The sequence below is a fragment of the Centroberyx gerrardi genome, chromosome 13, assembly GCF_048128805.1.
Source record: "Centroberyx gerrardi isolate f3 chromosome 13, fCenGer3.hap1.cur.20231027, whole genome shotgun sequence".
Classification (NCBI taxonomy): domain Eukaryota; kingdom Metazoa; phylum Chordata; class Actinopteri; order Beryciformes; family Berycidae; genus Centroberyx; species Centroberyx gerrardi.
The window spans coordinates 23,730,847-23,859,458 of record NC_136009.1 but is presented as its reverse complement, the minus strand read 5'-3'; the positions used below and the strand labels follow the sequence as shown (position 1 = coordinate 23,859,458).

Sequence of the window (128,612 nt, the reverse complement as noted above, 5' to 3'; positions counted from 1 at the left end):
GATGTACAGGCGATCATTGCCTGACCGGGGATTGTTGGTCAGTGTTGTATTAGCATGAACACATGTCGTAAAGTTAAGATCATAATCTGGAAGGATTGCATGTATACTGAATTCATTTTTGAGTAACTTAATAAACCTTTCTCTCTTACTCTTCCTTTCTCTCTTGCTGTCACTCCCTCCCCTCCCATAATGTATTTGCAATAAGACCCCAAAAATTTCACTGTCCTTTGGAGAAGGCTATCGTTATCTGAAGGCTGTGTAAAATCAATTCTCCCATGACATCATATGGAGGAGCGCAGCACGGAGAGCCGGAAAGTGCTGTTTCATATAGTTCTGCCTGATCCATTGGCTGACACATCTGAATATACAGGATCGCCAAAACATAGGCTATAAGCTGCTGCATGTAAAACGTAATCTATTTTCACAAGGTTCGCCAGATCAAACGCCACCCAAAATTTGTTTGGAAAGACGTGCTGGAGTTCGTCGGCACCCAGAAGAGTTTTAACAGGCATCTTCTGAAGCTGCTCCTATTTCAAGGCCTTGGCAGGCCGGGGCGTCCAGGACGAGTCCATATAGGCTCCGGCCCTGGTGGATCTGGTTCACGGCTCTGCTCACAGTGTCTTGTGGTTTGGATCGAGCCACTGTCATTTCACTGGAATTTCCTGCCATCTGCGCACAGTCGATGTTTCTCACAGATCCACACCTGCTTGTAAATGTTTAGGTCTGCCAGGCTGAGAGAACTATGGGATAGGTGCAGACTGATGGAGGAGCATGAGAGATCCACATCCATTTTTGGTCTGAGTGTAGGTTTAGTGGGGAAAAAAATCTATTGTTTTTAAAGAAGATGTGATTTGGTGGAAGACAGCACTGTTGCTGATGCTGAGACATAATGATGAGGAATCAGTAACGCATTCAACACCGAAGGAACCGAGGAAGTGACGTTGTTTGAAACACATATTCCCATTTCCGGCACTCATAAGTGCTAATTTCCAGCCCTTATACCCCCATGGTTATGTTTGTGAATATGTCCTATCTCTGTGTGTGTGTGTGTGTGTGTGTATGCATGTGCTCACACTTGGAGAGTGTAGGGTTACCTGATGACACACATTAAGTGCCGTGACGAGAATGGGAAATGCTTAAATTTGTTTTATATAATGCAGAATGTTTAAAAATAGAAGAAACTCCCTCCTGTCCATCGAGGAAAATAGACTGTGAGAAAAACAAAAATCCTGTTGTTAGCTTAGTGAGATGGCAGCTTAATTACACTGTTGGAAAGGCACGATTGACATGGACTATAAGCTGTTTTACTCTAGAGGAGTAGTGATTTGGAGCATCATTGTGCCTCAGTGTGAGCCTAAAGAAGAAGCAAACAGCAGTGAAAACTTCTGACAAAGACCTCATGCCTGAATCCTGCATCCTGATCCCATTAACACATCCATATTTTGTGCAGCATGAGACTCTGCTGTTCACCTGCTGCTGCTAATTTTAGTCTGACTCAAACTGTTTCTCAAAAACAGGAAAGGGCCAAAGATTTTTTTGCTAGCTAAAATTGCACATCAAAGTGTTAGAACCGGTAGCGTTAAACACTTTCCTCCTTTTCATCAAAGTAAGTGAGGGGATTTTACCGGGACAGGTGTTGTGACAGTTTCTCAGAGAAAGTCATCTCTGGGCCGGCACAGCAGTGCATTTGTGCCATCTGGGACTTGAGGTAAAATTATAATAATAATCTTTATTTAAATAGCACTTTTCAAAACACAGTTACAAAGTGCTTCCCTAACCCTAACCCTAATCAAGAGAGATAAAAAACAAAGGACAGGTCAATAAAACAGAAAGAGCATTGAGGTAAAATAGATAAAATACATAAAATAAATAGATCCAGCCATATGGATAACAACAAATGGGATAAATAAATAACAGACAGGGCAACAGGGATGAAAAATGAATGAAAGTCAAAGGTTATAAAAAGACCATATGATAAAAATTAGTTTTAAGATCACTGAACCACAAATTGGTGTCCAGGACCGTGAATGAAAACACTTATAGGATGTTTGCATGAATCCAGGACATTGTTGGGACGTTTCCACTTTGGCCCAGCTGCTGGAAGAGGACAGGACAAATGAGTCGCCCTGTTCAGGCCTGCTGGAGAACCATATAGAGACTGGAGGAAGTGGAAGGGCACTTAATCTATAAAAATGTCAAGTTAATGTAAAATCACAAGAAAGAAATGTACACTGTATATGTTAAAGTATATATTTCAAAAGCTGAAAAAAGACGACTGAGGTGGTTTTACCCGGACAAGTGCTTCAGCGATCACATCTTGTTCTGCACAGCCTGTAAAATAAACTGTCCATCACTCATTACTCTTTTAACAGCTTGCCAAGTTAGAGCAGGTCTGAATGAGTGCATTCTTCATTTCCACACATCTCTATCTGACAGTAACAGTGCAAGTGTGCCCAGCCGCACCTCAACTTAGGTCCATTGATACTGACATGTGGGAATGAATGGGTGCCATTTGCTCCATGAGTTTGGAGGTTGTATCAGCGGTCCAAGGGACCCTTGGGTGTAATCTGGGTGTAGAACATGGGAGTATCTCCCCTTCTGACCTGCTGCAGTAAATAGTTAGCAGGAGAGGACTGGGCTTCGTTGGCAGAGTATGAATTTGGCGTCTGGTAGGGCAGAACTTTTTACCTGCTTTCTTTGAGTACAGGATGACCAATCCAGGACTATTGGGGTTTCCAAGAGAGCCAGGAATTGTTTTTGGAGATAGAGCGCAGTAATCAGATGTTCAAGGAAAATACTAAAAGCACTTTAGGGCAATTTAGGTCTGATTTGGGACCTACCTATGTATTGAGTAGTAGTAGTAGTAGTAGTTCATCACTCTTAGCAGTAAGTTCTCCTGGTTCTTGGCCTTTAGCTCACCTGTCATGCAGGCTCACAGGGACTCAACTCCTCGTAGTGCTTCACCTCAGATTCATTCATGATTTCAAAGGTGTCTTTTGTCTTGCCCTCCAGCATCATCTCAAGAATCTGTCAGTGGGACACAGTCCAAGAGGGAGTTGAGCATCATCTGCTCGCTCCAGTCCAGATAGGGCTTGAAGATCCTAAATCACAGAGGCCTGTTTCCTCTTTGGCTCATTGTTGAACCACTTTGAACCACTTTTAGCTCTTTAGTCACAGAGGTTTGTAGTCCACCCTCAGGAGTATGGTGGGCACAGCAAGGGGAGCCAAACGGTGAAGACGCAACATCAAGGTTTAACTGTAACAGGAGGTGACTCAGTCAGGACCTCCTTGTTGATTTCGGACATTTCTTGCTGCTCACTCTTCGCTACTTCATCCAGTGTTTCATCCATTTATTTGGAGGAGCTCTTCCAGCTGGAGTATCATCATATCCAGGGATGGAAGAGTAATCACCTCCTGTCTCGGGGCCTCGTGGTGGAGCTTTGCATTCCATTCATCATTGTTAAGGTCTATTTCCACACTCATCACTGTGGTTTTGTCACCTGAACAGGCCTCCTCTTTGAGTTGAGCCTCAACAGTTACAGATGGCTCAGTGTCTGTGTCTTCTTTGGCATCCTTGTCGAATTTTGCCACGGGATTTTTGCAGCTTCAACGGGCTTGGCGGTAGCTTTCAGAATGTCCTCTTCATCAAACTGTTCATCCTTATATGGAATCTCTTTGTGCAGAGGCATGTTGTTATTCACTCTCCATGTGCTCCTTCATTGAGTTGAACCAGTGGAAAAATCTCATCAACCCCCTTTTCAGGCTCAGTCTTAGCAGACTTGGCTGCGACAATCAGACTGGCACATTGGGCCTCCAGGTTAAGAAGCTGGGTGGTAGCTTCCACAGTTTGAGGCTCCTTGCTGACGTTCAGTGTCTACTTGCTCAGAAAAGTCCTCTGCAAGATCAAGAAGACTTTGGGACTTTTCTTGTTGACCTCACTGTCCACAGGCATGAAATCAGCACCATCTTCTCCTCCTGTTGGAGCTCTAGGTCAACAGTCAGGATGCCGAAGCTGGTCTTGGCGGCCTCCTCATTTACAAGCATGAACTTTGGTTGACTGCAGACTTTTTGTTGAAATCATGCTTCATGCGAAAACAGATGTGACGGAGTGTGTGCGGGCAAAATGACATAATTGCGGATGAATCAACTGTGCGTATTGGTCGCATTTAGGAGTCGCATGCCAAATCTCGCACCACCTGAAGTTTGAAACAATTGTGAACAGCGCTGCAGCTACATAAATGCGCCTCCGTCCAAGATTGGCTGAATGAAGAGGAACTAGAACCACAACACAAGTAGAAAGCTGGATTTTTCTACAGCGCCAATTAAGTGCTGTAGTTTTCAGACACACGGTCGTCATGAGAAGTGCAAGAATCCTGAATGTCAAGGAACACAGACAGCCTCTTGGTGGATCTGCGGATCAACAATTGGCACAATCAGGACATCAGGACCGGTTTGGCTAGCCTCAGCCTTCGTAGACACGGACTCTGCTGCACAGAGGGCCTGTGTGAGGTCAGCAGCCTCAGCTTCAGGTCTTCCTCAGTATAAATAAATGTTTCCTCCACTTTATTATCCTCTTGTTTTAGTTTTTCTGCTGAAGGCTTTACAGATCTCTTCTCATGGCTGCATCAAAGCAGACTGAGTCAAATAGAAAGTATAACATTTTGTTCAATCATTATACATATGCATCATTATGAGCACTAATGTCTTTGAAGGGACATAGTCTGAGTACCTTAGGGTGGCCCCCTAGTTTGAACAGGAAGTGCAGCTGCTTATACAGCAGCAGGCTTGCAGATTGTGCTCCAATCTCAGCCAACTGTGTGATCCACTCACTAGAGGAGAGAGGACATAAGATGAAGGTTGAATGTATGGTATGTTTAGTAGTGATGGTTATTGTATTTTATTTATTTACTTTCCTGACTGTGAAGCACTTTGTAATGTTGCTTTAGAATAGAGTTATATAGTAAATAACAGGGATTTATTTGCCCCTGTGTCTTCTGAAAAGTCTGTCTCACTGTCGGACAGAATAGAAACAAATTAGATGGAGATGGATGGTGAGTAAAATGCACAGTGGTTTATTACCATTTACCACTGAATAGCAGTCTGTGTGAAGAGGCTGACCCTGTTCCTCTGGTGGTGGATGAGTGAACATATCAGCAGAGCTACTAGAGACATTTGATGTGGTTTGTGTCACAGTTTACTTTCACTGTCACCGTGTTTGGTAGGTGTGTGTTTTCTAGTAGGTCGACTCCTGAGGCAGGTGCCTGCGAGAGAGAGCCGGAGTGAAGGTTTATCTCTGCTGTTTTTAATGCTCTTGCCCGTCTAATAAAGCCTTTTTATAATTCAAATATACACAAGTACCTGGACTGGATTTTTTTTATGCCATATATACCACTGATGTTCATAATTCTTCCTTTTTTCTTATTCTGAAGGAATCGGTGTTTAAATCCTTTGACAGTGTAATGCTAGTAAAGCCCTCCCATGTCCCAATAATGTGAGGTAAGATTAATAAAAATGTTGGGTGGTTATAGAGGAGGCAGCGGTACCTAGAGGTTAGAGAAGCTGGCTTGTGATTGGAAGGTTGCTGGTTTAAATCCCTGCATCGGCTTGGAAAGGTGTGAATGTGTGTAACTGTATGAATGTGAAGCAGGGTGTTTTTTGGAAAAGAGCAAGTGTACTCATTCGATTTCCCCTGGATAAATGAAGGTTAAATAGCCTAAAAACAGAGTAAATTATGATTTATTAGCTTACCTTTAGTCCACAAAATCTGTTTAACAGGATTAAGCTATTTTGAAATGTAGCAACCCAGGCAAAAACCACTTAGAGAAGAATGAACTCTTACCTCCTTGGTCTCTCAGCCCACTTTGTCCTTTACTAGAACACCAATCTCCCACGTCTTTTATAAAAATATCAAGTGACAGTTGTGAAACTGGTTAAGTAATTCACATATTTTCTTTAATGCTCAGCCAGCTACATTTATGCGATTTGGTTCTCTTGCAAACACATTGTCTTAATCTTAAATATATTACACCTGTGAATATTTCAGAGTGCTCACAAAAATGGTATCCATGGATTTTCTAAATCTCAGGAATATCATTTACAAAATGTCTCTGTACGGATTAATAAAACTTCATATTATTCATAAAAAATATATATTAATAAACTGCAAATTCAGGATTGTAACTCTGGTCTGAGATGTAGCTGGAAATTAATTATGCTAATTATATATGGCTCATTGATCTTATTTTATGATCTTCTTTTACATGATAGTAACTCCCACCACAATATAAAATAATTTTTCATGTCAGTAGTAGTAGTGTACAATTTTTCATCCAAATAAAACTCAGCCCTCTTCAAATTCCTTTTTTAAATCATATTATTTGAAAATGTGTGTTTGTTGTCTGCTTTTCATTTATCCCAATTCCTAAACAATGTGAGTTTTGGATAAAGTAATCGACTACCTGTCTCTCTCCCTCTGTGAATGACAAGCTTAGTCTCCGAGCCAAATTCCAACGGCACCCATCATTGAAAACAGGGATAGTGGGAGAGACCTGCTGTTCTGTGTTTGTTGATCAGAGTGACATTACTTTTCCACTGTCTGAATTCATAAAAACTTCTCAGACTTGTATACATTTGGTTTTAGTCATAAGAAGTAAAAAATAAATGCTGATTTTCTTTGGCAAGTGGCATTCACACACAGACTGCACCTCATGGAAAAATAGACATTCCCTGATGGACTGATAACTTATTTTCTGCTTTACATGTGTTGTAGTGGCAACATTTTCTCACAAGACAAAACTGTTTCATATATTTGCATAATACTAGTTTTAGATTTGTCTTCATCATCAAAGTTAGCATTGATACTTGATGACAAAAGCTAATAATAAGCAGGTTTTTTTGTATAAGCAGAGTTGTATAAGCAACTGTTCTTTACCTGTTTTTCTCTTTCTATGCACACTGCTTGCTATCTTCTATTCTGTGTCAATAACCTGCATTGTTTTATGTACTTTTTATTTTATGTACCCTTTTCCTTTATTATTCTGTTTTAATAACCTACTTGTTTTAGTACTTTTTACTTACTTACTTTTTTTTTTTTTTTTTTAACTTTAATTGTGTATTGTGTATTGTTTTTACTGGTTGTGAAGCACTTGTTTTAAGAAAGGTGCTATATAGATAAAATGATTAGTATTATTTATGATATTGAGACCTGTCGGGACACTTCTTTTTTCCACTCCCCCCCTTCAGCAGCGGTCTGAATGCAGGTTCAGCTACAGGATTCAGTGTCAACACAGGGGGACGCCAAGCCACCCTGACGCCTTTATGAGACCATTTATACTCTAAGGATTTATAAATTTCATTTAGAGGAATGTCTGTGTATTCATATCTCTTATTTCAATGAGGAACTTTTTTCCCATGTTTCAGTTTTGCACCAGAAAGTACAAAAACGTTTGTAATTCAAGAACCAAAGCAGTTATTGTTGAGACAAGTACACATTTGCTTGTCCTGAAATGCCACAGCTGTGTTTAGCTAACCTCAGCGAGCGAGTCTTTAAAAGACACCACATGAGATGAGCCTGCTATTTTATAAAGTCTGCTGGCTAAGTTGAGGCTTTGTGGGACACTTTTCTTAGTTTTACTGTCTGACTCTTCTTTCTGGATTTGGACCAAAGTGGTTCTTGAATAGACACTGCTGGTACAAAAAAAAATCCCCTTTTTCCTATATATGCTCCTGGATCTCACTCTCTGCTAGATTTATAGCACAGTGGATAGCTGCATCTGATCTGGTGTGTTGGTAAATATAACTGACTATTATTGCATCAAGATAAGATAAGTTGCTCAATCAAATTAGTTCACTGATTGCTGAGAAGTTAACGTTTAGTTTGCAGGTCAACTGGAACCCCAGCTTGCCCACAAAACTGTTGTGTGGGTTTTAGCTCTTAAAGCAAACACAGGTACTGTATTTAGGTTGCAATTAGGTAATCATATTTCAAACAGTTTGCCAAACCACCTCTGCTCGACAAGTACCATTAATCCTGCCGAGCTCCTTGACACACAGACACATGGCAATCTCTCTAATTAAAATCCGACCACAGTTCCCATGACTGGCCCGCTACACGACTCTGGTGGGGGGAACTCCAGCGATTTACGGGAAGAATCATAAAACTGTAAACCCGAGTATACCAGGAAACTATGGGCATAAACCTACACTTAGTGCCTCCTTCCTCGGCTAATATAACTAGAGAAGTGTACCTACTCATCGTCTTGGTTGTGTTGGTTTCTGGCGTGTAAAATGCCTCCATCCACATAAAATCCCATTGAATCTTTCCGATGACTAATTGCGCGTGGCAGTGATCCTGTTGTGTAAATTAGATCATCAATATCTGGCAGATGGCACAGAACAGTGGAAGTCAAGTCTACTCCAGTGAACATTCAAGGACCATTGCACAGTAGAGCTACTGTATAAGCGATGGGGGCGGGGAGGGACGACTTCTGTTTGGCCCGCCATTTTCCAGGCCCCCATGCTGCAGGTTAGTTAGTGGAGAGATGTGGTCCATTACTCTCCCTCTCTACACCGGCTCCCAGCGCGCAGCCTCATCTGGACCAGGTTCCAGGCGACCTGCTGCCGTACAAACGCCCGGCTGTTCGCTGCGAGGGTGGCCTTAATGCCTGCTATAGTGAATCGGGCCTGACTGCCACAGCAGCTCAGAGGAAACCAAATATACACCGGTCGCAGCGTCGCACTCGGAGCTGTTTGATTGAGGCCCGCTGACAAGGGGGCCGGCCGCCTTGTTTGTTTGGGTTTGATTTCATCCCCGACCCTCCGTGCCGGTCACCTCGGTCCATTTACTGTTAATGATTGGACGCAGAGTTGCCGAGGGCGGGACAAGAGGGAGTAACATCCAGAGTGTGTGACACAGTTTCCCCCTCCGCCAGTTTTGTGTTCATGCCATGGCAAGTCGTCTTATACTCTGAGTCAAAGCGTCGTATTGTGGAAATAAAGTCTGAGTCACTTTGGCCAATCTAATTCGTGGAGCTGTTGTGTGATCTGTGACAGAACGGGTAAAAGTTTTCTGTATCTGTGATCTCTGTCTTTTAAAATGACTCACTGGAGTTTGGTTTGTGTCTCCCACAGCTCACCAGAGATGACTGAACACGCAGCAGCTTGGAGCATGTGACAGAAGATTACACAAACTTGGCTCGTAATGAGAAGGGTCAGCAGCGGCATATCAACTGACTCACACTCAATTTAATTACATTTGAGTACTGAAAGATGCTCTGGAAGGTTTTTCTTACAGTGGAGATTTAAACTGGGTGTTGGTCTGCTCCACTGTAATCACTATCAACAATTTTACTAAAGGAATCCCTTGCTGGGAGAAAGGGAGCGGGGGCTGCGATGTGGCCCCCAGAGCTCGGACCTCCGGACGTCCAGCTGACTCTTCCTGGTTTCGGCAGTGTGTTTGAAGATGCTGAGGACCTTCAGGCTCCGTTGTCTCCGGGCGGACTCTGCCATTCAGTGCCGTCTCTCCATTCGGGGGGTCTGGGTGTGTGCTGCCGTCCCAGGACTTCCCTGTCCCTCACCTCTCTGGGGCGAGACCTCTCCTCCCTGCTCTGCTCCTCCTGTAAGACCAATGGATCTCACATAAATAAGTCATTGGGAGACTTTGCCCCCGCGGCACACACAGACCCCAAACACAGCACCCAGAGGCTCGACAGCTACCCCCAGCCCTCCCTTCCTGTTTCCTACATGCTCTCCACCTCAGCCACCTCTCCTTCTTTCTGCTCCCCCTCCTCTTCTCTCTCCTCCGCCTCCTCGTCGTCGTCTCTATTTCTGACCTCAACCTCGCCTCTGGGGGCCCAAATGCCCCTCAACAAGACTTCCCAGCAACAGCAGAAGCTTCAGGAAGAGTATCATTCAATAAAACAAGAGCCAGCAGATGATTTCCTGCCCTGTAAGAGGGAACTGTTTCAGCTTCACAACCCACAGAGGGAGCTGTTCCATCTGGGCCAGCCCCTCCAAGCGGACCGAGGCCACCCATGTCCAGACGGCACCCAGTCCCCTCTTCACTCCCCCAGGCTCCAGGACACGGCGGGGGACCAGCAGGGCCAGCCGTGCCGCTGGATCGACTGCAGCGCCACGTACGGCCATCAGGAGGAGCTGGTCAGGCACATCGAGAAGGTGCACATCGACCAGCGCAAAGGGGAGGAGTTTGCGTGTTTCTGGGCCGGCTGCGTGCGGCGCCACAAGCCGTTCAACGCCCGCTACAAGCTGCTCATCCACATGAGGGTCCATTCTGGGGAAAAGCCCAATAAATGCATGGTGAGTCTCCTTTTGTCTGGGTTGATTGTATTGAACGTTACTTTTTTGACTCTTTTATTTATCCAGGGAAGATTGACGGAGCGTGCACAGCTTTATTCAGCAACGCTCCACTTCTCACTCACACAGTTGAACACATTCACACCTGGGAGCTGCCCAGTACAACCACAGTCTTTTGCTGTTGGCCACTGAGCAGCCTCACTGGAGCAGTTGTGGGATAAAGGAAAAATTTGCCCTAAAGCACTTTAACATTGTTAAAAAAGTTATTGCCGATTTCTTTTCTGGGCCCATGTTGTTTGGTGGTGTATTTTATATTTTATTCCTGTGGATAACTGGACAAAAGCAGACAATGTGACGAGGGAAAGTAAAGTAAATAACACCTCATCACAAAGCAATTCCTGGAATGTAATAAACATCACAGATTGATGACATATAACAGTGTAAGAGTGTTGGAATTTGGATTCTTCCTTTAAGTGCCTCGTCAGTAATTGAGGGAGGAGAGAGTGTTTTTCATTCACTTCCCTCCAAATGTTGGGACTCGAGTGACATGACTGGGAGTCGAGTCAGACTCGAGTCTCAATTTCAATTGCTTCAGACTTGACTTGATGCATGAAGAGAATACTTGCGACTTGACTTGACTTGGGTTCTGGTGACTTGGGACTTGACTTTGACTTTGATGACTTGAAAAGGTTTCTAAAGTCTTGACAAAAGATCTTGTGTTTGTGTAAATGACTTAGATTGAAAGTGATGAGATTTGTTCCACCAGACGACTGAATTTAAATTCTGTTTTCTGAATTTGTATGGAATGATTGAATTTATTGAAGTTGAAACTAATGATAGAAATCAAACTCATGATGCTCTTACCAAGTTTTTATACCATTAATTAAAATGATACTGTATTGAATTTTTTTCTTTAAGATATTAGATTGATACTGGACTTGAGACTTGACATTAATGACTTGAGACTCGACTTGAGACTTGTGCCTCAAGACTTGAAACTGACTTGGGGGTTGACTTGGCACCACCCCTGCTGTGGCAACCATCTCCTTTCTACATTGCTGAAGACCATTACCTAATCCTCCCCACCTCTCTGTACACTTCAATATGCACAGGGGCCATTTTGAGGGTTAAATGGGTTCGAAAAGTATTAACTTAACTGGATTTAAATGTTTACGTCACGACTTGTTTCAGACAGTGATGAAGAGACAGTCTCACAGGGATGATCAAATGGTTTCCTCTCCTGATGACAGGTTTCCCTTACTCATGCATGCCAAAGGAAGAAAAGTGGCCATGTGCTCTGTTGAATGAATGGAGGATGTGTCTGAAGCATTGAGCATCCAAGCACCTGGTGCTCGTCCCATGGTTATTCTGACAAATACCTTAAATTAAATGAATACCTTAATTAACAACTAGAATAACGTTTTTAGTCATTGATTAGCCTAGACCCAAAAAAAGGTAAATCCACACTCTCAAAAAGATATCTTGATTGATTTATTTTACATGTTACAGCTTGTATATGTTTTATTTGAAACCAAATAAATAAATAATCAATCAAAATATCTTTTTTTTAGAGTGTGGATTTCCCTTTTTTGGTTTTTGAGTTAAGTCTATTTGAAACTGACGCACCAAAGAAGCCTTATTTTATGTCCATTTTCTTACCCAGCATATGGACTTTCTTAGTCTTTTGTTATTGATTAGCATAAAATGTAGTATATAGATTATATTCAGTGATATAAAAGCAGACTTCCACTGCAGTGATGTCTAGACAGATGTATTCTGACTGTCACTTTACAGTTGACCATAAATCATTCACCCCAAGCCCAGTGTAAACTAACTGATTCACCCTTTAGCAGTGTTGTGGTGAAGAAAAAGACAAGACAAAGACTTGACTCAGTAAAGACTGGGGCAAGACCAAGAATAAAGGCAGTTGAGACCAAGACCAAGAGCAACAAGTCAAGTTTTCTTAGACTGAGAGATGAATAGTACACAAATCTTTTAAAAACTTCCCATCCTGTAGAAGCTTTGTCTGCTCCTACAGAGAAAACTCTTTGACCAGCATCTGCCTGTTCAGGGTTTTCAACAACCTGGTCAAAAAGGCTTTTTGAAATATGCAGGCTGTCTTTGGAGGATGAGGAACTATTTAAAAAAAAAAAAAAAAAGATAATAAAAGAAAAGCATATGAATTTCGAGAAATTCAAGGCCTATGTCCAAGATCAAGACAAGACCAAGACGAGACCGAGACCATGAGGTTTCTGCATTAAGAGTCCCAGCGCTGCCCTTTGGGCCCCAGCGTAGCATCGTACTCCATCACTTCTGTCATGAGTCATATTCTGAAACACAACCTGGGCGAATCTCGAGGGCTGAACACGTCTGTCCCATGATGACCTCGTGTTTGGAGCCAAGTCCCTCTCCCTCAGCCTGACGCCCGAGTGAGTAACTCCCTCTGTAAATCCCCGGCGACTCCACCGCTGTCATCATGCTGAGCCTCCAATTAGTAATTCATTCAGAAATTTAAACTCAGGGACACGTTTCCTATTAAATTGAATTAGTTCATTAAAATGACCTAATCTGTTGCCACCTTGTAAATATGTTACTGTGGAGTGTTGCCTGCTAACAGATTAATAAGATTAAACAAACAGTGAAAAGCATCACCACAAAAACGACTTATTAGTCACACTTGAAATACGTCATGATCCACATCACGATGTGGAAGGAGTCATTTCGTTTTCATAAGCCACTCAGGCCAACGCATGAAAATTAAGTCATTCCTAATGCGGCAATGGAAAATGAATATTTCTTATGAATATAGTCAGTGTCTGTTAATGGATCCAGACTTATTTACCGGCTAATAACGTCAAGTCTCAGATTTGAGAGAGGTATTATTCAGGCCATAAACAAGAAGTTCCCAAGGCGTTTGCAAATGAATCGTGGAAGAATCATCCATGCATGTTTTAGGGTGTTGGATCGACATTTTTGGATCTTGCAGATTGTTCTGAACATATGGAGGCAGTATATGTGTCACAGCTTTAATGGGGAATAATATTTGAATTAAAAAAAACATATGACTCCAACACAATAAATTATAATAATCTGAAGAAATAACTTCATACTAAATCTAAACCTGCAAGATCAGAGAAATACAGAGTGAGGAATAATGTATAGTAGGTTGGATGTTATCGAAATTCATGCTTATATCAGCCGATTGGTATGTGAAACTAAAGGGAAGAGCATTCTCTGGTATGAAAAGGTCCATTTTGGAAACAGGGGCTTGCTGAGAATGACATACACGCTGGCATGCCGAGGAAATAAAGTACATAAACTATTTCATCTGAGAGCTTAGATAAAAGCTGGGCTTAATTTTCGACTCCGCGAACGACATGAGAAATGTGTTTCTTCTTAGGAGGCATATATAATCGCATGGATATAGTTTCATTTGTTTTATTTTTTCATAGGCTTTTAACTGTGGTAGCCATGGGGTAAATTGTAACGGGCAAGATTGAACGCACATGCAGGCTCTCGCAGTTCAAACGCTTCCTTTCAAAAAACTCAAAACGAAGGTACCTGATGCTCAGTTGGCATAAAGTCGCATAATACATAATGTTTGAGTTGAAATGCTTATGGGATTATTTGATTATTCTGATATGCAATGTGTTATATCCTCAATTTCCCAGGACATGAGGTACAGTATCTTCATCTAAGATATCAATGTGTGTGTGTGTGTGTGTGTGTGTGTGTGTGTGTGTGTGTGTGTGTGTGTGCTTTTGTGCTTTCAGGGAGCAATTACATCAACAATGCACTGCCGTTGGTTACAGATGACTTATTTCGTACATATGTTTGTGTGTGTGTGTGTGTGTGTGTGTGTGTGTGTATCTGGGCACCTGTATTTCTATGTGATTGATGTGGACATAAATACAAAATGTCAGTATTTCAGCTGGTGATCAACACTGCAGTATTTTTCAAGTGTTGCTGTTCACTTCTGGTTGTTATACAGGCGCTTTTGAGCCTTGGATTAATTAATCATCATGATGCAACGTACTTTACTTTATGTTAACGCTTGTTAAACTAAATGAGCTGGGTGACATTTATTGACTCATTAGCGAGACCAAATAAAACACTGGAATGAACATGAGGTAGAAAAACAGTCTCTCTATTTCCCTCTGGACTGGTTTGAAAGGATGAAATACATTATACTCTCGGTCTACAGTATGAGAATCAGACCCAGGTCAAATAATATTTTAATAAATCAATTTTAGAAACAAAGCATTGCCTGTAATTCATCTATCAATATCTCTAAAACTTAGGGGATGCATCTTATCTACCTTAAGTTACATATTATCATTTAACAAATACAATAACCTGCCTTAATTTTCACATTGTAAGAATAGGTGTCACTTTTTCCACAATAAGACATTTGCAAATAATTCTTAGTGTTTGTTTCAATCTACTTGAAATACCAGATGTGTTCGGATCAGGACAATATAGGTAGAGTCAGCCAAGTTGTCAATCATAGAAAAGTATATTGAATTGACTTTAACATGCTTTCCTGTGATTATCTAAATTTGATTTCACTGTTTGTATTATTCTGTGTGGCAAACTCTTCCCATTTAGTATTCCAGGTGGTTTAAAACAAACACTAAGAAATATCTCCATATAAACTTCTGTCTGACTCAGATCTGTTATGAACACATTGCTAAATTTGAAATCTATGTGATTTAAGAGAGCGAGTTGCCTGTTACTAAGTGTCTCATATTTCAGTGAAGTTACAGCACTATAAAAGCATGGTATGGCATGCAGTGTGTGCTGTAGCTGCCTGTAGGCACCAGACGAGCTGCCTGCCTGCCTGCTGACTGTGTGATATTTGCTTCTTGTCTGGCTCCAGTCCAAGAGAAACGCTTTTACCAGAACCTACCACAGCTTCTCACATCACACGCTTTACTCTGTGTGTGTGTGTGTGTGTGTGTGTTTGTGTTTATCTGCGTGTCATGTCTTACGTGTGTGTGTGTCTGTATCCATGTGCATGAGTAAGCGCACATGTATATTTTACATTACATGTCCATACTCAGTGTGTATGTCATAGTTCTGTGTGTACATGAAGAGTTCAGTTCCAAAATGCTATTTATCCATTTTGGGGAGAAAATAACACCTGAAGTTCATCATTCAATATCCTAAAAGGTAGAGGATCCGGTCTGTTCAAGTGATACAATTCTGTCAACCAACAACTTAAAGGGGCAATAAGTAAGGGTTTTTTTTTTTTACCGCCCCATAGCACAAAATGACCATAATATATCTGTGGGAGGCTGATATGGTTGTTGATCAATACCAGTGACTCAACGATTACTTCACCAGGTGCTGAAATTTGTGGCTTTCAAAACTCACTTTCTGGCCCGTAATCTGTTTTGGAACAAAAACTCCCCTCCATTGGAATTTAAAGACACTCCCACAAGTCATAGATTACTTAATGCCCCCCTAAATTTTGTGCTATCAGTCATTTTGTCAGAGTAGTTGTCACTGTTATTTTCAAATGGTGGATGTGTCATTTTGGTATGAAGCTCTTTCTATTTCCCTGCTGTCAGTTTGAAGGCTGCACCAAGGCGTTCTCTCGTCTGGAGAACCTGAAGATCCACCTGAGGAGCCACACAGGAGAGAAACCCTACATCTGCCAGCACCCCGGCTGCCTCAAGGCCTTCAGCAACTCCAGCGACCGGGCCAAGCACCAGCGCACCCACCTGGACACGGTCAGCAGCACCCATGTTACACCTGTCTGACGGACTGTACTTGACATAGAAAAAGCACCTTACAGTACCATGAGTGCATACATTTATAGCAAGGGTGACCCAATCAAACCCTTAACCCCCAGCAATGTTAGTGCCCTGCTTTACCCATTGAGCCATAGGGACCAGCACTTAAATCACACAATACTGACACAGCATTTTCATCATTTATATAATTTATATAATTTATATACACCATCTGTCCTTAAATACTCAGGATTACACATTATAACTCAGGAGTTTTTCTTTCTCTATTATTTGAATATTTGTGCAAGACCGTATATAGGGTATGTGGTGTAAACTGTGCACATTCAGAAATGCAGACACACACACACACACGCACAAATCACTTTAATTGGTAGTGCCACTCTCCCCTACTACTCCCCTCTTTTCCCCCTTCTCTATAATTGCATGACATACAGTCAAAACACTCCTTAAGATTGTGTAACTAGATACCTACTGCAGATTTATTCTATAAACCACAGTTATTTTTACTCTTACTGACAAGTGATGAGGATTTAGTGGTAATCCAGCAAATCAGATCTCCTCTTACATGGATAAGATAGAGCTGTACGTTGCCCTCCACTGGTATTACAAGAGGGAAAAGTCATTTTCTCCTTTTTGTGGTTTCGCACCGGCTAATAGAGGCTTTTCAGTTGCGTCACAAATCTGCTATCAGCCACGTCTGGAGCCATCATGGAGGTCCAGTGGAGAGCTGGCTGTGTGCAAATAATGTCTAAATATATAACAACCGGGCTAGAAAATGAGAGATACTTGAAAAAGCTTGTTGTGGTGTGAGTCTAGGTCAGTTCAGTAACGTTCTAAGTAAAAGTGAATAGTGTGATCAGGTGGATTTGTTTGCAAATGTAGGTTACAGTGACACGGTAAACTGTCTTATCTTTAGCCCTAGTCTCTACCCCAAAACACTCTGAAGTGTAGCTTGAGAAGAGTCAGCTCAGTTAACCTGAACAAACTGTTGGCTTTCGGTGGTCAATCTGGAATTTGTCTCAGATTTGAACGACAGGGGGTTTAGCCCTGCATGAGGAAGAGGAGAGGGCAGGTAAACACTAGTCCTGCGGGGATCTGAGCTGCTGCCCAGAGAGACAAAACCATAAGAGGGAGATGGTGCCAAATATACCGCAGAGGGGTATATTTGGTGTCCTGGTGCCAAATCTATGTTAGAGTAACTGCATGCAGTGAATCCACACATAAGATATTCTGCAAAATATTGATTTTAACCCATACCATAAAATAAAGACAGGTTATTGTTTTTTAATTGGTATGCTTCAAACTGTAGGACCCAATCGCTACAAGATTCAAAACACTTCAGAGATTGCATAAGATCGCATACTTACATACTGATTGCATTGTTGTGTTTTCATAAACTCTTATCTCACTCCATCTGGTTAAACCCAGATTAATGAAAATGGGGAAAACCTGTATTACTTGGCAACAAATCCACGGAAATGATCTGATGATTACTAATTTATATTGATGTAGTTGTTTGACAGAATTAGAAAAATATGAGCGCTTTGTGAGGTGACACCGCTGCAGTACATCCAGGAACTGAACCTACTACTGAACTTTCATTTCAACTTAAATGTTGACAGACCCTTATATATATATATATATATATATATATATATATATATGGGAAAAACTGAATGTTTTCATCCCAGAATGCTACTGTTTACAGTATAACCACACTGGAAAAAAAGTAGTCCCTGATGTTTATTATTATGCTGTATATCTCATTTTGGAATTAAACTCTTCAGCTGCAACCCTGTTTTGCTTCATGTAAGGACAGAAATTTGTTTGCTACCAGAAGGACGCTCTTTGAAAACAGGAAATTATCTAAAAAAAACTGGGTTGTGGTACATGTAAAAGCACCAACCTTAGGCAGCTTCTTTTTTGCTTTTATCTAAGACATGCTATCTGTGATTTAAAAACCTTTGCTATATAAAGGTATATTCAAGCTACAAAGGATTTACTTGCTTGAATAAATCATTAGTATATAGAATAAAGGTAGCTGAATTTGCTTTTTCACTTTATGAATGAATTGATTTAACAATGAATTTAACCTCAGTTGATGCTACAGTAGAACAGGAGAAAGTACTCAGTCTTTATTAGCTGCTTTTTGTACATAAACATGACAAAACATCTCAAACTGAACTGTTCCTCTTGACTGTTTTCTCTCTCCCCTTTCCTTACGCAGACAGATGAAAGGTAAAGTACATCATTCAGCTGAGGACCACATTATGTAAAATGTTGACATAACCTGGATAGCCTTCCTTTCTCTGTTAGTTCAGTTGTCACGCTAAGCAACCAGATCTAAAATATTTGTCCTAAATATTTGTATATATAATACACAAGGCTACTTTATAAAGCGTTACACCTGTAAACCATCTGGTTGTGACTCACAGTCACCTAAACTGTATTTGTATTATTTGTAAACACAGTTATACTTGAACTTATTTGACCCCATATCCAGTGTTAGTGTATAATCTTCATCAGGTGGTGAACATTGGGATGTACGCCTGATTTCCAAAATGCTATATATTGATTTTTTGGGAAAAAATATACGTGAAGTTTATCATTCAATATCTATAAAATATTCAGAGGATGATACAGTCTGTACCGTTTTGTCAACAATGGTTTACAGGAAAAATCCATCCTAACACACTTACCCTAACATACTGGTGATGTAGCTTGTTGTTGGCGTGTTTTTCTGATTCCTGTGGATAACTGTCCAAACATAGACAACGTGACGTCATGTTGAGATACTGTCAGCAGCTACAGTGGAGTTTAATAGCAGAAAATTTATCAGCGATCGTAAACATCAACAGTAAATGTCAGGTTTTAGTGTCAGTCCCTCAGAATCAAAGAGCGAGGGCTTCTTTCTAGACTCGCCGTTTTGCACCGAGGTTCAACAATCATACAGGGAGAAATCCATCATAGAAGAGGCAGAGAGACCTCCACTGACAGCAGCCTCAATAGACCAGAATGCAATGCAGCAACAAGACATGTTGAGTTTTGAGTACGGGGCTTGCTTGTCTTGACTGGAAAAACTCTCACTCCACTAACGCTATCGCTCTCTCCAACCCACAGCTGAATGTTCTCTTGAGGTTGTCAAAAGGTATTGTGGGAAATGTAGGAAATCTACACCGAAGTAGAAGTAGATGAGGCAGGTTGAGGGAGAGTGGCTACACCAAAAAAAGTAAATTACAACACTTCATCACAAAATAACTCCCAGAATGCATTGAACATCACAGCCTGATGATATATAACAGTGTAAGAAGATGTGAGGGTGGATTTTTCCTGTTACCTACAAGCCTTTAAAAGGTGCCATGATTCATTTCCATTTTGTAAGAGAAGGTGTCATGTTTTTAAAATGATGGATGTCTCATTTTTAGAACATAAACACACACACACACACACACACACACACTTCAGAGCACAGTACTTCCCTCTCTCGTCTGCGCCTGTGTTCACTCTCTCCTCTGCTTGTTGTGGTCGTTCTCAGAAGCCGTACGCCTGTCAGATCCCAGGATGCACCAAGCGCTACACGGACCCCAGCTCGCTACGCAAGCACGTCAAAGCCCACTCTGCCAAGGGGCTTCAGGAGCGGGAGATGAAGGTACCAGCAAGATTCACATTTCTAGTTTTTGGAGATTTAGCTGAGGCTCTTATCTGGAGCAACTTACAGCGAGTGCAACAGCAGATGACGATTAATTCCCAGATCAACAACATTACAAGGAGCCAACAGCTGTAACAAAATATTCCCATGTCTCTAGAATTAGATTAGATTAGATTAGATTAGATTAAATATGGCTGCAAGTAGTAATAGGATACATCAAAGAAGAAGAGGATATAAATATGAATATATAATAGCCAAGGGGATTATGTAAACTAGGGTTAGACCGATATATCGGTATGCTGATTATTTATTATCGGCCAGTCATGTCATCTTCCTCCCTCACCTCAGCTACAGAAAACTGTAAAATCTGAAATTAAATGTTATTTTCTTTGCACACTACATATATTCTTTTAACTGTTCAGTAAACTACACTAGAGTTTCCCCTACAACTGAATAGGTGGTGGGTCATGAGCTGCTAACCCTAATGCTAATCTCATTAGTATTGGTTTCAGTATCTTTGTCTTTTTTGGCATGAAAATGGTCAGATTTAAAGATAGTGATTATTGGCACGCAATATTGGCTATCGGCAGCTTCAGTGCAAAAATATTGGCATCAGCCTTCAAAACCCAGTCAAACCCCAATATAAACACGCTCAAACCGACAACTCCAAAACTCTGACATTAAAGTAGAAATGATGTATTGACAGGATGTGCAAAATAGCAGCAGTAGCAACAGCAGCAGAACTTACTGACAGATAAGGCAATGTGAGATTTGCGCCTTATGAAAATATAGAGAATTCCATATAACAATGAGATGAATATGACAGTATGAGAAAATATAATCTGTGAAGGATTGCAGCATACATACATGTGCTCATATGACAGAGACGTGCCAATAAGAGCTGGGTGGGGGGGGGGGGGGGGGGGGAAGTGGGGTAGAAAAGGATTTTATCTTTCTAATTCAATACAAATAGAGGAGGAAGATAGAGGAGAGGGGGATATGATTTGGGGGGAAATGAGGACAAAACATTGGAGCGAGAGAGTGAGGGAGAGCAGGAGTAGATCTAGGAAAGGAGAGAAAGAGGGGAGGAGAGAGAGAGAAAGTGAGTATGTTTATGATTCAGTAGGATGAAATACAACAAAACACAGTATTACACACACTCCCTGGAAGTCAGAATAGGGAGCCTATTGTTCGCTGTTATCTGGGCCTTGTTTGTTTTCTATGGACCATAAGTGACATTGGAGCTCTCTGTGTATTCCCATGCCTTGTTTGATTTAAACAGAACCACGTGTGCTTGTAAGTTGTGACATGGCTAACACGCCCTGGACTGCAGTAATCCCTGTGGGGCTGGATGGGACTTTGAAATATCAAACACGCACTTCATGAATTCATCTCCTTACAGTTTTGCGTTTCTTCAAACTGACAGCTATTGAAGTCCATATCTTCATAAACATCGGTTTGGATGAACATTTTTGGCTGATTATTCATACCTTTTTTGTGGTTCTTGGGTGTCCTTCGCGAGTTTCTTTCGAGTCCTGGAGCTGTCGATGAATTGTTTTGGAAACTCCTGGGGGATGCTCTGTTAGCGCTGGATAATGAAGTAAATTGTTTTGCCTTAACTTTGTTAGAACATTTTGGAATAATATTGCCTAACAAGGTTTCTGGATCTTGTACCACATGAAGCTGAATCACAAAGCAAAACAAGAACCAGGCATCTGGTACGAGCATCATCTCTTTGAGAGCGAACAGTAGAAAACCCTCCTGAGGAAAATACGCGGCATCTTCAATTAATCAATGCAATCTCCAGAGAGAATAAGTGAATCTTTTCAAAATGTAGCTTCATGGGAGTTGTGCTGCCCAACAGCAAAATATGTTACATTGGAAGACAACTAGACTACAGCTTTAATGTGATTACACTCATCTTTACACGCAAGCAGGAAACCTCACATGCTCACACACGTGCACGCATAAAACTAAATGGACCATATCTCTCTTGATAAGCGTTTTTCTCTCAACTCTATCTATGAACACTACCAGTCAAAAGTTTGGACACACCTGATTCAATGTACTATGTTTTTAATTCTCTTAAAGCCACTTTGATCTAGTGCCTTATCCTAAAATGCTTGAAATGAGTTTCTTCGACAAATATAAATAGTGAAGCTGATGCCTATGTATGAATTTCTTTCCAAAGCCTTTGCCTTTCCATCAAGGCAAAGGGCGGCTACTTTAAAGAATCTAAAATATAAGATAGTTTTGATTTGTTTAACACTTTTTTGGTCGCTGCATAATTCCATTTGTGTTATTTCATAGTTTTGATGTCTTTACTATTATTCTAAAATGTGGAAAATAGTAAAAAATAAAGTAAAATGCGTGTGTCCAAACTTTTGACTGGTGGTCTAAGTATCTGTGTATTATCTGTTTGACAGGTTCAAGTTCACTCCATGCTGGAAAGTGACTTGCTGAGTGACTGTCTGGCCAGGCAGCATCTCCACTGCTCCGCCTCCCACCGGGGCGACGGCTCCCCTCTACCTGGCTTGGACGACTTCACAGGTACGCACAGACGCAACAGTAGCGAATGCGGTGGAAATCTGCATTTAGCCTCCCACACGTCTCTGGAAATGAATAAAAACAAAGAAAGGGGTAATAGACCAAACACCTGGGCCGTTAAGCTGTCTCTTTCATTTTCTCCCATGGCCTCATTTGCTCCTTTCCTCTCCCTCCTCTCCCATTCCTCCGATGATAGCTCATCATGCCAGTGTTTACCTTGTCCAATTACCGGGCACTGACTGCGGGCGAGTTGGCCCTCGCCCCGCCTGTCCCTCAGCTTCTCCAAAACCGGTTTTCCAGCCAACCTCTTTTTCTTTCCTTTTCAATGGCTGAACCGGGATCAAGAAACTGTCAGGTACACTGAGGCTCAGTTGGCAAAGGCGGGGAGAGAGTGTCCAGGAGAGCTGTCCATGTCTATTACTTCAGACTACTTGCAGTTTTACCCAGAAGACTTTGAGGGAAAAGCCTCAAACGGCACACTACAAGCTATGTTTATTCAGGGTGAAACAAGCGTGTCAGTGTTTAATTTTGAAAATGCCTCAAGAGGGCTGTGTTCTTATCAGCGATGGCCAAATCTTATACCATAAAACCTGTTGGCTGGCTATTATGTATATGTGTTTTTATGTATGTATGTATCTGTGTATGTGTATGTGTGTGTGTGTGTGTGCCTGGTGACATGTGGTATCATCATCAGCTGCCCTAAACCTCAGTCCGAGCCAAGTGTTGAAAGCCCTCCTGATGGTACACAGGTATTTATTACGGCTTTAACGGATGGTTTTCGTCTCTCCTGCAGGCGTGTACGGCAGCGCCGGCTCCGTCCACAACAGGCTGAGCTCGGAGTTTCTCCCTCCGCCTGCAGACTCCTGCTCCAGGTATCCGGGCTTAGAGGGAAACTTCAGCGCCAGCAGCCCTCTGTCTTCACTGACGAGCCCAGCGAGCATGAGAGAGGGGTGAGTACCAGGCCCGGGGTGACGCTCACACAGGTCAATATGCAGGTGGATCGATCGGGGTTGCAGGAAATGTGTTGCATCCCAAAAAGTCTTTTATTTATCCCCAAAGTCTATTATTCATCACCACAGCCTTTTATTCATCCTCAAAAAGTCATTTATTTATCCCCAAAGTCTATTATTCATCACCACAGCCTTTTATTCATCCTCAAAAATCTTTTATTCATCCCAAACTTCTTTATTCATCCCCAAACTCTTTTATTCATCACCAAAGTCTTTTATTCATCACCAAAGTCTTTTATTTATCCCAAAACTCTTTTATTCATCCTAAATTTTTTTTCATCCCAAAATTATTTGATTCATCCCCAAACTCTTTTATTCATCACCGAAGTCTTTTATTCATCCCAAAACTCTTTTATGAATCTCAAATCTCTTTAATTCATCCCAAATCTCTTTTATTCAACCCAGAACTTGACCAGTGAGCAGCTTGCCTGGAGCAGTTGGAGGTTCAGTGTCTTGCTCAAGGGCATCTCAACACTAGTTGTTGTGGAAGAGGCTTTCTGGCTCATTTTTCCCACTCAGAATTTCCATTCCAGGGATTTGAACCAATGACTTTCTGTTCATGAACCTGCTTCTCTAACCTCTAACTAACTAACTCCGCTAAATCCATATTTTAGTTTGTACCAGATTTGTTCCCTCTTTAGAGCACTTATTTAAAGTCACAATGAAAAGAAATATGACTTTTTCACTTTGTTTTTATAATGTAGACCTACTGAACAATAAATGCCAAAAAAAATCTGTTTTAATATTCTTGTATTTTCATGTCAAAATCCCTTCGCTATTATTTCCTGGAGTATTTTTAGTGGTTACTTCCTGGCGTACCTGTAGGGGAACATAAAAATCCCAACCAATAAAGTGTTCACCCCCAAAAACGATGTTTCCTTTTCCTAAAACATCATGGTTTGCATCACAGCGGCTGTAATTTATTAATTTTAAAGAATCTAGAATTTGTGACAGCACAAGATTATGCACAAAGCTTTTTTGAACTTCTGAACAATCCTTCCCAGCGTTTTGTTTCGCTCCAACATCCTGTCTCAACCTGGAATACGCTGAATTAGGGAAGCAGACACCATTGAAATTACGTTTCCTTGAGACTTTGAAGATTTCACAGTCACTTTGCTTCGCTTCTCTCTTGTCTGGAAAGCACATGCCCAGAAATAGAGACAGTGATGTGTGCTTATGCTTGAATAGACCAGAGGCATTATCACCAGAGATGGAGTTATGGCTTTGTGGTTGCTCTGATTGGGTAGCTGAAGGCCGCAGAACTTATGTGTACTGTAAACTGAGACAAATTTTGTCTAGCCCAGTGAAAAAGTAAAAGTGAGACTAAAAAGATGCAGCTGAAAAGCTCCAGGCCAGCGGTTTCTGGACAATAAGGCGTCCAATCATAATCGTAATCTAACTGTTACTGGCACGGCACAAACAATAAAGGTAGTCTATCCAGGAGTAAGAGAGAGCCAATTTGACATTTGTGAGGTTTTAACAAATGATATAAATCTATTTTGCACAAAATTTTGCAAGAGTTCGCCCAATATTTCCACTTGTTTTCAAACATCCTTCAAGTCTTGTCAGAGATGTTGAGATGAACAATGGCTTTCCTCAACCACATTAATTCAAAATTAAAAAAAGACTTGAAACTGCATTATATAGTCATGCCACTGTAGCACTGTGTACTGTGTGAGTGCAGGCTTCCCGTGGGCCTTGAAAATGCTTGAAAGTTGGTGGATTTAAAAAAAATAAAATAAAATAAGGTCTTGATGGCTTTTAAAGTATTCGATTTTTTAAAATTAAAATATAGCACCAAAAAATTCATCAATATGCTTCACCTCTCTCTGTTCTATAGCATAAAATCTTCAAATCCTTAAGAAAACCCTGTGATGGAGATTTGTGTAGATCCAGCAGCAGTGTTCAGTTTTAAATTGAATGATTTCACAAAGATTTCTTGACCTGACAAGCTCATGAGTATAAAATGAGGAGTCTATGATGTCTAATTTTGTCCTGTGGCATGTCTTACCCCCAAAACATGCCAAATTTAAGTCCTTCAAAACCTTGAAAGTCACTGAAAGGTTCTTGAATTTGATGTCCAAGTGAGTGTGGGAACGCTGCGTGTTTGTGTGTGTGTTCGAGATCTAACTGTACCTGCCTTGATGCAGCATCTCTGGGCCTCGTCGCCTGAGAACGCGCAGCCAGAGCCTCCGTGAAGTTCTGCACAGTCTGTCCATTGACGTCTCTTTATAGAGACCGAGGATGTCAAAGAATCCCGCTGCTGCCCGCAGAACACGCCGGCCTGCCAAAGCCAATACCAGACAAGCACTTGTTTTTCCCCCAAATGACTTAGCGAGACGTTAAACACGTGAAAGTAAATTATCTTTGCTTCGCGGCGCGGCCGGCATCGAGCTCTGACCTCATAGCCAGGCGCGTGTTTACCCTGGCCGGGACGAGGCATTTCGACTTCTTTTAATTATTTAATACTAGAGGGATTCAGACGGCCGCCTTAAAGCTCGTCCATCAGCGCGTATTTGTGATGTGTAGTGTTTGTGTGTTTTGTGGTCAGGGGGGAAGGAGGCCGGGATTGGCTTTTGGAGCTGGATATCCATCAGATACAGGAAGACTAACTGGGATGGCTCTCGCAACAGAAAGGCTGTTATACATTCGGAGGAAGGAGAAGTAATGGAGTTTACTTTGCAGAAGCTCAGAGTGACACGGGATCCAAATAGCTGGTTTAACCGAAAATGTTTGACATCCCCTGACATTTTTACATTTATTGTATTTCTCACATGTAATAAATGTAATGTCTCTAAGTGCCTGACTGGTAGCACCTTAGACTCCACTAAATCTCCGTCTGTATTACAGACAATCAACTATGATCTCTGGGCTCCGGTAAATCTATATCGCAGAAATACTCCAGTCTGGATACACACTGATGCTTGAATAAGGATGGCAGCTCTTCCTAGCCAAAGCTGAAAACAGATTAGTTTTGATTGCACAGGCTGGCACCTATGGGGAACCAGCTCATCCCCTCCTGTGATCCAACCCAAGTGTGCTGCTGTTGAAAAGCAGCCGTGGATTAAGGCACGGTTGCATATAACGTACATACAGGATAAACAGTGTGATGACAAAGTAAGATCTTAAATGCTGCATGAAGGATTCCTCTCATTCCAGATATGAGGGAAGGCAGCTGGCTGTAGTTATCTAGAGAGAGAGAGAGGGAGAGAGAGAAAGAGTGATGAAGGGGTTTAGCCGTAAAAATATGACCAGTGTAGCTGTTTCCTGAGGTTGTGCTGACAGCCTCTCCCTCCGGCCCGGGCGCTCTGTTAAACTCATGCGTCTCAGAAGTTTGGGCACACCGACCGCAAAACGACAGATCGAACCAGCAGGCCGCGCATGGCAGCGCTCAGACATCCCAGCTATGTTGTTGCAACGTTGCAAGAATGTAAGCGACGGAGCAGACGCCGGTTGTTTATCCTTAAGGTCAGCTCCATACGAGCTAGATGATCATTCTGGGGCCGTCGAGGGGAATCCAGAGAAGTGTTGAATTCTTGGGGCTCGCAGTCATCATGGCAAAGCCGTGCACATTCATTTCAACAGCCGTAGTATATCAAAGCACACTTTGTTTACATAACCTTATACAAAGCCTGGTCTTTATTACCTTGGGAAGCCGCAGCCATCTGTAAGTTATATCAGTTTGCGTTTCAGAAAGTCCTTCTGATTAATTTTGGCTTTTATTGTATTTCTCCTCTGAAAACAGAGACTGTTAAATTTAATGTAATGTCATTTGACATGGGAAATGGGTAATAAAGGGAACTGGGGAAGATAAATGATAGATATGTAAAGAAATCTCCAAACATTTCCTTTTTTTATAGCTGGTCAGAAGTGAGTATAGAGGGCACACGGGCCAGCAGCCATCAGTATCTCTGACAAGGCCTGGCTTGTTTATGAAGCCCACTAAAACCCCTCCAGCAGAAACCGAGGCCACTTGGCTCCCTGGGGACCAATACGCTCAGTACATCATCCAGCACAGTTCTCAGGCCCAGAGAGCGAGCGCTTTGAAGGGGGGAGAAACTCAAATACCGTACTGGGGGGTTTAAGCTGCATATCTCCTTGGAGAGAGATTCCATTGCCTTTTTTTTTCTTCTTTTCGACTTGGCTCCACTGACTCATTCGTTTCCATGTTGAGTCAGTGCTGTTTGTGCACAGTCAGCACATTCTTGCAGCGTAGCGATGGATACAGCTCTCTACAAAGCCCGCCTATATAACCCCCCCCCCCCCCCCCCCCCCCGAGGTGAAAATGTTTCCTTATAAGTTGAACTGTGAGTGTGAGTTTGTGTTTATATGTTTGTGGCTGGTAACACTTGTGGAGCTCGTGAAGAACAGTGCCAGCTGTGGCTATCTGAATAAACTAACTTAAAAACACTTGGGCTCAGTTGCACCAACACAGTTTCATGTAATCTGGGATTTGTGGCAATCAAAGTTTAAATTTGTAAAGTGAAAATAAGTAAACCTATATTTAAAATTAACCTAAGATATGTTGCACAATTTAAATTTAACCATAGTTTAAATGAGTTAAACCAAAATTATAGCAGTTGCCTAACAAAAACAAGGCGCTAAGGAAAAAAAAGCAATAAGAAAAAAAGAAAAAATATTCCCAGGCTGCTCACATGATACTCTGTTAAATTTGACTTGAAAATTGTTATTTTGTAATAGTTTGATTTCCTAGACAATGTTTCATTGTTGCTCTGCTCTGCTGTCTTAGCTTAATAATTAGGTTAGCAAACTAACATAATTTTTGCCAAAAGTTGTCATGGCTTGGCGAAGAAGCTCAAATTTCTCTTCTTTTGAGAAAAATCTTGCGGTCGAGTTAATGGAGCTTTTTGGTTTAGTGTCGGAGGACAAGAAAACAGACAACATCACTGTCAAGGAAAAGGACGATGTGTGGCTTCAACTGGTACAAGGAGAGGAGAGACGAGTCCCAAAGCCTGTTGGAAGAAAATGAAAACAAAGGAATTATCATAAAACTCATCTGGGTTGAGTCTGTCCCATATCTTTCTTCGAGGAACTCTCATTTTCCTCCACCCACCTCAAAAATACTGCCAATTTGAAAGTTAAATCACCTCAGCTGTCAGTTTAAAGTTTAAATTTAATCTTGCTTAGACTTAAATTAGGTTTGATGCAACAGAATTTAAACCACGATTTCATCTAGTTTAAAGGTTAATCCTTGTTGGTGCAAGCCGCCTTTGAAGTCAAGTTGTACATGACTTGTATATAATTCAGCTCATGTGGGATTGCATTGCCACAGGGACAGACTGGCAGCGTCGTTCCTACCTGCTGATGGCAGTCCAGTGAGCTCAGCAGACAGGCTGGACGCCATCAGGACGCACGGCTACCACAAAGTCTACAGCCACCAGCAAGAGCTGCTGTCAGAGCAACAAGGTACTGACAATACTCATTTAATGTGTCAATAGCCTCAGCAGATATCAGTATAATGTAGCTTTGTTCATCACTTTTATTTATTAATTCCCCTGCATATTTGTGGTATCATTCTTGTCATTCTCCCCGCCTCTTTGTGGTTTCCTCTGTGCTCCTCCTGGTCTCACTAAGGTTGTCTGTATGGAGAAGGAAAAGTGGTTCAGACAGTAAGCGATGGAGGCTTTGAACCAGCCGGTTATTTCCCAAACCCCTCTGCATCACACTCTACAGGTCAGTCAACAGCCGGACAGGTTAGAGGTTTGTCTGGCCTGGTGGCCTCAACAGTTAATGTGCACAGATACATGAATGATATGAGAATGATTTGTGGGGAATGAAAAATCATTACCTGAAGTTCATCATTCAGTTTCTCTAATAGTGGATTTAAGGATTAGAGGGTGTCAGCTATCCTTTTAAAAGTGCCATGATTTGTTTTAATTTTGTGATATAAATCATCTTGTAACAAAACTCTTGTCTCTCCTCACTATAAGACTCTTTAGAGCCTTGAGTGAAGACTTTAGCTCCAAAATTAGATTTGGAAAAGGTGACATCTACTATTACAACATGATTGACAGATGCTGAGGAACAGTATTTAACTTAGAAACTGGGTTGGAAATAACACTTTTGCAGATTGGATCCTCTACATATTCAAAATATTGATGAACTTTAGGCAATTTCTTTTCCCAAATTGATATATAGTATTTTTGGAAATGATTAAAGGTTAACAATTAAAATAAGTGGAAGTTTGATTGCCTACTCTCCTTAACAATAAAAGAAAATGCTGTGAAAATGCTACTTCTACCCTACTCTTATTTTCTTATTCCTAATTCTATACCCTATTCTAATCTTCTACCCTGTTCCTCTCTCCTCAGGGTTCGACCTGTTGCAGGACCTCCAGGGCCAGGCCGGGGGCGGCTGCTCCATCTCTCCCTGCCCAGACGACAGCTTCCTCTTCCAGGCAGGAGGCGTCGACCGCTGCCTCAGTCAGATCTATTCCATCTACCTGGACTCATGATGCAGAAACAGAAACAGAAACAGAATCACAATCACTTTATTTTGCCAAGTACAACAGATGCACAGTGAATTTGACCTGGTTAGCTGGTGGTGACACACAGGATTGACACACGAGGTGCAGGACAAAACATAGCATGACCTCACATGTGGTGCAGACAAGACGTACTGTATGACAGTAGACTAAACATAAACACACTACAGCAGGATACATTCAAGGCCGAAGAATTGTTGTGGTGTAGCAGCATTGGCAAAGTCACAGATGTGCAAAGTAAAACTCAAAAGATACATAAATGACTGATTACACAAAATACACAGATTGGAGAAACAAAAGCACAAAATGTCTTGGAGGCGGAGCTGCTCTGGAAGCAGAAATAATCTCATTGGTTGAGTCAAACGTCAGTGGGCGGGGCCAAAGAACCACAGTTTTTTGAAGTGCAAATTAGCTAACAGGCAAGTTTGAATGGCAAAGAAGGAACTCTGGTCAAAATATAAATAAAAAATATAAATGGCAATTTTTCATTTGTTCATCACCATGGTCTTCATTATATGTAAAGGTCAACAGGCTAGCTAAGTTAGATAGCTAGTTAGTCTAGTATGGCTAGTTTGAATTTGGTCAGCTAGGCTAACTAGCTAACCTAGATTACTTTGGCTAGATTGCATTTTTTCAGTTAGCAGCAAGAGTGCTATGCTTCATAATATAGCTACCTTCTCTATTGCCCCATGCATTTTTGGGGATTCAGTCTAAGGTAGGCTATAAGGTTAGCCAGAAAAACTGTGGTTCTTCACTGAGGTTTAATTCAACCAATAAGATTTCTGCCTCCAGAGCAGCTCTGCCTCCAAGACAGTTTGAGTCTTTGTTTGTATAAATAAAACTCCAATCTGTGAAGGCAGATTTTTGGCAGAAAGGGGTATCTAAAATATACTGGTTGGTAAGGTGACCCAGTATTTAGCAGCCCCCTCACTGAAAGATCCCATACAGCCATGTGACCAATGGAAGTGTCCTTGAGCAAGGCACTGAACCCTGCTCATTCATTTTAAATCGTTGTGGATAAGAGTGTCAGCTGAAATATAGTGAAAACTAGGCGGCTGGAGCGTGGCAGCACTGCCCCCTGCTGCCTGGATGAATTACCTGCCTGTGCAGAGCTGGTGCCAGTGATTCAGTCTGACTCATAAGATGAACTAATTGCCTGATAACTGTGCTAAAATGTATTCTCTACGGTTCCTCTGTGAGGGTTAAAGGCTGACCTGAAGAAAGCCCAGCCAATATTCTCAAATGTTTCCAGTAGTTAAGACAACAATCAAGACAGTAACCTATCTCCTTATTTTTTATATTGCCTTTTTGTTGCTTCTGCACACTGCATTTACATGTCTGTTGTCTAGTCTCTATCAGTGTCTTCGTCAGTTATTCTTATTTTATTACAAGAGAGAAGGAGGTGTGCATTGTTTACAGTTAGTGTCCTGCACTCTTTTCTGTCTTATCACAGAGACTTTAAGGCAAAATGACCAACCGGAAAATGTTTACACTGATTCTGTAGCAAGTGATTCTTATTACTGTCAATGTACAATGTATAGACTGTATGGAAATGGATGCATCTTTCTTTTATACCTAAATAAAAAACAATTTGTGTATGTTCTTGTTGTTGGCTTGTGTCCTGCCCAATACTGCCATCTACTGGTCGTAGAAATAGAAACAAATGATTGCAAAAGTGCAGCTGAAGTCAATTATTTTGCCCCAAGAATGGTTCTAATTAAACTGAAGGTCATTTCCCTTCTTAATCTTAAAGTAGGTACTGTAGATATAAAAGGCTATTAGTTAACATACCTTTTGGAATTTGGACACAAAGCTCTCCAGGCTGTACTAACTTTAATAAGTTTAGTACTACAAATGCACTGAGGAAAAACCACTAGGCCTATAATATTCCTAAAGTGTCTTATAGTGTGTCTATAGTAGTCAGTAGTGAGTTTATGGTGATAAATATTAATAGAACAAATATGGTATCACTTCTAATATTCCTATAGTATGCATATAGGGACCTATAGTATGTCTGTGGTACTGTATAGTGAGTTTATGACCTTATCCTACTTAATGGTCTTTTTTTTCTCTTATGGTATCACAAAAAATATTCTTATAGTGTTCCATTAGGGACTTTTAAATTTTTTGATGTATTTGTATAGTATCCTTCTAAAATGTACTACAGGATTACTATATATATACTCTTTCTGTAAGGTTAGAACCTTTTAAGACTGGCATAATCAATCTCTACAACCTAAATTCATAGTATACATCATAGTAAAACAAAATGTAAAGATATGAATAGGAATAATAATTGTTTTTGATAATACAGGTGGTTTTATTCTTTTTGGTTATATAAGTGGTTATGATGCCTTATGATGATCACTGACTGCTTGATCCGCCTTTTTCTTCACTGATTGGAAGTGTATTGATTTTGGAAGCTTCCATACTAGCTTATGTGTGTGTGATGTGACGATCAGTAACATTCAACCACCAGGGGGCGCACTGTCATACAAAGTGACATTTGAAGTGTCATTTGAACTCTCTGTTGCGCTTAAATAAGGACCAACTGAGGTGCGTCGGCACTGTCAAACTTTCAACCGCCTGTTGGACGCACTTAACTGAACATCACGCATGATCAAGAGCGCGCGCGCACGCACGCACGCACACACACACACACACACACACACACACACACACACACACACGGGAAGGGAAGCTGAATTTCCACATTCCGGTTGGAGGGAGCGACACACCCATAGAGGTTAAACAGACAAGTTGATGTGATGCAGAGAGGAGAGAGGCTGCTGCTGCTGCTGCTGCTGATGTGTGGATCTGAATGAAAACTTCAAGTCTCATGGGCTTCTGGTAGAGCAGAGAGCAACAGGTGGCAGCCATGGCAAGCAAAGGTAAGGGATATAAACACATTTTAACAAGGCTTTGCATCTGGACAGCCCTAATAATGTAACTGAAACGTGTGCATCTGCTGTAAGAAGTTTACCTTTATTTTTCGTATTCATAAAACATTTTAATTTTTCATTGTAACAATTTGCACATTTTGTATATTTTATTTTTGTACTTTTATCAGCTACAGTGGCTCCTGCAGCTCTTTGGGACATGCAATCAATGAATGTGCTTTTCATAGTAGGTTTATGTATTGTATGTATTGTGTAGGTATATGGTTTAGTCTAGATGTGACCATAGCTCACTCCTCATCAACTAGGCTAATGGTCCATTCCCCTTGTTAAGTGATTGTAACTCTGACTATGTTTTGCATGCAAACATTTAGACATACAGTATAACCTATAGATGAGAGGCGGAGTGAGAGGAGAATGCAGAGCGAGGCCGTTATGTGTGAGGAAGCTCTCCCAGAGAGGATGTAGCAACTCACATTGTTACCGAGTGAGATCATCCATGTTCTCCAGAATTAAACCTTGCTCTCCTCTCAGTGTATACACACCCTGAGAGGGGAGACGTTCCCAAGAAAGCCACTTGTGTTTGGATAGCACCAGTTCACTGGCCGTTGCTGCTCAGGGAAGAGTCGAGCCCTCACACTCATACAGTGGGGGTTTCATGCTGTGTGGAAATCCAAAGATTAACTCATTCGTCAATATTTAAAGTGTTTGCTTGACACAAATCTATGAAAACTAAAGCAAGGCAGATTCTCCTACTGTTTAATCTCATCAACTGGCAGATTCTGAGACGTGAATCTAACCTTTAGACTCACTGCTGCCTCTGTTATCAGACTGGGACGGTCGTTTAGCTCTGACACATCTCATCATGGCTTAAGCAATCTTAACCTGGTGAATGCATGAGACTGACAACACACACACAAAGTCTTGCTTAATATCTGTTTGAACCAGAGCATCCAAACCAGGACAAATCATTACCTAGATGCCACCACAGCACACAGCAGCCATACTTCATCAAACTCTTTTCTTTTTCCTTGTCCTACACAGTGACAGAGCTTTGAATACGTCGCCTGTTGATAGCCATCAGTGTGAACAAAACCTTTTCATAGAACAGTGCGGGATGCAAATATCGCAGGACTAAAAGATGCGTAGTGCTGCGTACTATAAATAAACATTGGCCATCGCAGAGGTTCAGTTCACAGGGTAAAATCTCAAAGTCTGGGATGAACACTGAAGCAACACACACACACACACACACACACACACACACACTCACCAGCTCTGACCCCTTCTCTTAAAATTGACGAGTGTGTTCTTTCTTGTTTCTATCTCTTGTTTTCACATGGATTCATGTCCTTTGCTCTCTGTAAAGCACTTAGTGATTGTTACGATAAATTTGACTTGACAGAAAAAAAAAACCTCCCCCTTCCATTCCCCTCAGGAAGTATGATTCTGATGTAGATATAAATAACTATTATAATGAAGTTACAGCACATAATTCAAGGCATGAGACCAAACAACTAAATAACAGCTAAAGTCCTAGCTATATGCCATTTAAGGGTCACCTTCACTACCATCTGTGCATATAGTTTTACTGTATGGTGACTCCAGTGGGAATCGAACCCCTAACCCTGGTGATGTTAGTGCCTTGCTATACAGGAAAACAATGTTTATATGAACTCTAAAGGTACTTTTCCACCTTAATCATCCATGAAGAGAATATAAACACCCTTGATTGTCCACTAACGAGCCTTTAACTGACGCTAATGAAGTGAGGATAGTTGAAGCACGCTCATATTGTTCAGCAGGACGTTATGAATGGACTTGTGTTGAGAGGTTTAAATGTCAGAGTCATTTTTCATCTCTACTGACTGACTTCCATTGGCTTCGCTGTGTGGCAATAAAACCACACGGAGCTTGTTGCTGATGTAGAAACTGGTAATCTTGTGGTTTTTTAAATTTTGTCTCCATCTTTGTTGCCAAGCGTTCATTGCTGTGGTGTTTCTGCACTGCACCTCCCAGAGATCACCTGTCAATCTTCTTAGCGCTTAAATCATCTTTGTCCACTGGATTATTATGGAACTAAGTTGATATTAGCACTAAGATGGTTTTGGGACACTGGGCCCAGTTCTTCTTATATTTATTACAAACAAACTGCTAATGCTGCTGAGACGTAAAACGCATCACCTTCTGTGCGGCAAATGATTTTTCTCCAGGTACAGAAAATGTAAAAGCTTCATGAATTGAATATAGGTTGAACTGTGTATTATCAATCAGCAATGGAGAGCAGCAAAGCGGACATGTATTTATATAAAAAATATTGTAGATTGTATTATGGCTTAAAAATCCACCATATGAATTCTACACTGTTCATGAATTGTTGTCATGTGCTTCCTCCAGTCAGTTTATTACAATGCTTTCTCTTTCAACAAAGCGCTCTGCTGTTATCAGTATAGGTGAAGTGAGGTGTGTTTGTGGTTGATGGAGGTCTAGATGACCACACACAGCTCTTGTCCCATCAGCTCCAGCTGACAACGGTGGTCCTGCTTAACGCCCGCTGGTAATGAATCGGCCCTGTTGTTGGGGAGTTAGCACATTCCTGCTTTCAGCCCTATTGTGGAGGGTGAGGAAGTCTGATGTCACGACCAAACGCACTCTCTCTCTCCCTCTCTTTCTCTCTCTCTTCCTGTCTGCATCAAACCGAAGTCATTTGGAGAAGACAGGCCTTGTTTATGTCGACCACACATGCATAGGATCGTCACGCACATGGGAGTTTTAGGACCAGTAACTAGCAATTTGTTTGTTTGCGTCTCCAAGAGGAACGGTTCTCAAATGTTTTCATGTCACGGACCCCCATTTGATAAGGTTTTGTGCCAGGCACGCTTACATGGGAACATTTTTGTTGTTGATGATTTAGTATTGCATTGTATGACTGTCTACACTGTATGTGGGTAGATAATTGTAGTGAGAGTGAAACCTAGGATTAGAAAAGCTATTCTTATACATTCTCTAAGTGGGATAATTTCGAGTGAATTAAATTACAGTGAAATTAACTATTCCACATTTTGTTGAGGAACTCCTGAAACCTCCTCAAGGACCTCTGGAGGTCCTCGGACCACACTTTGGGAAACACTGTCCTTTAGCTTGTGGCCCCACACACATACACACACACGCACGCACACACACACACACCACAAAAGTCTGGCAAGACTGTATGTAACATAATTTTGACTGACTGTAAAACAAAACATTGTTCACCAATTAATAGCAGATTGGAGTTTTGGTTATAAAAAACACATATTGGAGGTAGGGCTGCTCTGCAGACAGAAATAATCTCATTGGTTGAGTTAAACCTCAGTGGGCGGGGCCAAAGAACCACAGTTTTTTTGGCTAATTAAAGTTAGACAGAAGTCCAGTGAAAAAAGCAAGAGATAAGAGAGAAGGAAGCTAATATTATGAAGCCTATATTTCAAAATATATTTTTATTTATATTTTGACAGAGTTTCTTGATTCTTTGGCTCCGCTCATTGAGGCTTAACTCAGCCAATGAGATTAGTTGTGACTCCAAAGCTGCTCTGCCTCCAAGAAATGTTTGCATAACTAAGACTCACATTTGCCAATTAATAGCCCAACCTCCATGAAAGTCTTAGCATCTGCTTCCTCTCCCACAACCCACGACTGGACTCCTGATCCCTAGCCATATGCGTCACCATGCCAACGCCCACGCTAGTCACAACAACCAGGAGTCCTTAGAGGCGTTGCTAGGTGCAAGAGCATATCTACATCTCTGTGGGACTGCATAGTGTGTGTGTGTGTGTGTGTGTGTGTGTGTTAGAGAGGGAGAGAGAAGGAAGAGGGTAGGGGAAAGAAAAACACAATGAGGCTGATAGCATTACTTAGTGTGATGATTTCATTCCAGCATTGTGAGGATATGACATGATGAAGTCACACAGTCTGAACTGTCCTGTTCTGTAGTTTCTGTTTCAGCGATGGTCTGCCAGTGGAGTATCCTGTTGCTTCTCACGTTGCTGGTGAAGAATGGACCTGTGGGTGGATGTGTGTGTTCGGGAGCCACTGTTCTGGCCCAGTTTCCCTCTGAGGCGCCTGCTGAGGTTTGCTGCCTGAACTACTCTGGCTCTGCTTTCAGCCATGTGCCTTGGCCCATGTTCACCAATGAGACTAACATAGAGATCCTGGATCTGTCCAACTGTAATATCAGTTTTATTGATATGAGTGGCACGGGGCCCTCTACGCTGCGAGAGCTCTACCTGAATCACAACAGACTCACTACACTGCCAGAGAATTTTCTGGCCAGCCAGCCTAGCCTGAGGGTGCTGGATCTGGGCAGGAACCAGCTGCAAGAGCTTCCTGCTGGCTTCCTCCAGGGTTCAGATGACCTCCAGGAGCTGGATCTACAGGGGAACCAGCTCCGCTTTCTCCCAGGCTCTGTGCTGCAGAGGCCCAGTCTGCAGAGGCTGGAGCTGGATGGAAACCCCTGGGACTGCTCCTGTCCGCTGATGGAGGGCCTGGAGGCAGGCGGGCAGGGGAACAGGACCAGCAGCCTGCAGGATCTGGTGGGGAACTTGACCTGTTCCTCTCCCAGGAACCTGGCAGGCAGGATCGTGTGGTCGGTGAGGCGTAGCGACGCGTGCCGTCCACCCGGCCTCACTGCGCTCTTCATCCTCCTTCCCCTCCTCATCCTCTCAGCCTTAGTGCTCTGCTGGTGCTGCGGGAGGAAGAAGAGGAAAGAAACGCCTGCCTTCAGCGCCTCAAAGAAGAGGGCCTCCAGCTCCAACTGCAACGGCCAGAAGCATCGCGCCAAGCAGCAACCCGCGGCCGCCGAGCCCGCTAAAGCCGGGGACGGCTGGAAGGAGGGGATCCTGAAGACTCAGCTGCTGCTGCGCCCGGCCTCCACCCTCCTGGGCAGCACCAGGGACATCTACGAGGAGGTGGAGATCAAGCTGGGCTCGGTGGAGTCGCTGCACCGCGCCCCCTCCCACTGTTCCACCTCCACAGAGGGGAGGCGGGGCTCCCAGGGGCCCGAGGGGGGCAGCAAGGCAGAGCTGGACACGGTGAGCGTGACAGAAGTGATGAAGGACTCAGCGGACAGGGAGAAGGCTTACCTGACCCAGTCCACCGAGTACTACAGCCTGGTGCCAGGCATCGACCTGGACGACTCGGACCACGCCGAGTACGAGAGCGTCGATCTCTCCTGACACCATCTCACATGCAGTGAAGAGAGAGTGTGTGTGTGTGTATGTGTGTGTGTGTGTGAGAGAAAGAGAGAGAGAGAGAGAGACAGAAAAAGACTTATCTATTTACACAGAGACGGTGTGGTCTGACCACTGGAGTATCACAATGTAAGAGGAAGTGATTTAATCCTGAGCTTTTCCTGTGGGACCTGAGGAACGCAGGGGCTGTTTGAAAGGGAGGCCCACTTTTTCTCTCTGTCAATGGCTAACAATTTTTTTAAAGACATTGTTCCTTTTAAATATGGATTTTCCATCGAGACTTTTAACATTTGCACAGAGACATTCATTTTATTTCATGCTCCACTCCATACAAATGTACATTTCGTAACGTTTTCACTGAAACAGTTTTATGAAGAGTTTATGACAAGTCTATGACAAAGAGCAGGACACATTTTGTTAAACTGCTATCTTGCCTTTTTATGCCAAGTCAAGCCACCTCCTGCCATTTGTATGCGTTCCTTTGCCTCACCCAGGCAATACTGGCATATGCATTCCAGTTTGACCTGTTACTAATGATTTTCCACACTTGATTTTCTCGATTAGCTCGATGTTCAGCTGCACCACCACAAAAAATAGGTGCTGAACAGTGACTAATCAAACTGCAATGGCCACGTTTCATTTATATGTGAAATGTGGAATGTACAGCATAGATGAGACAAACAAACATGAGTCTAAATTTAGAAAGGGTCACTAAGCAGAGATGAAAGGACAGATGCTTGCTCATGCTTTGCCGTGCCACGTGCTCAAATGTGCGTATAGGTTGGAAAATGCCATGACGGTCAGATTAAAATGCTGGTAAATGCTGGTTTGAGATAAAAATCTCTATAGTGTCGGTTCAGTAAGCTGAGATACAGAGAGCCTCTGTGCAGGGGGGGGGCTAAACATAGTGACACTGGAGGAGACCTACACAATAGGCAACCACTCACTCTGAACATTAGGGTCATCGAGGAGGTGCAGAATGTACAGACACTATTGTTATCGAAGATGTGGAAAACAGACCGACTGCTCGCTCTCACACATTGTGGTTTTGTGAGCTAATTGATTCTGGTTCAGTGACAGATAGAGAGAGAGCGAGAGAGAGAGAGAGAGAGAGAGGTAGAGAGGTAGAGAGAGAGAGAGGGAGAGAGACGGTGGGCGGAGAGAAGGGTGTGGAACTTCCTGGAATTTAAAAAACTGAGGTGTATTTTCCAGACGGGTTTTTACATATTTTCCATTAAAGGTTTATTTATCTACATCGTAACGTTTACTGTATTCCAAATGACAAAAAAAAACTGTTAGGTCAAGACACTTGGAAAGATGTAGCAAAAAAACTGACTGAGACAAATGACTGAATGTTGCATTATGTAATTTTGTACAACTTCTGCACAATAATAAACTTCTGAAGTTATGTCATGATAGAACCACAACAGCCTCTATGAAGGAGTGTGTGTATTTGAAGAACTGATAGCAGTGCATTTTGTCACAGATGCTAACACTGCTGCAATAACAGCTCATGTGTAGTAGCTTTAGCTACACTTAACCTTTCAAAATGGGACTACTGCTATGAGTATGTACCAAAAGCACTGAATTGTCATCATTATGTTCATATTGGCAACTGCACTATGTTGGTTATGTGTTTTTTTTATTCCATATGCCATTTGAATGTTTTTGAAAGAAAAATAAATGCTCTTTTCAAAATTTCTGTCCCTGGGTTGCATATAATGATGATGGTTAACATGTAGTAGTGATGGGACGATATGTTTATCTATATGATACGCGATAAGGGGTTCACGATTTGATTCGACCACGATACGATGTAATCAATAAAAGTTCAGTGACAACAAAGTCTGACTGTGCAGAATTATGTTTATTTCTGAGCCACAAATCTTTTTGGCATCGGCTTGCTAGAATGTAAACAACGATTTAAAAATGTCATTACAAAATGTAAATAATATAACGTCAACGGAGAGCTTGTAAAGTTGTGATTTCATTTGTGATTACTACAGCAGAATAAAATGTCACCAATATCGCGATTAATTTCTCTGTCCCACGATACCTATATTGAATTTTTGATATATTGTCCCATCTCTCCATGCAAGTGACAGGACAACACGACTGTCTTGAGGAGAGAAAAATCAAACTGTGTTATTGGTTGACTGTATTCTTTTCATCCGAGTGTTTTCTGTGCCCCGACAATGACCCGGCCAGCCTCAGCTACCTGAAATCCCACTTTCCGCTAAGCTCTGGTTTCACTCACTGTGGGAGGCTGTAATTATAGCGTTGGGTTACCCAAACGATCAGCATGGAACTGCCCTCTCCCTCCAGTTCTCAGAGGTCTTAGCCCCGACCAGTAGATCCAATGGCTGAAGCCAGGAAATGACTAGGGAGAAACAGCTGGGGTATCCATGGAAGCTAATCTGGGAGTATTTGATCTACGTCAAGATCACAGACCGACCATTGTCCTTAGATCTGATACGCAGGAGAGAGAACCCAACATCAGTGAAATAGTTTCACCGAAAATGTATTGTTGTGTATTTTTCTGCCCCAGTTAAAATACAAGAATACAAGAATGAGAAAAAATGTAATCTGCAGAGTTATAAAGTGCTTTACAGACAGAAAAATTAATACATGGCACAAAGATAAACAATAAAAAATGTCAGAATAAAGACCTCATACCCCTCAAACCTGTTGAAATACAGTGTGAGACAATATATCAGATGATTTGATATGTAATCAGCATCATTTTAGTGTAAAATATGTATGAAGTAGTCCTTACTTCTTTGGCTAAGGAGCACTGGAAATAGGTTAGATCTTCGTTATTGTTTTATGTCAATAAAAAAGCCTTCCAGTGTCTTTGTTTATGAGATAAATACTCTGGCGGACAGTGAGGCTTCCTCTGCTCCCTCGATGGGCTGCGGCCAGGAGCCATGATGCAGATCGCAAGAGTGCCATCTAGTGACAGGAATGGAAACTGCGGGTGTGACAAATACCTTACAGTAACAAACACATAAATCTACTGCTAATAAATGAATTGAACTGAAAGCTGCATCACCGTGAGGCTCATCAGTCCTCTGCAGCTGAATGAACGTGACGCGGACTTGGACTCTTGTCTGTGAAGAGAACAGGGAAGTCCACAGCGAGCGCCTGTCTGGGTCCTGATCCAGGACAGATTGCCCCATAAATATCCTGTCAGGAGAGAGCAAACAGAAGAGGAGGATAAAACACTCCAGGAAAGAGACTGATTTACTGTGGACTGCTGAAACGATGTGAAAAACAAACAAGTGAGCCGGTCACAATAGCCAATGATAGAGGCTGAGAGACGGGTGGGACGTCCCATCTGACAGCTCTGCATCACACTGTGGAGGTGCTCTGACACACTGACTGCCTTTATCAGACTCACTAAATCCAGGGCCAGGATAGTAAATAATAGTGTGTGTTTTATTTCACTTAGAGAGGATATTAGATTCATATAGATAAAAGGTCCGTAGCACTTCCTCGATTTTTGTAGCATTTGGAAAAAGCATGTGAATGGATAGTGTGAATTTTAAGAAATAAGGTAGAAAAAAAGTTTGAGTGCCAATTTAACAGACATGGATTCATGCCAGTATGAGCTGAAAGTATTTTCTCACTGGATCAACATTAAAACACATGTTGGTCTTGGGCGTGACTAAGGCCCTGTCTGTGAAACCAGCTTTAATTGTTTGATTATAGCCTTCAACATTAGACAGAAAATCTATTTCATATACTGTACACTCCAATGCATTCCAACATGCACACACAGCAAAACTGTGTTATTTTAACTCCTGAGAGTGTAAAAATGAACACTTTCCCAGCATTTATGTAAGTCCACACCCATCAGAGTTAATTTAACACTTCTAGATAGTTTTGACCAGCCGCCCTAAAGGCATATCAACTTTATGAGTGAACAAATAACACCTGTCAACTCAACAATTGTCACTGAAAAATCAACTTACTATCTTATTACTGTCACTTATCACTGGAAAATTTGCTGTGTGCCTTCAGAATTTAGCCAAGAATTCATTACCAATAAAGCAATATAATGGCACTGTTAAGACAGCTATCTCACCCAAAAGACGCCACTAACACCTCGCCATTTGAGGGAAAAAGACACCAAACTTTAATAAAAAGGTTTCCATACTCTCAGTTACAGTAGCTGCAGGAGAATACCTGTTAGACATCAGGTTCCCAGGCAGTAAAGTTCAGATGATGGATTATGACAGACAGCAGAGAGGTTTAAAATGAGAGGCGAGGGAAGAGTTTGTCTTCTCAGGCCAGTGGACTTCAACATCGGACTGGACGATACAGGAGGGTTTACAGGTAAGACAAATCTTTAGTATTTTTTTTGTTAGATGGTACTTATAAACTCTATATCATGCCTAGTGGTCCAAATGAAATATCACAAAATTCAAAGAAGAGTTCCTTTGGATTTTAAAAACATGTTCTTGATATTTTACAGGAATTGTCTGCTCTTACAACAGCGCATTAATCCAAAGATGACAGTGTCCTATTCCCTTGAGGTGGCCAATGCAAAGTTTGGTGGCTTCTCCAAGCTCCTGTTCAGGTGGAAGGGAAGCATCTACAGGCTGCTGTACAGGGAGTTCCTGGTGTTTTGTGGCTTGTACACCTTTTTCAGTGTGTATTACAGGTAAATGAACCGATCTCATCATTTAGTTCTGCTATTTGATATCATAGAGCGCCTCGTCTATCAGATATTGTATCTTCCATTGTTTCAGTACCTGTACTTTTCAGTGGGTTTTTTTTGTTTCACAGGTTCCTCCTCTCACCAAGGCAGCAGGAGCTGTTTGAACATGTCGCCCTTTACTGTGATCAGTTTACCAACACCAACTTTATCCCAGTTTCGTTTGTACTGGGTAAGTCCAGCTGAATTACCTCTGTCTTGCACAAGCTGAGTCTAATAATAAGTCACTATAATTCATATTTTCCCCCCTGACCCGCACCTGCAGTCTGCACAGCACCTTGTGAGGTTTAGAACAGGGAAAGTTCCTCTGTGGTTTTACAGGTTTCTACGTCAGCTTGGCCTTTAATCGCTGGTGGGGTCAGTACACCAGCTTCCCGCTGCCTGACAACCTGATGATGGTGGTGTCTGGGAACGTCCACGGGACGGACGAGACGGGCCGCCTGCTGCGGCGCACGCTCATGAGATACGCCAACTTATCATCGGTTCTTATCCTGCGCTCCATAAGCACAAGAGTCCACAAGCGTTTTCCTACTATGGAGCACATTGTGGAGTCTGGTAAGATTCAGTCAGTGAATTATTAGGTTGCTTTACAGGGATTTTTTGGAGCGTTGTGGAATGTGTGTTTCAGAGGCACATGAACCCTTTTTGATCATTTCATAAAAATATCTATCTCATTTGATCGCAAACTGTGTCATCTCTACACAGGATTTATGACGACAGATGAGCTCAAAAACTTTGAGTCGCTGCACTCTGATTTCAACAAATACTGGATGCCTTTGACTTGGTTTGCAAACCTGGCATCCAGAGCGAGAGAGGAGGGTCGAGTGAGGGATGACATCGCTCTGAGGCTGCTCATGGATGTGAGTGTTTGTTTTCTGCAAATGGACAGAACAACCATATATGTAGACATTTTCTGATTGTTTCCCATGGGAAAGTTGACTCTAGATCCCTAATCTGCCATACGTAGCCCTAATATTCCTACACACTGCATAAACTGCATAAACTATATATATAACTGCATAAACTGTACTATAACTACATAAACTGTACTACTGTATAAAATGTACTATAACTGCATAAACTATATATATAACTGCATAAACTGTACTATAACTACATAAACTGTACTACCGTATAAAATGTACTATAACTGCACAAACTATTTATATAACTGCATAAACTGTACTACTGTATAAAATGTACTATAACTGCACAAACTATATATATAACTGCATAAACTGTACTATAACTACATAAACTATATAACTGCATAAACTATACTATAACTGGATAAACTATACTACTGTGTGTGCAGGAGCTCAATAAGTACAGAGCCAAGTGCAGCCTCCTGTTCCACTACGACTGGATTAGCATCCCTCTGGTCTACACTCAGGTAGGCTCAGCAGTAAAACTCTGCCTCAACACTATCAGCAGAGACCGTGAAATTTGGATGGATTGTTATGTCCTTTGTCTTGTGTTGCAATCATATTTTCCCACTTTTGGACAAAATAAACCCTTGAACCTCAATCCTTGATCACTAGAAAACTGACTTTATCCCTAGTACTTTATCTTATCTCTTTACCCATACAGGTAGTTACTGTAGCAGTTTACTCGTTTTTCGGCTTCTGTCTGATTGGTCGACAATTCCTGAACCCTGCGAAGGGATACAAGGATCACAAACTGGACATGTATGTGCCTGTTTTCACGCTGCTCCAGTTCTTCTTCTACACTGGCTGGCTCAAGGTGAGATGACACATTAATTGTTCACTTAAAGAAATCGATTTTTGTTATGAAAGAGGGAGCTCATCATGTATTTCTGTTCTGTAGGTCGGGGAACTGATCATCAATCCATTTGGCGAGGATGATGATGACTTTGAAACCAACCAACTGATTGACAGAAACATTCAGGTTTCTTTCCAATACAGCCATACTGGCCTAATGTGAATATTTCATTACTTACTGCTGTCGTCTGAGTTGTGTTCCTCTCATACATACTGTAGGTGTCAATGCTGGCTGTGGATGATATGCACCAGAACCTGCCTCCGACTGTGAAGGACAAGCACTGGGTGCAGAAACATTTCTCCGTCCCCTACACCCTGTCCACAGCAGCAGAGACTCTCACACCGGCCTTCATGGGCTCCACCTATGACATGAGGTACACTGAGTTTGACCTTTCACCTTTCAGTCAACATGCACATCAGAGTTGGGGTCATGAATTAAATTGAATTGAATTGAGAATACATGATAAATTCCAATTCAGTTCCTGGAGTTGGAATTGGAATGTCACCCAGCTCTAAGGAAACAGAATTGGAATTGAATTGGAATGACAGGAAACAGAATTGAATTCCATGAAATTCCATGAAATTTCACTTCTAAGAGAGTTTGTCTTGACTTGCTAAACATTATGAATCAAACATTATGAATCAAATAAAAGACAGTTCAACAAATCAAATACATACAATCATAATGTATGTATTACGATTACATGTTATGCATCAAGTACACCTGAAAGATCCCTTTTACATTTTCACAGAATGTCAATGAATTAAATTCAACTTCCTGAAATTTCAATTCTATTCCAGTTCTGTTTCCTGTAGGTTTTTTCAAATTCCAATTCCAGTTCCTCAGTTGAATTAGAATTGATGAGTTCATTCATGAATTGACCCCTAACCCTGCTGCACATTCCACTGATCATCAGATCCCATGCACGGCCTTGTAAAATGTCTCCCATGTTTGTCACACGCAGAATGAGTGCTGAAGACCTTGAGATCCACCATCCTGCAGACTCTGCTTTAAAGAAACAGTATTTACCTCTCAAAGGCTCTCTGGGCGATGGGCTCGACAAGCTTCTGCAGATGGGCAAAGGCGTTTTCCGCGGTAGGAGCCTCCCGTCTTTGATTGACAGCTCATCACACATTAATGAGGATGAGGGTGCTGATGCTGATGGGAAGGTTGTCCGCACTCTTTCTCCTGAGGGGGGCATCGATGCCTCGAATCATAAAGAAGAAGAAAATGCGCTGATTACAATTTCAGTGGAACACACCTACTGCAAATGAGCTGACATGTTGTTACATGTATTGGTAGCTGTAATGCATTCAGTTGTATGTTTTTGATCCAAGGATGTAAACCATACTTTTCTGGAATAAAATAACATATTGTTTGAGTTGACACACCTGGATTCATGTTAGAACAAAATGTATTTGCATTTATTTTCTACGTTTGAAAATAAACCTGAGGAAATGTTCCAATGTTTTCATTTTCTGTCCATGAAAATAAGCAATTTTCTAAACATACAAGATCTCAATTATAATGCTCAGCTGTATACTGAGTGCACACAATATTAGGTCCGCCTTCCTGACAGAGTTTGCACAATCAATGGCTTAATTATTTAAATAATTCAAAATCCTTCTTTAACCTGTCTCCTCCCTTCAACACCTCACGGTAGATGTAGTTGGGCAGTATTCTACTAACCTGCCAGATAATAAAACATTTTACTGTAGTTAGCATGACCAAAGGAATTCACTGGCAGGACTTTTATTTTGAAGTATGCATGACGGTAGTCACAAAGGGTCAAAAATGATCGAATGTGCTTCCGCATTTTGTTAAGCGTACAACAAGCTAGCTTTACCATTCACACACACACTGCATTACTTGTCGACAGTTGAGGGTACGTAGACACAACTACTGTATGGCGGTTGATATTAGTCATAGTCATGTTATATTGCGATTTGGAAACTACAAGTGTCTGTCTTTACTTCCTAGCCACTAATTAGCCGGTTGTGTTACTTAACGTACGTTAAGTTATCGTTTTAGAGTAACGTTATGCTAGTTAGGTTACCTAACGTTAACGGTATGGTTACCTAGCTTGCTAACGCTAGCTGACTGTTTAGTGTTATCGCTGAGAACGATTGTTTTATTGGGGCGCAAGTGGATTCTTTTCACAGTGTCAAGGAACTTTGATTACTGATAAGGGCGTTTCGCCCTTTTAGACTCTCCACTCGCCCAGGAAGGAGAGCAGCACCGTCTTTGCGCTAGTCGGCGGATTGGGTTGCTGGGTACTAATCTGACGTACCTGTTCACTGAAGCCTTGTTTCCTAAGAATGTTCTGTTTTGTCTGTTTGTTTGACAGGATCATTGCTGCAGCTGCCCAGGAAAACAAAGGGAGGACAGTAGTGTAATGTCAGGTGACGCCCCCCCTCTGTGCTGACTGTCCCTGGCCGGCTGACAGCACCATGTCGCTGGGCGACAACCCTCATCTGCTGCTGGGGAGGATCCGCTTCCTGAACAAGTGCATTGAATGTTTCAGGAAGAGCGAAGCTGTGCCTGAATGTTTATGTTATGTCCCAAAGGAGGTCTGTTATAAAATCTGCAAAGATTCATCCTCCACCTCATCCGCCTCATCCAGCGCATCAGCTGGCAGCTCCACTGTGGGAAAGACGCTCGTCTCTGTGTTTGAAAGCCCCCATCAAACTCCCCATAGCAAGAAATTATGCAAGTACAACATTGAGCCAAAGAAAGGGACATGTATCCGGACAACAGGGGAAGAATACTGTAACAGCCAGGGCCTGTGGGTCAAAATAAATAAGGTAAGCATCTCACTACCTGGTTATAGTGGCATCAGCTTTTATGTCACTGTTCTTGGTCTGCTCATTGTAGAATGAGACCTGTAATGCCAAATCCATTGTACTAACCTGTTAAAACTCAGTTGTAAGAGCTATCTTTACTTACTTAAGATTCTGCAGACATGATATAATTACTTTACAAGCCAGTTTTGATGGTTGTTCTCTGTTGGTCCATGTCGGTCACCAGGAGCAGCTGGAGGAGCACCGTGTGGGCCAGGAGCTGGAGGAGGGCTGGATCCTGGTGTGTAAGCACACAGAGGGAGGGGACAGGCTGGTGCCGGTGGAGTCGCCAGAGACCATGAGCAGACACCAGCAGCTCTTCGGTTATGACCACAAGCCCTGCGATAGATGGGAGCAGGTGGTGGATGTGGAGAATTCCCTGCACATCGGCTCTAAACCCAGGGTCGCCGAGTGTGATGATGCTGCCGTCCAGAAGCTAAGGTGAGCCTGCTTATGTGAAATCAAATAAGACGGTCATGATTTCTTGGGATATTTTTTAGAGCAACAATCTGTTGGCGAGCAGATCAAATTAATATGTTACTCCCTTGATCTCTTCCCTCGATTCTACAAGATATGTGCCTCCCACCTGGACATATGAATGCGACGAGGACCTGGTGCACTACTTCTACGACCACATAGGAAAAGAGGATGAGAACCTGGGGAGTGTGAAGCAGTGTGTGACCAGCATCGATGTATCTTCATGTTCGGTGAGTAACATGCTTTTCACAAAACCTAATTGGGAGTGCCAGTATTTCTATGTTTTTCCTGTGTTCTAAGACAATCTAGTCAGTATTGGTGAATATGAACAAGTCTTTCCCAAAACCAGAAACCAAAGATGTAAGTTTTTAATATAAGATGTCATGAAGATTTGAAATCTGCAGCTGAGTATATTTTCTGGTTCAGAACTGGCAAAACTATTACAATAAATCAATGTGAGTATATAAATCTAATTCAATACTATTTTGAGTATTTGAGTCGTTGTGTGGTTATTTATTGTCTGTCTTCATCTTGATGATGTTACAAATTTGAGTCTCTGTTCTCTGGCTTTTGGAGAGAGTTGCTCAAATGTACACAGATATTGATTTAACTGTCATAGGAATAGGACAAAATGATTAAAATGGGTCGTATGGCCCCTTTAAGATCATATATTTACAAATGTATACATTTATTAGTGAATGTCTGTGTTTTACATATCTAACAAACTTGATGTTTGTTGGTAGGAGGACCCCAGCGGTGGGGCCAGCTGTCTGACTGATGGAGACACAGAAACTTACTGGGAGAGCGACGGCATGCAGGGACAACACTGGATCCGCCTGCACATGAAAAGAGGCACTGTGGTCAAGTAAGGACCTGCACAGCATTGATACATTATAGACGGACAAAGAGCAGTAAAAAAACAAAACAAAACAGGAAGTACATGTCAGCAGGATAGACCTTCATTCATTCTCATCCAAACCACACAGTTTTAGATAGTCTAAACAGTTATTTAATGGTTTTTTTTTATCTTGTCTTGATGTCAACTTTTATATATTTGTCTATTTTGGCTTTCAACAGACTGTTAAATGATACTCTGTAATGCTAACAGATTGGTAGTGTAGTTAGTGAGTTAACTGCACCCTGCATCTGTGTTATTATGGCATATGTGGGCTTTTGCCTTGTAATGTGTAGATTAACTTGTTTTTACTTGGTCAAGTAGCTCAAATGAACTTTGATCTTGCTGAAAATGTGTGAGCATGTTTTTTACTGTGTACACTGTGCTTCTCTTGTGTCCTTCAGTAAGCTGATATTGACGGTGGACTCCACAGACGACAACTACATGCCCAAGAGAGTCACTGTGTTTGGAGGAGAGGGGGACAATCTCAAGAAGCTGAGTGACGTAACCATAGACGAGTGAGCATGAAAAAGACTTGTTCAACATCAATACAATTAGGGTTTGACCAATAGAGGTTTTTGAAGGCCGATACCGATATTGTTGTGTTGAAGATGCCAATAGTGCTGATATTCATATACTTTTGTTTCAGGCCACACAATCACACATATTCAGTATTTCCCCCCAGAATTATCTTCTTGTCAGGGTGAAAAAGCCTCTGAAACATTTAGACCATCATAGGACACTAAAACTCTTCATTGAAACCCAGACTGATGAAATTCATTTTGAGTTAGCAGCTCTTTAAGGCAGGGAGACCCACCTCACCTATTCAGTCATGGGAAAACTCTGGGATACATTACTACCTTTTAAATAAATAATGAATGTACAGGAAACATTATTGAATGTTTTAAATGAATAAATAAAACTCATATCGCTGTAGACGATATGACTGGCTGATATCTGATATTTAATAAAAGGCCAAGATCAGCCTGATATATTGGTCTAACCCTGTCAACAATGTGATACTGCACATGGTATAGACGGATATACAGCAACCAAGTTCCATCCATCTTTTCTGACAAAAACATCTGAAAAAGAAACAATCCATTTTCTCCTGATGAAAGTAGAATGTCAAGCTGTTTTCAGTTTCATGCATTATTATGAAGCATATCTGTGTGCCGCTCTCAGCCATTTCTTCATCTGTTGCGAGGCCGACCAGCACCATTATTTTGTTTCATAGTCGGTTTGACTACATTCACGTTGAACTGCTTCCACTCTGTTTTGCCTCTAGCAATCTAATTGGAGAAGTATGTGTGCTGGAAGATATGACATCCCACCTGCCTGTCATTGAGATCCGGATTGAGGAGTGTAGGGGTAAGGCTTCTTAATATTCTAATTTTCAGATATTTCCTCCTGAATGTTAATTTTTATTTAAACTGGGAGGAGTTCCATGGCTGCCAAAGCTTCTGCACCAGATACAAACCTGGACATTGTAAGCAGGTAGCTGTGTGACTATGAGTCAAACAGAAATGAGGTCATCGGTCCCTAAAGCCAGGCGACGGTGTGTTTTCTCTCTCCTCTGCTTTGCCAGACGAGGGCATAGACGTCCGGATCCGAGGCTTGAAGATCAAGTCGTCATGTGAGAGGGACCTGGGTCTGAATGCTGATGTTTTCCAGTCCTCCAACCTGGTGCGTTACCCCCGTCTGGAGGGCACCGCCCCCGACGCCCTCTACCGCCGGGCGCTGGTCATCCAGAGGTAGGGCGACACTCATCACGCTGCCAGTGAAACGTCATGGAAGTTGAGAATTGTGTTATTGTTTTCTTTTCCAGGCCTGGGAAAAGTTATGGGAAATGATACGTGTCCAGAAAATTTTGGAAATGTCATGAAAATTTGTTCATAATCAACCCGTCATTGGTTCAACATCCAAACTCGGCTGCTGGTAGATCTTTTGGAGAATTATCCAAATGCCAGTTACACAAGTCACAAGTTGTAAATGGGCCAAAATTACGCCTAGGACCTCAAAAACAATTTCCCATTTGAAAACCTTGGAATAGAGACAATGACAAATATTGGTCTTGGAAACTGCACTTAATGACATAGAAAAGTCAGGGAATTTAATTTACAGAAATGCTAGCCAGATATGCTCTAAATGTCCATACCACTTGTCAAGCATTATTTCTAAGTTGTTGCGTCTCTCTCTCTCTCTCTCTTTCTCTTTTTCTCTCTTTCTCTCTCTCTCTTTCTCTCTGCAGGTTCATCTCTCTCCTGGACAGTTTGCTGCCCCACCTGGTGCCGGCCTGGGACTACAGCCTGGGCACCTTCAACCAGATCAAAGTGAGTCAAATGGAAACTTTGAATGTACTAAATGTGGACAATAAATGAAAATTAAGCAATAGGCCACAGTCATTTTAGAACAGCTAAGAGGTTTATAGGCACGATGTGAAACCGGAAAGCATGGTCTCAGGTAGCTTGTTGCTTTTAAACAATGTCAGTGATACACTATTCTAATATGAAAGAACGCTAATGTTAAATTAAGCTTTTATTTTTAACTAATAATTGTTAAAAATAACAAAAAAATTTAAATGTTATTCTTCTGCCAAGTAATATACTGTAGTTCTTGAACAGTAGCTAAACAAAGTGGTTGTTCGCTAATATTTAGATCAATTGACTCAGCCAATCAGAACTGAGGACTGGAATTATCCATTTATAAGCTGCCATCATGCAGCTCCACCGAAACAGTGTTTTTGTTTGTTTTTTACATTCACCTGTACGTCCTTTGGCGCCCTCTAGAGCATAAAGCAGTTCATGCTGCTGTCGAAGCGCCGCTCGGCCCTCATCACTCAGTGCCTGAAGGACTCGGAGACCAGCAAGCCAAACTTCATGCCCCGCCTCTACATCAACAGACGCCTGGCCATGGAGCACCGAGACAACCCCTCCCTGGACCCCAGCTGCAAGAACGGCGTGTTCACACAGGTAACAGCACTTCCTGGTGAGTGACATCACGTCCTCACAGTCAACCTAGCATGTTATCATTACCTTGAAGTAAGTGGAAAGCTTAAAATTTACTAATCACTTTTAATGTGACTGTATATGAAATGTAATGTTAGGGGATCCTTCTTTGGGGGATTGATCTCCATCCGTTTGTTTATTCGTTTGTTCATCTGTCACACAATATCTCAGAAACCTGGAGGCATGATGCATGATGCAACATGTTTACTGTTTCCTTGTTTTTTTTATTTTTCCCCATGCAGGTTTACGAGGGTCTCAAGCCATCTGACAAATTTGAGAAGACTTTGGATTATAGGTATTCCTTTTTTTGACACCTGCATGTCAACCTCACGTTTCTGATATTTATTACCTAGATATAATCATCATTCAAGGGTGTTAAGATCTAACGAACCGACAATTCATCTTCCTTCGTCAGGTGGCCTGCTCGGTACGACCAGTGGTGGGAGTGCAAGTTCATTGCAGAGGGAATCATTGACCAAGGCGGTGGATTTCGGGACAGCCTGGCGGACATGTCTGAAGAGCTCTGTCCCAGCTCAGCAGAGTGTCCCATGCCTCTGCCGTTCTTCACCCGCACGTCCAACCAGGTACACGTTCAACGTTAGAGTGGACTTCAGTTTTCTCATTGGGTGTGCGAAGTAAAATATTGTTAATGAGGATAACTTTTTAAATATAGTCCTGTTGTTTTTCTCCCAGGGCACCGGAGAGGCCAGAGATTACTACGTACCCAACCCGTCCTGTAAAGAGTTCCACAAGTTTGAGTGGATCGGCCAGCTGATGGGAGCTGCTCTCAGAGGAAAAGACTTCCTGGTTAGTGACACCGCTTCCTCACTATTATCCACCCAGGATGTTTGCATTTATTTGCCTTAAAGTAAGAATGGCTGGCTGTGGTGATTTGATTTTCAAAACGCCTCTCTCTCCGATCCTGCAGGTCTTGGCTCTGCCTGGTCTGGTGTGGAAGCAGCTGACGGGAGAGACGGTCAGCTGGAGTAAAGATTTCCCCGCTGTCGACTCTGTACTTGTGAGGACTTTAAAATCATTATATCTATACGACCGTCATGTCATCTTAAACCTCCTTAAACCAATACCAAGAATTATTTTTCGCCAATAGGGACTTGGTATGAGCATGATCAATATTTTGCATCTTTACTATTTTCTTTTTATATTTTTGTGATACTATTTAGATCATGTTCCCCTGCATTGACTCGGTTTTCTCTTTAGGCTCAATAAAATTAATCTTATTTTACTGGAATGGGTTTGAATTGAACACATGGCACTTTTTTGCACGCCAGGCCTTTTCTTTCCCATCTTTTTCTGTGTATTAAAGTTGAAATGATAAACTCTCCATCTGTCTAATGCTCTTTTTACACTGAGTTTAGACAGAAGAGAGAGCAGATAGAGGCAAGCCAAAATCATCATGTTGAGGTAAATTTGGCTGTGTGTTCAGCTCAAGCTGTTGGAGGCCATGGAGAGCATGGACCAGGCGACATTTGAGTTCAAGTTTGGCGAGGAGCTGGTGTACACCACCCTGCTGAGCGACGGCCAGATGGTGGAGCTCATCCCCGGGGGCGGGAACGTGGCCGTTCGCTACGAGGAGCGCAGGGAGTTCATCCGCCTGGTGCAGAAAGCCCGGCTGGAGGAGAGCAAGCAGCAGGTGAGTGGCTGTTTCACAGGCTTGGAGCCGTGAAGGGGGAAAAAGACTTTGACTAGCTTAACAAGGAGCCAAAATATTTAACTCTGTCCTTGTTGATATGTAGTGGGGTTTTTGTACCGTTTATTGATTACTTGAAGACCTTATACCTTATGTTTCTTGGCCCATTTTGTTGTTTGGTGATGTATTTCTCTTATTTCTGTGGAAACTGGCCAAACATAGAGAACATTACATCATGTCAAGATATTCACAATAAAGTTTGATAGCAGTTTTTTTTTCAGCTGTCTAAAACATCAATGGTAAACGTCAGGTTTTGGTGTCAGTCCCTCAGAATCACAGAGCGAGGGCTTCTTTCTAGAGCCGCCATTTTGCACCGACGTTCAACAATCATACAGGGAGAAATCCATCGTAGAACAGGCAGAGAGACCAATTTCTCCACCCACAGCAGCCTCAATAGACCAGAATGCAATGCAGCCACAAGACATGTTGTGTTTTGAGTAAAGGGCACAGCTATAATCATAGACACACCCTAATGTTCACAAACTAGTTGGCTAGCTATCTATATTTATATGCCCATACGCCTGTCTTTGATTGAAAACAAGTTCAGGCTCGTTCTCTGGGTGTTGTCGAAAGTCATTCTGGGAAAGCAGTAGTAGTAGCAGTAGAGGAGGCAGGTTGAGGGAGAGTGGTACACCAGAAAATGACAATACCTCACCAGAAAATAACTCTAGGAATGCACTGAACATCACAGATTAATTATACATAACAGTGTAAGAGTATCCGATGTTGGATTCTTCCTTTTAAGATTCATAAATGATTTTTCTCGGTGCCCTTACTCCTTACTGCTAATGGGGGTTGAATTGCTGAGGGTGCAGGTGCTTTCATATCCAGTGTTTATGCTTACACTATGTATAGAGCTGCAAAATGATTGGGGTGTGTGTGTGTGTGTGTGTGTGTGTGTGTGTGTGTGTGTGTGTGTGTGTGTGTGTGTTCCAGATTGCAGCCATGCAGGCGGGGCTGCTGAAGGTGGTTCCCCAGGCCGTGCTGGACCTGCTCACCTGGCAGGAAGTGGAAAAGAAAGTGTGCGGAGACCCTGAGATCACTGTGGAAGCCCTGAAACGACTCAGTGAGTGTCCAGTCTGGAGTTCATCTAAGCCTCACTGACAATAAACACTGTTGGGTACAGACAGGGTTCCCACACTGCTGGAGAACCTGGGAAAGCCATGGAATTTTAAAATGGTATTTTCCAGGCCTGGAGAAGTTATGAAAAATAATGAAAAGGAGAAAAGTTTGGGAAAAGTCATGGAATTTTATTTGTGATGTTAGTGATGGTTTTTTTTCTTGAGTGCTGTCAAATGTCACAAAAAGCTGTGGCTGGCTCCGAAACAGTCCAGACCTGACCTAAAATGATATTATAATCCTTGATTTTTTTAAAGTGAAAAACAATATGTGATTACAATATATAGATTTTTTGTACATAATTCTATAAAATATCAGTGGGTAAAGGAAAATCAAAATGATATTAATGTGCAGGTGAGGTAAAACCCAGTAAGGGCTGATTGTAGATCTTCAACTGAATGATAAAGACTCTATACAACATTAATATTGTTTCTGTCTCCCCACAGCTCGCTATGAGGACCTGGAACAAACTGACGTTAGAGTGCAATACTTGTGGGAAGCCTTGATGAACTTCACTAATGGTCAGTTCACTGTTTATTTGGCAACATGTTACATAACACATGATTTTAGATGCTTTTATCCAAAGCACCTTATAGTACCATGAGAGCCTTTTCTTGGTCAAGGATGGCTGCAGTGGGAATCTGATCCCTACTCCTGGCAGTTTTTGTGCCATGTTCCACCTGCTGAGCTACAAAGGGCCGTTCTGTGTGGTTGATGAGCTGTGGGCTACAAACCAACATTTATGACGGGTTCCTGGTTACTGAGAAGCTTTTCAATTCTAATTTCAGAGGATCGCAGCAGGTTCCTGAGGTTTGTGACGGGCAGAAGCCGTCTTCCTGCGCCCATCTACATCTTTCCTGATAAACAAGGGTAAACAAATATTATTTATGTGGAATACTGTTTGTTGCTCATAGTGAAATTTCTCTGGTAGGAAAGTTATTTGTTTCACTTTTTGTAACATGGTCTGTTTGCCCCTGTAGCTCTGAAACGACGGATGCGCTTCCACAATCCTCCACATGCTCCAGCACCCTTTATTTACCCAACTACCCCAGGTAAACACCACATGATGTCATCTTTAACTTTCAGACAGATTCTTCACCAGTGGTGGAAAGAGTTCTAGAATGTGCCACTCAAGTATTAGTACTGTTACTTTGCTGATATTTTACTGATGTAGAAGTAAAAGTAACGGTGTAATAATCTATTTAAGTAAAAGTAAAAAGTAGCTAATTTTAAATTTTTACTCAGTTTACTCAGAGTAAAAGTTACTGAGTTTTTAGAAAAGAGAACGTTGTTAGATGTGATCTTTTCCATGCAATTCTAAAAGGACGAAATGTCAGAGTTCAAAGTAGATTGGATTGGAAAAATTGGAAATTACAAAATAAAGTGCACAAACAAAGTAAACCCAGGTTACTCTTCTCTTCTTTGCTGAATGACTGTTCATTGCAAAGGTCTCCACAATTTGTCAGTCCAGTTGGTCCAGTGTTTGTTGCTTAAGGAGATCCACAAAATGTATACAGTGTAATGGGTGTGATTTAAAATGTAGTGAAGTACAGTAATTCAGTAAAACATTTACTCAAGTAAAAGTAAAATTACATATTTGGAAAAAATACCCAAAAAGTACAAGTACACAAAAAAGCTATTACAGTAATATGAATAATAATAAATGTAATTAGTTACTTCCACTGGTAGCTGCTTTTATATGAGTAAATGAAGGTACTGATACATTAATTTCCTGATGTATGATTGTCTTTTCCTCCCGGCAGTGCAAAGGTTTGCGAGGAGAAGCTGCGTTACGCTGCTTATAACTGCGTGGCTATCGACACAGACATGAGCCCCTGGGAGGAGTGACAGTGACCCGCCTCACATCGCTACAGGAGCTCTGCACCCGCTCTCTAGACTCACCGTCTCACAGAGGAAACCTTGCCAAGTTCATCACCATATCTACACAACTGCCAATCAACCCTTGCTGTATATAATAAAGAAATATATGGAAACATGGACATGACTTTTGTGTTTTTCTTGTGACTTCTTGTATGAAAAAGAGTGATGACTGAATCTTTAAATAAATGGAAATTGTTATACCGTATTTGATAGATTTACATTTATCAATACACAGGATATGATGTTAATATCTATTTAATGGGTCAGCACAAATTTTATAGATAAAGAAAATGGGACAACTCCATTGCCAGTAGAGAACAATGATATGCAAACTGAGGAGCAGTACAATGTCATGCAAATTAAACAGGAAACAACAGATAGGGAATGATCATATATTATCTTAGTATATTTTTTTAGATTAGTATTAGATCAATACTTAGCCCGGTAATTAAACGTTATTTGTTGTATATTACTTGAAACTTGATTACTTGAAATTGGTAGATGAAGGCCTAAAGGTGGGAGTTCAATATTACTTTCTAAAATCAGTGCATTCACAAAGCGACGATACATAGATGGCGATATTTCAGTTAGTTGAACTATCATGAGAAAGGCCCAACAGAAGAAGAAGAACCGTGCACTCTCGTAGATTCTCGCGACAACGCCTGGCTTCAAACTTCCCCATGAACCCTTGCGGTTCCTCTTTCTAGCCGGCGCCTGAGAATGGGTACGTGTTTTCATGCTCGGGTCGGAGAGAGAATCCTTGTCCATCAGATGTTTTACAGCAGGAATATTCCAATAATGGTTTGCCATATTGAAGCTAAATATTCTATTAACCGATATAACATTAACTTAGTTGCCTGCTGCGAGTTTTTCTTGTTTTAATGAAATAATTCTGAACTGATGTCTGATTTGCTCCAAGATGGCTGCTCGCATTGCCCGTGTAGCTACAGATGCTGAACTGCGCTTAAATCGCACACATTACCAGTGAAGCAATTTGTTAGTGTTCACGGAGTTGTGTTAACATAAATATAAGTTGCGGGCGTGCATGGAGCATTTTTTGAGTTTTTAATGTGACTGTGTGCTGCCTAGCATTAACTTTGTCTTTCTTGGACGCCAGGCTAATGGAGAGAAGCTGTAGTCGCGGCAGTTAGCATTAGCAAGTAGGCTCGTTGTCAGGATCGTGTCATGCTACTTAACGACACATTATATAGAGCACCGTTTAGTGATAATCTTGATTAATGAACCAGACGGTTGAGTACACATAACGTCATTGAACTAGAAGTTGCGGTTGTAACTAGCTAACTGCTGAATAGCGAAGCATGTACACAGCCTTAGCAAGCTAACCCACACGACACTAGCCATGTGCAGGGAACTCTGTGCTTGAGTGACATGATGAAACTCTTAATGCGGAATCCTACTTAAGTATGCGGAAACCTACCTTGGAGAACTGATTGCTCAAGCATAGAAAATAGTCTGATTAAATGCCACGTGATCTTCATTCATTTAACTCTATTTTTTTTTCTCTTACCCCTCTTTTCCCCAGGTATCTCGAGGGACAACTGGCATAAACGCCGCAAGACCGGTGGCAAGCGCAAGCCCTACCACAAGAAAAGGAAGTATGAGCTTGGGCGCCCTCCTGCAAACACAAAGGTAAACAGTGGCTACCTGCTGCAAATGGGCTTTAAATTGTTATATCCTGGTGTTGCGTGGGTGATGAAAACGTGACCTTAGGTAGGCCTTTTTTGGACCGTTTTGGTTCAAAGTGTAGGGCCTACCAATGCTAGGACTTGTCATAGTTACACTGACACGCTGCAATGCATGCTCAATGGTAGTTTTTTCATTGAACATTGGAATTTTATATTTAACGCATGCTAAAACCTCTATCATACTGACCATGTAATATCTCTTCGGTTAGATTGGACCTCGCCGCATCCACACAGTGAGGGTCCGCGGTGGAAACAAGAAATACCGCGCTCTGAGGCTGGACGTTGGCAACTTCTCATGGGGCTCTGAGTGTAAGTGTCTCTGCTTTGGTCTCATTCTAAGTTTGTGTTCTCCTGTTTGAAGTGCTCTTTTGATGTGGTGCACATGTCTTTCCATGAAGATAACTTTGTCCAGTTCTGCTACTGAGTGCAAGTGATGATATTTGAGACTCTGAGAAAGACCAATTACCTATATTTGCATTTTTTTTAATTATATACTTAAGGTCCCCTGTTCTTGGCTTGTAACTGAAATATGAAATTAGCCCTGTCTTTGCTAATGTTGCTTGATCTTCTGTACACAGGCTGCACACGCAAGACCAGGATCATTGATGTGGTCTACAATGCCTCCAACAACGAGCTGGTGAGAACCAAGACTCTGGTGAAGAACTGCATAGTCCTCGTCGACAGCCTTCCCTACAGGCAGTGGTATGAGGCTCACTACGCCACTCCTCTGGGACGCAAGAAGGGGGCTAAGCTGGTACGTGGAAAAACACAATAGTTTTGTTCCAAGTGCCCTCATCTTCTTATTCAAGGATCGCAAAGATGTCAGCAGCACATTAACTTCTCCTGTGGCTTTGGTTTTGTGTAGACAGCATGAGGCCTGTTATAGGTTTTAAACACTCAAGTTAAAAGTAAAGATAAAACAAGGTCTTTCTATGAAGATAACTTGTCCAGTTCTGCTACTGAATGTTAGTGACGATATTTACGACTCTGAGAAAGACCATGGTTTCACAGCTATAGGCTACAAACACTCTGTATGTTTTTGTAGTAATGACTATCCACAGTTGGCACAAGATGGATCGTCTCCATTTCAAGTGCTACATTGTGGATCAGTGTGGTTCATGTCCATCTAATGAGTTTCTTTTCTGCCGTAGACTCCCGAGGAGGAAGAGGTTCTGAACAAGAAGAGGTCAAAGAAGACCCAGAAAAAGTTTGACGACCGTAAAAAGACCTGTAAGATCAGCACTCTCCTGGAGGAGCAGTTCCAGCAGGGCAAACTGCTTGGTGAGTCCAACATTTACATGGATTCACTGTGTTCTGTAAACGCTTGTCCTTTACTTTACTATCCAATATGACTTGAGTTTAGAAAGCAAGGAAACAGAATAGTTTTGTTCCAAGTGCCCTCATCTTCTTATTCAAGGATTGCCAAGATGTCAGCAGCACATTAACTTCTGCTGTGGGTTTGTTTTTGTGTAGACAGCATGAGGCCTGTTATATGTTTTAAACACTCAACTTAAAAGTAAAGATAAAACAAGGTCTTTCTATGAAGATAACTTGTCCAGTTCTGCTACTGAATGTTAGTGACGATATTTACGACTCTGAGAAAGACCCTGGTTTCATAGCTATAGGCTACGAACACTCTGTATGTTTTTGTAGTAATGACTTAAGTTGCCCCTGAAAACCAGTGAGACAACTTTTATATAAAGTCCCATGTTTCATTCCAACCACTATTGGAATGAAAACTGGAATAATCTCGGGGTGTCTGGCACACGATTGAAAACCACTCAATTATTTTATTTTTTTTAAACAAAGTCAAATCATACCCATTTCAATATTGAAAGCACAAGAAACAAAAGCCCTGTTTTCATACAGGACTAATTACCCGGAAACATGAAATGACTCGTAACTCTGACCAGTGATTTTAATCCCACGCAATGCCATGTCTGTAATTTGTAAAGTTCAAATTCCAGCACAAATTATCTACCGTACATTGACAACAGATCCATAATAATCCTGTATGAGTCAACTAATTTCTGCTGTCGTTTTTTTGGGGGGGACATGATTTCTTTTTCTTAACCTAGACACTTTTTTATCTTCTGTCATGAAAAATTCAAACTTCATGTTTTGCTACATCAGAAAGTGTCAAATTTTAAAATACTGACCTGGCACAGTTGTATCAGGAGCATGGGTGACTTCAAATGTCATTGCATGCTGTTCAAGAGACGCTGAGGTCTCTTGAACAGCATGCAGATGGTGGGATTTTAGGCGGTACTGATTCCTCAACAATGACCTTTTTCTGAAATGATGCAACTGCAGCATTGTTGCCTGTTTTGGACTTGTTAACCCCCTTTATTGATTCCATCTTCTCCTCTCCCCCTCCCTGCAGCCTGCATCGCCTCCAGACCCGGCCAGTGCGGCAGGGCAGACGGCTACATCCTGGAAGGCAAGGAACTGGAGTTCTACCTGAGGAAGATCAAGGCCAAGAAAGGCAAATAGATGTACAGCTGTTTGATACGTCAATAAAATCCAAACGTCCCAGAACTGTGTGCTGTCTTGCTTTTCTGTTTCTTGGGTTATTGGTGTAGAAAAGGTCCCTGCTGTGGGTTTAACTTGATACTGTTATCATCGCACTGCCAAGTGACTGGGCCGCCCTCTCCCTGACGGTCCAATCTCATTCCAGTGCTAAACTAACCTCAGGCAGCAGAAGGGCTGGGCCACATAATGGCTCCTCCCTTTCGAAGGCTGAGAACAAACTGCAAAATTGACAAAATGCTTAAGATTTTGTTGTGATGAACATTGGTTTTATAGCTGTGTTGAATAAAGCAAGCAAACCAATGCAATGGTTGATCTTTCTTATACTTGGAGTTAAATTCATAAAAAGTGCATAAATGCCTACGAGCTGACAAAAGATTGGAGGTTGAGGGTAATGACGGTTTCTATACTTGAAAAGAAACTTGAAACGTTTGGTAACTGCAGAAACATTTTGAAAACAATGGAAAAGTATAAAATCCCAATGTACATGCAACTACACATTTTGACAACTACACATGATCCCCTGTCATCTCAAATATTCTATTTATAACTGAAGAATAATCATCCATGGAGTGATATGGGAATTGTTGGGTACAAGACTACTATCTATGAAATTGAAACTATAGGAACCCTGTAATGCTGATCAAAACTAGCTCATTGATTTCCCAGACTGGGCTATAAGCAAGTACATTTAAAAGACCAAAGTGTTGGTGTTGGCAGTGACATACTGGGCAGGCAGATGTGCTGTATTTCTCTTGCCAAGGTATAAGGAGTATTGCTCTCTGTCTAGGAGCTTTTCACACTAAAGAAGGGTGAATCTGTGTCACGCCTGCCTGTCAGTCAAACAGTGACCACATTGTTTTCTCTTAGTTGCCTTAGTTTTTCTCCTGTCCCTTTTTCAAGTGGCTTTATGCAAATAAAAAATACATAATAAAAATACACTTGAACAATTCCTCATTGTTGTGATGGTGGCTCTCATGGATTATTGATCCCTGGACCCACTTCTGCATATTCTACTGGACTGAGTATACAATTTTAAATGGATATCAGCCTGTTTGCGCCACCTGCTGGTAGATATACTGCTGTACAAGCTGTTGTATACATAATGCTCCAGTATTTTAGTATAAATGCATTGGCACAGCTCAACAAAACTCTACATTGAATGATGAAAATTATAAAGAATTTGAGGTCTCAATTTAGGCTTTTTTTGCTCTACATAAATTTACTGATTATTCTAATGGTAAAATTTATACCTGTATTATAGAGTAATGGTGGAGTATTTCCCACTTATGAGTTGTACTTTTAAGGCTGGACTTAGTGATTTGGGCAAGCATGAGGCCCCCTGAATCCCAAACTTCACCCTTTTCAACCCATCCCCAAAAGTTTTGACACACCACATTTTTCTTTATTTTCACTATTTTCCACCTTTGAGAATAATAGTAAAGACATCAAAACTATGAAATAACACAAATGGAATTATGCAGTGACCAAAAAAGTGTTAAACAAATCAAAACTATCTTATATTTTAGATTCTTTAAAGTAGCCGCCCTTTGCCTTGATGGAAAGGCAAAGGCTTTGGAAAGAAATTCATACATAGGATCGACTTCACTATTTATATTTGTCTAAGAAACAAATTTCAAGTATTTAAGCAGAAGCCTTTAGATCAAAATGGCTTTAAGAGAATGAAAAACATAGTACATTCAATCAGGTGTGTCCAAACTTTAGACTGGTAGTGTATATGTACATTACCTTCCAGTTGGGGGCTGAGCAAAGTGAGGGAGAAGGATGAGAAGACAAGAGCTGATCTCTCCTCGCATGGTGTCACTTTTGATGCTGATCATCCTCCTCCTCCTCATTATTACAGGGTTCCCACACACCTGGAAAACTCATAGAATTTTAAAATGGTATTTTCCAGGCCTGCAGAAGATATGAAAAATGGTAAAAGGGAGAAATGTTTTGGGGGAAAAGTCATGAAATTTTATTTGTTAAGTTAATGGGTTTTTACTGTCAAATGTCCCAAAAAGCTGCGGCTGGCTCCGAAACAGTCCAGACCTCCCTGTTGGAGGAAGATATTGTTTTTTTGTTGACAGAGTTAAAATAATATAATCCTAGTTAGTGTAGTTGATGGTTACTTTTTAATTCAGTCTCATTGTAAATTTGAAAAGGGGTCATGGAGAAGTCATGGAAAAGTTTTGGAATCAGTGAAAAGGTGTGAACCCTGTTTATTATGACTGTTTCTAATATGAACTTGCCCTTGGCTCTGAGCATCAGTCGGCACAGCAGCTCATCACCATCACTGCTGCTGCAGTGAAGCTAATGGAGACAGTGGGAATATTGTTAGCAGCAGTTGATTCTTTGATGGAAAAAAGTTGTCAACAAAGCTTTTATTTTCCCCTCTCTTTTTTGTTTGTCGGTGCCTCTTGGGCAGCTTTGATTCATTCTTTCTTTTACTTCTCTTGCAGCAACAGCTACAATGGCAAGGAAAACCTTAAACAAATTTTTCAGTAAGTCATTTTCTTTGGGGCCTGGCATAGTGTAATTTTCCATGTACTTAGTTGCTGCTGTAATCTGTAGTTGCTGTTATGTAATCATGACCTGCTACTTACAACAGTCACAAGCATCAACACCTGCAGAGCAGTAACACAGTAATGTTTACACTGGAGATCCAGATCTGCAACCCAGTTTGAATATTTTCTGTTTCAAAACAGAAATATATGTGGTTTCACCTGAATGTTGGAACTAAACTGATTGGAATGTTTTATCTTTTCTCTTGTAAAGATGAGGTACAAAATTCAGTTAAGTCAAGTCAAAATATATGAAGCAAAGACATGGAGAGAAATCAAACACACTTGATAAACACATGGATGATGAAGAAAGGGGAAAAAATCGTATCACATATCACAACAAATATTCATTGTATCTCATTGCAGTTAAACTTTTTGTTACCAAGTCATTTCAGTGACACGGGGGTTGCCATATCAAAGGTACATCTAGACATGGAAAATAACACCATGAATAAAATATAATCATGAATACACTAGGGTTTATGATAAAATCCAAGCTCTGTGGGGAGAGAGTTCATAAGATTGGTTCAATAAGATTGAATGGTGCAGGAAGTGCAATTCTCCTAACTATAAAATTCTAATATTTCCCCTGGGCTTAGTTATAGTTTATTAATATTAGTATTAGTATTATTATCTGAACGGTGACTTCTGGTGGTCAAACTGTAAACACAAAAAAATAACTATTTCTAAATTCATCTTTTTAACTTTTCAAGCTGAAGCAAGCACACTCATTTTCAGCTAGCCAACACATTTTCTCCAAGAAAGGTACTGTTCTACTTATAGTTTATAAATACTATTATTCTTATATCTTGGTATATGAGCTGGTACACAGTACTGGACTTATATCTGTATGCATACTATAATCTGTAAAAGCCTATGGTAAAAGCAAACAATGCACATTCTGGACTCATTTCTGTAAATACGTTACCTCCACCTGGAAATTTTACAAATGTATACATTGCACATTATGCACATATTTCTATATATTAAGTAATAAATGTAACCATTATTCTGTTGGATGGCATTAGTATCTAGTTGTGAAACACACAGAGGTTAGGTTAGGTAAGAAAGTAGGGCAAAAGTCATCTCCGGTTGGTCCAGAAACGTCACGTGGTTGAATCTGCTGCTATGATTGGTTGGGAATTCAGTCGTTTTTATGTAGGACAAAGGTGGTGGTCATACACGGCGCAGCTAACGTCTTCAGAGGGAAACCACAACAATGCTGTTCAACAAGGTAAAAGTCGTTACATTATAATACGCCAGCATATTGGTGCAACTCTTATTTAATGAACGACAGATACAAACTCGCAGCATTTTGCAAACTACACGTTTCTGTTCACTTATGTTTTCCCTTTTACTGTCAACCAAGATAAGGCTTTGCTAGCGACGTCATTGGCTAACGTTAGCTAACGTAACAGTGACAATCGGTATTAAGTACATATTTTAAGGCAGTTTCTTGCAATATTTTTACTTCGAAGATGTCAAATATGTAGCTAAATAGTGAAGTTGCGAGCAAGGAAATATCAAAACAACCTACGTTATGTCGAGGAAAGATGACGTTAAAGGTTTCATCGATCCAGTCTGATGTGCTAACGTTATAGAATCCTGTTAAATGCTGGTCAATTGCTAACTACCACATTTGACAGTACGTGTAGTTGTCCATTACAAGTTATGTTCCTCCTGGTCATACAATCTGTGGCTGTGTCCTTATGAACAGAGGTGGAAAGAGTACTGGAATGTCATACTCGAGTAGAAGTACTGTTACTTTGCTGATATTTTACTTAAGTAGAAGTAAAACTAGTGTAAAAATCTACTTAAGTAAAAAGTAGCTCATTTGAAGTGTACTGAGTTACTTTTTTAGAAAAGAGAACATTGTTAGAGGTTATCCTTTCCATGCAATTCTTAAAGCACAAGAGGACAGAGTTCAAACTAGGTTCTTTTAATTGGAAAATTGGAAATTACAAAATAAAGTGCACAAACAAAGTAAATCCAGATTACTCTTCTTTGCTGACTGACTGTTAACTGCAAATGGCTCCACCATTTATCAATTTACGATTGCCCAGTTTCTGTTGCTTATGGGGAGTCTACAAACTCTGTACTCTGTAATGGATGTGCTTTAAAATGTAACAAAGTGCAATACTTCAGCATAAGCATATTAAGTAAAAGTAAAATTACTGACTAAATATTCAAAAAAGTCCATACACAAAAAAGCTATTCAATTACAGTAATGTGAGTAAATGTGATTAGTTACAGCCACCCTTGCTTATGAAGGTTAAACCTCAGTAAGCTACAGATTGACTCTTCTCCGATCCCCTGCTCCTCCAGGTGCTGAGAGCCAGTGTGCAGACTGGGATCCGGCTCCAGAGCTCCAGTGCTGCAGCCAGCGCAAAGGCAGCCACCAGCGCCCCGAAAGCATCGCCCGGGTTCTCATTTGGTGAGTAGGATGCAAAAGCGTCAGTGCCTCAGGGTTATTTTTAGACTGTGTTTTGGAGCTGCTCATGGGCTTCATGTCTGCTTTGGCCAACAGAGCTGACGGAGCAGCAGAGAGAGTTCCAGCAGCTGGCGAGGAAGTTTGCCCGTGAGGAGATTGTTCCTGTTGCGCAGGATTATGACAAAAGTGGTGAAGTGAGTATAGCTTATAGCTTGTAGCACGCATAACAAGAAGTCATTAAAAATGTTTTTGAAAGGTCTGCAGTCATTATGCAAGATCCAAAATTGCTGCATATTTTTTCCCACTAATAGATGTCCATATCTAACCCATTTTACAGTATCCTGTCCCCGTCATTACGAAGGCATGGGAGCTTGGTCTGATGAACTCTCACATTCCAGAGGAATGCGGTATGTTGTCGTCTCACTTGCTGTTTAGTTTTGATTGGTCTTTTTTGTAACCTTATCTGCCACATTTTGAGCTTTGTGTAGCTTTACTTTTGTTGCTTTGTTTTCAGGTGGAATGGGCTTGTCCATTTTCGACGCCTGCCTCATCACAGAAGAGTTGGCCTATGGCTGCACAGGAGTACAGACTGCTATTGAGGCAAACTCTCTAGGTGTAAGTTGAAGTTGTTCATCAAGGTTGCTGGAGATCTGCTAACCCTTATTTCACCAGTTCTTTCAAAGAACATTGCTTGAAGCAAGGGAGGGTTATATTCAAACACAGCTACACACCAAGGAGTGATATAGCTCCGACATGTGATGCTGTCTAAACACAAGAAAGAACATCACACCAAACTTTTCCTAAGACACTATTCTTGCAATGTGGCTTTTTTTTTTTCAGAAAAAGTTGCATACTGTACCTCATAGAATATCACTCAAGACCTTTTCTGAATTGTGAGGATCCACCAGTAAATTCAGCATACAAATAATCTGCCCAAGCTGCTCATAAAATCTCACCTCTTAGATTTAGTTAGACATGACTTTCTTTGAATACAAGAGATAATGTTCTATATTTGGGCTAAGAGCAATGTTGCTATTGAGGATTTTGGATTTCATTTTCTATAATCAACATTTTCTGGACTCTTTGTCTAAAAGGCGTTAAGACTTCAACCCCAAATTGTTCATGATGGTTATATATCACGGTGGTTATTGCCCCCATTAGAATAAAGTGTTGTCAACCTCTTCCACACAGCAAATGCCTGTTATTCTTGCTGGCAATGACGCACAGAAGAAGAAATACCTTGGAAGAATGACAGAGGAGCCACTTATGTGTGTAAGTACTTAATTTTAGAAGCACTTCATGTTGTCATCAAGGAAAATCCAGTGTTTCCCACAGGTTGGCAGTGCAAAAGGGATCTGTTCTTTATTCCTGTATTCAATCCATTCAAATAATCATTCAATGGCCTGGCACAATGAAATAACGATAAACAAACTTTTACGTAACCAAATTAATGCTTCATGTTTGCTGTGATGGATTATCTGGCTCAGGCAATTTTCAAATTTGTGGAAGTTGTTTTTCATACTGTAAAGACTGAATAGCAGCAAATGGCCTCTTCTGAATATAGGAAAACAAGTCTGAAATCACCAGGAATAATGTAAAGTAGAAGGGCAACCTATACAATTGTCACAAACTTCACAAAAAAACTGGTATTATCCTTTGAAGTATCTTGCACCAGGCTGTGCAGTGTGAACTCCTGTGCTGTGTGTTTCGGCAGGCGTACTGTGTGACGGAGCCGGGGGCGGGCTCTGATGTGGCGGGCATCAAGACCCGAGCTGTGAAGATGGGAGACGAGTATGTTGTTAACGGACAGAAGATGTGGATCACCAACGGCGGGAAAGCTAACTGGTGTGTAGCTACATACAGACATCAAGCTACCGCTGCTGTTACTGCACACTAGGAATACAGATGTGCTTGGATATAGCAGGTACAAAAACATCAGCACTTTGTTGTTTTGAAAGGTATTTGACCGTTTGTGTTTCTCTCCATACTCCTAGGTACTTCCTCCTGACCCGCACTGACGCTGACCCTAAATGCCCAGCCAGCAAGGCTTTTACCGGCTTCATCGTTGATGCTGACACTCCAGGAATTCAAATTGGACGGAAGGTGAGAACAGGGTGACCGGCTGGAGGCTCTGAACTGGTTTTCCATTAAGACCCAAATGATCCTTGGAGTTGAGACTTGCATTAAATGAAAAAAATATTCATTTGTTTTGTATGATGAAATGAACTAAGAAAATGAGTACACTTTAGAAAAATGTGATGTGTTGCTGTTTTAAAAAAAAATGAAAAAGGGTAAAAATCTTATTCATACATTCCCAAACTCCAAAACACTTGCCTATCATGGGAGTACAAGGTACTCTTATACTTGATGTGAAAAGTTTGTTTCCTAAACTTATTCAGCAGTTGTGTGTTTTGTTTTTTTTGTTTTTTTTTGTTTGTTTTTTTAGGTCACAGTAAGCCAAGAACAAATATGTGGTTTAGGCAGTGAATGGTGACATATTAACTTCCAGGAACTCCATTCACCTTTGTGTTTGTTTGTCTAAAAGGTTGCTAGATTAAAATTATACTAAAAGCATGTACAGGAAATATTCCTGATTGTCCCAAAATGTCCAGGGTCCTGTCTCACGAACCAAGCTTAGTGGGTTAGGGAGCTAACTTTGGACTTAACCCTGGCTTTTCAGTCTCAGGAATGTGGCTCACTTAACCGGGCTAGATCGCCATGGTAACCTATGCTGCACAGCTAACCTGCTCTGGTCTGTCTGTCCGTGTAGGAGATGAACATGGGCCAAAGGTGCTCCGATACCAGAGGCATCACCTTTGAGGATGTGAGGATACCCAAGGAGAACCTCCTCATCGGAGAGGGAGCTGGCTTCAAAATTGCCATGGGGGCCTTCGACAAGACCAGACCACCAGTAAGTCAACTGCCTGCAAGTGCAGCATACTGAACTGTAGTTCAAGTAATAATCCACAACATTTCCATATAAATAAATAAATAAATAAATGTCTCTTTTGCTATTCTCTATCAACCATTGATAAAACACAGTAGTGATTCAACCTCTAGTCAGCTCATGAAACCTTTTTCAACAAAATTACACTTTTTCCATACTTTCTTGATTGAATGCATGTTTCAGTACTACTCTGTTAATTAATTTCTGTGTAATGCTCGTACGTGTCATCAGCTTCTCAAACAACACTCAATGGATTTTCTCACTAAAAAAGCTAGCAGAAAATCTGGGATCCCATTGCTAAAATCAAGCTTTTTACCACCTTAAATTCAGTACCCATGTCTCATTGTATTTATTGTTAGTATTTGTGTGTTCATGATGTTCATTAATGTAACGCAGGTGGCAGCAGGAGCAACAGGCCTGGCACAGAGGGCGCTGGAAGAAGCCACCAATTACGCTTTGGAGAGGAGAACCTTTGGCAAACTCATTGCTGAGGTTTGTCACATAACTCATATTCAGGATTTATAAGGCAGCAGCAGAAAGTCACATGATTCCAAGGTCAATAAAAGGAACATTGGCAAGCAACACAGGCTTAATAGAAACTTATACAGATACTTGTCGCTTCCATGTTTGGGTGAACAGGTTTACTGGTTTCACCATACAGTGCTGTTTGAAAAACAAATGCAAATAGCAGTGACACTGCGCTTGTATTACTGTAACTACCATAATTACCAGCTTGGTCAGATGACAACGTAATTATACAGTGTTCAAAGTACAAGGATGTTCAAATGTGAAGACACAAATGCAACAAAAGATGCTACATGCTCACTGTATACAAAGTTCAGTGTGTTTATTAAACAAATGTCAGAAGATTTAAAATGTAGTATTACATTTTACATGTTTATTTGAAAACCGGGGTTATTTCACTATGTTTTAGCATTCATTAATAGCAATTTCTTACCTTATTTTTGATAAACAGTCTTTACCAGGATATTTTTTGACCAAATAATTGTTCCGTGAAAATTTGACACTGGCCCCTGCGTACTTACAATAGACAGGTTCAACAAGCTTCTCTGTCTCTTCCTTGCTCACAGCACCAGGCAGTGTCTTTCCTGCTGGCTGAGATGGCCATGAAGGTGGAGCTGGCCAGGATGGCCTACCAGCGCTCGGCCTGGGAAGTGGACGAGGGCCGCAGGAACACCTACTACGCCTCCATTGCCAAGGCCTTCGCCGGAGACATCGCCAACCAGGTGGCCAGTGACGCGGTTCAGGTATTTGGAGGCAACGGCTTCAACAGCGAATACCCGGTGGAGAAACTGATGAGAGACGCCAAGATCTACCAGGTGGGTGGCGTTGTGTTTTACATCTCATCACTGCTGGCAACATTACAAGTGTTTGGGAAAACTTCACACTCTAATTTTGGGATCTGTCTCTGCTTTGCAGATCTACGAGGGCACCGCTCAAATCCAAAGACTGATCATCGCCCGCGAACACCTGGGAAGATTCAAGAAATGAACTCTGCATGCCTGAACAGATTGTGCTCATTAAAATGTCCTTTGTTGTAACACTTTTTATAAATATATTCATGCAAATAGATCTGATCAAAGCATCTCAGGATACAGTGCAAAATGTCGGTTGCCTTACGTCCAGTACTTCTTCATGCCTTGCTCTTTTTGTTATCACAGTTGACTGTAACCAATCAAACAAATGTAAAATAGAACAGCAATGCCAGTGTGAACATTTTCTTACTATTATACCCCGACTACCAGATAAACAACTCTTGTTGAATTTAATAAACTATGTATAGTAAGAGGAACGTGTTAATTTATGGACGGTGTCTTATGATTTCATTATTAAACAACTAAATGTGAAAATACTTTGTATTCTTTGAAATGGCAGCCTGCCAAATTGAGCAAAGGGATGATCAGTAAGGTTTGTAACAAGGTTGTCATTTTAAATTACCACCTGATATACAGAGAGGCATAAACAAACCAAACTAAAACTCAGAGAACCTTTGCAGGTATGGATACAGATAAAATGCTGTTATGGCAATTTATATTCTTGGGAAGGAACTGGGGAATAAAAACAGAAATCACAAGCAAGTTAGGGAAAAGTCTGGAAATTCACCACCACACCGCTTCACCACTTGCACTCTTGCATTGTGCATTCTATATTTCATCTTTATCTGTAGAGCGTATGAACACTTGTGTATTTTCAGCAGGAAGGCTGAAACTTGGGCAAATGTCAGTCAAAATTATAACAAATTGTTATCAATGGAGATAATCATGACCCCTGTCTCTGAAGTAGCCAAAAGTAAGTTATATAATAATAACCTATAGTCATCATTAAAATAATGAGCAATAAATCTGCAACACCCAAAATTTGAGGAGTGGAAATTAATGGAAAATGGAATATGTGATGGAAAAGTTCTAACTGTAACAAAAAAGATATATATATACATGCATACATACATCTGTTTAAACTTTGTATGTCATGCCTCATGGTGTTTCTGGAACTTTTTTTATTGAAATCTTTATGAATGTTGTGTAAAGGTAATAATAATGGAAAGAGGGGTAATATTCTACACAAAATGTGGGGGGGGATCCACATATATATATATATACTGTATATACATATCAATATCAGTAACGTAAAATAAAAGACATGGAATGTTTACAAAAGTTGAAAAATATCACACTCATTCAACATCTCGAGACCATAGAGGTAAAACAGTGTTTTATCTCAATGTTTGAGACATTTCAGAGCTGACTTCTGTTTACAGTTTATCAATGAAGGTGTTTCTAGAACGTACGTCAGGTGATGACGTTGATGACGTATGACGCGATAAAAGTGCGACGCCTGATCATGAGAAAAATTGCAGAATGGTAACCGGCTCACTGTTTAACAAACCCGTTTAAATGTCACTGTTATTTGTAGTGTGTAAGATATGTCATAGCCGCAGGTCTTTGAATTGTGCACCGTCTCCATTTTGTTAAAGATTTGCGTCATATTGACCGTCAATCTGTGAATGACAGCTGGTTATGTGGCTAAAAAGTAGCTAGCCTTGACGTTAGCCGCTAGCTCGTTTACAACACAACCTGTCAACAAGACGGCTAATGTTTTCATCTTGTGTCATTTAGATAACATTGTTGAACTCAGTGTCAACTTCCGTCAATGAATGCATGCAAGCTGTAACATACCGCATCAAAGTAGCGCTAGTCAGAATTTGCGACCTGTTTCTGTGTTTTTAACCTCAGGGGACCCAAGTGAAAGATGTTGTCATCAAGCCCGACGCTCCCAACTCTCTCCTGTTGGACAAACATGCGGACTACATCGCTGCCTACGGCTCCAAAAAGGACGACTACGTGAGTAAACCCTGGCTAGTTGAATAAACTTAGTTTAAGACTAGTCTAAGCGTTAGACTGGTCTTAGATTGTCAGGTTAGACTAGTCTAATTAAGACTGCATAAATATTAAGACTGACTTATTTTGAGGTAGTTAGGAAAGTTAGCCACCCTTCCCCCTGGCTAAGCTTGAGTTAAGAACTTTGTTGCTACAGCAACAATGAGTCAGTGTAACAGTCAGAGTGGGAAGTTTATATACTGAAGCTATTTCATACAAGATGGCAAATCTTTGGTTTTTGGAAAGAGCCTTAAGAAGAGAGCGAGCCTTTAGAGAAGGAAACAAACCATTAGAGATCTACAACAATCAAGAAGTAGTGGAGCGACTGTGATTTTCTAGAGAAACCATCCTTATGCTTAAATCTGATTTAAAGTCAGATGTAGACTAGGCCTATCTTTATGCAGCTGGTTTGACATCTTTTCACTCTTTGGTCCGATAACGTCTTTTTCCATGGGATGTAAAAAGGAAGCAGATGCTGTACTCCCGTTCACTCCCTGTCCCTGTCTGTGTCTGTGCAGGAGTACACGCTGTCGGAGTACCTGAGGATGAGTGGGATCTACTGGGGGCTGACGGTGATGGACCTGATGGACCAGCTGCCCAGGATGAACCGGCAGGAGATCACAGACTTCATCAAGGCCTGTCAGCACGAGTGCGGAGGCATCAGCGCCAGCATCGGACACGACCCCCACCTGCTCTACACCCTCAGCGCCGTGCAGGTGACTGCAGTTTAAATACACTTTGTTGTACAATTTTATGGTTTCTTAACAAGTTTTATCCTAAAGTGATATATTTGCTTATGTTCTACCCCTTGTGAAACTCTACTCTATACTTTTAAATATACCTTTAGGTACATAGAATTGTTTTTTAAAAGTTAACAAATATTTGCCCCTTAATTGTAGGTGTGTATCAGAATAATGTGTATGTGATCGAGAAGTACGTATTAATATGATGAGTAGTGTATTTTGATATATTTCTTCCCAACAAATCATCAAATAAGATCAGTTAACGTTAGTCAATCATTTATTGTCACCACTTGCTACCACACCCCACAGTGTATTTTCAACCGTAAAGTCAAAGGAATATTTAGCTAAACCAGGTATAAATGTTTAAATATTGTTGAAATAAGTGCTGCTATTTTTGCCAATAAGCAAGGTAACACTAAGAGTTTGATGTGATGTTCTCTCCTCTAGAAAGAGAGAACGAGAGAACAGCATATATTGTGTCTAGTTTACAGTAAAACCTAGTTTATCTGAACCTCAGATTTAACAGAAAGAATGGGCAGAAAATGAATTTGAATGGACTTAAGTCTGAAATCTCTATGCATCTCAGTGGTCCATGTATTTCATTCTCTAGAGCTGCCTCAGTTCTCGAGTGTTTCAGATGAATTATTTTCTCCTGCAGCATCTTCATGATCCAGGAGATATTTTTATTGAAGCTCCCAGCAAAACTTCTCCAGAATCTCAATTCATCTCTGTTGGCATCAGATCTGGAGCTTGATTTCTCTACAACTCTTGTGTTCATCTTCTCTCTGGTTTTGACTTTTGACAGGACTTTTGTCTTTTTATATTTGATCTCTCCGTCAGATTCTGTGCTTGTATGACAGTGTCGATGTGATTGATGTGGACAAGGTGGTGGAATACGTCAAAGGGCTGCAGCAGGAAGACGGCTCGTTCGCAGGGGACAAATGGGGTGAGCAGGGCTTACGATATATACTGTATATTCTTTGTTTTGTTTTGTTTTTTTTTCCAAGAGATACATGTGCTCCCAAATGGAAAAATTGGAGAGCAGTCAGAAGGATTTTAGGACCATGGTGAAAATAATTGAAAATATCCAACACTTTGAATCTGAAGCTGAGTATGTGCTTCTTTTCAAATTAATAGGTAGCATGGATTTATTTTTAACAACATATATAATTGTTAATATACCTCTGTAGAATACTAGTGAGCTAAAATACCAGTTAAGAGATTATAGGTCTTCTATTTATCTAAATTTAGGTGTGCTATAAAACTATTAAAAGTGTATGATATTGTGTTATTCAGTGACTGTTCTCTGTCTTTACAGGAGAAATAGACACAAGGTTTTCCTTCTGTGCTGTTGCTACTCTTGCATTACTGGTAAGCACATTTTGATGTGTGCAGTATTGCTTTAGGTTGCATCATTTTAACAACACTGCCTGCTTTTTTATTCATTGAATACATAGTAATGAATTATTTGTGCATGACTGTTGGTGTTCTGTTCTTTCCAAGGGCAAGATGGACATGATAAATGTTGACAAAGCGGTAGAGTTTGTCTTGTCCTGTATGAACTTTGATGGAGGGTTTGGCTGCAGGCCCGGCTCCGAGTCTCATGCTGGCCAGGTAAGTCCACTCACTTCATAACTGCATGCTGTCCTATTGGCTTTACACAATATAGTGCTCTTATAAATCAGCAATGAATAAGCAGCATGCAGAGGATTTTGAGAATTATTCACCACAGTTGGGCAAAGTTACTTTTACAAGTGATTAGTTTACTTTGTTACTTACCTTAAAAGTAACTAGTTGCGTTACAAAGTTACTCTTTAGTAGTAAGTAATTTGTGTGTACTTTTGTGCTTGTGCTGCCAAGTGTTGTTGATCATTATTTAAAATGCAAAGCAAGACTGTTGCTCTGTTTTTAAAACAGTAAACCAGTCTCATTTCATCCGCATGTTGTCTGCACAAGATGCAACAATATGAGAGAAAAATAAAGGTAATGAGATTCTAATTTCAAAAGGTAACGAGTAACAGACTACAAGAAATTAAAAACGAACACGTTGAGTAATCTGAGTATCCAACACTGTGTTAAACACATCAAGAGTGCATTAAAATAGCACTGTGGGGCTGCTGAAAGGTTGTCAGTCCCCGACACTGACAGGATCGGGTGTGCTCAAGCTGTAGGCTGATGACTGGAGGCTGGTATTACATTTACAGCAAGGCACTGAACCCCAAAGTGCTCCAGGCGACCCTGCTGTCTGGCCTCTCTGTTGAAATACCTGAGTAGCGGGCTGAGTGTATTTAGGAGGGATAAGCGTGAAAAGATACTCAAGTTACTTAGTGGAAATCTACAAATAATGTCATTGTCATCTTCAAAATCCCTCTCAAACAAAACATGTCTGCTGTCTCTCCTCCTCTCCGTCAGATTTACTGCTGCACCGGGTTCCTGTCCCTCACCGGTCAGCTGCACCAGGTGAACGCTGACCTGCTGGGCTGGTGGCTCTGTGAGAGGCAGCTGCCGTCCGGCGGCCTCAACGGCCGACCGGAGAAGGTTGGTTACCTAGGTTACCTGTATGTTGAAATGTTACACTTATACCCTGTCATTCCTGTTGTGTGGTTTAATCAACTAAAAACACCATCCAAATTTGAATTTCGTCGTACTTCCACCAAGCTTCTGACCCAGCAGCACTGGTTTTTCTCTCCGTGTGTCTCCCTCAGCTCCCAGATGTGTGTTACTCATGGTGGGTTTTGGCCTCGCTCAAGATCATCGGCAGGATCCACTGGATCGACAAGGCCAAGCTGCGCTCCTTCATCCTGGCCTGCCAGGACGAGGAGACGGGAGGTTTCGCCGACAGACCGGGAGACATGGTGAGCTGTCCTGCACTTCTTTTCTCTGCCTGCATGCATTTTCCCCATTGACATATTTCTCTCCATATTATCCTTTTAAATATCTACCCATAAGCCTGTAGTCAGCCACTTGTCCCCTTTGTATTAAAGTGATCCTAAAACTCATATGAAGGATTCCTACTCAGGTCTGGAAAGTCTGGAAATATATGGAAAAATAATTTAGTAATATCTAGGTCTTTAAGTTTGGAAATTGCACAAAAAAATATTTACTGTCCCACAGATTTTCTGTGGTTTTAGTCCATTGTCATTTCACATATTATGATATTTATCGCTGTGAAGAATAATCTTCATCTATAGAGACTTTTGACAGAGTTTGTAGGGGCAAGATGACTGTCTATAGCATTAATCATATTTAACAACAAAATCTTAAAATTAAATCAAGAATTTAAGGTCTGAGAACTGGGTAGTCAGCATGAGCAGCGGAAACGCCACAGTAATGAGCGCTGAACACCCAAGATGGAGACAAAATAAAAAATAAATAAATACAGGATCTCGTCAATTATCACTTTAACACTGATAGGCCTGAGGGCAGCCCTGCAGTTCGAAACAAGGTGACACATTTGTTACTGATCGGCCCAGAGGGAGGACGACATGTTTACTGTTGCCTTGTCTCTCTCTCTCTCTCTCCCTCTCTCTCTCTCTCTCTCTCTCTCTCTCTCTCTCTCTCTCTCTCTCTCTCTCTCTCTCTCTCTCTCTCTCTCTCTCTCTCTCTCTCTCTCTCTCTCTCTCTCTCTCCCCTACAGGTGGATCCTTTCCACACTCTGTTCGGAGTGGCAGGTCTCTCCCTTCTTGGCGACGAACAGATAAAGCCAGTGAATCCTGTGTTATGTATGCCTGAGGACGTCCTGCAGAGGATAGACCTGCTACCGGACCTCCTGAGCTAGCCACCCCCCCCCTCCCACCACCACCACCACCACCACACCACCCCCACCCACCACCACTACTGCCCCGCCAAACGCCCCCCCTCAGCCACACCCCAGCTACCCCAGGAGCCAGGGACGGCTGTTGGGAGCAGAGAGAGGACCATCACACACGTTAGGGTTAGCTGAAGTCTACAGACACATTTTAGATGCAGGTTTTGCTCTCCGATCATTGAAGACATGGAGAACAAACAGAGTCGCACAGTTCTGATATGATTCCTCTGAGCAGTTCTGGTTTAATCCTTCATCTGCGTATCAAGTGAATCTGTTTTCTTGTTTTAGCTGCTAGGGAAGGAACAATAGGCTGTTTTTTGGAAGGAAGCGTTATGAAGCGTAACCAGAAACCGTTTAGTAACATTCCTTAACATTATGACTTGCTCGCTAATTCAAGATGTTCTCTGAGGAAAAACATTGTTACCAAACTCTTCTGGAATTGTTTTTATTAGTTTCGTAGCTCTTCCCTGCTCTCTCCACTCCTCCTCTGCTTGTCTCTGCCCATGAAAAGCTGGCCAAGGCGGTTGTTACCTTAGTTAACTTGGCCGAGGACAGTAGAGGCGGCTCTGATTTCCTTCCTCTCTTCCTCGGCTAAGCGTGGATTATGTTCGTTGTTTGAATAAATAAGGAATGTTCTGTCTTACTCTAAAGGTTTGTACATTTGACCCTGAAAGAATATCATGATTATGATTAGTACCGCAGTGACGTCAGTTGAGGGCAGATGAAGGGTGGTGATGCGCCAGTGACCGGCACACAATACACTTGATTTGTAGTTAAATGCATGGGGAAGTTACAGTAGATCTGTGATTTCATTGCTTTTATGTTCTGTCTCTAGGGGCATAAGAGACTTCACAGCTCTCTCTGCTATGAGGCACCAAATCTCTGTTGTCTCTTTTTTTGGTTTAGCCTTTTTTCTGCACCCGCTGCTTCAGATCAAATAACTTCCGCCTCTTAAAAGTAACAGCTTGTCAAGGGCAAACCCCCATCCTGTTTACACTAGAGCAAGCATACTGTTCACTTCGAGAAACGATCACTGTGCTAATAGGCCTCACAACTGGAGATGCAACAGGGGACTTTTTGCAAAAAATGTTTTTGTTTGTTTTGTTAATCGTGTCGCTGCATTGTACTAACTCAGCTTGAAATACAGTGTTTTGGCAGGAACTCAAAGGACTGTGATTGGTTGGTGACTGGAAAAACCCAATGCTAGAAGACATGTTAGTATCATCATCTGTTGCCAAGTATATTTTATGTTTTATCCACAATCTCAGCTACACTATTTATTTAAGTTCTTGTTACTCAGTCTAACAACTTGCATGTATAAAACCATAAAATATCTCCAGTCTTAAGCGTTCATGATTCTGAAGCTTGTCTGTCTTAGCTATGATGAAGTTAACGTTTTCTTGTCTTCTTGATTCTGTTTTTGATTTTGTTTTTCCTTTTGCGAATAACCATATTGATATGGTGACTGATGTTGATGTCAGCTTGCTGCACTCTTGTTGCCTGAATGATATCCACTTGTCTTACTGAACGCAAAGCTTGTTTACCGTTTGTGAAAACTGTTCAGTGTCGACATTGTTACAGATAGAATATATATCACATGTGGAAACTATCAGTTGTAGGGCTGTCCCTGACTAAAGTAATTCTCACATAATAAATGGCCAAAAGATTTAGTTAACTAATTGAATAGTTCATTTACAACTGAGAAATCTATAAATTTGCTTTTCCAATATTGCTATGCAAATCAAGGAAAACTCATTCCCTTAACAAAGATTGATGCTGACTTGTGATCCTTGTTATGATGCCAGAGTAGAGATTTTTAAGGGATTTTCCAGGAAATGTGCTCATAAATTCTTAAAATCCTTAAAAACAATTCAAACCTTAGTCGACGGACCTGAATAACCCATTAGACTGCTCATCTGTATTGTGGGGGCAGCTCTAATCCACATTCTAAGCCACATTCGTTTGCACAACTGTATGTTTTAATATTATTGTAAGTAATGACATTGGTGTGATATCTTGGTCGGCAATAAATGCGTATGATTTCCCCTGAAGTGTGATTCAACTCATCTTTGCACTCAAAGATCCTAAAGAGCATCTGCACAACAAACACTTCATTTATACCCACTGAATCTTAAATGTCTGTGATATGAGTCATATTTAGCATATTTAGCACATTTAATTAATTTCACCAGGTTGGTCCCATTGAGATCCAGGATTTCTGGCTGGCCAAGACAGCAGCTGCACATTTAGTTACAGTCACAGTTAGCATGTTTGCTTTAGCTGTTTGGCAGTAGCATGCTTGCTAGTGTGATTTCTTGGCATGTTGATATGTTGGCTTGTTAGCACTTTGTGTTTGCAGCATGCTAGCTGGCTTAGCAGTTGTTAGCATGTCTGCCCTGGCCAAAAAGACAGAACATCTGCGGGGGTCCAAATCTAGTTTAAGACTAAGACATATGGAAAAATATGAGTATCTGTGTTATGTTTAAGACAGGAGTTACATATCATATTATAGTATAGATATGGTAGCCGGAATAAATTGCTCTGTTCTCAGCTCTTCAGCTTTAATTGTTTTCAAATACAAATCGGTTTCTGAACTGCTGAGATGGCTGTTTCAAGCCAGCCAGTCCCACTTTCCTGTAATTGTTCAAATTTGGTTTCTGAACGGCTCAGCGGGCTGTTACAGGCCAGCAGTGTCCGCTGTCCCATTTGCTTATTTTTGTTGAGATCAACAGAGAGTCTAGAAATTACGGTGTGACATTGGGAACTAGGGAAAAGCCTAAGCGTAGGTATACAGGGTTGTGTAGGTGACTTTAGCTGTATTTAATGTTGAGAGGGATTATATTGTGTATGTGTGTGTGGAGGTGTGATGATACTAATTCAATGAAACATCTGTGATGGGAGGAGACTGCTTGATAACCCCAATGACAAACCTGCACTCACACTCAACCCTGTAACATTTAACATTAGACATTAGATTAGGGGGCTAATGTCCTCTATAGTCACCATTTGTGGGTTCGTACATCAGTCTTTTGACACCTGAACTGGTCTTGTGTCTTAATGCTGAACCTGGACTGTGGCACAAAGCATTGTTACATCAAACTCTGTGTATTGGTAAATGCAGACAGAGCAGCGAGAAGCACTTTTCATTATAATCGACCATATAAGGAAAAAGTGAGGCAAAGAGAGATAGAGGACACACAGCGGCGCAGTCAAAGCATCATTAGTTTCCAATAATGTAGATTCATCTTCCGTGGTCCAAACAGCTGCTTTAAAATCACCAAGAGTCTCATCTATCTGCAAGACATTACATCTGTGCTGAGGTTCCTGGACCGGTGCTGCAGAGAACGTAAGGTTTCTTACAGCAGTGGTTCCCAAAGTGGGGTTCGGGGACCCCCAGGTGGTCCTTGAGGAGGTTCCAAGGGGTCCACAACAAAGTGAGGAGTAGTTTCATTTCACTATAATTTACTTCACAATAAATGATCCCAGTGAGAGAATGTCTAAGACTGACTGTTGTAATTATAGGTTTCACTCTCATCACTATTATCTCCCCACGTACAGGTTATGGTTATACTATGCAATACTAAATCAACAAAAATTTTACCATATATATAGGGTCCAAAGTCTTATCAATTGGGAGTCTGTGGCTGTAATGTATGTGTATTTGCTTTTTTTTTTTTTAACATGATAAAGTTTGAGAATCCATGATTTAGAGCAAATAGACACCACTAGATGGCAGCCTTACCACTCATCACACAATGCAGTGAAGTTGCTGCAAACTACTTTATATGTGACTTTGAGCTCTAAGCAAAGGATCCTGTGAGCCAAACATATCGATATGAAACTGATCAGGTTATTGGTTATTGATTATAGCATCACAAACTTTCATTACAACTCTGACTCACTGAAGAAATGTCTTCATTATGAAAACATCACAGAGATGTTGAAAAAAATAGGATATACAAATCACTAGAATATTCCAGTGTACATAAAGTATGTAAAGGAGTTTATTGTGACCTTCTAGTACTACAGTATGTGATATTTCTTATCACCATTAGTGTCACTTTAATGTTCCTATAATATTCCTATAGGAACTTTTTGGATAGTACCCTTCTAAAATGTATTATAGGATTGCTATTGGTCTTGTAGGGAGTAAAACAACATACGGTTTAGTCTAGGTTTGCTTAATTAACACACAAGTAGAATTAATCAAACTCATGTCATCATGTGCATCTGCATTGGAATCACACATGACAGATTCTCTGCTTTGATTTTTATTTTTTTTGTTAATTTCTTTTTATTGTGGAAGCTTAAGGCACAGAATACATTCATCCAAGTTCCAATCAGGAGTGAACTTTCAATGTTTCCACCTATTTTTCATTTTATAGAAAACAAAAATCAATATAGTGAAAATGAATGAACAAATAAATAAATAAATAAATAATGAAAATTCAAAGGAGTGTGGCGGGGAAATAAGATAAAATATAGAAATAAAAACATACAAAAATGCAAAAACACCCTTCCTGCCCACTACAATCATTTCTTATGACTTACACAGCATCCCATACACACACACACACACACACACACACACACACACACACACACACAAAACATTTCAATACACCGTAATACAGGGTAATACCATCTTGAACTCAATGAGTCTGTTGTGCTCGCCCTGAAGCATCTTTGCCTCCATTTAAGAGGGTGACCAGGACTGTATTTATTTGTCCATTTATTTAGTCAATAGGGGAGCAGGAATCTGTGGGCCCCTGGTGTCTGGGCAGACACAAACATGCTGGTTGTTAGGCTACTGAGAAACCCCACCGGCTCTCATTAGTGTGTGTGTGTGTGTGTGTGTGTGTGTGTGTGTGTGAGTGAGAGAGAGAGAGAGAGAGAGAGAGAGAAAGAGCAAGACAGAAGGCGAGAGAGAGAGGAAAGAGAGTGTGAGGGAAAGCAAATGAGAGAAAGAAGGAAAGAGCAAGAAAGTGTGTGTGTGTGTGTGTGTGTTTGTGAATGTGTGTGTGTGACATTAGTGCTTCTATGAAATATAACAAAGGCCTAATGAAACAGCCAGTATCAAATCCAGCTGTATCAATAATACTCCTCAGTAAAAAAAAAAAAAAAGAAAAAAAAAAGTATTTCACAAACCACAAAACTTCATTTCAAATTGTTGATGGGGAACATGGATGAGTAACACTCTCCCCTCCCTCAACAGCTACTGCAGAGCTGCCATTGAGCAAGGCACTGAACCCCAGACTGTGGTTATACTGAGCAGCTCCCAGTGGGAAAGAGCATGCAGGGTAAACAAAGATTAAAAAAACAAATGAATGAAATAATGCCCCACAAACACTGAGAGAGGTTTAACATGATAAATTAATCCTAGAGGTGCCCTGTTTGTCTCACTGCCTTTGGTTGAACACCTGACGGCCCTGCGGCCCAGGCAGCAGAGAGCAGGTGGAGCTCTATTACTATTCAGTTTTTATTGAAGCGAACATCATTGAACATCATTTGCAACAGCAGTAAAACAACATCGCAACTATAACGTGCATAAAATCTAAAAACACGAGCTGGGAAAGAAACAAATAGAGAAGGAACATCATCATTTTAGGAATATACAGACGATCAGAGGGTGCCGTCACTAGACACAAACCCTGATCCAAGAGGGGATTCTTCAGACACAAAATTAACTGGGAAGAAAAGGATGGTCAAGAAATGTGTGCGTCCTCGTCGGTGCGTCCTTGGCGAGGCTGGAGAGGCACACAAGTCTTTTGGAGATTGCTGTTCTTTGTTTGATAGTTCAAACCTACATTCATATTCAGAGAAACGCCACGCAGGGACTCCATAGACCCCGTTCCACTTGTGTCCAAAAGAAGAATAGGTGCAAAATCAGCACTGGTGTTGAGAAATGCCAAGAGATGGAAGTCAAAGCCATGCCGATCTGAACTGGAGACAGATTTGATCATTATGGAGACCTGGCTGAAAACCGCTCTGTCCAAATCTGCACTTCAAGAAGGCCTCAAAATGCTGGTCCAGGAGTGACAATACATTTTAACACATCATGTGTTGTTATTGACATATCTTGTGTTGAAAAGTAACACAAGTGTGTGTGTGTCCCAAAGAAGACACACCGATGTGTTAAACATGACACATCCTTTGTAGGAGTATAAGAACCACAAGTTAATAATAGAATAAGAAGGAATAGAGTTAATAAGGAATAGAGTTTACCTTTACAACCTGACAGAAATGTTTATTATATAAATCATCACACAGTACACACCATACTAGACTGATATCTGTCAGACTGGTATGTTATATAAAATTGTGTGTTTTAAGGGGGGAAAAAACACAAATTGATGCTTTCCTGAAAATATAGGCTAACTGTTTTTGTCTCTATTGATGCTTGTCTGCCTTATGATGCTGACAGACTGGAGGTCATAGTTTACCCTCCGCTTTATTTGCCCATACATTTCTGTTCATAACACTATGCACAATCCAGTGTGTTTTCTCTATGCAGAACAGAAGAGAATGTTAGATGTTTTGTTGTATTCTATGGAACTCTATGCACAATAATGGTCTATTGTGCGCCAGGCTGCGTAATAATGACTTAGAACTCTGCTGTCCAAGGTGTTGGGATGAAAACCTGCCGCCTTGAGAACTTTGACCATCAGATCACAACAATGCAGGATAGTGAAGACGAACAAGGCCACAGCGACGACAACGTCTTTGTCACGTTGGTTGCTGGAGTAATTCAGACGCCTCGGGTTCCCAGGCCGCTGGGACACAACACGTACCAGACAGGAATATACAGAACGCTGGGGAGAGTTTTACGAAATGTAACATCAGAAAAGTTGGACTCAACCATGTCTGATTTTGTACGCTTCGCCCACTTTGCTCATGTCAGGATGGGCACTCAGCTCTACATGGAGTTCGTCAATGTGTGCACCAACACCATTCTCCACCTGGTCTGTGCGCGCAGGACCAGCGCACACATCGTAAGGAGACTGATGGAGATCATATCCGGGTATGCTCTGAACCAGACGGATCACTTGGCCCTGGCATGGAGGTACCTTGTCCCCAACTCAGTAAATGTCACCCAAACTGCTTAAAATGCTTTGCTTTGCCTCAGAGAATCAGACATCTTCTTTTAGGTGGTGAGGCGAGCTAACTATCCAATAAAATAGAATGCCAGTCCAGACCTATATCCAATTTCGGCTCAGTGACTTGTAGATTCATGTATTTGCTCCTTAGGCGTTTCACTCCCAGCTACAGCCCCATGGGGGGGATGACCCCTGTAATGCTCGTGGCCCAGAACCACCAGTTTGATGCACTGAAGATCCTCCTGCAGTACGGCATGTTGGAGCGGGAGAGGAGACCCAGCTACGTCATCATCTCCCTCCTGTTTGACTTCCCGCGTCTGGAAGAGGAGGAGCGTAACCTCTGCTGCGACTCTCTGATGAGGGAGCTGAAAGCCTGCGTGGCGCTCTGTTTCAGGGTGCTCATCCATGTTTCCATTGCAGAAATAGAGGTTTGTGGAACACTCAAGACATTTAAAGGAAAAATCCACCTTAAAACACTTTAACACTGTTAACAAAACTGGTATTGGTGGAGAAACTTTTTCAGCGATCTAAAACATCAACGGTAAATGTCAGGATTTGGTGTCAGTTCCTCAGAATCAAAGAGCCGCCATCTCTTGCTCTTACTGTGCTATCATGCTCTCTTCACCTATACATTTAACCCACAGCTGAATGCAACAAGTTCACACTCGTTCTCTGGAAGTTGTCAAAAGGCATTCTGGGAAATGTAGGAAATCACTAACTTAAGTAGATGTACACAAGGCAGGTTGAGGGAAAGTGGGTACACCAAAAAAGTAAATTACAACATCACAAAATAACTCCTGGAATGCATTCTAAATCAGTCTAAAAGTATCTGAGGGTGGATTTTGTCTTTAATCGATATGATAGATGTGATTGATTTTGGTTGAGTGGATCCAGCAGCTATAGCCACACATGATAAATACAAACAGGTGCGAGGACATGACACTACCCGTGTCGTGCCTCTGTCCTTGCAGATGCAGATCATATATGGACGGCAACCTCTGATCGCGGAGTGGAGGGACCACATCCCCCGCAACCGCAGCTGTGATCCGTGCGAGCTGAGTCACCTGTGCAGAGCGGTCATCCGGAGGAGGCTGCTGGTCCTGGGCCTCCTGCCCAACGGCATCAACGCTCTGTTTCTGCCTCACTGCCTCCAGAGCTACCTCAACCTGGAGCACTGACTGAACACCTCAGCGCTCTACAAAAGCCACCTTGAACCCACTGACAGTTAATAAAGTGGCTGATGACTGCAAAGCAAATGGTGTTCATGGTATGCTGCTGAATTTGCTTCCCAGTGAAGCCGTTATTTATGTGTGGGTTTAGTTGATGCTGCGCTGCGGCTGCACTAATCACCAGGGACTGACTGGGTGTCAAGCTGCATTTTTACTTCCTGTAAAATTTTGGCTTCCTGCTGGTGTACGCATCGTTCTGAGGATTTTAACCAAAAGACACAAAGACAAACCACAGTCTTCAAGGGTGGTCTGTGTGACTCTGCCTCCACAACAGACTGAAGACCTGATGGGTAAAACTATCTGCACCAACTGATCAGACAGAGACCTTAGAGGACATCAGGCTCCGTCATCATAAATCTACAGCACCATCAGACAGGCTGCACCATTCACCAGCCACCTAATCTAAATGTTAAACGCATTTAGATAACACTCACACACACACACACTTTCCTTTACACCAAACACAGCTAAAGTCACCTACAACACCCTGTACCTATGCTTAGGCTTATTCCTTGTTCTCAGCACTACTCATCTAATCATTTCTAGATTTGCTATTGATCTCAACAACAATACTCTAATGGGACGGCTGATCCTGCTGGCTTGAAACAGCCGGCTCAGCAGTTCAGAAACCGAATTGTATCAACAAACGATTATACCAAGAGCTGAGAGCAGTGCATCACTCACTCTGGCTACCATATCTACACTGTTACATGATATATGACTCCTGCTTTAAATATAAGATAGGTATTTATATTTTTCCATAAATCCTGGTAATAAGATTTTGGACTCCAGCTGATATTCGTTCTCTTTGGCCGGAGCAGCCGTGCTACCAGCAACCCGCTACGTCAGCACAACAGCCAGAAGAGTCGAGAGGCTTGACGGGTGAGACTATCTGCACCGACTGGAGGTGAATTATAAATTAAGAGTAAACAAACTTTTTCTCCAAAACTGTTTCTCCATGCCAGGGTGTTGAGTTGCAGAATCGGGCCCGGAGCTTCCCTGAGCCGTTTGGCGAACAGCAGCAGCAGCAGAGCCACACTGCCTTGCTAATTGAGTGTGTCCCTCTGCTTCTGGCTTCTCCAAATGTCATGAGACGCAGCGCTCATCCATATGACTATTAACCAGGGTAGAAATTCAAACCCTTGTGTCCACTTCTCAAAACACTTCCATTTTTGTCTCACCCAAAACGTGCGTCATTGTCAAACTCACGTATACTAATACTCTGGTTTAATGAAAGATTTTAACAAGAGTTGCCTGTGGTTAGCGAGCTTTTGGCTGCTGTTCCCGTGGCGCAGACTAATCCTCAATATTTTGTGCTGAGAGATAACAAGAGGGTGACAGGATTGAGAGGAGGAGAGGGAGGAAAAAATTGGTTGCGGTTTCCCTGCAAACAAACAAGAGTGAGTGGTGGAAGCCATGACCCATCCATCCGTCTTTCTGCTTCTCTCTCTCTCTCTCTTTCTTTCTCACACACACACACACACACATTATTGACACAGCTGGATTTCATACTGGGTGTTTCATTAGGGCTATGATATATTTTATTTCATTGAAGCACTAATGTCACACACACACACTAGGAGGCACTAAAGCACAAACATTGGACTCACATACATGGTGATGGTGACATGGATGTTCAGATGCTCACAGTTGCTTGGCATTGCTCCCTCTGCCAGGCTATTGGTGATGAAACAATATCTGACCAATACCGTCTCAGGTGATTGATTTTAGTCGTAGTTCAATCTACAATATGAATACAAATGGATCTTTGTGTTGTAAGACGAATAATTGGATGCATTAAGAAAAAACACACAGTGTGCAAAACGACACACGGTAATTAGATTTCCTTTTATACTTCATTCCACCGGCAGGAGAGGCAAATGGGCCATAATGAGTCAAAATGATTCATCCTTATCTCATATGGCAACAAGCAGGAATGTAAGAATGTAAGCCTTCTTGGAAGCGGAGCGGCACATAGGACAGGAGCTTATCTGCTGTTTCTGTAGCTTGAGGCAATCTGATGTGTAGTACATCCTCTGTACAGGGATTCTTAGTCTCAGACAGAGCCGTGACATGTTTTACTGCACAAGTCCCACTACTTCAGTTCAGTGTTATTCAGGTCACAGTGAGGGTGCTCGCCTAGAAACTTACTAAAGGAAAAAGAGAAGTTCACTAAAAGATACTCAGTGAAAATGAAAATTGTCCAACTCAAAAAATGTATGGATTACACATTGTGGTGTGATCCTTGCAAATAACTTGATCGTCATTATTAGTGCATGGTTTGAGAACAGAACCTTTTTTTTTAGCTGGCATCAACAAAGCTGTTAGCATAACTTATAGGTGATAAGTTATTACAACTTATTTCAACTCTTATTTTAGTTTATGCCCCTGAAATCGATGTGGGCGGCTGGAAGTCCAGACTGATCCGTGGAGCGAAACAGAATGTGAGGTCACGTGATCAGGATGGTCTTACCAGGCTAGTTTATGCCTAGAATCGCATGATTTGTGTTATTGATCAGTTTTAACGGTGTACTATGATTGTACATTTACTCTATCTGTGAAGCACCTTGAGATTTCGCTGTATTTTAAAGTGTGCTATATAAATAAAATTCATTATTATTATTCAAGTGACTGGGGAGGGGGGACTGAAAATATCAGATGCTCATTATACTCATTACATTTTTGTCCAAAACTAAAATTTACTCAAGTAAAAATAGGAGTAAATAGTTAGTTAATAGTTAAGTAAAAGTACACAATTATAAAAGTAGGTAGAACAGCAGTTACTCCATCCTCTGAGTGGATTTTTGGAGTACATCTACTAGATTAGATGTAACTCTCTGGTCACATGGCCTGGTGACATTGGAATGCATTTTGGGTTTCAAATCTCTGCTGTTATACAGACAGAGCCGTCATTCCTCTTCTGGTTAGTTCTCTTCTTTCACCAGTTTGGATGATCTAGACTTGATGATGCAGGAGAACCTGGGATAAATTCAGTGACTCTGAATCGTCGGTCTTTACACTAGTGCTAACAACACATATTCCTCCTATGTTTTTTTTGTGCTTGGTAAGTGACTGAATCTGATGATGAAACTGTATCCCCTTCAGGGTGGTGGCACGTCTCTCGCAGATCGGAATTTTATATACAAACATTTCTTGGAGGCAGAAATAATCTGATTGGTTGAGTTAAACCTCAATGTTTGGAGCCAAAGAACCACAGCTTTTCTGGCTGAGTAACATTAGACTTAAGTCCAGAGAAAAAGGTACGAGGTAAGAGAGGTAATATAATGAATCCTAGCACTGTCACGCATGTGGAGAAACTCAGAGACTGGACCCAAATGCAATGACCGGCAGAGAGAGAATTTGGTAGAAGCATGAGCTTTAATGAAAACTAAGGCAGAGTCCAGAACTAAAACAGGTAATCCAAAAAGGCAGATAACAGAAACAGGACAAAAGGCAACAAGAACAGAAAGTCCAAACCTGGCAGGATCGTGTCTTAGCAGACTAGGACAGGACAACACAGGTAACACACGCGTGAACAACGAACTGGCACAGACTACAAGGAAACAAGAGTAGATATACACACACAGACAGATTACAAATGGGGGACAGCTGGCAGGCAGGGGAGAGTCCGGGAGGTGATAGGCAGAGGCAGGCAGGAGAAGAGGGAACAAGGTAACTTGGCTAACGAGGGTGATGCAGGGCAGGTGTGGAGGGAAGGAGCACAGAAGGGAGGAAAGTCCGAGGACATCTGGTGGACAGATGGAGAATGGCAGGACTGGGGAGTGAAAGGAAGTGATGGACCGGACAACAGGAGCAGACAGGGGCAGACAATGACAGGACACAAGGGCTAGGGCTGAGATCGTGACAGATCGTGACAAGCACTGAACATTTTATACTTAGGTTACTGAAAAATTTGTCCCCGTGATGTAACTTGTCGTCCCAAATAAAGGATTCCAGATCCTGACAGCTTTCTGTCGAACGTGAAAATGAATAGGAGTGTAAAATGATTTCCTTTAACTGTGTCAAACTAATGGGTTTTGAAACTGCTAGTCATTCTACTCTGTAAGTTATCTAGCCTGCTCACCTACAAAATCATGAATGCCGTGGTCATGAATGAATAAAAACTGTGGCTCTTTGGCTCTGCCCACTGAGGTTTAACTCAACCAGTAAGATTGTTTCTTCCTCCAGAGCAGCTCTGCCAAGAAATGTTTGTAGAACTAAAACCCCTATCTATCTACACATTTCTCATTATTTTCGTCTCTCTCCATCTCCATCTTCAAATCTGCCCCGTCTGCACTGTACCTCCCTTGTAAACTGACAGTGTGTGAAGAGCCATCAGCTGGGAACCTCCAGCCGCGGCTTTGTGTGTGTCTGTCAGCAGAGGAGGAGGGTTTCAGGCGCTGGAGGCCCATCGCTCAGGCTGCCTCTTACTGGGCTCACTCCTGAGAATATAATCCATGACGCGGCACTCGCGGTTTGAGGATTACTTTTTTCATGCTCTGTTTGAAAAGCTTTAAAAAGGAAAGAGGTGGAGAGAGGAAGAGGGAGATTTTTGTGATAAACTCAATAGAGCTATTTATTTGGAAAGAGGACCTGCTTCACACCTGGCAACATTCAACAGAAATGCACTGACAGCTAATCAAAAAAGTGAGGCGTCCCAGTGTAACATGGTTTATAATGCTTCCACTTCCATTGTACCAGAGGTGTATATGTATTTTGGTCTAGTGTTCTGTCACTTTAAAATACTTGTGTGGTTGCCTTTAAGGGAATGACGCACCTTACGTTCGTCCCAGTTTAACTTTTTAACTAATTTTTGTTCATAATTTTATCATTATATCAATGTATACTGTATGTACCTAGAGGAGTTTAGACATGGACGAAGACTTTTGTGCAATTGTAGATTTGCATATTCATTATATCTGTTCTACGAATAACGGCATGTAGGCCATGTTGCTAGCTAAGTTAGCCAACTACCACGCTCTGTGTGTGTGTGTGTGTGTGTGTGGTAACATGAGTATTTCTATATTCCTAGTATCATCATTGCTGAAGATGCATGTGCCAGAACAGTTCAGTGATCGCACTTTTTGTCTATTATCAGGTACATATTTATGCTGTAATCGATATTGTTGGTTATATGCCCCAGTTTAACTTGCCCGTGTAAGCGAATAAACCAACTCAACTGGGAATCCTGGTCTGTGGTGCCTTTACATAACACAACGCAAGATCACACCTGTTAACATTGGTGCCGTGACGGTCTTCTTGTTCATGTTGGTGGAGAGGACTACCGACGCCGCACAAGCAGACAAGAATCACCGGGGCTGTCTCTCCATGTGGTGCCGGTAGCCTAGCTTGTTGTCCAATACTGAGTCTGTGTGAAAATGTATGCTTTATGGGCTATATAAGGAGCTTGTAAATAGTTAGTCATTTATTAGATATACTCCAAACAACATAGTTGTTTTGTACAGTGATTTCGGTGCTTTATTTTTGGAGAAAGTTTTCATCTGTATTTATAGACCCAGCGCCACGGTGGTTCCCGTTTTGACCACACGGTGGCAGTAGAGTACTGTAATTGATACTGCATTGAGCCATTTTCTGACTGAGAGAGACTTGGGGAGGATTTGCTCTGACTATTGTGTTATTGCCCGTCCGAAAGAGATATTCTTTTTGAATGTGATTATTTATTTAAGCAGTTTTATAGGGGAATTGCATGCAATTTGTGGTTAATTGTGATATACATTTCTTTGTTTTCATTTGTTTGTCTTTGTTTCAGCAAATAATTTTGCTGGGGCATTTTCTACTGTATAGCATATGGTTAATTGCTTGCTGATATTTCTGTTCCTTTCTTCTGATTACCCCACTCATATTTTGTACACTGATTCATAATGGATAGTTTTGCTGGGTTGGGAGGTATTGGCAGGGGTAGGGGTGTTCTTATGTTTGGTTCTCCTAGGTCAGCAGATGGGGCTGCCACAATCCAACCCATTACCTCTACTCCACTGCCAAGTTCCACTACGCAATGGGCACACATCACTAGTGAGTTTGAACCCCAAGTTAATGCTTCTGAGCCAGTTTCACCTTCAGGGAACAGGGAGGTTTCAATTGAGTTACTGGCGGGCATTGTTGAGCGGGTGGGTCACTCTATTGGTGAAAGCGTTGCATCTTGCCTGGGGGCAGCTAAGGCAGTGGGTGATGGGGTGGGTCCTCAGAATAACAGTGGGATGGGGGAACTGAAGATCAGTGACATTTCAAGCATGGGTCTGGTGCTGAAATCTGATGTAAAAGAACCAGGGTGTTTTAGAGGAGATAGTTCTGAGAAGTGTACAGTACAGGAGTGGGAGGAGTTTATGTTGGGTTACATGCGCAAGAAGGGTTTCAGTGCACAAGAGCAGTCTGATGAAGTGATGAGTAAGCTTATGGGACGGGCACGAGATGTTGTCCGGGTTGGGTTATGTAGTGACTCCAAAATTGATTTGAGCCAAGGCCCGAGCCCCATCTTTGACATGCCTCTGTGCCTGTCTTGGTTGTGGATGGCCAAACTGATGAACTGATTATTGGCAGCAACCTTATCAAACATCTCATACGTGTAATGAAGACAAGCAAGTTCTTTGAGACACAGTCAACAGGGTGTACTGATGATGAGGAGCAGCTTTTCTCTCTTCTGGCCAATGTGGAGAGGTGGCAGGGAAGTGATGTGCCAGACAAAGTGGGAACGCTGAGGCTGAAGCGGGCTGTTACTTTGGAGCCGATGCAGGAGCACTTAGTTTGGGCACGGCTGAGCGTTTCAGCTGGCAGTGCTGTTGTCATCGAACCCACAAGTGCTCGCTCAAGGCCTAGGAACATTCTCATAGGGAGAACCGTAGCAATCCTGAGAAATGATGGATGGCTCCCAGTGAAGGTCATCAACCCGCTGCCCCGACCAGTGACATTGAGACGAAATGCCAAAGTGGCTGACGCATTCCCGTATATGGCGTTGGAAGACTTCGACACAGATGAGCTGGTGGCATCAGCAGTCCCTCCCCCCACTCTACAGCAGCAGGTGCTGAACATGGATGGCAACTCAGAGGGTGACAATACCAGTGCCGACAGCTTGACCATCGACAGTGTACCTGAGTGCAATGGAGCAGGTAGCGAAGTGCTGCGAATGCTGGGGCTTGGGGACACAGATGTCGACTCCCCCCAATTTTCACCTGAGGGTAGAGCCAAGTTGGTGCAACTGATAGCACGCTACGAGTCTATCTTCTCAAGGCACAAGCTGGATTGTGGGAAAGCTACAGGATTTGTACATAGGATCAGGCTGAGTGACGACAGACCTTTCAGGTTGCCTTATCAAAGGTTGTCTCCTAATCAGTACGACAAACTCAGGCAGGCTTTGGATGAGATGGAGGAGTGTGAGATAGGAAGAGCAACAGTGAATTTGCCTCCCCGCTTGTTCTCATCTGGAAAAAGTCAGGTGATTTACGTCTGTGCACTGATTTCAGGAGACTCAATGCACCCACGATAAAGGATGCTCACCCCTTGCCACACCAAGCAGATGCTCCTGCGGCCTTAGGCGGAAATGCCTATTTCTCGACGATGGACTTGACATCTGGCTATTACAACGTGGAGGTACATGAGGAAGACCGAAAGTTCACGGCTTTCACCTTGCCTTTCGGACTATGAGTACAATCGGCTTCCTCAGGGCCCGTGTAATAGCCCAGCCACGTTTATGAGAATGATGCTGAGCATCTTCGGGGACCAGAATTTCCTACGCCTCCTCTGCTACCTCGATGATGTGCTGGTCTTCGCGCCCAGTGAAGAGGTGGGGCTGCAGCGTTTGGAGATGGTTTTTGGTCGCTTGAAGCAGCACAATCTTAAACTGGCACCAAAGAAATGCCACTTCATGGAGAAGTCTGTGAGATTCTTGGGCCATGTCATCAGTGAAGCTGATGTTGCAACAGATCCTGAGAAAGTTCGAGCTATCACTGAAATGTCAGAAAAGGATCTCATGGAGGACAACTCAAAGGTACCCTCTCAGTCCAAGATCAGGTCCTTTCTCGGCATGGTGGTCTACTATCAACAGTTTATAGAGGGCTGCTCAGCCATTGCCAGGCCTTTGTTCGGGTTGACCACCGGACCCAAGACTGCGTGCCATGGGAAAGGGAGAGCGAAACGGAAAGTCATGAGAAAGCTCTCAGCATCGGATTGGACGGATGAATGCAGACAGGCCTTCAATCATCTAAAGCAAGCTCTCCTTGATCAGGTCCTCCTGGCCCACCCAGACTTTAACAAGCCATTCCTGTTGTCTGTGGATGCGTCGAGCAATGGCTTGGGTGCCGTGCTCTCTCAGGTGCCTGAAGGTGGGGATAAGGCCAGACCTGTGGCTTTTGCAAGTAAATCGCTGACCTATGCGCAGTCGAAATATCCTGCTCATAGGCGGGAGTTTTTTGCTCTACGTCGGGCAGTCTGTGATAGGTTTAGCCATTGGCTAAAAGGGTGTCCGTTCACGGTCTGGACAGATAACAACCCACGTACTTACATCCTGTCCAAACCCAAACTAGATGCATGCGAGCAAAGGTGGGTTGCCAAGTTGGCCCTATTTGAGTTCGACATCAAGTATATCCCGGGGCCCAGGAATGTGATGGCGGATGCATTGAGCAGGCAGCCCTTTGTGAAGCCCAGTGCCCTCCACAGGCTCACGAGAGTCCCTTACAAGGAGCTGTTGGACGAGGCAGCTGGAGTGCAAGCTGAGAGGGTGCAGGACGTTTTCCGCTGGTCCAACCATCCATGTGAGGCAGATCGGGGGAGCTATTTTTTGACTGCAGAGACCAGTGAGGTTGACTTAGCTGTCAACTGTCAATCCACCGTCCCATCCCTGTCTGGATCCTTGTCAAGTGATGAGGTGTCTACTATCTTGACTTCTCATGCTCATGGGTAGTCTGGGTTCCAGAGCCGCGCACTCTTGCTGCCACAGTTCCTTCAGCCATTGGTACCAGCTGAAGTGGCCGAAGTTGGTGCATTGTTGCAGGAGGACCTCATGTCAAAACAACGGCAGGACGATGTGTTGGCCAGAGTCATTTTCTACGTGGAGAGGGGTTGGAAGCCCTCCAGGAGGGAACGTGGCCATGAGCCATTAGGGGCTGTGAGGCTACTTAAAGCATGGGAGAAGTTGTCCCTGCGAATGGGAGTGCTGTATTGTGTGACTAAGGATCCAGTATCCAAGAAGAGGTCCTACCAATATGTTGTGCCTGCCTCACTGAAGCCAGCAGTCCTGAACGATGTCCATGATGAGGCCGGACATCAAGGTCAGCAACGGACGCTGTGGTTGACAAGACAGAGGTTTCTGGCAAGGAATGGAGGCTGATGTTAAGGAATATGTCAAGTGTTGTTGAAGATGTGTGTTCAGCAAAGCCCCAGAGCCCGAGGCGAGACCTCCATTAGAGAGCATCATCACCACCGAACCCCTCGAGCTGGTCTGTGTGGATTTCTGGTGCACTGAAGATGCTTCTAACAAGTCACTTGATGTACTCGTCGTCACGGATCATTTTACCAAGTTGGCCCATGCCTTCTTGTGCCCCAATCAGTCAGCAAAAGCCGTTGCTCATCAACTGTGGAACAACATCTTCTGTGTCTATGGCTTCCCCCGTCGCATCCATTCCAACCAAGGAGCCAACTTTGAGAGCAATCTCATCGCAGAGCTCCTCAGTGTGGCTGGGGTACAGAAGTCTCACACAACTCCCTACCACCCGATGGGTAATGGTGGCGTTGAGAGATTCAATAGGATATTGGGCAATATGATCCGGGCCTTGCCAGCCAGAGCAAAACACAAGTGGCCTCAGATGCTCAAATCTCTGACCTTTGCTTATAATTGTACTATCCATGAGACCACTGGGCACGCTCCATTCCAGTTGATGTTCGGGAGAACACCCCGCTTACCCGTTGATATGCTGTTTGGGGAGGTGCTGCATGACTCAGAGGTTGTGGACTACGATGTATTCGTTCAGTCCCTCAGGAGGGACCTGCAGGAGGCCATAAAGGCTGCTCAGGCATCAGCTAATAGACAGCTGAGGAGGCATGCAGACCTGTACAACAGGAAGATCAGAGGGGCCCCTGTGGAGGTTGGAGGTCGTGTGCTGCTGGCGAATAAGGGGGAACGTGGCAGAAGAAAACTTGCAGACAGATGGGAGAATACCCTTTATGTTGTTGCAGAGAAGAACAGTGACATTCATATATATAAGATCCGCAACACTTCCACTGGCCACGAGAAAACTGTGCACCGCAACCTCATCATGCCAGTTAACTTCCTGCCACTGCTTGATACACCTGAGCAGACAATTGATGAAGTCGCCAGTTCTGATTAAAGTAATGCACCTGCTGATGAGATGAATGCTGAGAGAACAAGTGTGTGGGTGTCGGAGCTGATTAGTGATGTGTCAGATGATGGGAGATCGGATCACATGGAGGAAGAGTGCAGGTCAAGTGAGGGACATGGGTTGGCACCTGGTTCTGTCCCGTTGACTGATATTCCTGTGGAGGAAACTGTGGATAATGACCCCAAGGCTGTGGACTCTGACATCAGGCACAAGGGCACAGGCTCTGACTCCCAACACATGGACTCTGACTTAAGACACCGTGATTCAAATCCTGTCCACCGCCCGACTCTTACCTGTGACTCAGTACAACTTTATGGCGATGGTGACTCGTGACTGACTCCCCAACTTCTGTCCCTGACTGCCAGACAACAGAGACTGATGGACGTACCATGTCAAGGGCGGGGCGTTATATAAAACCTGTTAAGAGACTCATTGAAACAATGCAGACACAGAGTCTTGGGTAATGAGTTTAAGAAAGTGGCCGTATGGGTGTGAGATTCTTTAAGTTTACATTTTAGGGTTTATGGGTTTTTTTTTGTTGTTTTTTTTACTTTAGAGTGGAGTAATTTTGTATTTTCAAAATACTCAAAATACTTTCTCCATGATTCATAAAACATTAAAAAAAAAATCATGTAAATACATCTTAAAATTAAGAATAATACACTTAGACACACTCACACAGTGATTTTGTAAGCCCATACTACTCACAGTATTTCCGTAATCAAGTTCATCTTGTGTGAAGTTCGCCCCCCCCCCCCCCCCCCCCCCCCCCCCCTCCTCAAGCAAGCCAGCACATGCTTCCTACCTCAACCAGTGCAGTGGACTGTCCGTCAAGGTAAACATTTTATCTGAACTGCAATAAGTATATAAAATATTGTATATCTTACTTTTTAGAATGTACACGTTGAACGCCATAGGTAAAGGCTAAAGATAAAAACAATCGATACATGTGGCCCGGTGGCTAAAGAAGTGAGTGAGCCAGCAACCTAGCTAGCTAGCTAGCTAGCTAGGTTGCATGTAGGCTATGTTGCTAGCTAAGTTAGCCAACTACCAAGCTGTAAAAAAGTTTATTTTCAAAATGAGCATATCATAATATGGGTATGACAAACACAACTGGAGTTTTGACTGATAGCGTAACAATAATGAGACTTACATAGGTGAGATACAGGAGTGTTGCTGTTTGCAAAAACAATTTCTTTTGTTTGTTTCTACTGAATTATTTTGGCACCAGAACACTTTAATACAAGTAAAGTATTTTACAGGAAACTCCATCAATATAATTTTTCGTTATAACGAGATGATGAGGGGAAAATTATAATTCCCTAGTGGCAGCAATGCACTTCTGTATTATCATTAAGGAATGCAGGCAGAAGGATAAACGTGCCTATATTTGCCTCCATGTACAACTCTACTGTTGTTTTCTACCACCTTGGTGCTGTTCTTGAGCTGCTCATATGCACACACACACACACAGACACACTGTGATATTTTGAGAAAGTGGCACTGATCACAGCAGTTCATGTGGCCCATGCCCAGGTGAACTCTGAATGTCTTCTGTCTGCAAACTTTGCACCCAGGGTTTCTGCTTTGGGAAAGCTCGTGAGATTCTGACCATGAAACTGAGACTCAGGGCCTTTACATCCATGATGAGACAGGTAAGGACATCTAAAATCTCACAAGAGACCTGAAGCAAAAGTTAAATACTTTTATTACTTTTAAAGCTAATGGTTTGAATACAACAGCAGTCAAAAACATATTTAATCAAGGTCAAGAGCGTATTTCTGATTGCTGCATTTTATTTTTATTCAGTGTGGTTATTCCCTTTATTCCTGAGGATAAAGCCAATACAGGAGTGCGTATGGCCACGCTGGCGCAGAACGTGGCTAACCTGGGTACCAGCGTCATCATCTCTTTCGTGACCCTGCTCATCCTGGCCGTGGTGCCCGGCATGGCTGTGGCTGGAGCCGTGCAGATAAGGCTGCTCGGCGGACACGCTGTCAAAGACAAGAAGGAGCTGGAAAAGGCCGGGAAGGTGGGGACTCTTTAACAACCTGCTGTCTTCAGACACAAACACAGACACAATCAAATTGGAAATCAAAGTATCATTCACTTATGAGTTTACTGATGTACTGACCCTTTTATATGGGTGTAATAATGTTTTGATGATGTGTCTCCCCAGATCGCTGCACAGGCAATAGAGAATATCCGTACTGTTGCCTCTCTCACCAGAGAGCCCAAGTTTGAGTCTTTATACCAGGAAAACCTCCTAGTACCTTACAAGTATGTGAAGTGTTTTATTTATATCATTGACACTTCCCTCGTCTCCATGGGACGATGATTGATTGATTTTGTTCTCAAACAAGTGAAGGGGGAGGAAGGATTCACTCTGATGCTTTCTTTGACTTTCCCTCTCCTCTCCTCTCTCTCTCCCTCTCTCTCTTTCTCTCTCTCTCCCTCTCTCTCTATAGAAACTCCCAGAAGAAGGCCCATGTGTATGGTATCACCTTCTCCTTCTCCCAGGGCATGATCTACTTTGCTTATGCTGGCTGTTTCCGCTTCGGAGCTTGGCTCATTGAGGCAGGAAGGATGGAGTTTGAGGGCGTGATCCTGTGAGTACAGACCTGACCTGATGACTCTTTTAATCGGAAGATAAAATGCTATACCTCTGCTACTTTCCCCTAGCAATGAATGTCACAATTCTTGATTGGGAAGCTGATCCATAGTCAAGGACAGCTTAACACAAGAGCTCACACCCCTTGTGGTTAAGCAATTATAAAATGGGCGTTTAGGATTTTTTTTTGATATTGATATATATCATGATATGGCTCACAAATGCGAAATCACGTTAAATAATCAAATTGATGTTTCATCTCATTGAACCAAATGGTAATGTTAGGTGTGATGTCAAACAAAACTGGAATTTTCAAATAATATTCCAACCATTCCTCATGCGTGCGTGCGTGCGTGCGTGCGTGCGTGCGTGCGTGTGTGTGTGTCTGTTGAGGAACAGCAGAGGATTATACAGGGTGTTTGTTGGACTTGTTTTTCCCCACACACACACACACACACACTAGTTGTCAGGATGGATGAGTGGTCTTAAGGCACCAGGGTTTTGTGGGTTTGCATCCCCCATCAATCTTGCTCCTCTTAGATGATGGTTTCCCTTATGATTCCTGACTTTCTGGACTTCACAGTATGTGCAGTCTTGTGATTTGCTAATAGGACTGACAGAGGCAGAAGGAGGAGAATGTCCACCTCAACAGGAGGATTTTACACTCATTATCTGACTGTTGCAGAAAGCCAAATAGGGCGTTTTCACACCTAGTTTGTTTGGAGCCTTTATTTCGGACCCTGGAGCGTTTTCCCCCCCAAGTTCAGTTTGTTTGGGCATATATGAACGCAGCAATTGCACTCGGGTGCGGACCAGAACAAGCGGAGTGAGACCATGCTGGTCTCAGTCCACTTCCAAACAAACTGGCGCAGTTCCTTGGTAGTGAGAATGCAATGCGAATTCGGCCAAAGGACCGAACTCGCGATGATAAACATGCCAAGGCCTATAATATCACCTAAGCAAGCTGACCTGATGCATCTTCTGAGTAGACGGAGGTGGTGTCTGGAAACAGTGTGTCTTTGTAGAATCAAATGCAGCAACACATTGTTTTCGAGACGCAGCCTTGATTCACGTTCAAATTGAATATTCTGCTCATGCAGTAAACACTGGTGTACAAACCAGAGAGTAACAGCAAAGACAATAACCTGTCCACGCTGCTGGTGTGCAAGCCTATGCTCCACTGTGTTCCTGTGTTTTGTTTTGTTTTTTTCCAGGAAGTACAGAATTCCCGCACAAAAATTATAACCAATGAGAGACCAGTATGATCGCGCATGGGGTTTGTTTACACATCTTGGTCCGCTTAGAAATATTGCTGTGTGAAAAGAAACCGAACCAAGGGTTAACTGCAACATTGTAACAAATTAGTCGCTGATTCGGAACAAAGCAAACGAACTACAGGTGTGAAAACGCCCTAAGACTTTTTCAATACTTTTTTTTAATGCTACCTGGAAACCACTTTATAAACCAAAATAAAGAAACAAAACCATCCAATTTCCCAATTTTTGGGGGGAAATGCAGCACACAGAAACCTGTCACTGTATGGTGGAAAACGATAAGACCCTTATTAACTGTATTTAAGACGTTTTAATACTTTTAAGACCTTAAATTTAGATCATTTAAGACTTTTTCAGACTTTTGAAGAAACTGTTATCCTGCTCTCGAAGGAAATGTGGCAATTTAGTTAAATGACTCCTATTGAAAGAAGAATAGCATAGGTGGAAGAAAGCTCAGTTAATAAAACAATGGAAGATAGCTGGTGGAAAGATGTGTGTGGTATATGTGTGGCAAATTTGGCAAAACTGAATGTGTTGTTGCATTTGGGAGTGGGAAGCAGTCTGTGTGAAGACCATTGACGTCTGGCAAAAATCAGACTATACTCCCATTAGATGATTACATGCAGCAGACATGCAAGCAGCTTCCCGCATCAACTCCTCTGCATCTAAACCCACTCCAATATCCCGACACTGAAGATCCATAAAGATATTCCATTCATGTCCCCCTGCTGATATAGCAACCACCATAAAGACACTCAGGGGAAAAGAAACAGTGTAGAAGCAACTCTGTAAATCAGTGATTCTCAACCTTTTTCATATCAAGGACCCTAATTTTGCACACATTAGAGCCACGGACCCCCCATTTGATGAGATTTTGTCTCTCAGACCCAAATCTGAGAATATTTTTATTGTTCGATATGATTTTGTCCAGAATTCCATGACTATCTGTATTGTAGTTAGAGAGATAACAGTGAAACTATGATCAAAACAGTCATTCTTCTACATTCTCTAACTGTGTTAACTTCTTGTAAATGAAATAATGCTGAAGTTTAACAATAAATCAGTTTGCTAGGGATCCCCTGGAACCACCTCAAGGACCCCTGGTGGTACCCGGACCCCACGTTGAGAACCACTGCTGTAAATAACCAGAAGCAAGTCCATAAAAGTGAGTTTTTCATTGTGATTTGGAACAAGTTACTGACTTGTAAAAGCAGAGGTGGGACCGAGTTCACTTTGCTCGAGGTTTCAAGTCTTGAGGCTCACCAAGTCAAGTCCATGTCATTAAGGTCAAGTCTCAAGTCTAAATGTAGAACAGCAAGTCAAGTCAGAACAAATCAAGAGTCCAGTATCAATTTAATATCTTAAAGAAAACTAAATATCTAGGACTTTTCAATGAAATATGGTTTTAATAGGATAAAAACTTGGTAAGAGCATCATGAGTTTGATTTCTATAATCAGTTTCAACTTCAATAAATTCAGTCATTCCATACAAATTCAGAAAACAGAATTTAAATTCAGTTGTTTAGTGGAACAAAACTGTAAAGCAATGACTTTATTTATATTTTACATTATTTATATTTATATAGTAGTTTATATTGTAGTTTATATTTTTTACATTCAAACTTCTCCATTTGAATGTTGCAGCAGTGACTTTATGACTTCAGAATGGGCAACATTCTAGAGCTGCCATGTTCTGAACCTTGGCTGCTGCTGACTGCTGTCAGATGAAGACTGATACCCTGCAAAGAATACGCTTGTTTGCACGAGTATGTTCATTGAAAATTAGTTTTGGCATTTTTGCCAAAACTACTGCAAGGATGTTTTGCTGTCCTTGGCGTCGCCCAAAGGTAAGTTTCACAGTTTTTCAGTAGTTTCTATGCTTTAAATGTGACCTTGTGAATTGATAATGTTGGCATTACACATGCTTGCATCTACAAGTGTTTTGCAGATACTATCTTGTGAGTCCAAGTTATGCCAACTTATATTAGTTATATTACTTATGTCTGTCATATTTAACCATGTGTATTTTTCTATATTCAATCAGCACAAAACAAAAAGCCCTGACAAAAATGTTGTCAGGGACGACGACAGCAGACTGCACTCCAGTCATCAGGAGAGGTGAGGAAATTCTTCATGACTGTATTCCTTTACTTTCTGTGGTCCTTAGAATAACCAACTGTGTTTCTCTTTATCAGCAGTGTGAACTTGAAGGAGCCCAGAGAGGAGAAGGGGCTCCCCGACCCTCCAGCAACCTCCGCCACTCCAGTCTCAGCACCAGAGACTGGGAACCAGCAGAAGGCCAAGAAGCCTTCTTGGTGGCGGAGGTTGTTTTCCAGTCGCCGCAAGGTACGTTTCACACAAAGTGCCGCTGCTAGACATGAACCAGATTTTAGTAGTTTGTAGATTTTACATTTGAACTTGTAAGTTGTGAATGAGATCAGATACTATCTTCTGTGAGTCCAAGTTATGCCAACTTATATTAGTTATGAAGGCAGCTTATGTCTCTGTCATATTTAACCATGTGTATTTTTCTATATTCCAATCAGAACAAACCAAAAAGCCCTGACAAAAACGTTGTCGTGGGCGATGACGGCAGACTGCGCTCCAGTCATCAGGAGAGGTGAGGAAACGCTTCATGACTGTATTCCTTTACTTTCTGTGGTCCTTTCATTAGCTAGTTTATTCAGTCTGGTGGATAATTTCACCCAAAGTGCCTAGAGACAACCAACTGTGTTTGTCTTTATCAGCAAGGTGAACTTGAAGGAGCCCAGAGAGGAGAAGGGGCTCCCCGACCCTCCAGCAACCTCCGCCACTCCAGTCTCAGCACCAGAGCCTGGAAACCAGCAGCAGGCCAAGAAGCCTCGTTGGTGGCGGAGGTTGTTTTCCAGTCGCCGCAAGGTACGTTTCACACAAAGTGCCGCTGCTAGACATGAACCAGATTTTTAGTTTTACATTTGAACTTGTAAGTTGTGAATGAGAGCGCCATACAAAAATGTATTTTGTGGCCGATCTCAAGTTAGATGCAGTATCTTAATATGCCATGTATTTTTTATGTCATGTATTTTTATGTATTATATCTCTTTCTCCCAACAGAAAAGGAAGTGTAACAATGCAGGTGTGAAGGCTCCAGCTGCTGCTGAGGCCAAACAGGAGCGGCCCGCCCCCCCGACACAGAGGGGTGAGGTGGTTGAATCCACTCCCACCAAAGTGGAGCAAGCCACTAAGGAGAAGCAGCCTCAAAAGAAGGCTGTCACCTCAGTGGAAATCATTCGTGACGCAGGACGTCCCGCGCCTAACCAGGCTTGGATTCCTCCTCCAGCGGTCCAGACCCATGGACCCAAACCAGCCACCCGGAGGCTGTCAAAGGAGCAGCTTGTCTGCCTCGGGTAAGCACACACACACACACAATGAATGTTCATTTGCATGCAGGTGTGCACATAAGATACTAAGCTGTAACAAGACATGAATCCATGCAATAGCAGTAAAACACAGAGGGAAGGAAATGCGCTCCAGATTGTGACTCATTGAAGAAGATGTGATATTATTGTCTTCAGTCTGACTTGTTGTGTTTGTGTCTAAGGTTCCCCAACCTGGCGCAGACTTGTTATATGAACTCCAGCCTGCAGAGCCTCCTGAGCCTGAAAGCATTCACTCAGGAGATCAACCGCCAATGCAAAGTGTGGCTTTCAGTCCCTGTGGCTAAACTGATGAGGTACATGCTACCCACCCTTCCACACACACACATGCAGCTTCCCTACTCTGCAGTGACACACACAGTCACTCTGAAGCTCCTCCACAGAGTTGCAGCTCAAGAAGAAATAACAGAATACTAAAACAACAGTCTCTCTTCTCTTCCATTCTCTCCTCTCCTCTGTTCCTTTGCTCTTTCTCTCCAGAGGGTTTGTGGACGTCGGATTGTCCCGTCACTCCGACAGCATGCTCCTCAAACGGAAAGTCCTCTGCTCCTTCAAGAGGACGGTCTTCACTCTCACCAGAAATTTTGGTGACAACAGGCAAGAAGTGAGTAAGCTTTGTATCTTCAACAGAGAGCGCAGCAGCACGCAGATCTTTACTATTTTTTTATTTCACCACCTGCTGGTAGTTTCTCCTCCGTGTGTTGAATTCTCTGTTTGTGTGTGTGTGTGTGTGCGTGTGTGTGCGTGTGTGTTCAGGATGCTCACGATTTCCTCACCACCGTGTTGACGGAGATCGTATCTCTAGCTCCAATGCTGCAGAGAACCATGGCAATGACGGGCGAGAATTACACCTGCCCAGTGGAGGCTCACCTGGCCTTCAAGATGCAGAGCGCCAGGACCTGCAAGGGGTAAGACTACACAGCAACACACATCACACACATTTCTACCTGCTGGGACGTCCCATAGCTGACCATTCCTGTAGTTTCAGCCTGTCAGGATTCAATTAGGACGCCACAGAGATGTTTGAAATGCAGGACAGCCCTCAACACTACAATACAGATCTGATGGCATTTTCAACTTGAATCATCTAAATGTCTCTTGATATGATTGTGCTTTATTCCCCTGCTGTTCAGATGGACTAAGTTGTAACAATCTTGATAACAAAACATGCTAAGAAAGTTTGCCAGAAGGTTGTCATGCCATTGACTGATGTGTGATTCTCCTCATGTGTAGTTATGGTACAAAGTCTGTCAAGCAGGAGGACTTGTCATTAACTGTGTGTCTGTATTTTTATGTATATTGCCCCTTTACCGTGTAGATGTGGGGTGCAGTCCTTGAAAGTGGAGGACTTCACCATCCTGTCCCTGGACCTGGTGCCTGGAGGCTCCGTGGGACACTCGCTGCAGCGATACCTGATGGTAAGTGGCTCCTCTGTCTGATGGGACGCCCCATGTAGCACCTAACACTTAGTTCAAATGCTACAAAATGGCCTGATTGGACAGATTTCAGTAAGTCTTTAGCAAGGGAGCCAATCAAGACCAGGCCCAGTTGTGATACTGGGGTCAGTCCAAACCTGCCTGGAAAAATGTGTCTGTGTGTGTTGGTGCATGTCTATGGGTATGTTAGTCATTTGATTTGTTGCCATCCATGCAAATCTCTAACCTAAAGCACGCTGCCTTGCTGCTGTGTTGTGCTGCAGGAGCAGCAGTTGGAGTATCGCTGTGAGTGTGGAGCGAACAAATCTGGACAGCAATGGTCCTTTTTGACCCTGCCAAGGTGAGTGACATCACATCCATCACAAACACACCACACATTGTCATTTCAGTGATTTTGGACCTATATAGAATTTGTCTCTTACATACCTAGAGTACTTTGATTCACAGATAATATTAGAATAACTCTTCTGTTTCACCATCTTGTCTCCCTTCTCTCTCTCTCCCTCATTCTGTCTTCCTCTCTGTCAACTTCTGCTCCTATCTATTCCTCTCCACCTCTCCCCCTTCATCCCTGTCTTTTGTGTCTGCAGTACGCTGGTCCTGCAGCTGAAACGCTTCAGGTACACACCCTTCTATACCCTGGAGAAGGTGCAGGACCCTGTGGTTCTGTCCAGAGAGCTGCAGCTGGAATCTGGACAGACAGAGACTGACCGTGTGACCCCTGTCAGCCCTCCTTCTGCCTCAGGTACTGTAGTGACATTTGAACTTGATACACCTTCCACATAGACTGATGTTCATCTGATGTGGACACTGACACCAGATTCATCTTGAGATGACAGTTATGTTTAGCGAAAAATTCTTCTGTGATCCGGTCGTTTCAAGCAGAGGAAACATTTCAATGTGTTAGATATGAATTGACTTTAGAAATGTAGTGCATTCAGTAGTCTGTATATTTAGAGCAGTGTAATATGGATGGTGATATTTGCATTTGAAACAGAGACCCAGAATCAAGTTTAGCGAAATATATGAAATGCTCATATTCTTTGCTGTTTTTCCTTCCCATTCTTTTATGTTCCAGACACAGACAGCAGAGAGAAGAAAGACCCCATGGTGAAGATAGAGGTAGAGATAGATGGATAAATACTGCGAGAGAGAGAGAGAGAGAGAGAGAGAGAGAGACAGAGAGAGACAGAGAGAGATAGAGAGAGATAGAGAGAGAGAAAATATTAAATAACAGGCTACAGACAGTTGTGTGCAGCTCAGCTGATAATTATAAAGTCTAAATAGAGTTCAATGGATGCTGGAAGTGAAGTGAAAGTCAATGTGCTCACTGTGTGTTGGTATTGTGTGTGTGTGTGTGTGTGTGTGTGTGTGTGTGTGTCTAACTGTTGTTTCTCAGGCTGTGACTCGCTACAATCTGGTCAGTGTGCTGAGCCACCTCGGCTCCACAATGAACTCCGGTAAGATCAGCACACACTGCGGCTAACCATTATTTTTATTAATCTATTGATTATTGTTTGGATTAATCATTAGTCTATAACATGTCAAAAATAATGACAATTGCACTCAATGTTTACACCAATAATTTGACCTTTACTTAAGTCAAATTTAAGCAATCCAACAATACTTTCACTTGAGTAGTAACACTTCATCCAGGCCTATGAAAATACACACACACACACACACTCACACGGTACGCCCTACAGCAAACCTATGTGAGTTGCAGTGAGTAGGTGAGTGTCTCTAGACGTCCCATGTAACAGTGTGTCCTCTCCTCTCCTCTCAGGACATTACATCAGTGACGGGGCCTACGCAGAGGAACAGGCAGGCGACCTGACAGACCGCTGGCTCTCTTATGATGATGAGAGGGTCAGTGAGACGACCGGCGCGTCTGTCTGCAACCTGAGGAAGAGCACAGCTTACATCCTCTTCTACGAAAAACAGGTAAGAGCACAGCAGAGACCATGTGTCTGATGTGGAAGAGACAGAGAGAAACAGTCCACTTGATTTCTTGGTCAGATTCAGGTTCAGAAGGACAGGGGTCTTGAAAAGGATTCTAGATGTCACCTGTCTAATGTTGATGAAATCCACTAATACTGGACTTATGTGTGTTGTGTGTGTTGTGTTCTCAGCCATAGAAGAGGCGGAGGTCGGTCCCGCAGCGAGCGGGATGGCTGTTAAGATCAGCGGCCAAGAGCCTGGACCTGATCCACCATGATCCAGACACTTTGCTTCAGGATCCCACAAGAGGACCTAGAAGACGGCGAGCAGGATGGCCGTTAAGATCAGCGGCCAAGAGCATGGACCTGATCCACCATGACCCAGACACTTTGCTTCAGGATCCCACAAGAGGACCTAGAAGACGGCGAGCAGGATGGCCGTTAAGATCAGCGGCCAAGAGCCTGGACCTGATCCACCATGACCCAGACACTTTGCTTCAGGATCCCACAAGAGGACCTAGAAGACGGCGCGCAGGTAAGTATGGTCTCTCTCTCTCTGTCTTCTCTCTGAAGGTGGTGGTGGAGGTGAAGCTGAAGATGGAGGAGGAGGAGCAGGAGGAGGAGGAGGACTACCTGCGCGTCCCGTGGCCCGGCGACCAGACCACAGAGGGACCGGAGGCCACCACCCACAGGAGGATGGGTTTCCCCCAGAGAGCCTGGCTCCTCCCAAGGTTTCTACCTCTCAGAGGAAGTTTTTCCTTGCCGCTGTCGCCTCTGGCTTTACACACCATCCAGAACCCGTCATCACTTCTAGGTAGATCCTTTCCATTGGCTTTTCATGCCTCAATTGAACAGAAGGAAAGCGTTTGCACACAGCATGACAACCAACACAGGGACCGAAAAATTTAGTACCTTGAGTTGTGCAGCTTGAGATAAATCCCAAATGTTTTTTTCTCTCTCCATTCATCGCCCTTATATGGCCAAACAGGTCTGAAAATCACTTTTAGCACATAGCCTATGAGCGCCAACAAAGCAGGTTCTGACAATATATAAAAAACTAGAATTGCATTCTTTATATTATTAAACCTTTCAGTGTAACACCGAAATCTTTACGACCGGATTTCCGGAGTTACATACAGAAAGCTATTCACTTATATATTGTCAAAATCTGCTTTATGTGATTTTCAGACCTGTTTCGCCTCATAATGGCAGTGAATAGAGAGAGAAAAAACTTTGGGCTTATATCAAGTCCAGGAAGCTACACAACCCAAGGTACTACCAAAGTTCACCATCCTTTAACTCCTAGAATCCAAAGGATGATGACTCAAAGGATGGTGAACCAAAGGATGATGAATCAAAGGATGGTGAACCAAAGTTCACCATCCTTTAACTCCTCCTCCCTCCTCCCTCGTTCTTCTCACTCATCCTCGTCTCGCTCCTGTGGAAGAGTGAGAAGGACGATGTTTTCTGTCTCTGTGTCGGGCATCATACAGTTTGCATAATCATCTACCTGGAAAATCTGATTTTTACTGTCATGACGTGGAGATGGTTTCATCTAAATGCTTCATGCCTTTGGCTTGCTCTCTGGGGAAGAAAAAAATAAAAAAAATATTTTTAAAATAAAGACTGTTGTTCCTTGTATTTCTTCACTCTCAGTACTAGTGTCACTAAGGTTGAGAAGAGGCTCAGTGTTCAGTGTTTGGACAGCAACACACTGTTTGATCCACAGCAGTTCACCTTCTTCCTCTGGATGTTAAACAGCACAGTGACTATGACTGTCTGCTTTAACATGCTGCATCATTTAAACAAACACCAGCCTTTTGGTACATGCTCCCTCCATTTCTGGGTGTGAAAGACACATGAGAAGACAAAGAAGCAGAAGAAGAAGAAGAAGAAGAAGAAGAATTTTCAGGTGTGAGTTCCTCAGGCAGAGCGTTCCAGAGCTCAGAGGCTCTCAGAGCAAAGACTGACTATCTGTTCAGTTTGTGCTGCTGAATGACTTTTTACTACAAGACCTGTCACACTGTTCATCTGCTGAGAAGACAAGCAAGAGTATTAACATGCATGTGGATTAACTTTACTGTCTGCATGGACATTAGGTGACCAAGTCAAAGTCAGTCTCAAGTCTTGAGGCACAAGTCTCAAGTCAAGTCCCAAGTCTAAATGTAGAACAAGTCAAGTCAGAACAAAAAGAGTCCAGTATCAATTTAATATCTTAAAGAAAACTAAATATCTAGGACTTTTCAATGCAATATGGTTTTAATAGGATAAAAACTTGGTAAGAGCATCATGAGTTTGATTTCTATAATCAGTTTCAACTTCAATAAATTCAATCATTCCATACAAATTCAGAAAACAGAATTTAAATTCAGTCGTCTGCTGGAACAAATCTCATCACTTTCAATCTAAGTCATTTACACAAACACAAGATCTCAAGTCAAGACTTTAGAAACCTTTTCAAGTCATCAAAGTACAAGTCAAAGTCAAGTCCCAAGTCACTAGAACCCAAGTCAAGTCTTCATTTCATGCATCAACTGAAGTCACTAGCAATTAAACCTGTGACTCAAGTCTGAGTCCCACCTCAGGTTAAAAGTAAAAAAAAAATAAATAAATGAAATTCTGAAACTCTCAGGTAGTTACAGGGCTAATGTACCACCTCCATGTTCAGGTTAGGAGCCTCCCTGCAGCATTTTGCATACGTTTTAGATGAGAGAGAGACTTTTGAGTTAAGCAGGTGAAAAGAGAGTTACAGTAATCTTAACTCTTCTAAACAAGTAAAAGAATATGATCTTTTCCAGGTCGTCACAATTAAAAAAAAAAGTGTTAATTTATTTGTTACCTGGAAACACATGACTGGATGCCTTTTGACCTTATAGGCCGAGACTAGAACTCCCCCACAGGACTGAAACTTTTGCCCCTAATGTGTGTTAAACTGAATTCCATCGCTATTACAGAGGTAGAAATGCCAGATGTTTTATCCATGTGTTGCTTTCCCTTTTTTTGTAAAAAGTGGTTAGTTGTCTCAACTTGAAACTTGAAAACTTGAGTGAACTAGTTGCATGGATTTTTTTTAGTTTTAACCACTCTTTTGGTTTTGTGGTGTCAACGTAAAGACAACAGTTGAGTCAACAAAAATAGTTTGTCCCACTATTAAGAAGTTTTCTTAACTAATATTTAGTTTTCCTAACAATAATGTCAAGTTTTAACAACTAATATTACTTAGTATGTATGTTATTACAACTTGAAATTTCAAGTTCTACTAGCTACATTTTATGTCCTCTTAACTACTACTGTCAAGTTATATCAACTAACACTGGTTTTCCCAACTGAATCCGTTAGTCATATCAACTAATAAATGCTAGTTACCTTAACTTAAACCATGGTGTGAATTAGTTGCACTGGCTTTTTTGAGTTACACCAACTTCTGTTTATTTTTGTCAAAATACAAACGTTAAACCTTAAAATTGTGGCACAAATTCAATTTGTCATTCATAACACATTAGGCCTTTGTTATATGAAACATCTTAAACATCTCTTAAAAACATGAGGCCCCCTAACAAATCAAGAGTTAAGAGAACTAAGCAATAATACAGTCAACTGAGCACAAATAAGTACAAAGGAGACAGTGATGCGTTTCTCCAAATCTAGTCTGTCCAACTCCATTGACAGTTAGGCTTATGACTTATTAAACTGAAATAAAGTAAATATGAATGACTGAGAGTGAATCAGAGTCTGTAAATGAGTTGAATATGACCTCAGTGCAGCACTGTAGTGCTCACTACAGCTACACAAAATACAGCGACATGAATGAAGAGTTTCCAAAATTATTTAACATTTCAAAATAGGCACAACACTATTTTTCTACTGCAAGAGACTGTTGTGCCTGCTGCTCTCCTATATGTGCTGTCCATTTACTCGCACACACAAATATATGTGCCCACACACACACACACAAACACTTGAAGAGTGGCTTACTGGAGCAACTTCTTTTTCAGTCCATGTACTTTGGCACTGCAAGCTTCAGTTCCTATGCCCATTAATACATGTTGAATCGTTTCAAATGTGTATTTCATTGCTTTTGGATAGTCTATATTGAGCACGGGAAGCAAGGCCATCACTCCAGAATGACAGCGACATCCATGACTTCAGGTGAAAAGGCTGCTCCGACCTCTTCGGTGACCACAACAATTCCAACAGTGACTCCTCTAGTAATGTCGCCCTCAGGACCTGTTGGCTAAGAGACTGAAATGGACTTTAAGCATGCAGTTTTCTGTATATATAACATGAGCCTTTTAAAACTAAATATTTCCAACTAATGGTCTGTAGTCATGTCAGTAAATGTTCACTACTGGTTGCACTCAGAGTATATCTATAGTTTTGATGTGGATTTTACAGATAAGACAGTTGCACACGCATATAGACAGACACACGCACATACAGGGGTTGAACAAAATAACAGAAACGGCTTATGTTTTTTTTTACGTTTTGTTTTTTTTAAGTGTCAAAAATATATAAAAATATGTAAATATGAAGGTCACCTAGCAACACCTGGCAATGCCCTAGCAAAACCCTCATACACCCTAGCAACAGTCTACTAACACCTTAGCAACCATCAAGCAACACCCTAGCAACCACCCCATACACTAGTGATGCACAAGTCAATCCGACAGGCTAAGGGCGACTGAAGAGGGTATTTGGATCGGGTCAGGCAGGTGAGAGTCCAATAGGCTACACACAACAGTGAGGAGGATTTTATTTTCTTAGTGTATGAAGGAGTTGAGTGAGAAGGATTGTATTTTTTCAGTGCAGCCAATGGACTTAAGATTTTTTTTAAGTTACAGGCCAATGGTAGAATGGGCCCTAAGCATTAGAGGCTGCAAGGTTTCCATCAATTTCTTTTCCTAAGGAGTCAGTCATAATAAAACTGATAGGCTCAATAGTGATTCAAGTTATGATACAGGCAATTAAGAAAATACAGTAGGCTTATAAAAAGGTATTATTTCAATCTCTAACAATCTTTTCAGGTTGTTGGTCTAGGAATAAGCTGGTCCTGTATTTCAGTTGAACGTCAATGCTTTGGTGTGCTGGAAATATTGACTTAGTTCTAAAAAGGCAACGCTGTTTCATACATAATTTTTCATATTTATTTCTGTAGAATTCTAAGAATTTATGCAACAGGACTTCTGGAAATCTTGTTTTGAGAGGTCTGATAAATTAAATAGCCAGTCTTTGGAAAAGTACCCGACTGCCTGGACCTTTTTTTTTTTCTCCCCTCAGGTTGACAGATAGGGTACGGGTTGTTTTATGCGCATCAAAATGGATTGGATGGGTTCGGATAGGATCTTGTGCTGGGTTGGGTGGTCGCAGGTCAGAAAAAAAGCTGACGCGCGCATAACTACTGTACACTAAAGCTACAACCTTTACACTTTAATCCTTGGTAGATAAAATATGTATAGTAGTAGCACAATAGCTATCCTAGCTCATGCTTGCAGAAACAGTACCTCAAAGATCTTCCAGAAATCAAATGGGTCTTCTCTCAAGTAGTGTGGTAATCCTTGGAGGGCCACTGCTCTCTTCCACTGGTTGGAGTCCTAATAATGACATTACATTTTTACTTCACATTACTAAATGCATGATTTTGATACTCATTTCTTTTGTATTTCACTCTACATTTTTTTGTTTTTGTATGAGATAATGATTCCCCTCTGAAAACAAGTGTGCAAGGTAGGTTAGGCTATATAGAATAGGCAGATTGTTTGTCTCGCTAAATCTGCTCCTACCTACCTTGTGTTTTTCATTATGCTTGTCCTACAAAATTTTGTTTACCACTGATTGTGTTTAGTTAGACCTAGCTAGACACATTCTCTGTAAAGTCCTCTGAGACATGCTTGTGATAAAGGGCTATATAAATAAACTTGACTTGACTTGACTTAACTATCAGACCCCCAAGTAGTTTAATCCCAAACTGTATCACTTACATTCCTCAACAGACTGTCCATCAACTGCCAAAACTTGATGTCACCCTCAGACCTCAACAGGACGGGGAGTATGCCGTTCTAGTCCATCAAAGAATGCCCTCTTGAGGTCGACAGAAACCAACCTGGTGAACTCAGGAGTGATCTCAAAGACAGGAACAAAATAGGCAAAAGCAAAACTTTTAATCACAAATGAAATTTAATTCATTGATTTGTGTCACCATAGAAAGGGGAGAGAGAAATGCAAAACAGTAAACACAGCTTGCCCACGGAAACCTGATTGCATACCTGTCTCTCTGTGAAGAGTGTTGGCCATCTAGCTTTCACCTCTGTAACCTTATAATGCCTTATGAGACTTTTGTGACTAATTGTGCTTGTGCTACAGTGCTTACATTTCCACTGCATGAAAATGGACACGGATGAAAAAAAGTGGGTCTTGTCAAACTGGTATTAACCTGTGGGAGAAAAGACAAGGACAAATCAAAATACATTTTTCACAAAATTTGGTGGCACAACCATGGCATTTTACCATGGAATCACACATTTAAGATATTATTTTGCTACATACTGTAGTGGCCTAAATAGATTTTTCATTGCAAATTTGCATAAATAATATTTAATTTAATATTTGTAAATATGTTTAATTTTTATAATAGAAAAAGCAATGAAGGATACCTGCCTGCACAGTCAAAGGTGAAAGCTCAGTGCTCATTATCTTAGTATGTTTGACACTGACTAGTATAGGCTATTACTATAACATATTTAACACCCTGCCTTAATTTAAAAATCTTCACCAGCTATACTGTCGTAATTCATATTCACACATTTCTAGATATTTTTTATATTTTTCTGCATTTTCTCTTGTTTGTGATATATCTTTTCTTTAGTTTTTTCTATAGATCTATCTTATCCAGCGTATCATTTTGATTCAACAGCTAGCATGTCAATCATTATGATTTAAAAGCCTGCATGCCTCCATCTTTTATATTTAACACAGCATGTGTCTATCGTTTTGTTTTGTGGCTGGTCCCTTTACTAAAACAAGAGATGACAGTGGGGGGGGGGACAGTTGGTGTAGGCTATGCAATGTAGGCAATGTTTTCTGGCTACGCCATTAAAGTCGAGATGAAATGAAAAATGCCTTTTTAACCCTTTTAGATCACATCCCCGGTCATATTGTGCAGCTATATACCAATATATGCCAAAAAAAATACAAAAAATCAATTTCTTTGTATTCTTATATCAAAATTCAATCATGTTTTCTTCCTGTAAAACAAAATATGCCATGTGCTTACGTAAGCATGCCCATAACCAATTTCAACCAATAATATCATGACATCCACCCATTAGCTAGCTAGCAACAGCACGGTACTTCGGTGTGTCTTCGGGTGTTATGACACGCCCACTTTTCAACGTTCAAATCAAATTCCTCCCAACGTTATGTCCCGCCTGTCTTTCCTGTTTCACTCGGAAATACGTCACGATACGGAAGTTAGATACTCTCGAAATGCCGTTTCATCTCGACTTTAAAGTTATATAACCACTAACAAAAGAACATAAGTAAAATATCACATAAAAAATATAAAATACCAATAAAACACACTTTACATAACTTTACTCAACGTGTTCCGGACATCACGGTATTCCGGACACTTGACCTTTTTTCCGCAAATTCTATAAATAAATACTTCCAGGTCTTGGGCAATATATATATGTGTGTCATCCTTGTTCCCGCCTCTTTCGACTCCGACCAATCTCCACCTTCTAGGGGCAGTCGTTTTGGAGAAATCAACGTGAGTTTCCAATGTGCACCTATGAACGTTCAGAAAAGTGCGGGGGGGAGGGATTTCTGGCAGGACGCTACAGGGTGGGGAGAGGCATACGTCTGCAAAGTACCGATTTTAAAACATGATCACCCACCAGCAAAATGACAGAAACGTTCTTAAGGTCTCAGAATATTTATGAGTTACTTTTTGCAAATATTTAGACTTTTTGAAGGGATACACACATTTACAGAGGCACTTTGTCCGACGTGAATGTGAGCGTCAATGGCGTCACCGCACCAACACTGAAACACCACCTCACTCTTAAAATGGCTGTTTTAAAGCTATTTCAACACATCTGTGTATCTGGTTAGGGACAGCACACATTTGTATTAACTTTTCAAGCCATAACGTTAACTTACTGTGTTACTAACAACACATATTGTGTCAATATTTGCCATGAAGCCAAAATACTGTAAAAACTGTTAAAATGTGTGGGGACCCAATAAAAAAGGAGTCTAGAGTTAACGTTAAAGGAACTCATTTTATTAACAAATAAACATAATGAACATATAATATAACATGAACATATGAACATAATGAACAATGAACATAATGAACATGAACATAAACATTAATAATAAACATGAACAAAAATAAATAATAAATAAAATAATGATAACTATGTGTCATTTCCCCTCTCTGCCCTGGTGTGTCCTGGCCTCTCTCTCCCCTGCTGTCAAAGGCAAAATAACAATGCTTAAAGTTACAGAAATGCTAACAAATTCAAAATTTGGACTCATGTCTTTTTTTGGTAGGGAAAAATGTCAGGGAAAAGGGAGAAATAAAGCAGGGAGACTTTAGAAATGGCAGTAGCAGAAATCAAAGCAGGGGAAAGTATAAGGAAGGTCTCTAAAAAATACAGCATACCCAAGTCCACACTTGCTGATCACAAACTGGGGAAGTTTGAGTGTGGTCCCCATCCAAATAGGGCTATCACCCTGGAGGAGGAAGAAGCCCTAGTTAACTAAATTGTGTGGATGGCAGACCACGGGTTTCCATTGACGAGAACCATCATTAAGTGCCTTGCCTTGGAAGTCATAAAGGACAGCAGCCGGAAGACTCTGGTGAATCTGGAGAGGGGCCTTAGTGATAACTGGTGGGCCCGCTTTAAAGCCCGCCACCCAGAGCTGACCACCCGGACACCGGACTCCCTTGATCGGGCCAGGGTCCTTGCTGCCACACCTGAGGCAATAGAGAGGTTTTTCAGCTTGTATGAGAGCATCATCGAGAGTCACAGTCTCCATGACAAGCCTCACCTTATCTGGGTACGAGACTGGGTTTGGAGATAAGCCCAAGTCAAAGGAGAAGGTGATGTGCCAGAGAGGGAAGAGACATGTGTACCGTCAGCAGACAACCACCAGAGAGCACATTACTGTGCACTGTGCTGTCAGTGCAGCTGGTACAAATGTACCTCCCTTCATAATTTATCCCCGCTGCCTTCCCAGTGTAGCATATGCCTTGGATGGTCCAAGCAGCAGCCTGTATGGATATTCAGAGAAGGGTTACATGACATCTGAGCTCTTCACAAAATGGCTGGACCATTTTATTAAATATGCCCCCAAAGAACGCCCCTTGGTCCTAATAATGGACCAGCATGAAACGCACTGTGGCCGCCATGTCATTGACATTTGCAGAGCTAACCAAATTGAGATTCTGCTGCTCCCCCCACACACGACTCACATGCTTCAGCCGCTGGACATCAGCATATTCAACCCCCTGAAAGCTGTGTTCAGCACCCTGGCCAGTCGCATGGGCCTGGCGAGAGGAGACATGGTTACTGGAAAGAAGCACTTCTCCTCAGTGCTGAAGCACGCCCACGAGAAGGCCGTCACAGCCGGAAACATAATGGCCGGCTTCAGGAAGGCAGGCATCTATCCTCTGTCAAGAGAGGCAGTGGACATGACACAGGTTAGGTTCTTTATTTTATTCCCTATAATTATTCCTATTAATTGTGTTATGCAACTTAAATCTAACTTGATGTGAAGAATATTAGTTTTTAACCTGAGCAATCTCTATCTAGATTGTAAAGCTTGTGCCCAGTGCAGCTGCTGTGCCCACCTCCTCTTCCTGCACTGGTGCTCCCACCTCCTCCGCTGCTCCAGCTGCTGCTCCCTCCTCTGCTGTGCCCACCTGCTCCACTCCACCAGCTGCTCCAGCTCCACTACCCTCCACCAGCTCCACTAACCACCTGCTCCACTCCACTTCACCAGCCCCAAACACACCCATCAGCTCCTTGTCACCTGCCAGTCCAGAGGAAACAAATGCATCATGTTGTCCAACATGCAATAGGAGCAACAAAAACTATCTTGTTGAATCTGGCCTCATTCCACACTCACTTGCCAACATCCTAGTTACACCCACATTTAGGGATGGGAATCGAGAACCGGTTCCAGTTGAGAACCGGTTCCAAATTGTCTGATCCATCGGAATCGTATGCCTCCGAGCTTATCAATTCCTTTTATCGATGCCGGCATGTTTTTCTGACAGTTGCGCATGCGCATTGCAAAAACTCATGCGTTGCAACAAGAAAGAGTGCTACTTGTAACGTCTGTAAAATTATAATTTCTGTGTTCACACATCGCGTTTTTTGATGTGGAAAAAGCGCTGCCTGGAGCGCTTTTTGTGAGGAGAAATAAGAAGCGGATCACGGCAACGTCACCTGACGTTAGCTGAGCAGCTGCTAGCTCACTAACCAGCTGGTTCACTTCTAACAGACAGAACAGTGTTGTGCAACAAGCAAAGGCTTACCAGATATTTCCAATACATGTCCAGTATAATCCATACTGCCATACTTATGATCGCTGTTGCAGTAACGGAAATTCACTAATTACAACGTCCAATTTCTCCACCGGCACTTTCACGTTCTCCATATTTGTTGTTGCTATGGGAAACGGCCAGCGTCTCTGTCATCGTGATTGGTCGGCTGGGAAAAAGCGGTTCACGTCACCTGGCGCTTTTCTGAAAAGTTGAACATTTCTCAACTTTTGAAAGCGCTCCGCTCTGACGAAAAAAATGCCGCCTTTTGTGCGCCTTGCGGCCGCTTCCCATTACTTTTAATGAGAAAAGGGCGCTGGCTGTTGGGGAAAAAACGCTGTGTGAACGCAGCCTTAAGGTGGAAACACCAGCAATATGTTGAAACATCTTAGGGTAACCATCTAAAGATCTTATTTGTTTTCCAAATTATATCATTTTAAGAAAAGGAGCATTGTAATTTATTTTAACATGTTCAAATGTTATTAGGCAGACATTCTACACTGTGTTCAGACTCAAGAGATAATAAAACAGCTGCGTTGCCGCTGAAAACCTGTGTAGGCCTACTTTTTTTTCCACACAGAAAATTGATTGGGAATCGATAAGGGAATCGATAAAGAACCGGACCGATAAGCAGAATCGATAATGGCATTGGTATCAATAAAATTTTATCAATTCCCATCCCTACCCACATTTGGTAATAAAGCGGGAGGGGTACGCCGTCGGGTGCCGCTACAAGCCAGGGTCATCACTACAGGTGAGTATGTTGCACATCTGGACAGGCTTGAAGCAGAGGAGAAGGAAAAAGATGAAAACAAGAAAAAAAGGAAGGAGGAACAAGAGAAAAAGAGAGGAGAGAAGAAGGCCAGGCAAGAAAAGGCACAGAAAAAAGGCACCCCTACCATGGACAGTGGCAGTCACTGTGCCATCTGTAGAAGCATCACACCATCAGGGTCAGATGCAATAATTGATGAGTGGGTACAGTGTGAGCTCTGTGAGCTTTGGTTTCACCTGGTTTGTGTTGACCTTGATGATGTCCCTGACGGAGAGTGGCTATGTCACAAATGTAGTGTCACTGTGTGAGAAAAAGAGGGCAAAAGTAAAAAAGTTGTCTAGTTACACACACACACACAAACAAACATAAAATTACAGTATGATTAATTAACGTTATTTGATGAATTATTAGGTTTACATGTTAAATGATGTTCATTTGTTGTTTAAGCAGTGATTCCCAACCTTTTTCACATCAAGGACCCCAAATGTAGTCCACATTAGGGCCACGGACCCCCATTTGATGAGATTTTGTCTCTCGGACCCAAATCTGAGAATATTTTTATTGTTAGATATGATTTTGTCCAGAATTCCATAACTATCTGTATTGTAGGTAACGTTAGAGAGATAACAGTGAAACTATCATCAAAATAGTCATTCTTCTACGTTCTCAAATTTGATATGCCTGTAAGACCTTCCCCCAGAGACAGATACGCCAATCAGGCTTATCTTTCCACGCATTGATATCTTATGGGACTTTTACTGTGCTAAGTGTCCGGAACACCGTGAGTCTACGTTACTTCTTGTCCAGCATTACCTCTTGTCCTTGTCTCCTTTCTCTTGCTGTCAGCTTGCATGTTTATATATATATATTTAATATTGCAATTATTGCCTATCAGACATTGTCTGGACAAAATACACCTGGAGTGTGGTTTTGGTAGCGTCAAGTCCCCTTATAACGTCTTATGAGACTTTTCTGACTACTTGCGCTAGCCTAAACAGTAAGTTAGCTTTCCACTGTATGGAACTTACTTTTTGTCGGCAGTAATTTAGAATACCAATCTCCAGGACCCGGTAATGGGATCCTCGGGTGGAAGAGTAAATTTAACTGATTTAACTGAGTACTGATTTAATTGATGGATAAATAGATTGAAGTCACAAGCTATGCTAACTAGCTAACTGTAAAGTAGCTAATGCTAGAAGCTAAAGTTAAATCATATGTGCGTTGGTTTTCATTCCCTATGATTAACGCTAGCTAACTCTCTGATTTATAGTCCGAATCCAAGTTGTAGCTTACTGTCTATCCAATACGATATTCAACTCTGAAAGCTTGAAATATCAAGCTAGCAAATATCCTTATTTGGTCAGCAACTACTAACTTTACTGATAAAATTACAAACTTTACAGTGATATGTGTTACACCTAGTCAGTATTAGTTACATAAATCTTTATGACATATATGTTTTATTTTCCACAAATTATAACTCAATGTGCACGTATGTGTCGTTAGCATCTGTCAGCGGTGTCAAAATGGCAAGAGAAGAGCATCACATGGCAGGTTGCAAATTTGATGCACAGGTTCAACCAGCAGGGGCCGTTGATACACGGGTTCAACAGCAGGGGCTGTCAATCATTTTCACACCACGTGACATGTCAAAACTTGACAGAAATTCCCCAAACTCGAAAAGATAAGTTGAAGGGCAAGTCCTGGCAACTTACAATTATAATAGTCAAAACAACTTAATATTTTAAGTCCCTTTGATGAAAATACAATTTTTGTTCATGCAACAACAAATATTATGTATTGCTGACAAAAATGAAAAAACCCTTTTTACAGTGTACTTATACAGTATATAAATTAGTACATATGGTCCAGCAAACCACCACTGTGAGCAGGGTAGGAATTTCACGGCGGCCACGACGGCCCTGGCCATCGTTGCCCCTCCCTCTGGCCGTGATGCCCGTACGCCCCTATGGCCACCATGGCATTTGTGCCCTGCTACTGTCAAAATCTCGAGGTTGCTTTAAAAGCATCAGTGGTCTCTTAGAACTGCAGCAGTCAATATAGAACCTCCTTGAGCAGTCCTTGTAGCTTGGATTGGTTGCACGCATGTGCCAGCATCATGTCGCATCAAAGCCACTAGCGGGCTACATTGAATTCATTTCAGAATATCAAGAAAATGGGAGCGCAACTGAGAAGGACTATAGCAAGCTAGCTAGTTATCGATATATAGATAGCTGACTTATTTAGTGCTTAACTGAATCAAACCTCTCTGTTTTTAATACCACTTAATATTAATACTTAATACGTTAGTACTTCGATACAGCCACCAGATGGCGACGAAGAGCCAGAGCTCCCACCACAGAGCTGCAGTCTGTCTGGACTGAAATGGCTGGTGAAAATCCCCGGAAGATCGCTATGAGTCAGAAACGTGACGGTAGAAACATGAGTAACTAAACTCTGCCGTTTTTGGCGAAAATAACATAAGCCTTGGTGAAATATTTTGGCAAGAACATAGATTTTTGTCAGTGACTGTAAAATGTGAAGTTTGACTGCTACGTTTCCCCGGAAATAGCAGACGTTATAGCGTTCCAATCGTGGTGCGTTCAGGGTCATTGGAAAGCTCGGAATTTCTAGTTTTCAGCGATACCAAGCAAGCATGTTATTGTAGACTGACGAGAAAATTATCCCGGTGTTACACCGAATTTGGTGACCCATCAGATTCTGTGACCTGCCCTGATATTGTTACCCTAACCCCAGCCATCTCACTCCTCATGCCTAAACCTAACCAACCTAACCAACACTGCAGGTCACAGAATCTGATGGGTCACCAAAGACGGTAGAACACCTGATCTTTTGATCACAACTTGCTCTTATATTTACGAAGTTTATATTTGTACGACTTTAGTGTTAAAATACTTCGTAATAAGACATAGTTTGGACAACATACAATTGGTTTACGGATTCTGAAAGACCCCATGTTTTCAAAACAGTATAACATTCATATCTTCTATTAATAGACCATCTTCCATCACGATTTTTCGTAACTACGCCATGGGGGTGGACCCGGTACTGGGTCCGTTGGGCTTAAACAGGATATTATTTGTAGGCTCCAAATCCTCTTATTTCACTCAATGGCCTTTGTGCCCTGGCATGTGGCCTTTGTGCCCTAAAAGATTTTGTGACACCGAAGGCCAAATGGCCTTGACCCTAAAATGACGAAATTCCAAGCCTGACTGTGAGGATACCACAGCATTGAGCATTTAGTGCATCATGATAAAGGGCTATATTTGAAAAGGCGATATAATCTATATCAATACAGATGAAATCAGTCAGGGATTGCCATTGCCATTTTTAGCACTTTAATTTGGTAACTTTCAACAATAAATATTTAAATTAACCAACACCAGGTAACAATAAATTCTAATGAACTATAACGTTGTCTAATAACAAACTATAAACAATTAAAAGGTGGAGTAAAGGGATGGGCATGTAGAGAGGAACTGAGCCTCTTGATGCCGTTCCACCGGCAATGGAAATGTTGTTGGTGCTTGCACTACTGAAAAGGTCAGTCATTTTTGCGCATTTTGATGCCTCAGCTTCACGCGTCCCTTGTAGTTTTTTGGAAGGATTCCTTTCCATTTTGTTAAGTTTTACAGCTGCCTGATCGCGCTGATCGGCTCATCTGACGCTCCGTTCGCGAGGGGTGGAGGCATAGCTCACTCACCGCTCTCTCTCTCTCTCTCTCTTTCTCTCACTGTAAAAATAAAAAAGGGAAAATACAGGAGATTTATGGGGAAAATTAGCAAACGGGAGTGCTGTATTGATTATCTGTCACTTCCAAACAAAAAGAAATCGAATTCAACATGCATTTTATGTCAAAACTTTCTCAGTTTTCACTTTCTTGAATTTCTTGAATGACCGGTTGAATTGGGAGTGAATTGACACCAACTCTGCTCATGGACTCACAGCAGGAAAAACCCTGTCTAATAATAGTATTATAAGTCTGATACTAAAAGCACACAGAAAAAGAAGTGGTCTTTGGTTAGGGAAGTGTTTCTAGAATCGTAATGACTCACTGATCCCTCAGATTTGTTAAAATAAAAACCTAGTAAATCAGAATGTAGTTCTTCAATAGTTCTTCTAAGACTACTGATTTGGGGCATTTCATACTTTCTTGAACAGTTCTTTACAGCACCATAAAGGGTCTATATGTAGAACCATTTGAACATGGTGCCATAGAGAACCATTCAAAAGGTTCTTTATAGCACCAAAATGGGTTCTGCTGTGGTACACACCTGAAGAACAACTTTCTGGTGTTATATAAAACCTGTTTTGAGAACCATTTTAGAAAGGTTCTCTATAGCACCATGTTCAAATGGTTCAACATAGACTCTTTATGGTGCTGGAAAGAACCATTTTGAGAAAGCATGAATACTCAAAATGTCTTTATTTTGACAAATGGGGTTCGTTATGGTTCCATGACATGGAAACATGACCCTAACCAAAGAACCCTTAGAAGAACCCTCCTTTTTTCTGTATGTACTTGTGTCAAAATAATAAAATATCATGTCGGTATACGCACACTACCTCAAAACACTACCTCAGCACTAGAGGACATGAATCCAGGGAAACCCAACGGCAAACCCAAATCAATGCAGAACATAAGTATCACACTACCTTCGTTACTATCAAATAAAATCAGCCTCCGATCACGCTCTCTGCCCTTCAACGTTAATGCAATTTGCTTCTTGGCCAGCGGCTCCTTATCTTTTTCTTTATATCTCCTCCTGTGTGATATACAGGGCTTGCCGGTGACATTTCCAAGCAATCAATAATCAGGTGTGCCTCGGAATAGAGTGGTACTGAACAGGTCTGGAGCGGTGTTTCGCTGGACTCTCCAAGTGTATTTCAATGCTGCTGAACACCAGTTGACAATGTTGGGGCTTATTTGATACAAGCTCGAATCTCTCTAAATGAAGTTATTATTATTATTATAATTAAAGTTCGGGAACAAGACCACACCTCAAGCACACATTCAATTTCCTGCTCCACCCTATTTAAACGCGCCTAACCATGACCTTTTCTCTCTCTCGTATGTCTCAGTTCTCTCATCCCTCCCCCCCAACCCCTTGCTCTTCTCTCTCAGTACAGGAACCACAGGGGGATATGATGGAGCCAAGAAGACTCCCCATCAGCGAGACAGTGCCCCCACTCTGAGTCTCAATTCCCTGGTTCCTCGAGCTAACCATCGACCCCAACTCATTCGACCCCCTCGATTCATCCCTTCATCTCAACCCCTGATTCATCCCTCCACCCTCGACCCTTGTTTCATCCCTCGATTTTCGACCCCTCTTTCCCTCAATAAACCATCTTAAAATACATAAATACATCTCATAGTGGCGTGGTCTTTGTTAGTGAATTTCAAAGCACTACCTACCGCTAATGGGACCAAACACCTAGACCACTCCAATATAAGTCAATGATGTTATTAGCAGGGTTCGCTCTGGCCATGGGATTTATGGAGCGGGATGTGTTTTCCAGCTTGTTTCACACATCCGTTACATTAGATGGTTTCCAGCCTGACTGGAGTCAACACTAGACCTTTTCTGAGCTGAAAAAAACATTATTAAAAAACCAGGAAGGACTCACTTGTTTAGGTCAAGGAAGCGCTTCGACTTGGTTAAGGAAAGTCATGGAACAAGTCATGAAATTTTCTATCAGGGCCGCAGTGGGAACTGTATTAGGATGATAGCTGAGTGTGCTCTATGTGCCTCATTAGAAGAGTTGGGGGTACGCTCCATATACCTCTTCTGCACCGCTGCCCAAAGTCACCCAATCGCTACCTTTTAGAGTTCAGAATAAAACACCGAAGGCGCTTTCCTGTTCTAAAATTGACTTAGTGCCTTATACCGCTTTTTGGTTCGGAGGCATTGATCATGTTGGACAGTGGAGGAGGGAAGAAACGGGAGATGGCTGCAGCGGTGGGGAATCGTCAAAGCAGAAACTCTTTGTTCTACATGCTGTGGATCTGTGCGAGGCATGGGAACGCATGCAGCATTTAAATGCACGGGCGTATCCACGTGTGCGCTCCCCCTCCCTCCCTCCCTTTAGTATTGTTGATGGTGATAATAGCGGTTATCACGCATGTCTGTGCGAGGCGTATCATCATAAGTTTAGATAAGATTGCGTACTGGATGCATGGCGAGATAAAACGGTGCCACACACAAGTAAGAAATGTAATTGTCATGATTGAGATCCATGTGGAAGATGTAAAAAGACAGCGGACAATCATGGCTATGCTATAGTGTGTGTGTGTGTGTGTGCGTGTGTGTGTGTGTGTGTGTGTGAGAGAGAGAGAGAGAGCGTGTGGGTCTGTGTGTGCAGGAAAGTTGAAATGGAATAAAGCATTTTACTTGACATCACACACTCTTGGTAATGAAACTCTGTTTTTCCTCCCTTCTCCTTCTTCCCTCTGACACACACACACACGCACACACACACACACACACACACACCTAGCTCACACACACACACACTCCTAGCTCAGAGGCTCTGAGAGCCTCTGAGCTCTGGAACGCTCTGCCTGAGGAACTCACACCTGAAAATTCTTCTTCTTCTTCTTCTGCTTCTTTGTCTTCTCATGTGTCTTTCACACCCAGAAATGGAGGGAGCATGTACCAAAAGGCTGGTGTTTGTTTAAATGATGCAGCATGTTAAAGCAGACAGTCATAGTCACTGTGCTGTTTAACATCCAGAGGAAGAAGGTGAACTGCTGTGGATCAAACAGTGTGTTGCTGTCCAAACACTGAACACTGAGCCTCTTCTCAACCTTAGTGACACTAGTACTGAGAGTGAAGAAATACAAGGAACAACAGTCTTTAATTTTAAAATATTTTTTTTATTTTTTTCTTCCCCAGAGAGCAAGCCAAAGGCATGAAGCATTTAGATGAAACCATCTCCACGTCATGACAGTAAAAATCAGATTTTCCAGGTAGATGAGTATGCAAACTGTATGATGCCCGACACAGAGACAGAAAACATCGTCCTTCTCACTCTTCCACAGGAGCGAGACGAGGATGAGTGAGAAGAATGAGGGAGGAGGGAGGAGGAGTTAAAGGATGGTGAACTTTGGTTCACCATCCTTTGATTCATCATCCTTTGGTTCACCATCCTTTGAGTCATCATCCTTTGGATTCTAGGAGTTAAAGGATGGTGAACTTTGGTTCACCATCCTTTGAGTCATCATCCTTTGGATTCTAGGAGTTAAAGGATGGTGAACTTTGGTAGTACCTTGGGTTGTGTAGCTTCCTGGACTTGATATAAGCCCAAAGTTTTTTCTCTCTGTATTCACTGCCATTATGAGGCGAAACAGGTCTGAAAATCACATAAAGCAGATTTTGACAATATATAAGTGAATAGCTTTCTGTATGTAACACTGAAATCCGGTCGTAAAGATTTCGGTGTTACACTGAAAGGTTTAATAATATAAAGAATGCAATTCTAGTTTTTTATATATTGTCAGAACCTGCTTTGTTGGCGCTCATAGGCTATGTGCTAAAAGTGATTTTCAGACCTGTTTGGCCATATAAGGGCGATGAATGGAGAGAGAAAAAAACATTTGGGGGTTATCTCAAGCTGCACAACTCAAGGTACTACATTTTCCGGTCCCTGTGTTGGTTGTCATGCTGTGTGCAAACGCTTTCCTTCTGTTCAATTGAGGCATGAAAAGCCAATGGAAAGGATCTACCTAGAAGTGATGACGGGTTCTGGATGGTGTGTAAAGCCAGAGGCGACAGCGGCAAGGAAAAACTCCCTCTGAGGGGGAGAAACCTTGGGAGGAGCCAGGCTCTCTGGGGGAAACCCATCCTCCTGTGGGTGGTGGCCTCCGGTCCCTCTGTGGTCTGGTCGCCGGGCCACGGGACGCACAGGTAGTCCTCCTCCTCCTCCTCCTCCTGCTCCTCCTCCTCCATCTTCAGCTTCACCTCCACCACCTTCAGAGAGAAGACAGAGAGAGACAGAGAGAGAGAGACCATACTTACCTGCGCGCCGTCTTCTAGGTCCTCTTGTGGGATCCTGAAGCAAAGTGTCTGGATCATGGTGGATCAGGTCCAGGCTCTTGGCCGCTGATCTTAACGGCCATCCTGCTCGCCGTCTTCTAGGTCCTCTTGTGGGATCCTGAAGCAAAGTGTCTGGATCATGGTGGATCAGGTCCAGGCTCTTGGCCGCTGATCTTAACGGCCATCCCGCTCGCTGCGGGACCGACCTCCGCCTCTTCTACGGCTGAGAACACAACACACACAACACACATAAGTCCAGTATTAGTGGATTTCATCAACATTAGACAGGTGACATCCAGAATCCTTTTCCAGATCCCTGTCCTTCTGAACCTGAATCTGACCAAGGAATCACGTGGACTGTTTCTCTCTGTCTCTTCCACATCAGACACATGGTCTCTGCTGTGCTCTTACCTGTTTTTCGTAGAAGAGGATGTAAGCTGTGCTCTTCCTCAGGTTGCAGACAGACGCGCCGGTCGTCTCACTGACCCTCTCATCATCATAAGAGAGCCAGCGGTCTGTCTGGTCGCCTGCCTGTTCCTCTGCGTAGGCCCCGTCACTGATGTAATGTCCTGAGGTGAGGTGAGGAGAGGAGAGGACACACTGTTACATGGGACGTCTAGAGACACTCACCTACTCACTGCAACTCACATAGGTTTGCTGTAGGGCGTACCGTGTGAGTGTGTGTGTGAGTGTGTGTGTATTTTCATAGGCCTGGATGAACTACTCAAGTGAAAGTATTGTTGGATTGCTTAAATTTGACTTAAGTAAAGGTCAAATTATTGGTGTAAACATTGAGTCAATTATTTTTGACATGTTATAGACTAATGATTAATCCAAACAATAATCAATAGATTAATAAAAATAATGGTTAGCCGCAGTGTGTGCTGATCTTACCGGAGTTCATTGTGGAGCCGAGGTGGCTCAGCACACTGACCAGATTGTAGCGAGTCACAGCCTGAGAAACAACAGTTAGACACACACACACACACACACACCCACACACACACACACACACACACACACACACACACACACACCCACACACACAATACCAACACACAGTGAGCACATTGACTTTCACTTCACTTCCAGCATCCATTGAACTCTATTTAGACTTTATAATTATCAGCTGAGCTGCACACAACTGTCTGTAGCCTGTTATTTAATATTTTCTCTGTCTCTCTCTCTCTGTCTCTCTGTCTCTCTCTCTCTCTCTCTCTCTCTCTCTCTCTCGCAGTATTTATCCATCTATCTCTACCTCTATCTTCACCATGGGGTCTTTCTTCTCTCTGCTGTCTGTGTCTGGAACATAAAAGAATGGGAAGGAAAAACAGCAAAGAATATGAGCATTTCATATATTTCGCTAAACTTGATTCTGGGTCTCTGTTTCAAATGCAAATATCACCATCCATATTACACTGCTCTAAATATACAGACTACTGAATGCACTACATTTCTAAAGTCAATTCATATCTAACACATTGAAATGTTTCCTCTGCTTGAAACGACCGGATCACAGAAGAATTTTTCGCTAAACATAGCTGTCATCTCAAGATGAATCTGGTGTCAGTGTCCACATCAGATGAACATCAGTCTATGTGGAAGGTGTATCAAGTTCAAATGTCACTACAGTACCTGAGGCAGAAGGAGGGCTGACAGGGGTCACGCGGTCAGTCTCTGTCTGTCCAGATTCCAGCTGCAGCTCTCTGGACAGAACCACAGGGTCCTGCACCTTCTCCAGGGTATAGAAGGGTGTGTACCTGAAGCGTTTCAGCTGCAGGACCAGCGTACTGCAGACACAAAAGACAGGGATGAAGGGGGAGAGGTGGAGAGGAATAGATAGGAGCAGAAGTTGACAGAGAGGAAGACAGAATGAGGGAGAGAGAGAGAAGGGAGACAAGATGGTGAAACAGAAGAGTTATTCTAATATTATCTGTGAATCAAAGTACTCTAGGTATGTAAGAGACAAATTCTATATAGGTCCAAAATCACTGAAATGACAACAGTTGTGTGGTGTGTTTGTGATGGATGTGATGTCACTCACCTTGGCAGGGTCAAAAAGGACCATTGCTGTCCAGATGTATTCGCTCCACACTCACAGCGATACTCCAACTGCTGCTCCTGCAGCACAACACAGCAGCAAGGCAGCGTGCTTTAGGTTAGAGATTTGCATGGATGGCAACAAATCAAATGACTAACATACCCATAGACATGCACCAACACACACAGACACATTTTTCCAGGCAGGTTTGGACTGACCCCAGTATCACAACTGGGCCTGGTCTTGATTGGCTCCCTTGCTAAAGACTTACTGAAATCTGTCCAATCAGGCCATTTTGCAGCATTTGAACTAAGTGTTAGGTGCTACATGGGGCGTCCCATCAGACAGAGGAGCCACTTACCATCAGGTATCGCTGCAGCGAGTGTCCCACGGAGCCTCCAGGCACCAGGTCCAGGGACAGGATGGTGAAGTCCTCCACTTTCAAGGACTGCACCCCACATCTACACAGTAAAGGGGCAATACACATAAAAATACAGACACACAGTTAATGACAAGTCCTCCTGCTTGACAGACTTTGTACCATAACTACACATGAGGAGAATCACACATCAGTCAATGGCATGACAACCTTCTGGCAAACTTTCTTAGCATGTTTTGTTATCAAGATTGTTACAACTTAGTCCATCTGAACAGCAGGGGAATAAAGCACAAACATCATATCAAGAGACATTTAGATGATTCAAGTTGAAAATGCCATCAGATCTGTATTGTAGTGTTGAGGGCTGTCCTGCATTTCAAACATCTCTGTGGCGTCCTAATTGAATCCTGACAGGCTGAAACTACAGGAATGGTCAGCTATGGGACGTCCCAGCAGGTAGAAACGTGTGTGATGTGTGTTGCTGTGTAGTCTTACCCCTTGCAGGTCCTGGCGCTCTGCATCTTGAAGGCCAGGTGAGCCTCCACTGGGCAGGTGTAATTCTCGCCCGTCATTGCCATGGTTCTCTGCAGCATTGGAGCTAGAGATACGATCTCCGTCAACACGGTGGTGAGGAAATCGTGAGCATCCTGAACACACACGCACACACACGCACACGCACACACACACACACACAAACAGAGAATTCAACACACGGAGGAGAAACTACCAGCAGGTGGTGAAATAAAAAAATAGTAAAGATCTGCGTGCTGCTGCGCTCTCTGTTGAAGATACAAAGCTTACTCACTTCTTGCATGTTGTCACCAAAATTTCTGGTGAGAGTGAAGACCGTCCTCTTGAAGGAGCAGAGGACTTTCCGTTTGAGGAGCATGCTGTCGGAGTGACGGGACAATCCGACGTCCACAAACCCTCTGGAGAGAAAGAGCAAAGGAGGAGAGGAGAGAATGGAAGAGAAGAGAGACTGTTGTTTTAGGAT

At 42.1% G+C, this 128,612-nt stretch overlaps 7 protein-coding genes and 6 non-coding genes across 14 annotated transcripts; all 13 read left to right on the top strand.

Moving 5' to 3' along the window:
- Nucleotides 1–9,268: 9,268 nt before the first annotated feature.
- On the top strand, nucleotides 9,269–31,335 carry glis1a (GLIS family zinc finger 1a). Its single transcript, XM_078287737.1, has 8 exons — nucleotides 9,269–10,314; nucleotides 15,885–16,046; nucleotides 19,606–19,719; nucleotides 22,146–22,269; nucleotides 23,060–23,216; nucleotides 28,570–28,703; nucleotides 28,872–28,970; nucleotides 29,609–31,335. Exons 1-8 carry the CDS (start codon nucleotides 9,391–9,393, stop codon nucleotides 29,749–29,751), a joined length of 1,857 nt encoding a protein of 618 aa, XP_078143863.1. The 5' UTR covers nucleotides 9,269–9,390; the 3' UTR covers nucleotides 29,752–31,335.
- A 1,270-nt stretch (nucleotides 31,336–32,605) lies between these two features.
- LOC144542146 (uncharacterized) lies at nucleotides 32,606–39,978 on the top strand. 2 transcript variants are annotated; one of them, XR_013507122.1, is made up of 3 exons: nucleotides 32,606–32,672; nucleotides 36,651–38,974; nucleotides 39,021–39,978. XR_013507122.1 is itself a non-coding variant. In XM_078287813.1 (2 exons), exons 1-2 carry the CDS (start codon nucleotides 32,660–32,662, stop codon nucleotides 37,889–37,891), a joined length of 1,254 nt encoding a protein of 417 aa, XP_078143939.1. In that variant the 5' UTR covers nucleotides 32,606–32,659; the 3' UTR covers nucleotides 37,892–39,978. The 2 variants fall into 2 exon arrangements, 1 of the variants encoding a protein (XP_078143939.1); XM_078287813.1 differs by having other exon boundaries at nucleotides 36,651–39,978.
- A 2,442-nt stretch (nucleotides 39,979–42,420) lies between these two features.
- best4 (bestrophin 4) lies at nucleotides 42,421–45,749 on the top strand. Its single transcript, XM_071906823.2, has 9 exons — nucleotides 42,421–42,572; nucleotides 42,698–42,798; nucleotides 42,948–43,181; nucleotides 43,332–43,486; nucleotides 43,942–44,019; nucleotides 44,217–44,369; nucleotides 44,454–44,534; nucleotides 44,627–44,781; nucleotides 45,373–45,749. Exons 1-9 carry the CDS (start codon nucleotides 42,421–42,423, stop codon nucleotides 45,680–45,682), a joined length of 1,419 nt encoding a protein of 472 aa, XP_071762924.2. The 3' UTR covers nucleotides 45,683–45,749.
- Nucleotides 45,750–46,234: 485 nt separating this feature from the next.
- Nucleotides 46,235–56,453, top strand: hectd3 (HECT domain containing 3). The gene is made up of 20 exons (XM_071906805.2): nucleotides 46,235–46,293; nucleotides 46,756–47,212; nucleotides 47,436–47,689; nucleotides 47,820–47,955; nucleotides 48,469–48,590; nucleotides 49,025–49,138; nucleotides 49,909–49,991; nucleotides 50,209–50,374; nucleotides 50,872–50,953; nucleotides 51,410–51,592; nucleotides 51,871–51,923; nucleotides 52,044–52,212; nucleotides 52,322–52,435; nucleotides 52,557–52,646; nucleotides 53,073–53,279; nucleotides 54,273–54,402; nucleotides 54,902–54,976; nucleotides 55,244–55,325; nucleotides 55,436–55,507; nucleotides 56,219–56,453. The coding sequence occupies exons 2-20, from the start codon at nucleotides 46,859–46,861 to the stop codon at nucleotides 56,301–56,303; spliced, it is 2,571 nt and encodes an 856-aa protein (XP_071762906.1). The 5' UTR covers nucleotides 46,235–46,293; nucleotides 46,756–46,858; the 3' UTR covers nucleotides 56,304–56,453.
- Nucleotides 56,454–56,978: 525 nt separating this feature from the next.
- On the top strand, nucleotides 56,979–60,580 carry LOC139917655 (small ribosomal subunit protein eS8). The gene is made up of 6 exons (XM_071906831.2): nucleotides 56,979–57,060; nucleotides 57,880–57,986; nucleotides 58,252–58,351; nucleotides 58,621–58,796; nucleotides 59,194–59,323; nucleotides 60,426–60,580. Exons 1-6 carry the CDS (start codon nucleotides 57,057–57,059, stop codon nucleotides 60,533–60,535), a joined length of 627 nt encoding a protein of 208 aa, XP_071762932.1. The 5' UTR covers nucleotides 56,979–57,056; the 3' UTR covers nucleotides 60,536–60,580.
- Nucleotides 57,718–57,794, top strand: LOC139917720 (small nucleolar RNA SNORD55/SNORD39). Its single transcript, XR_011784932.1, has one exon. It is a non-coding gene; the product is annotated as a small nucleolar RNA SNORD55/SNORD39 (small nucleolar RNA).
- LOC139917753 (small nucleolar RNA SNORD46) lies at nucleotides 58,040–58,147 on the top strand. Its single transcript, XR_011784937.1, has one exon. It is a non-coding gene; the product is annotated as a small nucleolar RNA SNORD46 (small nucleolar RNA).
- Nucleotides 58,430–58,498, top strand: LOC139917731 (small nucleolar RNA SNORD38). The gene has a single exon (XR_011784934.1). It is a non-coding gene; the product is annotated as a small nucleolar RNA SNORD38 (small nucleolar RNA).
- Nucleotides 58,970–59,037, top strand: LOC139917739 (small nucleolar RNA SNORD38). The gene has a single exon (XR_011784935.2). It is a non-coding gene; the product is annotated as a small nucleolar RNA SNORD38 (small nucleolar RNA).
- On the top strand, nucleotides 59,578–59,645 carry LOC139917746 (small nucleolar RNA SNORD38). Its single transcript, XR_011784936.1, has one exon. It is a non-coding gene; the product is annotated as a small nucleolar RNA SNORD38 (small nucleolar RNA).
- An 84-nt stretch (nucleotides 60,581–60,664) lies between the features above and the next one.
- LOC139917725 (small nucleolar RNA SNORA35) lies at nucleotides 60,665–60,793 on the top strand. The gene has a single exon (XR_011784933.2). It is a non-coding gene; the product is annotated as a small nucleolar RNA SNORA35 (small nucleolar RNA).
- Nucleotides 60,794–64,277: 3,484 nt separating this feature from the next.
- Nucleotides 64,278–70,384, top strand: acadm (acyl-CoA dehydrogenase medium chain). The gene is made up of 12 exons (XM_071906862.2): nucleotides 64,278–64,369; nucleotides 65,461–65,569; nucleotides 65,663–65,760; nucleotides 65,904–65,973; nucleotides 66,081–66,181; nucleotides 66,758–66,838; nucleotides 67,281–67,411; nucleotides 67,561–67,669; nucleotides 68,337–68,477; nucleotides 68,910–69,005; nucleotides 69,605–69,853; nucleotides 69,954–70,384. Exons 1-12 carry the CDS (start codon nucleotides 64,355–64,357, stop codon nucleotides 70,023–70,025), a joined length of 1,272 nt encoding a protein of 423 aa, XP_071762963.1. The 5' UTR covers nucleotides 64,278–64,354; the 3' UTR covers nucleotides 70,026–70,384.
- Nucleotides 70,385–71,361: 977 nt separating this feature from the next.
- LOC139917701 (geranylgeranyl transferase type-2 subunit beta) lies at nucleotides 71,362–78,506 on the top strand. Its single transcript, XM_071906882.2, has 9 exons — nucleotides 71,362–71,395; nucleotides 71,768–71,875; nucleotides 72,430–72,627; nucleotides 73,495–73,600; nucleotides 73,973–74,025; nucleotides 74,158–74,268; nucleotides 75,067–75,192; nucleotides 75,360–75,509; nucleotides 76,292–78,506. The coding sequence occupies exons 1-9, from the start codon at nucleotides 71,393–71,395 to the stop codon at nucleotides 76,430–76,432; spliced, it is 996 nt and encodes a 331-aa protein (XP_071762983.1). The 5' UTR covers nucleotides 71,362–71,392; the 3' UTR covers nucleotides 76,433–78,506.
- The last annotated feature ends 50,106 nt before the right edge of the window (nucleotides 78,507–128,612 follow it).

Excerpts from the sequence above, each read along its gene's own strand:
- hectd3 (XM_071906805.2), top strand. The coding sequence starts at position 46,859 with ATGTCGCTGGGCGACAACCCTCATCTGCTGCTGGGGAGGATCCGCTTC. Across the intron at positions 52,647-53,072 it reads CCGCTGTCGACTCTGTACTT|CTCAAGCTGTTGGAGGCCAT; the intron begins GTGAGGACTTTA and ends CTGTGTGTTCAG. Across the intron at positions 54,977-55,243 it reads CTTGATGAACTTCACTAATG|AGGATCGCAGCAGGTTCCTG; the intron begins GTCAGTTCACTG and ends TTCTAATTTCAG.
- glis1a (XM_078287737.1), top strand. The coding sequence starts at position 9,391 with ATGTGGCCCCCAGAGCTCGGACCTCCGGACGTCCAGCTGACTCTTCCT. Across the intron at positions 10,315-15,884 it reads AAAAGCCCAATAAATGCATG|TTTGAAGGCTGCACCAAGGC; the intron begins GTGAGTCTCCTT and ends CCCTGCTGTCAG. Across the intron at positions 28,971-29,608 it reads CTCTGCATCACACTCTACAG|GGTTCGACCTGTTGCAGGAC; the intron begins GTCAGTCAACAG and ends CTCTCTCCTCAG.
- acadm (XM_071906862.2), top strand. Across the intron at positions 65,761-65,903 it reads ATTATGACAAAAGTGGTGAA|TATCCTGTCCCCGTCATTAC; the intron begins GTGAGTATAGCT and ends CCCATTTTACAG. Across the intron at positions 66,182-66,757 it reads TTGAGGCAAACTCTCTAGGT|CAAATGCCTGTTATTCTTGC; the intron begins GTAAGTTGAAGT and ends TCTTCCACACAG.
- LOC139917701 (XM_071906882.2), top strand. Across the intron at positions 74,026-74,157 it reads TTGCTACTCTTGCATTACTG|GGCAAGATGGACATGATAAA; the intron begins GTAAGCACATTT and ends GTTCTTTCCAAG. Across the intron at positions 74,269-75,066 it reads CCGAGTCTCATGCTGGCCAG|ATTTACTGCTGCACCGGGTT; the intron begins GTAAGTCCACTC and ends CCTCTCCGTCAG.
- best4 (XM_071906823.2), top strand. The coding sequence starts at position 42,421 with ATGACAGTGTCCTATTCCCTTGAGGTGGCCAATGCAAAGTTTGGTGGC. Across the intron at positions 42,799-42,947 it reads CCCAGTTTCGTTTGTACTGG|GTTTCTACGTCAGCTTGGCC; the intron begins GTAAGTCCAGCT and ends GTGGTTTTACAG. Across the intron at positions 44,020-44,216 it reads TCCCTCTGGTCTACACTCAG|GTAGTTACTGTAGCAGTTTA; the intron begins GTAGGCTCAGCA and ends TTACCCATACAG.
- LOC139917655 (XM_071906831.2), top strand. Across the intron at positions 57,987-58,251 it reads GCCCTCCTGCAAACACAAAG|ATTGGACCTCGCCGCATCCA; the intron begins GTAAACAGTGGC and ends CTCTTCGGTTAG. Across the intron at positions 58,352-58,620 it reads CTTCTCATGGGGCTCTGAGT|GCTGCACACGCAAGACCAGG; the intron begins GTAAGTGTCTCT and ends TTCTGTACACAG.